This window comes from Carettochelys insculpta, chromosome 5, assembly GCF_033958435.1.
Source record: "Carettochelys insculpta isolate YL-2023 chromosome 5, ASM3395843v1, whole genome shotgun sequence".
Lineage (NCBI taxonomy): Eukaryota > Metazoa > Chordata > Testudines > Carettochelyidae > Carettochelys > Carettochelys insculpta.
Genome location: NC_134141.1, coordinates 38836036 through 38962464, shown reverse-complemented (window position 1 = coordinate 38962464; position 126429 = coordinate 38836036). Strand labels below are relative to the sequence as shown.

The following is a 126429-nucleotide window of genomic DNA, read 5'->3' as shown; positions in this document are numbered from 1 at the left end:
TGTGAGGCAAGGGATGGAATTAAAAATAGCTACTAGGATCACCGTGTTGTTATGGAACACAGTTGACCTTATATATTTGGAGTTCAAAATTTAGTTGGAAAAAACCTCTCTCCTAAAATATAGCTTAAATATATCTTCATTTTGGCTGTGTACAACCAAAATAAAATTCCGACAGATGACAGCAGAAATTATATATAACTAAACTATAATGCATAGTATGAGTTAGATTCATCTATCTTTATGATGTTATACCATATTATCTAAATAATTCTACTGAAATCAGTGAGACTACTCACAAAGTAAGATGGGTACAAGGGTGCTAGAATGAAGCCATATGTAATAATCACTTGATTTCTAGGACTAGGTTGGGCATCTTTTACTCATGCAGGTGGGCACTTACTAACATAACCAGCTCCTTGGAAGTCAGTGGGACAACACAGGTGACGCGGTGTTTAACACTGTAAGGATTACCCATTTTAATCTTCCACAATCAAAAGCAGTTTCTACAACAATAATTTGTTTACAATATGTATATGTACGTAAGACATTATCCTGTGATGGACCAAGTCCATACACTTCCACCTGAACAGAGGCAGAGGCCGTTCAGTAGCTGACAGGATCTGGCCCTTAGAGAACAATAAAATTATTCTTGTCAATGGAAAGAAGGAGTAAAAACCTTAGTGTGTTTCACAACAAGGTCAATATCAGAGTTAAGTGCGAGTACTACATTGTAACAAATGCACAAAGGCTACTGTTCTCCAAAAGTCCACACATCTGCTTCCTAACTGGAACGAGATCATGTATGGATTATCAACATAAATATCATGTATTTTAAAATGCTAAAGATTATATCTAATATGCCAAAGTGAGAATCTACAGACTAAGCATTGTGCTTGTTACAAGGTAAGAAGTTCAACAGAACTAAGCTATTGTACTTCTGGTGAAACAATTTAGCTGAGACTGGTCTCAAATTCTACCACTTTGAGGCTGGAGGCCTTAACCTGGTTTAAAAATAGTGCTTGAGCTCAATTTCGCTTTGTTACAGGGTGTTAAAGAGACTTGTCTGAAAAAGGCTTCAAAGTGTAGTATTTTTTCTATTTTTCCCACCCTACCTGCAGTCTGGTGAACATTGACTACAGTAGTCTATCCTCAACAAAGGCTGACATGCAGAAGTTCAATAATATGATGGACTCATTTTCATTTAAGTGGCAAAGTGGATCTGACTGGCTTCTAGCCAACACATGGGAGTTTATTTTAAATCAGAAGAAATGAGTTAGTGGTCTAAGCATAGGACTCTAAATTCTCTGGAACCACAGATTTGAATTCTCTCAAAGCTTACAGTCTTCATCTTTCTTAAGCCCTGTAAATAAATTAGGTACCATACAATTTACTGAGTGAATCTTTTGGACAAGACTGTAAAATTAGGCTCCAGGTGGCCAAGATCATATGACACTTTGTATAAATTGTGGGGAGGTCCTCTGTCACCTGTTGTTTTACAATATGCAATAGGCCATTTGGCAGCCACCTCCACTACAGAAGGGCTGGTGCATGTACAAACTGCAGTTTCAAGTATTTTGAGCTCTTTGGGGTGGAAGGAATTACAAATACCACACCTCCCTGGTCCAGCACAATCAGGACCTGACCAGTCCTGAACGAGGGAATTTGCCAGACCCAGGGATGTGCCCTGCCACCAGTCCCCAACAGCCTGCTTCGGCTCCTTGCCTCCACCTCCTTGCCCACCTGCTGTGTCCTGGGTGGCCCAGGTGCTGGCTCATGCCTCTGGGCTCCAGCTAGGGCCCTGGCTCCATGCTGTCCTGATCCTGTGCTGCTGCCATGAGGCTACAGCCCCTGCCTGCTGCAGGGCTCTGTCTCCAGCCCCTGCTCTGCTGGCTCAAGGCTCTAGCCCTGGTCCCATGCTCCCCAGGGCTGCAGTGGGGTTCCAGCCCCCATGGGACTCCAACTCTGGCCCACACCAGGCTCCAGCTCTGGCTCCGTCTTAAAAGTAGAACTGTAACTGTACTAACGTAGACAGGACACTAACTACAACTAAGTACAATGAAAGAATCACACTGTGAGCAGAGACACGGACACTGCATGTGTTCTGCATCCCAGATATGAACAGTAAGAAGGAACTGAAGGACATTTGTGGCTGCACTGACATTTATACTCTCAGCTATTGGGTAAGCACAGCCGGAAAAGACATTGCTACCTGTCTCCATGTGTTGAATGCACGTCAGGAGATGAAGAATACCAATTGACTCATTCAATGAAGAATGGACGTATCATATGTCTGTGTATATGTGCACGTGGAACAAAAATGAGGGAAAACAATCAGAGCTAGCTAAGTGATCATGTTTTCCAGAGTAAGGAGTTGTTAGACTACAGCATTCTTGACACTTGCAATTTTAGAAAGTAAAGGTTTGGGAAGATCTTGGCAACTTTGCTGAGGCACCTAACAAGTATGGAGGAGCATGAATTACATACTTAATGGTGAGGACTAACACGCATTGGTGAGGTAGGAAAAGGTACAGGAGCCCCATCAACAGGCACCTTAGTCGAGTCAATCCAGCCCCTTTCACAAAACCAAAATTCACTTTAATAAAAAGCTAAAACATTAGAAAGAATGAAACAAAGACCATCACTCAGTACAAAAGCTAGAAGAAAAGTCTCAATCAGGGACAAAGAATGGTAACATGCTGATCACTTCACCGGCTTCGGTCTCAATTCTGTCATAAACCCATTTTCTATTACAGCGACACTCTGGTCCACATTTGTTTGAATTGCATTTAGGGCACGGATAGAAGCAACCCAGGCAGTTCTTCTCCAGGCAGTCACACAAATCCACGCTGTTACAAAGCAGCTTGCCGTGTTTGTCATACTTCTTGATAGTTCTGTTAGAGGAGAAACAGAGACACTCAGAGAATATTTCAAACGTGCTCAATGACTGAAATAAACTAATGGCAAACAATCTATATTGGAACAGGTACTTTCTTCTGAGCACTCTTGCAACACAGTGATATACCAGTATAAGGCTACGTCTATACAAGACTGTTTTTCCAACAAAACCAGGCTTTTGTTGAAAAAACCGGCAGAGCATCTACACACAAAACGCGCTTTGTCGACAGACTGTCGACAAAACCTAGCACATCTGCCGGCAGTGTTGTGCCTCTGTGTCTTGAAGAATATCACCTTTATCTACAGTTTCCTGTCAACAAAAAAGATGTGCAGATGCTCTGGGCGCCCTTTTGTCGACACAGCAAGTCCTTCATGGCGCCAGCCAGCTGGAGTTGGGGGGCATTCTCTCCACCGCAATCAAACATCAATGATCTTTGCCTCTGGTTGCTTTTAAAGGCACAAGGAGCCCTGGAAACTCCAAGCAGAAAGCTGAGGGAGTGTGTGCAGGCTGGGAGCACGCTGACAGCACGACGCCCCTACAGCCACACCTTTTACCAAAAAACAATGGGAGAGGCTGCCCGATGCCCTGGAGCCCTCGCAGGATGCTGGTAAGGGATCTCAGGACTCACTCCGGGGGTCCAAGAAGCAGGCCCCCTCATGGTCCAGCCCAGAGCTCCGGGACCTGCTGACCCTCTGGAGCAAGGAGGCCATCCTCCTCAACCCCACAGCTAAGCGCAGAAATGCCCAGGGCCTCACCAGAGCCCTAGTGGAGCTCAGCCACCCCGCCTGCACCCTGGAGCAGGTGTGGGCCAAGGTAAAGGAGCTCCACCAGGGCTACATGCATGTCTGGGATGCACAGTGGGGGTTGGGGACAAGGACTGCCACTTACCCCTATTAGAACAAGTTGGAGCAACTTCTGGGGGGGCAAGGGTGGCACCCCCAGACACGAAACCTTGGACACCAGGGAGGAGGCTCCCCCCAACACAGATGGTGTCCCAGGACCTGGAAACCCCGCCAGAGCCACTGCAGGACCTGCCCTTGGAACCTGAGTCCAGCGTGAGGACTTTAACAATAGCCCCAGACTCGGGCCCCTCCAGTGCCACAGTGTTGGCACAGGTAGCTCCAGACTTCTTCACAGGACCATCCAGTGAGTAGCCTATGGGTCACGCAGCCCGGGGGAGGCGGGAAGGGAGGTTGTTTACGGCACTGATAGGGTGCGCCATGGTCCTTGCCTGGATGGCTCAGGCAAGAACCCCCACCATGGGCCAGACTTGTATGTCCATGTTCATCGCAATGTCCCACCCAGACCCAGTGGGCAGCCCTGGGCATGGGCACTGGCCCACTGCCAGCACCACCAGGGGCCACATGAGCTCCAGGGACCTGAGGGGGGGATGCCTGCCCATGCCATGCCTGGGAGCGGGCCAGCCACACATTCAATGACCCAACTGAAGAGTGCAGCCCCCCTGTGGCAGTCAGCTCAGTCCCCGTGACACCACCGGATCGCCGTGCAGCGTGGCCTGCCATGCAGGGGGCACAGGCATGTACACCCAGGATACCCCTGTCCCATGGCCCAGGGATGGGGCCCGCTGCTCACTGTGGGTAGGGCCTTATGGGCTGTGCTACGGGAAGGACTCCCCATCATCCGAGGGCCAGGCCAACCCCACCACTCAGCCAGGCACCCCCAGTGAGGAGCCGGAGCCGGAGCCAGAGCCGGCCAAACTGCGAGGGTTGCCCCAGAGAGACGTCACCCCACTACCATCAAGGCATGCCAGCGGCTGGAGGGGCCATCACTGATGGGACGATGATGCCCTACAGGCATATACAGTCACCCTCTGCCCCCAGTATGTCCAGCCATTACAGGAGGCAACAGAATCTTGCCTTCAGGGGCCTGAAGGCACACGCAATCTGGTTGTGTACCCGGGTGAAGCGGGTGTTGAAGAGTTCCTGGGTGGGGTCCAGATGGCTGGTTTAGGGCTTTATGAGCCAGCGTATGAGAGGATAGGCTGTATCCCCCACCATACACACAGGCATGTCCACATCCCCAATGGCCAGCTCCCAGCAGGGGATGTAGGCATTCACCTCCATCCTCCAGCACAAGCTAGAGTTGTGGAACACCCTGGCATCGTGGGTCCAGCCCAGTCATCCAACATAGGTGTCCAGGAACTGTCCACGGTGGTCCACCAGGGCCTGCACCACGATGGAGTGATAGCCCTTATAATAAATGTGGCATGCAGCACTGTGTCCAGGGCCTGGTTAGGAATGTGGGTCCTGTCCAGTGCCCCAAAAGAACTGGGAAAGCCGAGGGCATCGAAGCCGGCCAAAATGGTGTCCAAGTTGGTGATGTGGACGAGCCTCCAGACCAGGAACACATTAATGGTCTATGCTACCTGCGAAGGGAGGAGACCATACACACGTGAGAAACAGGGAGGGATAGCGCCCTGGGCCCCCGTGGGCTCTCCAACCTCTCCCAATCCTCCACCTCCCCCCGCCAGCTCTCCAGGAGCCCACCCTGCGAGGCTGCCCCCCTCCAGCAGCAGGGCTGCGTGAGGCTGGGGCAGCACAGTCCCCTGGGGACAGGGCTTTCCCCCAACCCCTCCCCTCAACCCCTTCACCCCAAAACTCCCCCTTGGGTGGGCGTCTCCCCCATCCTCTCCCCTTCACACTGTGTAGGGCCTGCAGCCTGAGTGTGCCTTACCTGCATAAGTATAGCCCCAACGGTGCACCTCGCAATGCTGAATTGGTTGTCCATGGAGCGGTAGCTGTTGTGGGTGGCCAGCTTCCACAGGGCAATGGCAACCCACTTCTCCAAGGGAACCGCAGGCCGCATGTTGGTATTCTGTCTGTGAAGGGTGGGGGCAAGCCAGGTGCACAGCTCCAGAAAGGTCTCCTTCCTCATGCAGAAGTTCTGGATCCACTACTGGTTGTCTCACTGCCCCATGACCAGCCGGTCCCACCAGTCGGCGCTGGTGGGGTACTGCCATACCCGCCTGAGCACCCGAGGGCGTGAGGGCGGGCGTAGCACTGGGGCACCATGGGTGGGCTCCACAGGCCAGCTGTCAGGCTCATCTCCCCACTGGTGGTGGAAGACAGCCATCAGGATCATTGACAGGACCAGCAGCAGCTGGCTGTCAGTCAAGGGCGAGCCCGGGGGTGTGATCTGGCTTGGTAGCAGTCAAGAAAGCACTGGATCTCTCACAGACAGGTAGGGAGCCCTGCAACAGCCTTCTTTTCCCTCAAGGTGGTAGGCAAGCCTCAGCATGGGCAGGGAGCCAGAAGCAGAGACAGGCCTTTAGGATCTCACTGGGCAAGCCGTCCTTGATGGGCGTGCCATCTCTGTGAGCCTGTCTTCCGGGGTTTTGGGGCCAGCTCTGTCAACAAAGCAGCTGGAGCTTGTGGCCACTTTCTATCAACAGAACAAATCGAAAGATCAATCTGCTTTTATGTGCGGACGCAATCTGTCGATGGATGTTTTGTCAGGACATCCCTTCCCAGAGTCACTTCCATCAACAGATGCTTCTTGTGTAGACGTAGCTTAAGATTCTGGTAATAGACACAATTATCAAGTAATATGTGTGCTACAAAATAAGTCAAACTTCTTTTGAACTAAACCAAAGAAGTCTATTTACTCTGCTGAACGCTCACATTTTAACAAGTCTATGAAAATAGTTCTAATTTTGTGTATATTGAGTAAACATTTCAATTTCCTTCTTACTTGGGTTTATAAAAAAGATCTTGGTTCATCTTTGCCATGCGCTCTTTCTTCTGCTGCTCTCTAGTTTCAGGGTTGAAGTCAGCGACCTGAGGTCCTGGGTTCTGAAATGCTAAGCATTTTAATTGCCGCTCTATTTGTTGCTATGAATGAACAAACAAAGGATAGATTATAAATACCAAAAAGTAGCCAGAATTTTTTATTTACTGCCTCATGTTTGCTAGTTTTCTTCAACAACAAATAATCTCCACAATACAAAGGGCACGTAAGGCAAAAACCTGACCTGCTATATCAAGAGGATGAATTCAAAACAATTCATCCACGTATTAATTTGTAACCACTTATGCTCAAGGCCCACTTTGTCAGCTAACAAAGAAGGGCATAGCCAGAAATCTCCAATTTTATGCAGGTGTGAATGCACAGAAATGGGGTGGTAAGCATGACACAACAGCTCCTAGTCTCGACAGCCCGTCTCGCAACACAAGCTGCAACGTCCACACAGATGTAGCCCCACAAGTGCAAGTCTATATGCCAGGCCTGGGAAGCTGTCTCTCAGCAGCAATATGGCCATACCCAGAGAACTCAGGTTGTAGTACCTCACAGAAATGAAATGGACTGTTTTCCTTTTATTTTTTCACAAAACTGAAAAAGCCATCACCTTGGCCAGAAACACTCTCTTCTTCTAAGGGCCTTAGCTAGAGTGAATTCAAAAACAGGAAAGAGGGAGCTCAGCACTTGTGTTACTCTGCCAGAGAGGCTGGATCACATCATAAATACCATCTAAGTAAGATGGTAGGCACCGAATTTTCTGAATTACTTTGCAGTTAGATACTGTTGCCATTGTGCATTTTCCTTTGAATCAGAACAAATTTCAAAGCAGAAGTTCTAACAGAAATAAGCCGCGTCTACACTAGCCGGCTATTTCGAAGTAGCTGTGCCAACCTCGAAGTAGCTTTGCCAACTTCGAAATAGCGCCCGCCACATCTACACGCGGCGAGCGCTATTTCGAAGTTGAAATCGACGTAAGGCGGCAAGACGTCGAAGTCGCTATCCTCATCAGGAGATGGGAATAGCGCCCTACTTCAACATTGAACGTCAAAGTAGGGTACGTGTAGACGATCCGCGTCCTGCAACATAGAAATAGCGGGGTCCTCCATGGCGGCCATCAGCTGAGGGGTTGAGAGATGCTCTCTCCAGCCCCTGAGCTCTGTGGTCGCCGCGTGCAGCAGCCCCTTAAAGCTCCCCGCCCTCTTATTTCCTGTGCAGGAAGCTGAGAGCTCGTGCAGGCAGCAGCACAGCCACGTGCCCAGCCTGCACTTCCCTCTGGAGCCCCAAGCCACCATCCTGCACCCCATGGCAGCCAGCCAGCCCCCCAAGCGCCCACAGGGCACCCCCCCAAGGGGACCCAGGGCTCCCAGTCTGCCAGCCAGAGGGGGAAAAGGCAGCAGGGCCCCTCCTGGACGGAGGCCAAGATCCGGGACCTGCTGGGGCTCTGGGGCGAGGAGGAGGTGCTCCAGGTAATGGGGAGCAAGAGGCAGAACACGAATGCGTTCACTCGGCTGGCCGAGGGCCTGGCTGCCCAGGGTCATCCTGCCCGCATTCCTGACCACGTCAGGAGTAAGGTGAAGGAGCTGTGGCAGGGTTACGTCCGGGCCCGGGACACGGCCAGCCGATCTGGGGCTGCCCCCGCCACTTGCCCCTTTTACAGGGAGCTCAGGGAAATCCTGGGCCCCCAGTACACCTCCTCCCCACCCAGCCACCCTTGACACATCGGCCAACGAGCCCCAGCAGGCCCCGGAGACGGAGTCCGTCCCAGAGGCCAGCCCTGCACCCCAGGGGACCCCCCAGGAGCCCACCCCAGGACACCGGAGGAGGAGGGGGACTCCAGCAATGGGGGGCTGCAGATCGCCCTCCCCTCCCGCAGCTCCAGCAGGGCATCCGCCCGATGGCTGTCCCCAGACCGTGGGAGCAGAGCATCAGGTATGTACCCCCCTGGTGCACAACCCCAGGGTTAAGGGGCGGGGACAAGAGACATGACCAGGGCCCTCCACACACCCAGATGACCATGGCCCCGAGAACAGCAGTGGCATGTTCCTCAGAAGAGTCCATCAGCCCCTGCCCCCCAGCAGGACAGCACCATGCCCCATCCCTGGGGATGTGGGGAGCGGAACCTAGGTCCCCCGGGGGGTGGGGGGTTGGACACCCATCATCATCAGCAGCAGCAGCATCTCTGGGGGATGGGGAACCAGTAGCAGAGGGGTGGAGGGACAAGGGCCACGGGTCAGGGCCCAGACTAACGGCTGTCTCCACTCTTCTTCCCCCCTCTGTTCCACAGCTGCACCATCGGAGGGCCCGGAGAGCACCGGCGCGATGTCTGTCGTCCCAGACAGCCCACCGGGGCCATCCCACCAGGCCAGCCCCTTGGCGGAGCACGGACCAGCCCCAGGACGAGCCTGACAGCAGCGGGGCCATCTGCGGGCATCCACGGACCCCCAGCTGCTCACCACCCTCCGGCGTCAGCTGGAAGTGTCCAAGCGGCGCCTGCAGGTGGAGGAACGGCGGCTCCACCTCCAGTAGTGAGCGCTGGCCTGGTGCCAGGAGGCTTGGGGGGCCTTCATGCGCACGTTCCAGGACATTGCACGGCACCTGGCCCCCCCGCTGCTCCGCCTGCCGCTCCACCCACCGTCCCTCCACCATTGGCCGTCCTGGGGCCTGCCACCGAGGGGGACCATGGGCCTTTGGACACCACCCAGCCGTATCTGCTGGTTCTCCCGGCCCCCACGCAGCCTTGACCAGGCCTCCGGCCGAGACGTGGGTCACGCCCCCCAACACCAGGTGCAGGACAATAGGGGTGCAGGGCCGAGGAGTTTGCCCCCCAAGGCCCCCTCCTTTGGACTCATTCCCCCCATGTTGATGTAAATAGTTTTTGTTCTACCCCTGTTTTGTAACTGCCCCCCCATGTACATAGTTCCCCCCTTATTCTTCTATTTTCATATTATTAATAATACAAGGGTTGCAGGGTTTGGTTTAAAAAAATTCCATTTTTTTATTGTACAGAAGTGTGGTGGGGGGGGTGTGCTCTCGGGTTCTCTGTGGTGTGGGCGTGGGGGCAGGGAGTGTTGTGGAGGATGGGGGGGTGCAGTGGGTGGCTCACCCGCAGCTGGCCCTGCCAGTGTTCACCCCACAGCCTGGTCAAAATGGGCCTGCAGGGCCTCCCGGACCCGGAGCCCCTCAGGGTCGACCTGGCGACTGGGGGCAGCGGGTGGCTGGACGTCGGCCCTGCCAGCCTCCACAGCCCAGCCCTGGAAGAAGGCCTCTCCATTGCTCTCCACCAGGTTGTGGAGTGCGCTGCACGCGCCCACAACCTGGGGGATGTTGGTGAGGCCTGCATCCAGGCGGGTGAGGAGACACCTCCAGCACCCTTTGAGGCAGCCAAAAGTGCGCTCGACCACCTGGCGCGCATGGTTCAAGCACGTGTTGAACCGTTCCTGGCTGGCTGTGACATGGCCCGTGTAAGGGTGCATGAACCAGGGCCAGAGGGGGTATGCCGTGTCTGCGACGACGCAGAGGGGCATGGTGGTGTCCCCCACAGGGATCTCCCACTGGGGGATGTAGGTCCCCACATCCAGCCGGAGGCACAGGCCCAAATTTCTGAACACCTGGGCATCGTGGGTGCTGCCAGGCCAGCCAACATAAATGTCCAAGAGGTGGCCCCGGCTGTCCACCAAGGCCTGGAGGACCACAGAATGGTATCCCTTCCTATTGAGGAAGCATCCTCCGCTGTGCTCTGGGGCACGGATGGGGATATGGGTCCCATCCAGAGCCCCAAAGCAATTTGGGAAGCCCAGGCTGGCAAACTCCGCGATGGCAGCATCCGGGTCCCCAAGCCACATGAGCTTGTGGAAGAGCAGGGCACTGACTGCATGGACGACCTGCAGGGGAAGGACATGAGAGAGCACTGGTGAGGTGTGTGCAGGTTGTGTCTGGCCCTCCCCCCAGGCTCCCCCCCCCGCCCCTGGGTCCTCTTACCTCCATGACGACAGCCCCGACGGTGGCCTTGCCGATGCCGAACTGCTGCCCTAAGGATCAGTAGCTGTCTGGAGTGGCCAGCTTCCAGACAGAGATGCCGACCCGTTTCTCTACGGTGAGGGCACGTCACATGGGGGTGTCCTGGTGCCGTAAGGCAGGGGTGAGCCACTGGCAGAGCTCCAGGAATGTCTGCCAGCTCATTCTGAAGTTCCGGAGCCAGCGGTCATTGTCCCACTCACCGAGCACCAGCCACTCCCACCAGTCTGTGCTCGTGGGGTATCTCCACAGCCGGCGGCGTGTGCGGCAGGGGGGTGGGAGGGCAGCAAGGTCTGGGCTGCTTCCTCATCCCCCGAGGACAGCTCATCTTCCTGAAATAAAAGATGGTCAGCTGCCTCCTGCATGGCACTGAGCAGGGCAACCACTGCTCCTCCAGGGGCAGGTGTGTGGGCCTCTGGCTGCTGCTGCTGGGGGTCCATGCTGCTTCCACGGGGTGTGCGTGCCTGTGGCTCTGCAGACCGCGTGCTGTGCAGGCTGAGTGTGTCTGGGAGGGGCCCTTTAAGGGAGCAGCTTGCTGTTGCCCCGGAAGTGCTAGTCTGCCCTGTGACCCTGTCTGCAGCTGTTCCTGGCACCCTTATTTCGATTTGGGCTGCTTTGGTGTGTAGACGCTCCCCTGCAGCACCTACTTCAATGTAGTGCTGTCCAACGTTGATGTTGAACGTCGACGGCACCAGCCCTGGAGGATGTGTAGACGCTATTCATCGAAATAGCTTATTTCAATTTCACTACATCGAAATAAGCTATTTCAATGTAGCATACCATTGTAGACATAGCTATAGAGTTACTGAAAGATTATTTGACTTCTGCCTCTCAGTAACACCCTCTTTCAAACTTCAATAGACCATTCATCACATTGCCTGCCTGCCCTGTTCCTTGTTTATGTCTGTGTTGCACAATCCCTATTAACCACACATAAGATCTTCCACGTGTTAAGGCTAGTCCTCCTGACTGGTCCGGACTCTTATCAGTATTATATCAGCTCTTCTTCAGATTCTCTCCAGTGAACCTAAATTTGCATTCTTCAAGTTAGTTTCTTAGACAGTTCTTACAATACAAACAGAAATCTCAATGTCTGGAAAAAACCTTTAGCAAGGATGTTGCATAATTTTCAATTATTTTGAAACCTATATTATAGTAGAGGAAAATCATATTTCAACATTAAACCATAAAACAAAGGTCCACTAAAGTGCACGATGTGCCTTTTAGAGTAATAATTCAGTAGCCCACAATATAAAATAAAATACTATCTCTTTCCTAATCTCAGCGGACTCATTCCTTGTTCTCTTACCCGCCTCTGTTCCCTCAGCTCCCAAGGGCCTATCTCTCCAAGAAGAATCTGAGGGCAAGGAGAAGGTATGGAAGATCATTAGTGGTGGAAAGAACTTGCAGGACTGAAGAACATGAAGAGAGGCATGGAAGAGAACAGAGGAGCCAAAGCAAACAATTCATAGACAGTGGAAGGACGTTGGCATGGTTCCTTTATTGAATTTTTGCTGGAAATCTGGATTTAAAATTAAATAAAACCATTGGGGGTGGGATTTAAAGAGAATGGGCCTTATTCCCTATTGTCCTACATCTTGGATTGTTATTTACACCTGTAAAAACCATTTGTAAATGAGCATAAAGTGTTATTGGTTGGAACAGTAGCATTTCACACCTCTTTCACTCAGTGCACACTTGTCGTAAATGGAGGTGCAAAATGGTTAACATCTGTTCGGGATTCTCAAGAGTTTGGTAGAAGTGGATTATTTTATTTATAAATTCATGTTTTCTTCTCATATGTAAATTGATGCAAGTCAGCTTCCATCATCTTCACTGCAAATTCCCTCAGATAATTGTGGTCAATGTTTACATTAATTCTTTAACACTGTGCTCCCAGGAGAAGGTTCCAGTCACATTACACTGGTGATAGCACTGGGAGTTTTAGCACCTTTGCTTTGTTGTGACACATGTCCAATAGCCAACTGAAAGCCTTTTAATTGCAAGCTGGCTGAATCAAGTATCGAAAATTAAAGCCTCTGGTAACCATGGGACAATCTCATCAGCTTTATATGTAGACATTTAAATTATGTGGGAAGAAATTGGGTTTTACTCTCAAAATTCAGTCCCTGCTCATAGCTTACAAACTTTCTGACTGGCAACAAACAACAGGAACAATGAAAGCTGAAATGCAAAACACTAGGAACTCCTTCCAAACCTCAGTGTAAAATTAATTACAAGGATAATTTCCTAATGAGAGGTTGTCCCACTTCCCTTCATCATCCTTATTACAATTCTTAAAAATGCTGAATATTCCATACTTGCACAAGTATTGCTGTAATTTTACTACAGGTTGAACTTCTCTAATCCAGAACTCTCTCATCCAGCAAACTCTGTAACGCAGAATGATTTTAGTTAGCCAGATGACCATATATCATGGGTGTAGCCAAGTTTCCCATGGTCCCATAAAGTTTATTTACAGTCACCAGTTCTGGCTCTCAGTTTTCTGTGCTGTTATTTAGCTGTAATTTCTCCTAAATGTCTTCTAAGAGCCCAATAAGCAGTGAAAGTATTGGTAATGTGCTAGAAAATATTGACCTCTCGTCATCAGGCAAATTCTCTTGTCCAGCACCAGTCAAGTCCCAGTGGTGCCAGATGAGAGAGGTTCATCCTGTATTTGCCTTTACTATATTTGCATATTTTCTCCAGCACCTTCATCATTAACAAAGTACTTCAAAAGTCATACCAGTTGCTTCTGTGTTATCTGACATCCCTTAGTAGGAGTGGAATTTGCTCCTGCAGGTTCCTCCTGGGCAGAAATATTTTTCTCCATAGAGTTTTCTTCCATATGATCACTCATTTCAAGACACTAAAAAATAAAACATGAAAAACTGAGAAATATATAGGTGCAACAACCAAAGACTTTTCAGGGACCTGGTCAAACTTTTAAATTGATCAGCCGGTATCTGTCTCAGACCCCCAAAGGTACTAGACTCCCATTACTTACTGAAGTAACTATGAGTCAGTAACAGGTTCTATTTTACATGTTATGAAAACTCTAAAACAAACAAACATAAAACCTAGAAACATATCATCAAAGGCAAGCTACTATTAATAAACTAACTAAAAATACAACCCTACCAGATCAACATTGAATCTAATCAGCAAATCAAACAACTTAGTCTAAATATTGGACTGGAATTAGATCATCAAATTAATAAAAAAAATATACTCCTTATATGAATTCTAAGTAGTCTGAGAATATAGCTGTCCAGCCAGGTATATATCCCAATTTAGGAATGTTACCATGGTTTATAAAATCTGTAATTTGAATCTGGTTAAAAAGCCTATTATTAAAACCAAACTATTACCTTACATCTGAAACTCAGTCTCAAAGCTATTATACAGCTTCCTTTTCTACTTCAATTCTCACATGACAGCTAATCTGTTCTTTCCCTGATGAAGATTATACAAATATTTAATAGAATGCTCTCCAGAAGCAAAACTCTTATGTACTAAAAATTGCAGGTGAAAATCTGATGTCTTTTAAGACTTAAACACAGAGTACTGTCATGAGTGTCTTTATACAAAAATATAGGTCTGTTTAAACATGGGGAACTTTTCTTTCTGGCATTTTCCTTGTGATGGTTTTCTGGATGTGCCTGCATACAGCCTCACTTTCATTTCCATGCCCAAAAAAATAATGAAAATTAAAAAGCTAAGGCCTCTCCCAATTAATACAAGCAAAAGATAAAAAAAAATTAGTAAGACGAAAAATAAGACATTTAAAACTCTTCAGCTCGCTCAGTCTTCCGAACTCTGAAGAGTAGGAATGCACACAAGGAGCCAGACAACGATATTCTTCTGACAAAACCCTTCCCACTAATAGGCCTCCTTTAGGGGCTGGCAGAGAGTGGTCAAAGGCTGAGTTGGCCTATTAACTGATGCTGTGACTTCCTCTCTTCTAAATAATCAGGCCAGAAAATTCTCAAATGCCAGTTTCCTCTGAGGTCTTACTGACCCAAAAAAAGGCTCAACTTTTCATAGCCTCATTCTTAATTCTCACTCTGCCTTAAAAACTTTGGAGAGAAGACTTTAGACAAATCAGACACAAGGCCTACCATAGTGTCATACGATCTGCGCCAATCAACTTTGTATTAGGTTCCTGATTAAACCAGCAATTTTAAAATATTCTGTATTTTCCATATTACAGAGACTCTTGATCTATGACCTTCCCCCAAAATATCAAAAATTCAGGCACACAAGACCACTACTGAGGAAACAGCACAGTCTTACCCAGACTGAATGTCTTGATTATATCACCAATTCATTACAAACTTCCTATAAAACAACAAATGGGAAAACCTCTGGCATAACAAAGTTACTCAACATTCCTTCCTCTACAAAAATAAATGTAAATTTACAATAAATTTCCTTAATCTAATCTCAAAACAGACCATTATTCTTATTCTTTTGGAAATAAAGCAATTACAGCAATCTTCCTATTCTGCAACGGGACTACAGATTAGACAATTTATCCTCTGAAATCTAACTCATGATACAGAAAAGTTACTATAAAGCTCATTATGAAAGACTAATTCAAAATAAGGAATTTTAAATATTAATAAGGTTTGTTATCCATACAAGCTAGTCATCTCATATAGGGTACATATGACAAACTATAATTGTAACACATTAGTTTCAGTATAAAAATTAGGCCAAACTTCTCAGACTTGGGTACCTAAAGATAGATACTTAAATGAATGTTTAAGCACATACATAAATGGTCAAAAATTTAGAAGTGCTGAGCACTCAGCAGTGAATATGCCTGCAAGTGCTTGATTTTAGCCACCAACAATTGAACTGTTTGACCTTAGTTCCTTTAAATTTAATATACAGATATAAACTAAGAAGGCTACTTCACAGGGCAAGAATCATATTCCTCAAAAAAATCCTTAGGTCAAAATTATTCCTGAACTTGTCAAGGGTCATTTACATTTTTGCAATCTGAAATGTTTAAGCAAGACTCCACATTTAACACTTTTCTGTAGCTGGGTAAATGATCAAATAATTCTGCTTTCTTTTGAAATTTCAGGTGACTTGAGCTCCACAGCTGAACCTTTCACCTAAAAAAAAGAAAAGCAGCTCAGTATGGTTGTGAAGAAAACCTACAAGATATGAATCAGGTACTACAGATGTGGTGCCTTCTACCTGAACCTGTAAAGACAGCCATAAAGAATAACTTTGAAAGAAGGTTTCACTTCTCCACAATGGCATGTTGATTCTGAAGCCAAGTGCCCCCCAGTTTAAATGACAACACTTAACTATAGCCGTGACGGGCGCTATTTCGAAGTTGGCGCCACTACTTCGAAGTAGCGTGCACGTGTAGACGCGGCCGGTAAGATCCATTATGTCAGACTGTTAATTTGCTGTTAGATAAATCAGCACAAATGCAGCACTTTAAAGACTAACAAAAAAGTGCTACATTTCAGCTGGTTTGTTTTGTTGAAGTACAGACTAACACAGCTACCTCTCTGTTGCCATTAGATGTCACTGTTGTCTTACACATGTAATCTGGCTCACATTCAAGCAATTTTTAAAAGCTTTCAAATATCAGAGAGGTAGCCGTGTTAGTCTGTGTCCGCAAAAACAACAAGAAGTCCTGTGGCACCTTACAGACTAACAGATATTTTGGAGCATAAACCTTCGTGGGCAAAGATCTGCTTCACCAGATGCAAAAGCTTTCATTGTAAGCAGATTAACAGGTGTCAGAGCTAAAGCCCATCATTTTTTCATTGACCTCCAAAGGATGTGTGGTGATAATATATACCACAATCCCATCATTCCAGACATCACCAAAACAATTCACCAATGTACTGGAGGCTCTAAGTGACAACTGTGGTGAAAATTCCTTTCCTTTTAAACACACACCTTTTCGTTTTGCAGGGTTTTTGCTTATACCTGGAGTCTACTTTATGATTACCAGAAAAACACGTCACTCTGCTAATAAAACACCAGGAAACATTTTTGGACTCATTCACCTAAACAGCCAACCAACACACTCACTATCTCCCACCTCTTTCATCACTCACTGTCACATGCTCTTCCCACATCCCCTCAAATATAAAGAGAGAGAGAATTGTGTGTGATAGATGCTGATCTGGCCACTTAATGCACCTTTGCAAAGTGCTTAGAAATCAGGGCACTGGGCACAGCATAAGAATATGAGCACAACAGACTCACCCCATCACACACACACACACACACACACACACACACATTGTGCACCCACCGTTCATTATTCTCCCATTCATTCCTGCACCTGCTGGGAAACATCTTCCTGCTCTCCCAAGTGTGCTGCTGGGGATCTGTCTGCCCCACATTTCTCCGTCGGGTCTGTCCAAGTTGAGGCCCTGAGAGCCCTTCTCAGACTGCTCCTGGCTCTCTAAGAGTGCCCCACGTTAGGAGTCTCTGACACTTTGCTCCTCTGCCAAGGTTTTCACATCCTCTGTCTCCAGTCATTGCCTCCTGGAGGTGGGCACTCTCTCCATCCCCCCACCCCAGTCTTGCTGCAATTGTTGTGCAAGGACACCACCTCAGTGAGCTGGCTGTCTCCACATTGCTTAAGCCTTTCCACTGCAAGGATCTCTCTTGGGATGCTTCTCGGGGTGGGGGGAAGGAGGGAGTGATGGAGACAGGCGTGCTCTATTTTACCTGCCTTATTTTCCTCCTGTCAGTGACTGCAGAGAGGAAGGCAGCTGAAAGAGCCAGCAAAGAAGAGGGATTCACTGAGCCCTCCTGCTGATGGCACCCCCTACAGGGCGAGAGGAAGAAGTTGAGGCATAGCCAGAAGAACCCTTGAGATGCTCAGTAGTGACAGAGAGATAGCTGTATTCTATCAAAACAAACAAGCAGTCATGTAGCACTTTAAAGACTAACAAAGTAATTTACTAGGTGATAAACTTTCATGGGTCTGTCCCATGAGAGCTCATCACCAAATAATCATGTTGTTAGTCGTTAAAGTGCTACATAACTGCTTTTTTCCTTGAGAAGCTGTCTTGCAGTGAGGTGCCAGGGAAGCGAGGAGAACAAAAGGAGCTGCTCTTTTGACCAGTTTCTAACTCAGGGTTTGTAATCTCAGCTTCTTCCACACTAAGACCCTCTTTTCCCTCCCTCAAAACATCCTTCCACTTTTCCCAAGCCTCTGTCCATTACCAATGTAGAATATGTAGAATAGTTTCAGCTCCCCCCCCCCGGCACCCCCTTACAGCTGTTCACACCCCAACCCCAGACTGAAAACACACAGGGGCTGTGGCCACACTTGGCCAAAACTTTGAAATGGCCATGCAAATGGCCATTTCGACGATTACTAATGAGGTGCTGAATTGAATATTCAGCGCCTCATTAGCATTAGGATGCTTGCAGCAGCGGTGCTTCAAAAGTGTCGCTTTCGAACGCTCGCAGCTCAGCAGAGCTACCTGGGGGTCCTTTTCAAAAGGACCCCGCACCATTCGAAATCCCCTTATTCTACTCAGCAGGGTGCGTCTACACTTGCATTGCTCTTTCGAAAGAGGTATGCAAATGAGGTAAATACAAATGCAAATGAGTTATAAATTTGCATATCTGGCACATCATTTGCATATTCTAATTTCAAAAGAGCTTCTTTCGAAAGCAGAAAGCCAATGTGGACACTGCTCTTTCGAAAGTAAACCCCATCTTCAAAAGAATCCTTCTTCCCTTTATTTAGGGGGGAGGGCTAGCTTAGTGGTTTGAGCATTGGCCTGCTAAATCTAGGGCTGTGACATCAATCCTTGAGAAGGCCACTTAGGGATTGGGGCAAATAGATGTCAGGGATGGTGCTTGGTCCTGCCAAGAGGACAGGGGACTGGACTAGACGACCTCCCAAGATCCCTTCCAGTTCTAGATGTGTACCTCCAATTGAATGAAATTAGAATATGCAAATGAGGTGCCAACATGCAAATTTATTCCTCATTTGTATTTTTGATTTACCTCATTTGCTTACTTCTTTCAAAAGAGGAATGCAAGTGTAGACGCACCCACACAGTCTAGATCAAAGGAAAGCTCAGACCTTTGCTTACTTTAAGGCTAGGATTCCCAGTCAGAATTCACCATTGTTCCCTTTTGTTCCATCTCCACATCACACTGCATCCAAAGTACTTCACTAGGGTAGATAAGCATTATTCCCCCTATGTTATGGTGCATGCTGAGATTAAGGCCAGAATTTACATAAATAGCCATTAATTTTGGGTGCCCAATTTGAGATACTCTTTTCTGATTTAAGTGCTCCCATCAACTTCAACTGGAATTATAGGCACTCAGCATGTCTGAAAATGAGGCACTGTTTCTACTAATGCACCAAAAATCAGTGGCCTTTTCTTGAAACCTTGGTCTAAGTTGAACAAGACAGCAGCTCCCTTCTGCGCTTCTGACCTACTCTGTGATTTTGGATCACAGCAAGTCAACAGCAGAGTAGGGAATTGCCATCTCATTCAACAAAAATGTTTTTTCCACATCACTAAGAAAATATCTTCTACAGCAGACATACAAATCCCCATGTCCTCTATTAATTCTAAAAATAAAGAGCCAAAGTGTACTGTGCAGCAGAGATATTCACAGAAGGGGCACAGAGGGACCAAGGAACTCTTGAGGGTCATAGGCCACAAGATTTACCACACAGTTACCCTCAGATCATCTTCTAGAAGCAGGATAAGGGGGATTATGAGGCCCAAATAGGGATCAGTGGCTAATATCATGCACATAACTCTCTAAAACTCTACAGGAAATTGAATGTAAATTTAATCCAGTCTGGGAATGAAATAATTTTTCCATAGCTGTCTTTGCAAATAGAAATGGTTTATGAGGATGTCAGGGTGGTGGAGGTTATTTTGGGGGGCAACTCACCATTTAGGAGTTCCCTGACAGTATAGTTCCAAATACAGTTGTGCTTTTGGGAGAAAGAGGGGACTCCAGAGACAATGCGGAAGCAAGGGACAAGTGCAGGGATAGCTCTTGCCTCCTGAGGTCCTGATAGTATCCTGGAGAATACATAAGATTTAGAGAGAGAACAATGACCCATTCTATGGGAAGAGTGGGGAAACCAAGCCTCACTATCTCCCAACAGAACAACAAGGCACACACTCTATAATAGGCTCCTTGCAGAGATTTTGTCCCCACATGTCCTTTCCCTAGTTATCTCTTCCATCACAGGATGTGACAGGCCTCTTAATTAGGTCTGAATTCTACAGAATGATCTGTACAATCACTTTATCAGTCTCAGTTTCATTAATCAAGTCGGAGAGGTATCCTCAATTTTTCCTATGAAAAATTACAGTTGGAAGAAGGTTCCAACTGAGAACAGTTATTGAATGAAAAAGGTGGTTTCCAAAATTTTAAATTGTACTTACCAACCAAACAGCCTGGCACACAGAAGAAAGATTAATCTAGGTTTGCTGCCGCACAACTGCTCTGATAGTGAGATCCTGACATCAGCCCCAGAGTGACTGAAACAGACGACCAAGTATCAAAATAATGGTCCCAGAAGGACTGCGCAGAAGACAATGCCAGGTAAAACTCCTAAAGGACCTCATCCTCATCTCATTATTTACAGTCTTTTTAAGTATTTAGCATTCAGTGCATAAAACCTGAGAAATCCATTTAAACTTCGATGTTATTCTTCATTATGTGTGTGTGCACCTTCTTTATGGTATGTTATATGTTTTATAAGAGTTTTGCATGATATAAACTGTATGTCATGCAAAACTCTTTTAGGCCTTTGTTTAAATGTAAAAATAACCAATAAGCCTAAGTTTTTACACTTTTAAAAAAGATTGCTAGAAAAAAAAACAACATGGTAATAACAGGACAATAGTTTACCACATTAAATAGTTTGTGAGATGCTTTAATAATTTAACAGCCACCTGTTGCATCTTAAAGTCATCAAGTAAACACACTTTCCCCAAACTGCTAAAATGTTGCAACACTACCACACTTGTTTTTGTCTCTGATTTAGTTTACAATAAGGCCAAAAGAAAAAATGCATGCTGATTTTGACACTTTGGGAAGGTTTTTATATTTCCAAAACATTGAGATCATAAATGACTTTTCCCTGTCACTTTGAGAGAGCAAGTTTAAAATTATCAAAACCCTTAAATCTCAAATATTGGCTCTGAGTCTGTGTATGGCTGTCATGCTAAATTCTCCTCTATGTGCAGACAAATAGTTCTGGTAAGTCCAGCACACATCTTGAAATCTTCATTAGCTCAATCCATCCTCCTTAAGGCAGTCACTACAGCTCATCTTTAGAGCAAGTTAATTTAATCCTTTGTGAATTCCTGACTATTATTAAAATCAAATGCTGACATCAAATTTAGAGGAAATAGATTAGCAAAGAGCTTTAAAAGACAGGGTGTGGACAGTTGTGTTGTTTTGCATTCAGGTTCCTTTATCGTGAAAAATAAGCCACAAATCCCTCTTGGGGAAAAATTTCAAAACATCTGAGGCACTCCTGACTGTAACTTAATTCTTACTACATTAACAGGAAAGGAAAAGAATTGCAATGCGAACTTATTTGTTTTATTCTCTTTCATATTGCACCATACATCTCAAACTGCCTGAAGCTGAAAACAAAAAACTTTCACTGTGGATGTAGAGTATGGGGGAAACAATAGGTTATCAGGTCTAGTAGTGCAACAATTAAAACGGAATTCAATGTTTTGTGTGTAAAAGCTCAGACAGATCATTTTCCTCTAGTTCAGCTTCTTCCACTCCATTATTTCTAAGTACACAGTGCCAGAGCACACGAGTCTTAACATTTTGCATGACTGTAAGTGATCATGAATTATGACACATATGACTCATCATAAGTAGCAACCTGCAATCTACTGAAAAATAACACAAATATTTTCTTTGTATCTGAGTCAGCCAGAAGGGATGGGTGCATGTGCACACAAATTAAAATCATGAGTAAAACCCAAGCCCCATGGAAGCCAAACACAAAACTCCCAGAATTCCCTACGAGATCAAGCAGGATTATGAACATGTCTTGCATGGTGTGATATAGATGGCCATAAAAATAAAGCTGAAGGAAGGAAAGCACAGGAAGTATTTAACACATAAGCAGCAATATTTCGAAATAGCAGGTTCTTTAAAATTCTTTTAGAGCATATTGGCTTTCCTTCAATTGCCAGGGATTTACTGTTCTCCACTGCCATATACCTATTTTTCAGACTCCCAGTAGCACTCTTTATGACACACCCCCATATTTCCTGGATCTTTGAAGGTGGCTTAATCTGAGGGCTGAAGGTGACTTAGCCAATATGAAGAGGCAGCTTCCCTTTTCCAGCCTGTGCTGGGACAGTGCAGACTAATTGTCAAAAATGTTCCAAGCTCTTCCTTTGGTCAGACCACATGTCCAACATCCTATCCTCTTCCATGATCCACGGTCTAATAATCTTGCTGGGGCCATGGATATGTGAGAGATTTGCAGGCCCACTGCCAACTAAGCTAAGTTACAGAATGTCCTATGTTGTTATTGGTGCTCTAATCTAAACATCCATCAGTTGTAAAACTAGATTGCTACCATCTCATTCTGCTTATTCATGCATGTAGGTATGACTTTTAAAAAGATCAATATTGCACCTAAATGACTTTATTCTGAAGGTACATGGACTAATTTCTCTTTGAGTTTGCCTCAGTTTTCTCCAGCACCAACAGTTCCCACCTCCCAATACAGCTAAAGAGAATGAAAATAATTTAGCTGTAGACCTGAAGTATTCTCATTGTTTCTGCTGCCTACTTAGTCTTAAATAGTGATGTTTGGCCAATTAATGCCCTGGTGCAGCTGAGGTATGTTTTAACAAGCATTGCTGCACAGTCTATTCCACAGCGTTTCATAGCAATTACCAAAAAGGTATTGTAAGAAACTAAACGTCCGTTTTTTAATGTTTACCATTAGTTTCTAAGATTTTTATCTCATCATCAAATAATTCACTGAGCTTTCATTACAGGATGTGAAAAATACAAGATGTAGCACTATGTGTTCTATTCAGCTAAACTCCGTTTTCTAATCTATCCCTTTTCTTGTCCTCACTCCCTACTGCTCTAATTCCTCTCCCCGCTCACCCGCCTCCGCTTTCCATTTCTGACTCCTAAGTCTTTCCTTTCAAATTAATGATACTCATTACGGAGAGGAAGAAAAACTCTAGCACCCGTGGAGCCATGGGACAATTTTAATGAGCTTGATTTCAAAAACAAGAGAGAGACTGTAAATGCCTTGCTGGAAAGGCAGTGCAAAAAATCCTTTATAACCAGAAACTTTTAATTCAGCTTAAAAATCAACCCAACATGGGGACATTTGCAACATTTGGAAATAGGTCTGCACATGAGAAATCTCCAATTATTCTAGTGTTTCTTCCACTGACATATTAGAGAACCAGTAAGAGGGACTGCTTCTCCCCTGCTGTCAATATTTTTAACAACAGCTATAAACAGCTTGGTTTTGATTTTCCTCAGACTCAGCCTTTCCCATAAAATCTTGAGAGTCATGACTGCTTTTGCGTTATGTACCATGCGATAAAAAAAAATCCTCTACAATAATTTCTAATCGGCTGATTAATGTTCCAGGGAGATCAGAAACTGCAAGTCCAAAAGTGACACATAGAGGGTACAGACTTAATTAATTAAAGTTTTGGAAGAAGCTGGAAGTTCCACATCTTCAGGCTGTCAGCATGAACTCCTGAAACAGGGGCCAGGAAACTTCCAGTAATAACCAATGAGAAAGTCTTGCAAGTACTGGGAGTAGGCAGGAGGTGGTCAGTGATCAAAAAACAACCCAAACCATGGTACTGGTTTTAAAAATCTTATGCTTTTCATGGTCTGACTGCTGAGTTTTGCAACTTTGAGGTTGGTGACCCATTAACGCTGTGCTGTAATGGGTTCCCTAGCATAGCAGAACTCATAGTAAGGCAGTGACTGTGGCTGATAGTGGAGCTCAGGCCCTTCTGGTCCTCCAGGCTCCAATCCAGAGGCCTTTCAGGGCTACCGGTGAACTGAGAGTCAGCAGCATTTACGGCCGCCTTCCCTGTGCTACTTCCTGCAACCTCCTGGGATTGTTCCAAGGTCACCATCTAAGGTATGATGTGAAGGGTGTCTACAAAGGGTATTCCAGCAGCTGTGCAACATGGGAGTTCTCTTTCTTTCTGAGAGAACAACTGCCTCATCCTGTGGCTGGGTGCTCCCTCCTGGGTCAGGTCAGGCTTACAGCTTCTTGCTGCTAGGGTAATCTTCATCTCTCCTCTGCTGGAGCTGTAGATGTACTTTCTTCCCTGACCTATCAGCAAGTGAGTTATTCTGCCTTTTAACTCCTCCTCCAGCTGGTTCATTTTTCCCAGGAGTGGCAGGGCTGGTTGAGCCCAAAGTAGCAGTACCTTATACATTATTTATCAGGGTGGGGTTTGCACACCCCATCACATCTCTCTTAGTTCTTCGCCTCATTGGTCTCATTCCATTCTCTTATGTCTCTCCTTTCTCCTGCAGTTCTTCCTCAGTTTCTTCCTTTTGGGGTCCTGTTACTCATGCTTGTCCTTGTTTCTGCTGTCTCTGCCCTAATATACTATCTCTTCCGAGCCTCCCTTGTCACTCAAACCCCTGTATAGCTCTTACCTTGCAGTCCCTGCCATTCACTTCTGACTTCAACTCTTCCTTCTTGCCCCCTCAGCCACCTTACCTTTAGCACACACACAGCAACCTTTTTGTGACTCTGTCTCCAGAGCCAGTCCACTGGGAAGGAAACAATAGCCTATATTTACCAAATAGCACAGCAGTAAATCTGAGAAGTGTTCTTTGGGTGAGTTTGGGACAACTATAAAGTTTTATAAAGAGCAGATAGGAGGAAATGACAGGCTTTACCTCACACCTTGCATCATGATAGGTACAATGTGTCCTCACAGCCTACCACCTACTGCCTGCCGCCATCATCAGCCACCATGGGCTCAGTGCCTGTTGGCGTCCAATGCCTCCCTCACTATTTCTTTGCATCTTTCCCCGTCCAGTGCAGAGTGGCTTAGTTTCTGTAGACTAGCTCTGCACCAACCTACTATATCATCTACCCATTTTTTGTGGGGTCGGCCTCTCCTATTCGAACCGTCCACTATGCCATATACAAGGGTCTTGATTTTTGTTCATCATTCATTCTGCAGGTATGACCGAATAGCTGTAACTTCCACTGTATAACCTTCTGCAGTAGGCTTTCTTTTGGCTGTATCTTCCTATATAATTCCTTGTGGGTGATCCTCTCTATCCATCCTATTCTCAGGATCTTTATATAACGATTTCTCTCGAATGCCAATATCCTTCTCTTCTAAGATTTTGTTATCACCCACGTCTCACATCCATACAACACATGTTTTCAAGGCACTCAGCTTCGTTCGTAAGCTAATTGCTTTGCTTTTCCAGATCTTATTCATCGCCTTCAAACTCACTCTCGTTTTTGCTATTTTAGTTGCTATTTCCTTCTTACAGTCTAGATCATGCATTATGTTGCTCCCCAGATACGTGAGCTTCTCTACATTCTCTGGTTTGATCCTGCCTACACTGATCTTCCTTCCTATTTCCTTATCTCCAAATACCATTGTTTTTGTTTTATCAATGTTCATTACCAGTACAAACTGCTCCCCTTCCTCATTTCGCATCTGCACCATTCTCACCAGCCCAGCAATTATAACCTTTTCTTTCAGTGGAGCTACGCTGATTATGCCAGCTGAAGTTCTTGACTTCTTTTCTGACCCAACACCTATCCTCTCTGTCCATTCCTCTCATCTACAACCTCCTCTCTTCATTCCTCGCCAAATACAACCTCTTCTTCTCATCCAGCTCCCCACACATATACACTGAGCTATATATGCCTCAACACCTTCATACACACTGCAATTTGCTTGCCAAACTCCATCATTTAGTACAGTCCTGAATAGTTGACACTAGAGTCACATTCAACACCAAGCTGACAGTCACCAGCCTTCCATATTCCAGCCATATTCCAGCCAGCATCTCCATATTCCAGATATCCACAGTGTCCACACAGTAACAGCAACTTTTCCCCAGACAGTAACTGAGACTTGTTTTTCTTTCATGGAAGTTTTTGGTTATGAGAACAGGCTGAAAGGGCAGGGCTAATATCAGAGACAGACCATATTATTATTTTCCTCTTTGAATAGATTGAAGTAATTCTCTCTCTGCTCTTCAGCTTCTACAGTTACTTCAGGCAGAATTAGCTGAAAAGGGGGTGCAATTTTAGACATGTTTTTTGACTGTCTAGTCTCACCACAGCAGGAAGCAGCATCAAGAGGTAAAAGACTCTCCTTCCCTTTCTTAGGTGGCTGTCAAGATTAGGCACCAGATAATTCTGAGTCTTCTTCCTGCTGTTTAGTCTCAGCCTTGAAAAGAGATATATAATATGGTATAAACCCTAAGAAAATCAACCACTATAGTGTAACTGTAAAGACATAAAACTATGTTATTAAAGAAACACACAATTAATCAATGGTTATCTTTAAATATCTTCTTACTAGAAGATGTACCTGGGTCCCTAACTGAAGGGGTTTTTTCTGCTTCCGGTTCCGCTCCCCAACTGTTCCTGGTTTGAGGTATCAGCTCAGGCTGCAAGTCCCAACCCACTCCCGGCCTGTCCTCAGAGAGAAGAGCCAGTTTGGGTCACAGCTCCCACCCCCCACCGCCTGTCCTGGGGTGGTGCAGTTTGGGCTGTGACTCCCAGCCCCCTCTGCCTGTCCCTGGGTTCGGGAGCCAGGTCAGGCTGCAGATCCCAGCCCCCACTGCAAGCCTTTGGTGGGTGGGGAAGGGTGTGGCTGTGAGTCCCAGTCCCCTTGCCTTTCCTTGCAGAGGGCTGACCCTGGGGTGAACTGGGGGAGACACAACAGCCCTGACATTGGTGGGGGGATTGTGGGGACTGGGACTGGGACTGGGCTGTGGTGCTGGGCCCAGTCCCAGCCTGAGCTCCAGGGACAGGGGAAAAGCAGGGTAAACTGGGGCCAGGCCACAGCACTGCACTTTCTCCAGCCCCAGTCTGAGCTGGGGTGGGGGACAGGACAGAGCTGGGCTGGGTTTCTCGGCCCCGGCCTGTCGGGGGGAACTAGTTGGTGGGGGGAGTTGCAGGGGAGCAGCAGGGCTCCTCCTGTGGGGCACAGGGCGGGGGCACTTACCCATTTATAGGAAGACAGGATCGAGAGCCCCGTCTTCACATGGCCACTCCTCTCCTGCTGTGGCTGCCCCCCGTGGTCCCTCTGCAGTATTGCTGCTCCCTGCGCTTGCTGCCCCCAGTGGCGAGTCTGAAGCATGTTGTCCCTCCGGCCAGTGCTCCCCCCTTTCTGTGTTCTGGGAAATCCCAGGATTTCTGGAATTTCCCACTTTCCAGGCACAACCAAACTCTGACCTTGGTTTAAAGTTAAAGTAAGAGGAAGCTGCCCCCCAAATTTTGTGGTTGTAGCTCTTACAGCTTGGGAGGAGTTCTTGAGCAAACATAGCACAGACAGACGCACTCTGATATATATGCAATAGATTTACATTTGTTTCTGCAAATATTTACACATGGGTGATTTTAATTAAATATTTTATTCAATAAAAACCTGACATTTCTGTAAACAAGAAAAGGGAAGAATTGTTACAAATAGCTGGGAAAGACAATGGTTTGGATATATTGGGTGCTGAAAGTTTGGTACATAAATCCTGCAGTTAGATTGTGCAGTACAGGTAGTCATTACATTACCCTTCCACTTCACACCAGTCCTGAAGGCTGCTGGAAGCCAAATCATTCCCTGCACCATCTAAAGCAGCTATAAGTTGTTTGCTATTCAGGATCAGTGGAACAAATTGCTCCCTGCCCTACAATCCCTCCCTCTCCTGGAATGGGTGCTGTGGAAACCCGGTGTATGCCTAGCGTAGAGCTGGCTACATCTGCAGATATGCCCCCATCTCGCTCCATGCTGATAGAATCCCCCGTTACTGGCCAAAGGCAGTTTTAATTACACTTTGCACCACAGGAGATGTGGGAAGGAGATTAAAGGTATGACCACCTTTTGAACTGGGGGTGTGATTCCCAGTTCCAGCAGACACTCCAGCACTAGTTCTGATCAAGCCAGAGTGCTAAAAATAGAACGTAGCCACAGTCACATGAGGGCTACTCACCCTGGGTACATATCCATCCAATATCATAAGCAAGTACTCAGGACGGCTAGCCTTTTTTGCTGCCCTAACTACACATTATTTTTAGCTCATGATGTGGATCAGTAGTAACGATGATTCCTCAGCTCTCGTCCCCTATTACTACTCCTCTACTTAAGATACATTGATGACATCTTTATGATTTGGACCCATGGTACAGAGGCTCTAGAAGAATTCCACAGAGACTTTAACAATCTACACCCCACCATCAACTTATGCCTCGATCACAACATGTAAGAGATACATTTCCTGGACACTACAGTACTAATCAAGGATGGCCTGATCAGTACCACACTGTACCGAAAACCTACTGATCGCTATACTTATCTACACCCTTCTAGTTTCCATCCTGCACACGTGACTAGGTCCATTGTTTACAGTAAAGTTCTTAGGTATAATCGCATTTGCTCTGATCCAACTGACAGAGACCAAAAACTACAAGAACTTTACCAAATATTCATAAACCTGAATTACCCACCAGGAGAAGTAAAAAAACAAATCGACAGGGCCAGACGTATACCCAGAAACCAGCTACTCCAACATCAGCCCAAAAAAGCCAAGAACAGAACACCACCGGTCATCACCTACAGCCCCCAACTCAGACCACTGCAACGAATTATTAAAGACCTACAACCTATTCTTAATCAGGATGCTACACTCCAGAAGGCCCTGGGTGACATGCCTGTTCTCTCCTACAGACAACCTCCCAACCTCATGAGGATCCTTACTAACAGCCACAGTCTATACCCCAGGAACACCAGTCCTGGAACCTTTCCCTGCAACAAAGCCCGCTGCCAGCTTTGTCCACATATCTTCTCTGGAAATACCATCACTGGACCTAACCAGGTTACTCACAGAATCACGGGCACTTTCTCATGCTCCTCTACTAACATCATATATGCCATCATGCACCAACAGTGCCCAGATGCTTTGTATATTGGACAGACTTCTAACTCCCTTAGACAAAGGGTCAACGGGCACAAAACAGACATCAAAACACTCCAGATCCACAAACCAGTTAGTCAACATTTTAATGGAATGGGGCATTCTGTCAATGACCTCAAGGTAAGTGTGTTACTGAAGAGACGTTATCGCTCTGTTTTAGAAAGAGAAGTGGATGAACTGACATTTATATTCAAATTCAGAACATTAACACATGGTTTAAATCGTGATGGGAACTTTCTGAGTCACTATAGGGGCTCGTCTGCATACATGGCTCAGTCTAATTCTTGACCTTCCCCCCCACCCCTCCACTCTCTGATTTGCTCACCTTGATTATCTTTTTCTGATTTGTCCTCCTTGCTTACTGTTTTTGGTTCTCTGTGTCTTAAATATTGAGTCTGTTCTGGTCTGGCTATGGTCTGAAGAAGTGGGTCTGTCCCACGAAAGCTCACCTAATAAACTATTTTGCTAGTCTTTAAAGTGCTACTTGACTGCTTTTTGTTTTGATAGTGTTTAGACTAGCACGGCTTACTCTCTGTTAGTAGTAGAGTGAGTATGTCTCTTCAGGCTGGGAATCAATCCCCCAGCTCCAAGTTTTGACATAGCCTTAGTTGGGGTTAAACGCTCCTTGTATGTGCAGTGAGAACTCAACAAAGAATTTTCCACTTTGAAAACTCTGATTTAGAGACCCTGACTATTGCTCTGGTTTGGGTTCTTTATTTCCTTTATAGCGTTGCCTGTTGCTTCCTCAGTGGGTTTCTCTGGGCTAACATAATATTACATTTTCTGATTACTGGGGAAATGAAGCAACTTTGTTTCTCATGATTTGTTTATTTTGCAAATAAACAAACTGCATGGTCTGAGGAGTTCATATTTCCTAGCTCCATGAACTAATAAAAGTTAGCCAAAGCTAATAAACTTGCTTTAATATTAATGGACTCAGTTTTATTTGGCTGTCAGTGATTTCCATTATGCCTAATAATAAGCAGGAAAAAAAGCAAAACCTCGACACATTATTCAATGAAATTTCGTGTAGCTAGAAAAGATCTCAATGGGCTTGTGTAGACTAGATCCCTACTTTGAAGGGAGCATGTAAGTAGGGTGTCGGGAGATTATTAATGAAGTGCTGAGCTGCATATGCAGCACATCGTTAAGGTAATTCTCCCCCACGGCAACTCCCAAGTGTTAAACTTCGAAGTGCCAGCTCGCACGTAGCCGCGGCTCACACACCAGTACTTTGAAGTGCCTGGGCAACTTCGAAGTCCCTTTACTTTACTTTTACTTGAGGAGTAAAGGGACTTTGAAGTTGCCCAGGCACTTCGAAGTACCGGTGGGTGAGCCGTGGCTACACGCGAGCCAGCACTTCGAAGTTTAACACTTCGGAGCTGCCACAGGGGAGAATTAGCTTAATGATGTGCTGCATGTGCAGCGCAGCACGTCATTAATAATCTCCCGACACCCTACTTACCATGCTCCCTTCGCAGTAGGGAGCTAGTGTAGACAAGCCCAATATGCAATAAGCAGTGGAATCCTATGTCTTCCCACTGAGTATCTAAAAACATCTCACAAACATTAATGAATTACAGTTCCATAACCGTGCTCTTAAGTATTACTCCCCATTCCCGTTTCACAAATACAAAAACTGAGACTCTGTGTCATTTAATGACCTGCCTAAGGTCACACCACAAGCCAGCAACAGAAAAGAGAATAAAACCCAAGCTTTCTAACTCTCCGTCCTGTGTTTTAACCATAGGGATGATTCCTCCAAAGTGCCGACATATTTTAAAATGTTTCTGTAGCTTTTTCTTGCCTTTTTTAAAAAAATAAGTCTCTCAAGCAACATCTGATATGAAAATAAGATCGATGAAATATGCAAATAGATTTCTTGTATCTTTCCTGTAGAATTTTATCCTTCCGTTGTGCATCAGGTCACCCTGGCTTTGTGGTTAGAATCTTTGGTTTACAATATAAATCAAATGCTTCATTTCTTTATTGAATCTTAAAATTGCATAAAAATGCTAGCAAGCCATATTCTATTATATATATGCAAAAAACAGATTTCAGAAGTCAGTCATCCATATTTTTTTGTAACCAGCCACTAAATCTGGCTACGAATTTTCGCCTTTCTTTATTTGCAAGCTTTGCAAACTGCAATGCTTCAGTGCTAGGAATCCTTTGATCCTCATCCAGTGTAGTATTGTAAAAAAGCTGCAACTAAAAAAAAAAAAACAAAGTTAGTCTACAAAGTATTTTCAGTGAAAAAATCTACTGCACTTTCTATACGTCTTGGAACTGTTCAGAAAAGAGCTTATCTGTTACAATTAGGCTATGTCTGCACTAGCCCAAAACTTCAAAATGGCCATGCAAATTGCCATTTCAAAGATTACTAATGAAGTGCTGAAATATATATTCAGTGCCTCATTAGTATGCGGGCGGCCATGGCACTTCGAAATTGCCGTGGCTCACCACTGCGCGGCTCATCCAGAAGGGGGTCCTTTTCAAAAGGACCCCAGGAACTTTGAAATCCCCCTATCCCTGATAGGAATAAGGGGAATAGGAATAAGGGGATTTCGAAGTTGGTGGGGTCCTTTCAAAAAGGACCCCCATCTGGATGAGCCGTGTGGTGGTGAGCCGCAGCAATTTCGAAGTGCCGCGGCCGCCCGCATGCTAATGTGTATTTCAGTGCTTCATTAGTAATCTTTGAAATGGCCATTTGCATGGTCATTTCGAAGTTTTGGGCTAGTGTAGACACAGTCTTAGAGTTTACATTTACATTTAGGGTGCAATTCTGGTCTCACTAAAATCAATGGGAGTTCTGTCTGACATCAGTGGAGCTGAAATTTGACCTTACACTTTAGCTTAGGAAGGTGCTTACTTTGCAACGCTCTTATACTGTGGCCTAAACGTTCTCATGTAACAAGTGATTTTGAGAGCACATATTGTGATACTTTAAAGGGCATGATTTTTAGAGTGGGAATGCCCAACACTGCTGAAAACTGAGCCCCTTAAAGATGGAAGCAGGAACTCTGCAGAGATTTGATGCTTCACTGGCCTGACACCTGTTTATCTCTTTCAAAATAGTTCACACCTATATTTAGAGACAGCAGAGTTTTGGGGTGAGATTCTGTGCAAGTGACTTTAAAGCACTTTCATTCTCACCCAACCTTGGGTAAGTCTGAGGACTGGCAAGGCACCCAGCATAACTTACAGGCCTACCAAAAGGGGTGGTGTTGTACCACAAGATAACTAAATATATGTTAGGTATCCAGCTGTAAAATCATGGTACAGACAGGGCGCTGCAGGCTTCCTACTTGGGAAATCAGGCAAATTCCATCAGATGCAGGAGTATAGTTTTGACCTTGCCTAGCGCCTCATGGCAAAAAATTTAGTGCCTTGTATCCACAAGGATTTTAGAAGGGGATAGCTAAAGAACATTATTCAAGCTACTATAATCTCCTCCACCCCAGGTTTGTGGCAGGGAAGACATAGCTTAAGCTGTGGTAACCTTTGGGGGCTGCCCTTTGGTTCATACACTGCTCCCAAACTCCTTCTTGTTGCAGTCTGTGCTCTCCCTTTCACCTCAACATGCCAACATGCCCTTTACACCATGGGTTGTGAGGGAATCCTTAGAAACAGCTTTCCAGAAGTCTTCACAGTGTTTGCCCTTGGAGGAATCTCTTTCCCCACCCCCCTGGGACCAGAACTTTGAGGGTATGTCTACACTGCATGTGGGAGCAAGCTACTAGTATGTACTTGCCAGACTTAAGCTAGCTCTCTGTGAGCTAGCACTCTAACCATAGCAGTGTGGATGTTGCAGCATGGAGTCCTGGGTCTGAGCTCCGATGGGGGGCTCTTGTCTCCACTCCCCAGCCTTGCTCTGGCTTATTTATACCTGGCCCTGCAGATTTCCATGACCAGCATCTGATGAAGTGAGTCTGTGCTCACGAAAGCTCATGCTCAAAACTTTTCTGTTAGTCTATAAGGTGCCACAGGACCCTTCGTTGCTGTTACAGATCCAGACTAACACGGCTACCCCTCCGATACTTAACATCCACACTGCTATTTGTAGCTAGTTCTACATTAGGCATGGTCCCAGCTACAGTGTAGACATATGGGACCCCTTTAATACCACACCGCCAATGTCCAGATAGAAGGGCCAGAGAGAGGAGATCTATCCAAATGTATAAAATTTTAAATGTCAACTTTTGATGAAAACTCTTCCCAAAACTAGAAACAGCTGCAATTAACAATGTAAAAAAATAAACTAGCCTATCTAAAAGATCTATGGACATCTACCAAAAAAGTGGTAGAAATGTTGTGAAAAAAAGGCATTTATAGGCTAGAAAGATCTGGAAAAGCATTAGCCTGAAGCCATGAATGTAAGACGAAGTCACTTTTAATTTATTTGAGCTACTAATTTCTTAAATAAATTTATGTGTACATTTCTGGAAAATATACTGATCTCTGTGAAGTGAGGCAATACAGAGAGGAGGGACCCAGGCTGCCCTTTGTCCCTTAACTGGAGTTGAAAATTTGGGCCTGCAGCCATCCCTACCCTAGTCTTCAGGACTGAAGAGTGGTAAGGCCATATTTCAATGGTTTGTCCACTTTAGGCCTTTTTCCCAGAACATTTTGCCACCCTTATGGCAGTAACACTGCCAATGCGATCCTAGATTAGGCAGCTGACATTTTAACTGTCACGTCAACTCAGCCTGCACAGAGCAGCTCTACACAATACATTGTTAAAAACATCAGCAGCCACTAGTGTTCTGTTTGCAAAAGATTTAAACTCTTGTTTTTAACTGCAAAGCTAACTGCAGCCTTAAACGTCAATAGTTAAATCATATTATGTACACATTCCAGGGAGATTGATAGTGATGCCCGTTAAAAAAGGTTGCAGTTCCTGTTTTCAGTTGCTTACAGCTTGGCAAAACTTCAGCAGTTTAGACTGAAGTCTTCCATGTTCTAAGTCTGTTTAGCTTTTTCCAGGAAAGAGGCTAGTGGAAAAATACCTGTTGCCTCTGCTAAAAAAATCTAGCAACTTTTCCTCTGAACGGCTCTTGCACCTTCTTGCTCTTGAGCAGGGACTTGAAATTTGGCAGAGGTGTCTTTGTGTGAGGGATATGCCTTTTCCTGTCCCCAAGAAAATCAACTCAACCTTTGAGGGAAGTGGGGACACAGCTGGTATATGCTCAGTATACACGTCTTTGACTATAGCAGTTCACTCTCCGAAGAGTGAACCCTCACTGAGTCTGCTCAAGCCTCTCTCAGCTCTTACCCACAGAGATAATGAGCTACAGAGGCCAAGCCAATCTTTCCCTGTATGGTCAGACACCAGAACTGAGAGTATGGAGCCTTTCCAAGAAGCCATTTATTTCAAATGCACGGGGACAAAAGCCAGAAGAAAAGAAGCAGCCTGGGCCCAGGTGTCTGGTACTGGAATGCTGAAAGAAACTGAGAGTGGAACTGGTGGGAGGACTGGAAGTGGTTGGACAAAGAGACTGGGGCAAGGAGCTGGGAGAGGCAAAGACAGAAGACAAGGAAAGGACACTGTGATTGGTCAGGCAATTAGAGTGGGGAGCCAGAGGGAAGGCTGGGACTGGGAGATGGAGACGGGAGAAGCAGCAAGACAAGGAGATTGGGGCCAGGGAAATGAAAGACAGGGTAGGTCTGTTTGGATTGCCAGGAAACTAAAGGAGAGAGAAGAGGAGAGGCTCAGACTAGCTGACTGGGAGGCTGGGATCAGGAGCCAAGGGTGGAAAGGGAGACTAAGTGCCGAGACTGGAAATGCAGCTGGAGAGGGGAAGGTGGGACTGGTTGGACATGGCGACTGGGACTGAGAGCCAGGAAGATGGAGGGATGGGTTGGGCAAGGAAACCAACATAGGGATGTGGGATGGCTCTGCACACACCTCCCATGGGTCATGGCTATTTGTAGAAATTGCCAAAACGCTCACTCACAGGCAGTAGTGACTAACTACTATTTGCACAAACATTCACCTGTCTGGGGGTAAAACCCTGGGTGCACTCTTGAAAGTTTATTTCTTGGGCATGCAGACAGATGTGTAACTTTTAAAAAACACTGATCTCTCTGCAGGGAGGCAATGGAGAGAGGAGGGTCATGGGACCCAGACCCTCTATTGCCCCTGACTGGAGCTGGACATTTTGGCCTATTGCCCCTACACTCAGTCAGGACTGAAGGGGTTCCAGGCCAAATTTCAATGGTTCTCTGACCCAATACATCTGCTTGGCCCTTCTGACGCCCCCTGGGCACTGAGCACCCCTAGCTCGCAGGAAAGCTGAAGGATTAGATTTGAGCGTTCGGTGCTTCCTTGAGAAGCTGATAGGAAGGAGGAGGATGGGGATGAGTGCTTCCAGTACTGCTTGCCTCCTGATGAGGATGGTGCCTCACTAAGTAAGAATGTGGAGCTGGGAACAGGGCAGCAGGAAGGGCTGGGTGCAGGGAGGGTGAAATGGGGTGAAGAGGTAAAGGGAGAGTGTGCCTTGGTACAGGAGATCGGAGGACGAGCTCATACCCCATCCTTAGGAAAACAAAAAGCAGTCAAGTAGCACTTTAAAGACTAGCAACATAGTTTATTAGGTGAGCTTTCGTGGGACAGACCCACTTCTTCAGACCATAGCCAGACCAGAACAGACTCAATATTTAAGACACAGAGAACCAAAAACAGTAAGCAAGGAGGACAAATCAGAAAAAGATAATCAAGGTGAGCAAATCAGAGAGTGGAGGGGTGGGGGGGAAGATCAAGAATTAGATTGAGTTAATTATGCAGACGAGCCCCTATAGTGACTCAGAAAGTTCCCATCACGATTTAAACCATGTGTTAATGTTCCAAATTTGAATATAAATGTCAGTTTGTCCACTTCCCTTTCTACAAAGGAGCGATAATGTCTTTTCAGTAACACACATACCTTGAGGTCATTGACAGAATGCCCCATTCCATTAAAAGGTTGACTAACTGGTTTGTGGATCTGGAGTGTTTTGATGTCTGTTTTGTGCCCGTTGACCCTTTGTCTAAGGGAGTTAGAAGTCTGTCCAATATACAAAGCATCTGGGCACTGTTGGCACATGATGGCATATATGATGTTAGTAGAGGAGCATGAGAAAGTGCCCGTGATTCTGTGAGTAACCTGGTTAGGTCCAGTGATGGTATTTCCAGAGAAGATATATGGACAAAGCTGGCAGCGGGCTTTGTTGCAGGGAAAGGTTCCAGGACTGGTGTTCCTGGGGTATAGACTGTGGCTGTTAGTAAGGATCCTCATGAGGTTGGGAGGTTGTCTGTAGGAGAGAACAGGCATGTCACCCAGGGCCTTCTGGAGTGTAGCATCCTGATTAAGAATAGGTTGTAGGTCTTTAATAATTCGTTGCAGTGGTCTGAGTTGGGGGCTGTAAGTGATGACCAGTGGTGTTCTGTTCTTGGCTTTTTTGGGCTGATGTTGGAGTAGCTGGTTTCTGGGTATGCGTCTGGGCCTGTTGATTTGTTTTTTTACTTCTCCTGGTGGGTAATTCAGGTTTATGAATATTTGGTAAAGTTCTTGTAGTTTTTGGTCTCTGTCAGTTGGATCAGAGCAAATGCGATTATACCTGAGAGCTTGACTGTAAACAATGGATCTAGTCACGTGTGCAGGATGGAAACTAGAAGGGTGTAGGTAAGTATAGCGATCAGTAGGTTTTCGGTACTAATCAGTCCATCCTTGATTAGTACTGTAGTGTCCAGGAAATGTATCTCTTGCATGTTGTAATCGAGGCATAAGTTGATGGTGGGGTGTAGATTGTTAAAGCCTCTGTCGAATTCTTCTAGAGCCTCTGTACCATGGGTCCAAATCATAAAGATGTCATCAATGTATCTTAAGTAGAGGAGTGGTAATAGGGGACGAGAGCTGAGGAATCGTTGTTCCAGGTCAGCCATAAATATATTAGCATATTGTGGGGCCATGCGGGTGCCCATAGCAGTTCCACTAATCTGGAGGTATAAATTGTCCCCAAAACGGAAATGATTGTGTGTGAGAACAAAGTAACAGAGGTCAGACATCAGATTGGCTGTGGTGGCATCAGGGATGGTGTTCCTGATTGCTTGTAATCAGTCTTTATGTGGAATATTAGTGTACAGAGCCTCTACATCCATTGTGGCAAGGATGGCGTTATCCACTTTGGAATTCCAAAGGAAATTACAACAACTACTGAAGGAACTCCCTGCTGCTACTCGGGACCTCATTAACTCAGACACACCATCTGAGCCGCAGCCTGGATTATTCTATTTACTTCCCAAAACCCACAAACCTGGAAACCCTGGACGCCCTATCATTTCAGGTATTGGCACCCTTACCACCGGACTATCCAGTTATGTGGACTCCCTCCTCAAACCCTATGCCACCAACGCTCCCAGCTATATCCGAGACACCACCGACTTCCTGAGGAAATTACAAAACATTGGAAAAGTTCCTGATAACGCCATCCTTGCCACAATGGATGTAGAGGCTCTGTACACTAATATTCCACATAAGGACGGATTACAATCAATCAGGAACACCATCCCTGATGCCACCACAGCCAATCTGGTGTCTGACCTCTGTTACTTTGTTCTCACACACAATCATTTCCGTTTTGGGGACAATTTATACCTCCAGATTAGTGGAACTGCTATGGGCACCCGCATGGCCCCACAATATGCTAATATATTTATGGCTGACCTGGAACAACGATTCCTCAGCTCTCGTCCCCTATTACCACTCCTCTACTTAAGATACATTGATGACATCTTTATGATTTGGACCCATGGTACAGAGGCTCTAGAAGAATTCCACAGAGGCTTTAACAATCTACACCCCACCATCTACTTATGCCTCGATTACAATATGCAAGAGATACATTTCCTGGACACTACAGTACTAATCAAGGATGGCGTGATTAGTACCGAAAACCTACTGATCGCTATACTTATCTACACCCTTCTAGTTTCCATCCTGCACACGTGACTAGATCCATTGTTTACAGTCAAGCTCTCAGGTATAATCGCATTTGCTCTGATCCAACTGACAGAGACCAAAAACTACAAGAACTTTACCAAATATTCATAAACCTGAATTACCCACCAGGAGAAGTAAAAAAACAAATCGACAGGCCCAGACGCATACCCAGAAACCAGCTACTCCAACATCAGCCCAAAAAAGCCAAGAACAGAACACCACTGGTCATCACTTACAGCCCCCAACTCAGACCACTGCAACGAATTATTAAAGACCTACAACCTATTCTTAATCAGGATGCTACACTCCAGAAGGCCCTGGGTGACATGCCTGTTCTCTCCTACAGACAACCTCCCAACCTCATGAGGATCCTTACTAACAGCCACAGTCTATACCCCAGGAACACCAGTCCTGGAACCTTTCCCTGCAACAAAGCCCGCTGCCAGCTTTGTCCATATATCTTCTCTGGAAATACCATCACTGGACCTAACCAGGTTACTCACAGAATCACGGGCACTTTCTCATGCTCCTCTACTAACATCATATATGCCATCATGTGCCAACAGTGCCCAGATGCTTTGTATATTGGACAGACTTCTAACTCCCTTAGACAAAGGGTCAACGGGCACAAAACAGACATCAAAACACTCCAGATCCACAAACCAGTTAGTCAACCTTTTAATGGAATGGGGCATTCTGTCAATGACCTCAAGGTATGTGTGTTACTGAAAAGACATTATCGCTCCTTTGTAGAAAGGGAAGTGGACAAACTGACATTTATATTCAAATTTGGAACATTAACACATGGTTTAAATCGTGATGGGAACTTTCTGAGTCACTATAGGGGCTCGTCTGCATAATTAACTCAATCTAATTCTTGATCTTCCCCCCCACCCCTCCACTCTCTGATTTGCTCACCTTGATTATCTTTTTCTGATTTGTCCTCCTTGCTTACTGTTTTTGGTTCTCTGTGTCTTAAATATTGAGTCTGTTCTGGTCTGGCTATGGTCTGAAGAAGTGGGTCTGTCCCACGAAAGCTCACCTAATAAACTATGCTGCTAGTCTTTAAAGTGCTTCTTGACTGCTTTTTGTTTTGATAGTGTTTAGACTAGCACGGCTTACTCTCTGTTCCCATCCTTAGGGAAATTCTGGCTGCACCCTTATCTCTGTGTACCACTAACAACCACCCAATTCCCATACATTTATTCAATACATTTTGTACTTTCTTTTTAAAAGAAATATGCAACTTTTAAAAAACACTCCATACAATTTGACAGTAATGTTTAAAGTAGTTATTTATATGATTGCAGATAAGACACTTACCTCTTGGATTTGTAAATCTGTATGGACAAAATTTTCCATATTTCTCAATAATGTGTGTAATATCTCATCCCTATTCCTGTAGAGTAATTAAAATAAAAAATCAATTAGCAAGAGGAGCATTTCGATAATATGGTGATAAACATGCCATCAGCTTGGGTTCCTCTTCTGCAAGCCTCATCGTTTTATGACACTGAAACTACTGTCTCAACTGAAACTTAATATCAGAGGTACCATGTTAGTTTGTATCTTCATAAAACAAAAAAAAGCAAAAAGCAGTCCTGTAATGCTTTAGAGACTAAAAATATTTTATATAATTATAACTGTAAATTATAAATTGTAATTATATAAATTATATTGTTAGTCCTTAAAGTGCTACAGGACTGCTTTTTTGCTTTTTGACATTTAGTAGTCTGGGTTCTCTTCCTCCACCACCCTTATTTAAAGATATATTTCTCCAAGTTTAAATTAGTGAGGCAGCTATTGATACAGGATGGGCTGTGTAGTTTATACATAATTTCTGTTTTATAAAAATCATAATAGAGTTAGAAGACACTAGAGAAATGTACTGTTCCATTGTCAGTCACCTGCAAACATCAGGTAAAAGACTTTGAAGAAGGAAGAGAAATATCAATTGATTGAATCAGCGCCACAGCATATGCTATAAAAGATAAAGTGCCATATCCGACCTTGCTGTAAACAGATTAAATTCAATAGGAGTTATGCCCCCTTCATCATCTGGCCTGATAGAATTAAAATGTAATTTCAGGTATCTCCATATATTTCTTTTGGGGCTTGTCTACACTTGCCCCCAACTTCGAAAGGGGCATATTAATCAGGGCAACAGGAGATTACTAATGAAGTGCTAAAGTGAATACACAGCACTTCATTAGACTAATTCTCCCCCGTGGCAACTTCGAAGCATCAAACTTCAAAGTGCTGGCATGTGTGTTTGACACTTTGAAGATGCCATGGGGGAGAAGTAGCCTAATGAAGTGCTGCGTATTCACCGCAGCACTTCGTTAGTAATCTCCCATCGCCCTAATTAACATGCCCCCTTCAAAGGTGGGGGCAAGTGTAGACCCAGCCTTGGTAGTGGGGAGCAGATTGCGCATAACTGACATCCACAGTAGTGCCATTCATTAGAAAGTGATGGGCTAGATTCACAGCAGGCTTCACATCAGTATAAACCCAGCAATGATCCACAGTGGCAGAAAAATTCTGCCAGGTGACAGGTTGTGATGGCACATAATGTCTGCCACAACTGACTACAACCTGAGTTATCTTTAGGTGCTAAATTATGTTACACATGCAAAATCAAATGGCTACTCCAGGTTATACCACAATAATGGTCCTCTTGGGACCGTTCTGCCAGCCAGGGATAGCAGATGTGCAAGATGACAGAACCACAGCCCATCACAGTGTTGTTCTACCTCCTACGTTGTTGAGTCTAGGAATGGTGAATAGATCTCAGCCATCTCAGCATGGTCTCAGCCATCTCAGCATGATATCTCAGCAGGCCCAATTCCCCCATGCAAGGGTCTAACATTTCCTTTGCAGATATTGACAACCGATTGCACATTTGCCACACAATTTGTCCCAGGCTTTATTCAGTAAAGAGGCTGAACTTGAAAGTTTCATATTCATATACAGGAAGCCTGTATTGTCTTAAACCATTATATTAATCACCTTGATTGTTGACTGGGAGTTGGGAATCTGGATCTGGACTTCTGGGTAATGGCTTGCCAATCTGACCTACGAATATTTAGGTTCACCCTCCACCCTGACCACAGCTCTGAGGAGCTATAAGAGCTCTTATCTGGAGATAAGTCGCAGGACCTGCAGCAATTCCATGAGCACTGCAGGCAATGTAACAGTAGCACAGGATGTACTGCACCTAATAACGCAACTTGACTACGTTACACAAAACCAGCATATGAGTACAAATATACCTAGACTAACACCCCATTCCCCTGAATGGACTTGAGGAGTTGAAGGACCAGCCTCTCTCCGTTGGTGACGAGAGGTGAGATAGTGTTATAACAGTGGGAACATTAGAGATTTAGGAAAAGAATAGTACTAGTAGAAAGAAGACAACAAACAGAGAGAATCGAGAGAAGTGAAAGAACCATGGAAGTCCAAAGACGCTGTCAGCTGTGGGGTGTTACAGGTCTCCTTACCTCACTTCAGCCCAGCCTTTCAAAGGCAAAACGAGACTTCTGCACCCTAAGATTTTGAGGGTACACACGCCTGACTGGGAGATGGAACTAACATCCCACCTTTGAACAGGCATAAGATAATATGTTACAGCGTCATTAACAACATTCAAAAATGGGCATTTGGAGCAAGATACCAAAAGAAACCACCTCACAGCCCTCAGTGACGTAAGTCTTCACTTTGCAATAAACAGAAATAGGAAATAACATATATTACATAGGCTTAGGCTACAAGAATAAGATAAACAATACAGGCTAACATATCCTTGTAGGCTACAGATAAATTTGTGATAGAAAAAAATAAAGAGAAACAGCATTTTCCATCTGTAAGTTTGGATGCCCATCTCTATCCAAGAGCACTCCTGCCAGCTCACTCTTTTCCTCATGGCTGACCAATCATCAAATCTTTCCTGTCTATTCTTGCTGCTTCCTGAATCATACCACTTACGTACTAAACCTAACCATTGCATCTGTCCCCAGTGCCCCACTCTAGATGACCACCCATTCTCCTGCCACAATATCTGGGCCATGTCCTTTCCTGCTCTTACAAATGGATTATAAATTCCAACTCCTGAGGGGTAGCCGTGTTAATCTCTAACTGCAAAAACAATAAGTCCTGTGGCACCTTATACACTAACATATATTGGAGTGCAAGGTTTTGTGGGCAAGATCCGTTTTGTCAGTGCTTCCAGTTTGAGTATTTGTGCTGTCTGGAGTATGCCAGTTTGTTTGCTATGCAACAATAAATAAAATCTCAGCTTTTTATAGTGTTTTTCACCACCACAAAACACTTTATAGGACGGCACTATAAGTCAGATATTTAAATGCTCATCACCTTGCAGATGGAACCAGATTTTCAAAAGTGCTCAGCTCCCATTTTGGCATCAAAATAGGGTCTCAATTTTTCAAAGTCAGTCAATACCCGTTAGCTTCCATTGAAAAATGTATGGGGCCACACGTACTTCTGTTGAGCTCTGTGAAAATGTAACCACTTATTTTAGTGCCTTAATAGAAGCTGAGCCCTTCTGGTAATTCTAGTCTTTGTATGCAGAAATCACTTAGAATATTATGGAAATGCAGCACCTCTGGACTGGAACATCTGCAATGGGGCTCTACAGCTCAAACTTAAGGTAGAGAAGAGAGTCAGAGAAACATACAGAAATAAAGACGCATGACATCATTTAGATGCTTACCATACCTTTCATTTAAACGTAGCCAATTTTCTTTTACAAATTCCCATGCTATGTACTGACCAATCTCAGTAGCTGCCACATTTGAAATGACTGTCAATGTATAATTAGAAGACACTAATGTATCATTAAGTAAGTACTGCAAATATCTGTTGAAAAAAAATGAAAAACTATTATATACAAATATTGATCTTTTGAACTGCACGTATCATGTTCGATATAAACATTGACCATTTGTTATTTACTTGGTTTACTTTCTCAATGTACAAAGCATTGCACAGGGTAGGACATATTCGTTTTCCTTATTTTTGCACTACTCACTACTCAGAAAATATTAGGGGCAAATTATCCCTTCCACGGGGAAAAAAAAATCTATGGATCCTTAGTTTCTATGGACTCGTCCTATCAGGATCATGGATGGCGTTTGCCCTCTTGCAGAGGGAGCAGTACCCTTCATGCTACTGTGGGGAATGACAAGATATACTGCAGATCTGTGGCATTTCTGTTAAGTCCCTAGCACTTAAGGTGTGTTTTCCATCCTCCAGAGCAGCCAAAGAAACTATATGCTCAGCATCTTCCCACTGGTTGATGCCACATGCATACGCATATAAGGCAGGTGCAGGTCACCTGAATTTTCTCTGGCTGTACACCACAGACATGACCATGAACTAATTTCTAACTGCAGAATATTTAGTTTATAAGACAGAGAGCATCTATCTTGACATTCCTTTTCCTAAGAGACTTTGCAGACTGCTATCTGGAAAAACATGTTGGTTTCTCACTCTCTCAGGCCATCAAGGACGCAGGGGAAGTTCCTGGAATCTGTTCTGCCTCTGCAGGAGAGAGCCAGTGAGGACAAGCTCTAACTTGTGAAAGTGGCACATGGTCCCCAGCATACCTCTTCCATCTCCTTACATGCCCCTCATGCCCGCGGAATGCAGGTATAATGCCTCTGCAAGCTTTATACCAATGGAGTTTACCCCAACAAGAGAGAGAGGCACCACTTGCTTGTCTGCCTTGTGCTTCTCTGTGGTGAAGAATAGACAAAAAAATACCAAATCTGGCCTCACTAGAATTTTACTTATCAACTGTGCAGATTTTCTTTTAAGCCATTTACTTATTAATAACAATTTTAATTATGGAGTCAATAATTCAATGTTTATAAAGACATTTTAAGAGCGGAATTATTGAATTAACATCTAGTTTTGCCCTTTACCCAGGAATTCATGCTTCACTGTTAAATACATTAAAAATATAATGGGATCAAAGTCACCTGTGAAGCAACCAAGACTCTCTGGTGCAACTCAGGGCAAAGAGCATCACATGCTTATCTATGTCAGTGGAATTTTGATGATTATACATTTTCCATGCAAAGTCCCATTCTTTATCATTTCCCATCGCAACACCATAACAACAGATGGTTCTTTTAATAGTTAAGGGAATCCTGTAAAATAGAAAAAGTAATAGTTGATACAGTATTGATATCAAATGAAAACAAGCAGCTAAACTATGACAGAAAAATATATAATCTAAAATAATCACAAAAAAGAGTGTTTAATACAGAACAAAAATCTGCAAAGCAGCTAGATTTGAGAGCAGTATTTTTACATTTATTGTTCAAGCATTACCATAATAGAGATGCCTGAAGGTAAACTGACTAGCTTTTTTAATGTGGCTGATCAAACAAACAGTTCACATGAGCCAACACAACTAACAGCCTTGTGTTACCATGGCTACGTCTACACGTGAAGCCTACATCGAAGTAGCCTATTTCGATGAATAACGTCTACACGTCCTCCAGGGCTGGCAACGTCGATGTTCAACATCGACATTGCGCAGCACCACATCGAAATAGGTGCTGCGAGGGAACGTCTACACGCCAAAGTAGCACACATCGAAATAAGGGTGCCAGGCACAGCTGCAGACAGGGTCACAGGGCGGACTCAACAGCAAGCCGCTCCCTTAAAGGGCTCCTCCCAGACACAGTTGCACTAAACAACACAAGATCCACAGAGCTGACAACTGGTTGCAGACCCTGTGCATGCAGCATGGATCCCCAGCTGCGGCAGCAGCAGCCAGAAGCCCTGGGCTAAGGGCTGCTGCACACGGTGACCATAGAGCCCCACAGGGGCTGGAGAGAGCGCGTTTCTCAACCCCTCAGCTGATGGCCACCATGGCGGACCCTGCTATTTCGATGTTGCAGGACGTGGATTGTCTACACGTGCCCTACTTCGACGTTCAACTTCGAAGTAGGGCGCTATTCCCATCCCCTCATGGGGTTAGTGGCTTCGACGTCTCGCCGCCTAACGTCGATGTTAACATCGAAATAGCGCCCAACACGTGTAGCCGTGACGGGCGCTATTTCGAAGTTAGTGCCGCTACTTCGAAGTAGCGTGCACGTGTAGACACGGCTTATAGGTGCTGCGACTAGGGCTGCTGGGGGTGCTACAGTACTCCTTGGCTGGAAGTGGTTTCCACTATCTATTATACAGGAATTACAATTTGTTTCACTGGCTCTCAGCACACCCACTCTACAAATTTTTCCAGTGCCCCCATGTGCCACATCACAATATGTGGCAACACATTTGCATGAAAACACCACCTCCAAAAGGCCTTTATAAACACTATCCCAGCCATGAAGGTAATAGGAAAGTACTATCCACTTCAAAAAGAGAGCCATGTGTTTCAAGAATGCAAGATGAAAAAAGTGAACAGTTGCCTATCCATACAGCAGATTCTCTCCCACTAGTCGCAGTGTGGAGGGTGTACCTACAAAGTGATGATGAATTTTGCAACAAAACCCAAATCTAATATACCTTCAGGCCCACCTATTGCTATATTTGATGTGCTGAGACCAGAGTGAAAATACACCAGTCAAAAATGTTCCTAACACTAAAACAGTACACAGTCCTCAATCATGTTAGTGTTAGCAGTATCAACTATTCTAAACAACATAATCTAAAATCCTCCTCATGGGCCAGCAGGCACCCCACTCTGTCAGGGCTCTGAGGGAGAGACGGGGATCTCCATGAGTCCCCACTCCCTGTGTGTCTCCTGGCTCCGCATGCCAGTCTGCATGCTCCCCCATCCCTGGCCCTGCCTGCCCTCCCCCATGCAATTTATCCCCTCTGCTACACAATCTGCAGTGCAGTGAGTTTAGAGTGACTTCCAGCTGCTGCCTCTGTGCTGCTGCTCGCATATCCCTGTGGCCCAGGGGAGATGCATGCAGAGCCAGCCTGTCCATAGATGATTACAGGCAGCCACCACAGGTCTCATGCTTTGAGCACCCCAACTCGCCGATAAAACGGATAGTCCCCACGTATTTGAATCACTTAGAGCTTCATAATAGCTCTTGTTTTTCAAATACAGATGACAGCTGTTCCTTTCTGAGGATAGGCCACATGTACAGGTTTAAAGACTTTGGTTGCATCTGCACTAGCAAGTTCTTTTGAAGATTTTTCGAAAGAGGGTGGCTCTTTCAAGAGAGACCATGGAGCGTCTAGACACAAAGAGCATTCTTTCAAAAGTAAATCGAAAGAATGCAGTGCTCCCTTCAAAACCACTCTTCCTTTCCCGTTTCAGGAAAAGCACCCCCTTTCAAAAGCTTCTTTCGAACGAAAATGTGTGTAGATGCTCCACAGGGCCCTTCTTTCAAAAGAAAACACATGTAGACATGCCGTAGGGCCCTTGTTTAGAAAGAGCAGTCTTCATTTTTGACCCCTGTCCCACTCTTTCCAAAGAGCAGGGGCTGTGTGGACACACTTTTTCGAAAGAGCATTTCACTCTTTTGATCCGCATTTTTTGTGTGTGGACACTCTTTTGAAAGAAGTTCTTTCGACAGAGATTTTCTGGAAGAGCTTCTTTTGAAAGATCTCTAGAGCGTAGACATAGCTTAGGTGTCTTGTGAGTTAACTGTGTGCAAAAGAAAGACAGATCTTACTCATTAAGAAACCAGAACAAGTATATTTTTCAGTACCCAACTCAAAAACAGAAATCAGAGTTTTGGAAAAGGTGTGATTTTGGACTGAGCATGGAAAATTTAACCTGAAAGATGAATATTTAAAAAGAAAATGAATAAGAAATAGATTTTGTCATACAGCTCACAGAAATCATGAATTTGAATAAAGTCTATGAAATCTTGGCAAAGACTATTAAAACAGGTTGATGATGGGGTGGGTTCACTTCCCCAGCCCTTAGCTCATCTTTATTAATAACAACTGCTTTTGCTATTTAAAAGCTTTTGCATAGGTGGCTGTAGTAAAATATAGGTTACTTGGTGATCCCTCCATGATTTACTTTCCCCCTACATCTCTGCTGTGAAATTTACTAAAACCTTCTGTCCAAAATCATAGCCTTAATGATGAACAACTGAAAAGAGAATGAAGAAAATTATCTTGCATACTGAACTGAAGCATTTGTTGCTGCCATTACACAATAATATGAATATTCCATTTTGGATAGTAAATAGTGTTTAACATTTTAAAGCTTTTCAGTTTACCTTTAAAAGAATGCTTTTATGTACTCAGTCATAACAAAGCTACTTAAACCATCTAATGAAAACTTAATTATAAATACTACAAGTTCTGCTGATTCAGCCATATGATTTGTATGAACACAGATTCAAATAGCCTACAACATTTTATTCATATTGCATAGCTGTACTGAAGCAGGAAAATAATAATAATAATAACAATAATAATAATAATAATAATAATAATAATAAACAGAACATAGACTCACCAGTGCCAAAACTATCACATTTGCATAGAAAAACAAAAAAGAGGGAGGGAAAGAGAAGTCAGAATTACAATATGCCATATGGGCTTTTCTGCAATGGAATATTCTAATATGGTTTTGTTGACAGATATAGGCTGTCTTTAATTACATAAAAATCCAACATTTTATTTCAGTTTGTGAAATCCATTTAGGGTACTTCTGGGTATATTCTAATTGTAAACTTATTTGTTTTTACCATATTATACAGTGTTAATAAAAGCCTACCAAAAATAAAATATTGTAACTGTCAACTTTCCCTCACAGCAATGCCATCTGCAGCTGCGAAACTTTCCACAATTACGCCATATGTAACAATTTACGCTATCCTTGAAGCTGTGAAAGTCATGCTGTAATGTATGCAGTATATGCAATGTAACAGAATTACTGCCCCTATGGGAACCCGCTATTTTAATTTCCTGCCTATTATTCACTTACATTCTCAACCCTAATGTAGTACAGAGGAATGGATGTCATGGCAGAAGGGTTCTACACTGCTAATTAAAATCTTGCTTATAACTTGGGTCCTGCATACATCTTCCATGTGCTGCTTACACAGCTTCTTTGAAACCCACTGAAATCAATGTGATTCCAATTTAACTGGAGTAACCATTTGCTGAATCAGGTCCTAGATTGGTAACAGCTGAAAGCTGTTAACTATAGTTATGTAGAATATATGAACTGACTTGGTATTGGCAAGTGTCCATGTCACAAGCCACCACCACAAGTGGCAATGTTTGGCTCAGCTAATGCAGACAGTACTGAGGCAAACTGACAAAACACTGAGGGATATTTGCACAGCCTCTCTGGTGCTTAAACAGAGTTCAATTTCCGGAGCAATTAATCTGCATCCTTCATGAAAGTCAAGTTTACTTGAAAAAAGCACTAAACATTATATCAATTTAGATTTGTATAATTTAGATCTTGCCAATCTGTATGAGAGAAAAGAGAGAAAACCCTCCCCTCACCCGTCCCATGCAATATATTGCTTACTTGACTTACAAACACATCTCTAGTATTACAGTATCATTCTTACTCATTGTCAGGGTTCTCCATCCATTTCGTGTAAAGTTCAGAAGATAGGTTTAAACAGTCTTGGAGACCCAGCCAACATGCTGTATGAATAAGTTTTTCCAAATGTATTCTTGAAAGAAAGTGAAACAAGGGACATATATTACAGATTTTGCATCATAGACATGAATAAATGTTGACTGTCATGTGATTTTCTCAGATGATGTTGTATCAGCAAGTTAAATAATAAAAACATCACCAAACAAGCAGCCTCATGGCACAGATGTTTGTAAAGATTAGCAAGTTTTAAAAGTACTCATCACACACCTATCTATTCACATATTTACATTACACTTGCCATTGTGAGATCTGGTCCCTATCACTAGAAAAGTCATGTCTCCAGTGCTAAGGGTTGCATAGACATGCAAACTGAACTACCCTCCAATCTTTAAAGGTGACTTTTTTAGGTCTGGTCAGGTTTGAGGCACAAAGGAACTGGAAAACCTACTTGTCCTACTAATAGCTATGATGGAAAAGTTCTATGGATAAATCAAAGATTTACAATGCTCCAGGCCTCTTAAATCACCATCATTCTTTAGTAATACATTTACTTTAAAAAATTTCAATCCTGTTAATAACATAGACAGCCCATCTTGCTGCTGCTATTTCATTTTAAAAGTCCCATATCATGCACATTAATGGTACTGTATAATTAATAATGTTTCAGCTACATTGAAATTAATTGAAGTATCTTTCCTGCACACTGTTACCGATTTGCAATATAGTCTTTATTAAATCATATAACTTCAAATTATATTTAAAAGTACTTACTGATCAAAATCATCTGTCAAAGCATCAAAATTCTGATGAATCCTACTTGCATAATAATGATATATGGGCAACATTCTCTTTAACAGATATTTCTTTTAAAAGAAGGAAAAGAGAAATTACTTTCATTTAGATGATATTGCTGTAATTTTTCTATTTACTAATTTTGATTATTTTAGAATTGGAACTTCAGGCACATGAACAAAAACTTAAATGAAGCAAAAACACTCGGGGCTTGTCTACACTGCCACCTTCCTTCAAAGGAAGGATGGTAATTCGGGTGTTGGGAGTTTACTAATGAATTGCTGCGGTGCATATGCAGCACTTCATTAAGCAAATTCTGCCCCCCCCGCCCCACCGCAGCAATTTCAAAGTACCAGCATGCATCTAGCCACGGCTCACCCACCAGTACTTCAAAGTACCGGTGGGTGAGCCGCGGCTAGACGTGTGCCAGTACTTTGAAGTTTAAAACTTCGAAGTTGCCGTGGGGGGCGGTGGGAGGGAATTTGCTTAATGAAGTGCTGCCTCTGCACCGCAGCACTTCACTAGTAAACTCCCAACACCCTAATTACCATCCTTCCTTCGAAGGAAGGTGGTAGTGTAGACAAGCCCTAGATTTAATGTCCAAATTACAAAATTCTCCCTGAATCACTCAGATAGGTGTTCCCGTTACAGCTTGCTTAGCCTGGGAAGAAAAGATAGGTTTTAGAACTTGATATGAAGGTTAAACTTAGACTTCAGAAGATAAATAAGAAAGTAAGTCCTAACAAGAAGGACACTGGAAAAATCCCCTGCCTCCTCCATCTTAAACATTCAGCAAAGTACTTAAACACATTAAATCTTTAAATATACAATTTGTCCCATTGATTGATTGACGTTAATCGCACTACACAAGATCTTAAAGTTACACACATGCCTAAGGGCTTGCTGAAAGGTGGAATGAACAAGGGAACTGTTACTTGGTTGCCATGCAAGCAGAGTGGCAGTCTGAAGTATTTTGTACCGAAACTATTTAGGACACAGAAAGGTAGCCATTAGTCCGTAACCCATCCAAGACCTTCCAGGGAACTCTGCTGTAACCATATGTGAGAAGCACATTTCATATGTTTCTATACAAATTTCTTATTACATGCCAGACTGTGCCCTCTGGTGGGAAAAAGGTAATATAGGACCTAATAAATGTGTTAGTCTTTAAGGTGCTATAGGACAGCATGTTATTTAGGACATGATAGTTAAACCAAGCTGAAAGCCATTATTGATCACAGGTGTAGTGTGTTCGCTAGGAGAAGCACAGCTATACAAGCAAAGAGTAGCATTCTATACAGCTGCTGTTGGTTGTTGCTGGGTGGATTTAGGTTGCCATTGTGTAAATGCTGATGCATGTGCATGTGCTTTTGACTGATCAATAGACAAATAAAAAGACTGAATATAATTTTAATGAACAAGTCATGTGCCTCATGGTATATCTGTGAGCAATTATAAAGCATTCAGGTAGTATCTTGTCATTTAAATGGCCTAGAGTCTTTAATATTTAAAAAATAAAGATGATACCTTTAAAAACGGATATAATTCATAGTTTTTCAGCATATTTTCCAAATGGTCAGGTAAAAGGTATGACAGTACTGTATACCACACAAGCATTTCATCTTCTTTGGCAAGGTACTTTGTTAGTTCAAATGCAGCCTCAATCTCAATATATCCAGCCCTATTTTTTAAAAAAGATACAGAACTGAGCATGCACATTCAAGTTAGTCACACATGTAAACAGCTGTCTATTTAGAGAATTGATGAAAAACATAGACCAGGGATGAGCAAATACCAGCCTGCAGGCTGGATTTAGTTCCCCAAGGCTGGTCCCTGGTAGGCCACCTCTGCTGTATTTACTTGTGCCTTCATGGGTATGGGTGATTGTAGCTCCCGTTGGCCACGGATCACAGTTCGCGGCAGAAAGCAGTGTACTGGTCCATGCTGCTTCCCTCAGCTTCCATTGGCCAAGAACAGTGATCTGAGGGCAACAGGATTTGCAGTCATCCATAACTGTAGAGGTACAGGTAAATACAGTGGTGTCAGCCTACCAGGGGCTAACTTTGGAGAACCAACACTGTTTTATTGCCTACCCTAAATTAGATACTATGGGATCTAGGAAAGAAGACACATAATGACAATAAATATAATATAGGAGTGACCCATTTAAGAATGTAATTCCGCACATCCTGCACAGGGCTCAAGGAGGCCACTCAAGATGTGAAGTACATGACACTAAGCTGTGCTGCCAGGATCAGGCCCACATCCACCGCCATCACTTAACATCTTCATAAAATTAAGCGAAGATTGCCTCTATATTTTTATGTAATACTGTTTCGGTGATCCAGTGCATGTATTATCTTTTTGAAATAATCTAACAACAGATTTTCATTATAAACTACTATGGGGAATAAACATTACACAAAAAAGCATAAAATTAAATGGTAATTCATGAATACTTTAAAATTATTAATAATTACTGTAGAGTGGTACCAACATAGACTAGGATAAACTTCATTCTTTTGCAGAGTGCCCATCCAAGACCTTCCATGGGAACTCTGCGGTAACCATACGTGAGGAGCACATTTCATATATTTGAATACACATTTCTTATTACAGGCCAGACTGTGCCCTCTGGTGGGAAAGCTTATAGTAAGTTGGGGGAGGAAAACTTTATGATCCCGCTCAGAGCATGCCCTCCAAACACCTCCAGCACTGTCAGGCTGATTTGTCCGCTTTTAAGCCATGGTGATTCTGATACCTTGGTGGATCTTAGCTATCTGCAGGAGACATAGGGACAACCTCTGACTCCTGGGCTCCTTGCTGATTTTCATGGCTCCCTGGCAGCCGGACTCCAATGACACTTTTATGCCCCCACCTGCAGCAGAACTTGGCTATCCCATAAAGGAGTTTTCCCCTGGGGATTGGGGCGGGGTGGGGAGCTGTACTGGTAAGTTTATATATATTACCTTTTTCTACAGAATCCCAACACTTGTCAAGGCAATCCCATCCCTCTGAGCTATCTCTACCCATGTCAATAATGAAAGATGGACATAATAACCATCTACATGTAGCTGGAAACTTAATTAGTAGGAGCGGAAGAGAACTGTTGAATACAAGGGGTTATAGCTTTGAACAATGGGATAAAATAGGAACAAGAAAATTTAGGCATAACACCAACTTTTGGTACTGAATCCATGAATACTCCAGGGCTGGAGCACCCTAGGGAAAAAAAATAGTGGGTGTTGAGCACGCATCATCAGGCCTCTGATCAGCACTTCCTGCCCTCTGGGAGTGAGGATGCACGCAGGGGAGGGAAGGAGAAGAGTGGGGGAGGAGCAGGATGGGAAGAGGTAGGGCAGGATGCAGCGTTGGAGGAAGAGCTGGAATGGGGGTGGGGTACACTAGAAATCATCATTTCTGTGGGGGAGCTGTATTAATTTGTAGGCTAGTTTCCTATTGATACATTTAATATGAGCTGGGACAAAGTGTTAGAAAAGATACTGAAAGGAACTGTTCTGCACTGGCCAGGGAGTGAACTAGATGGCCTACTGATTTTTCAGCTGCCCCCTGGTGAAATCTGTCTTCTTTACTGGGTATTTGTGGAGACAAAGAAGCGAAGTCAAAACAGGAATGTGGAATATAACAGTGTCACATCACAGTGTATTAATAATCATGTTTGAAAATAGACTCAAAATATACTCACTGTGCCAATATAAAAGCATCGTCTATCAAATGCAGCCTGTTGACAACTGGAATAGCCTGCAGAAAGTATTCATGCAGTGTTAGTGGAGCAAACATCATTTTGAGGAAAACATATTTAGTTCTGTTTTAAAAGGCTAAAGAGTTTTCTCAAGCCAAACTTTACAGACATCACTGGAAGTTTTGCCTGAGTGCGGATGTCAGGATTTGGTCCTATATTTTGAGCTGAAATAATTTATTCCACGTAACTTCAAGAGTAATTTTTTCTGTGTACCTAGGCTGAAGAAACGGCTGCATCTGGTCCCCATTTACAGCTAATGAACTGCTAACCTTGAAAAATCCTCTTAAATATGTGCAATACTGCAAATTAAAATACAGAAGCTCTACAAGATCTAAAATAAATTGATTTCCTCAACTTGACACTGACTTTTCTCCTTTTCAGACTCCAATTCAAAATCAAGTACTCATACCTGTCCAAATGAGAGCATCTTGTATTTATTCTGAATTTTGAGTTGTTCTGGCTGCAGGAGATCTTAGGCAGAACTCCAGTTAGCAATTCTGTTCTCCATTGAATAAATCTACAGTTTGATCCCTGCATTATATTATGTGGAAGGCAAAGATTATTTATGTTATAATCAGAATATGTAAAATAACTACAGGCTTCTAGTACAAAACAAATATATAGCCAGCAGATGTAGAAAATATATCTATCCTACCATCATTTCTGCATATTATGCAAATTCTGCACCCCGGATGCAGAGCAGAAGTACAGCTTCTACATTTGTATTTTTCCTTCCTACTTCTATTTATATGAGTAGCTTGTAGATATTTAAAGGTTGTAATATCTCTTCGTGTAAGCTTGATTGGAAAATTTTGTGGGCTAACCCTGTATAATGGAATCAAACTGCAAATTTCTTTCATATTGTTTCTTTGGCAGAGTTTCTCCAACAACTTCAGAAGTTTCATGGCAGTGGGGTGGGGAAAGGTGGTCCAAGGAATCTTTGGACTCCCTGCAATCCAAGTGAACCTAACATTTATAAGAGTCCAGATCTATCTGTGTCAAAATCCATTCGTCTAGTGTAAACTCTCTCTCCTGCTGCCTGCGTAGAAGTATGGCTCTGTCAAGTTCCCAGAGATTCTCTTACTGACAAAAGCCAGTGAAGAATTCAAAGCATAAACTGGCAGCCCACCTACGTTTATCCCAGCATTCAGAATTTGCTTGATCAGGAAATCTATACATGTTTGAAGGAAAGAAATAAAATGCAGGTAGAGAGGCTATACTTTCAGCCCTGCTGTCTCCAAGCTTGCCACGCCCATGGACTGCAAATTTTACAGAGTAGTTTCCATAAAGTTAACAAAGAAACACCAAAAGCAGGCATTACCCCCTTTCCATGCCTCTCCATTCCTCCGCCAATATTGGCCATTTTTTCCAATACTTAGTAGCAGAAGCAGAGGGGTCAATTTGGCCCTATTTAACTATTTAAGTGGCCTTGGCCTTTACGTTTTCTAAACTTAGTTATTAAAAGCAGTCCATTTGGGTTAAGCTACTTCATACAACTGAACTGAGACAGAATGTAAAGGTGCCTTAAAGTTCATCTCTATGCCCCCTTTATCCTGAGCCCAAGTTGTGCTTAGCCACTTCCCCGATGTAAGCTAGAGCAGTGTTTCTAACCTTTTTTTTTTTTAATAAAGTACCCTTTAAAAAAATTATAAGTACTCCCAGCCTTCTCTCATATTCCCCTATGGGTACGCATGCCACCTATTGAAAAACACAGTCCTACACTAAACTGCGGTCTTGAAAAAAGTACCATTCAACCTTTCCAGATTACTGTACCCTTTCCAGGAGTCAGATTTCTTTTGCATACCACCAAGTTACTCCTCACTTAAAAACTACTTACAAAAATATGCAAAAATATCACAGAAGACTTACAGTGATTACAGCGGATAAGCGATTACAGTGGATGAGAGACTGGCTATGATTCAACAGCATGCTTTTGCAGCCAAGAAGCTAATGGCTTATTGGGATGCATTAGGAGAAGCATTTCCAGCAGATCTACAGAAGTCATTATTCCCCTCAATTCAGCACTAATGAGACCACATCTGAAGTACTGCATTCAGTTCTGGGTCCCCCAATATAGAAACGATGTGGATACACTGGAGCAGGTTCAGCGGAGGGCAACATAAAATGCTCAGGCGCTGGAGCACATGGCCTATGAGGAGAGGCTCAAGGGTTTGGGCTTATTTAGTTTGCAGAAGGGAAGAGTGAAGGGCAATTTGATAGCAGCCTTCAACTTCCTGAAGGGGGGCTCTAAAGAGGATGGAGAGAGGCTGTTCTCAGTAGTGATGGATGGCAGAACACAGAGCAATGGTCTCAAGTTACAGAGAGGGAGGTGTAGGTCGGCTATTAGGAAAAACTATTTCACCAGGAGAGTGGTGAAGCACTGGAATGCGTTAATTAGAGAGGTGGCAGAATCCCTAGAGGTTTTTAAGTGCTGGCTTGACAAAGTCTTGGCTGGGACGATTTAGTTAGGGTTGATCCTGGTTTAGGCAGGGGGCTGGACTCAACCTCCTCAGGTCCCTTCCAGCTCTAGGATCCTATGATTCTAAGGCTACTAACGAAAACCTGCTGACTTTCTACCATCTTATTTCAAATATTGTACTTAAATTTCAGCGTAAAGCATATGATGCAGTAAAAACAAGTCATTGTCTGAATGAACTTTTAGACTGACCTGACTTTACAAATTTTTTTTACGTACCCTGTTATAAAACTAGGCAAATATCTAGAGGTGTTGATGTATCTCTTAGAAGACCTCAGTGTACCCCCAAGGGTACATGTACTCCTGGTTGAGAAACACTGAGCTAGAGCAACATGAAACTGCTCTAAATCATACTGGCTGTCAACTGTCTCAAGATGCTGAAATGACAACCAGGGATTAGCACAACGTTGGTAAAAATGGCTGAAAAAAGGAATTTTTCTCTACAAAAACAACCCTGAAATTTCTTGTGGAGAGAAAGCATTCTGAAAATAATTCCATTTTGGAAGAACTCCAGTTTTTCAGCTTCTTCCCTGTAACACAACTCCCAGGGCTATTGCGCCTCTGAGCTGCCCAAGTCTTCCAAGAGCTCTGCAGACTCTGGAGGCCTCTGTTGATGGAGTCAAGGAGATTTTCATTAGAAGTTTTGATGGACTCAATGCATTCCAGTGGAATGATTCAATTGTGTTGAATCAGCATTTGCTGATGGAAAGGTATTCTATTGGCATGTTTTTTATCAACTCTAAGTGCAGGTGATTCCCAGCAACATGCAGACACTGAAGGCTTTGCAATAGCTTGAAGTCATGGAACAATCTTCTTACGCTTGGAGAGCCTTACCCGGCGGGTATGATGACAGCTTTACGGGTAGAATCTGCTCCTAGCTTAATCTTTTCAGTACACACTTGTAATGGAAAGCAGTTTTTGTCTCACTTTTGGTCCTACTAAAGTCAAAGTGAATTTTGTCAAAAACTTTAATGGGCAGAGATTTGTCCTCTTTGCCCGTGAGGCACTAGCTTTCAATTGTCAGTTGAAGTAACCACTGGTAATGATTGCAATAAGAAATAGATTATATGGAATTTCTTTCAGTCATTGATAAACAAGGTATCTTACCTTTGGGTCTCTTTCAAGCAGTTGAGCTAATCTCTTCAAATATAATGGATCATAATTAACTCTGTAGTACCCGGTTGAATTCATATTTAGCAAGATCCAGTCTTGTTCTGCATCTGATATTTGCATTTCAGGAAATATTTCTGTGGGAACATATGAAAATGCAAGGCTATGTCATTACCAATTACTAATGCAGATATGAAAAATGCAATACACTGCTTTGAAATATGGGTCAGTTGTAATCTGAGATATGTGCGTGTGCATCATCAATATAAATATATCAATACTATGCATGAGGCAAAAGAGCTGAGCCAATTTCACAAGATTTTATGAGAGGCAAACTCAGACTGTGTCCAGCCTCTGATCCAGTAAAGTGGGGGAAGGACACATGAGATCCCCCAACCCCCATCATGCACAATTGCACTGCGGTCTATAGAACACAAAATCTTATCCCATTAAGGCACTGTGCAAAGCAGGCAGGGTGGAGGCTCCTGCATTGACTATAGGAACAGGCTGGAGGGTGGTGCAGTCGAATGAATGATTCAGCCTCCTAATGGATGGAGAGTTGCATGTGTGCCAAGACCGCTGGGAGAAACTATGCCCACATGAGGCCCAATACATCCTGGAGTTTTCCTTGGCGCAGTGTGCCTCTACACTGCCTCCACAGTGGGCCTCTATTTTCAGGACATAAAATGGCCCAGAGTTCCTTCAGTTAGAATTGTCTCCCCACCAGCCTTCAGATAAATCTAAACACTTGTGAGAGCAGCAGAATAGGTAAGCTTACGCAATGGTAGCAAACATCCCACTAAATTTTATTGTAAGTGCAGAGCCCAGTCCTTCTGTTCTTACACAGTCTGATCACTCATTCAGGGCCTGATTCTGCTATGCTTACTCAACTGGGTCGTCTCTAGACTAGGAAAAAAGTTTGCTTTAAAACTGAGTTACCTAAACTTTAGTCAGCTAGCCAGAACCCAGGGTAGACCTTGAGCTGCTAAAAAAAATTTTAATAGATATTAAATCCACACCTACATCAGTTGCATCAAATGTCTAATCTGCAGTTAAACAAAACCAAAACAACAACAAAATCCAATCCTTTTACTCAGTCTATATAATTTATGCTCCTGGAGTAACACAAATAGTATCAGAAAAAGTCCTACGTCCTAGGAATAAAAACTGCAGAATTGGGTTTTAAATGGGTATTTTGAGTGAGTGGGGATCCAGGGTTGAGCCCTAAATAGTATTACTTCAGTAAAACACAAAGGGAAGAAAGAAATATGTGAACGATATTAGCAACAGGTTCCTAAGTCATGTAAGTGCTTTTAAAAGGTTTATTTCCAAGTCATGGTTATTCCTCTACAGCAAACTGTTCTACAATTAACGTTGAAACTGTGCTTCAGTCCCAAACCCTTCGTTTCACTTGTGTAAACCCAGAGAACGCTCTAACTATCAGCCACCTCAGCAACTGCTTAGGGCTGTAGTCCCTCTATCATGACAGAGTAGTGGCTGAGGCTAGGTCTACACTGGCCGCAGAAGATCATACCCTTAGGTTCGATTTTCCGGGGCGCTATTTCACACATACATGAAATGGTGTATTCCAGGATCAGTGTTGAGCCCAGAACTCCTGGTGAACTGCAAGGATTAAGGAATGTCAGTGGGAGGAGCGGCCCCATCGGCATTCTACAGTGAGGTCAGGGTCCAATGTTGAGAGCTGCAAAATCGATTTTAGGTACGCAAATGACATACCTAAAATGCATCGCAGCCGTCAACATTCCCAGTAAGTGTAGATTAGCCTGAGTCATATTTCAGGAGAAGTGTGACTTCATGTGTCAGGTTGTATCAACACTTGCTCAAATTTGCCCCCTCCTCTGTTCTGACAGGGGTTGTCTGGGCCCAGGACTGTTCCTACCCATATGCAAAACACGAAACTGTGTGGAGCTCCACAAAATTTGGGGCACCAAATTGCCCCACTAGGCCCACAGGCTGTGCCTGGCTCCCCTGCTTCCCAGACAGTGGTGAGCACATGGGCTAGAGGATTCAGGAGGAGCAAGGGGCATCTGCACAGCCAGTGGCTGAAAAGAAGCAGCATTTACCCCTTCAAAGTGCTGCTTCTCTCCAATCTGGCTGCACGGCCACACTCTGCTCCTCCTGAGTCCTCCGACCCATGCTCATATTACTCGCTGTTGCCCACGCCTCCTCCCTGCTCTCCTGAAGCTGCAGGTGAGCCTTCCTCTCTGCTGCTCCATGGTTAACACCCATCGTGGACCGGATGCACCACATGCCATTGCAGCAAACTGCATCTGGGCCGGATGACTTAGCATCCCTAGCTCTTGCCTGTCCCCCTAGCTTCTGCCCCCATGTGCTCCCCCTGCAAGATGGGATGGTGTGCCACTGCTAGACTGCATAGGGCATCAGTCCTGATAGGGACGGCTGTGGCTGGATCTAGGACAGCAAGCTGTGGCTGCTGCCTCACCTGTTCCCCAGAAACACTTTTGAGATGGATTTTTTATCGTTGGTCTCATCAGAAGTGATTTCTATTTTAGGGGAATAAGTACTGGAAAAATGTAATGAAAATTAATGTAGCTATTTGAGTGATCTGTGCAAAAAAAGTGTTTTAAAGAAAATCTTCTAAGAAAACATTCAGTTGCTTTCTTTTGTTCTTGGGTATACCAAATCAGAAAGGGCTTTGTTTTAAACTTTAGATTTGGTGTTTACGTAGCCTTGAATGAGGCCTATTGACTTTGATAAATTTGAAGATATTTGTTTTTTTTCAATACAAGTTACAGTATTTTTATGTTGTATTGCATATGTGCAGTATTTATTTTCTTCAGATAGATGAGACAAATATTAATACATGGGGATTTTGACCATGGCTGCACATAAGTGAGTGCATGACAGGGTGATGGATGAGAAAGTGGATCCTTCCTTTCATACTACAAGTTTAGTCCATATTTCAGTCCACAAGTTTCTTTCATCCTACAAGAAGTTTAGTCCATATGCCTGATTTTTTTTCCAGGCATGAGAGGCTGCCGACAAAACAGGGGTTTCACTGGCAGAACCACATTTATACTGCTTTCTTCCTGCCAGCAGCAGCCTCTGTTGATGAGTAAATATGCAAAGGAGGGGTCATTTGCATTTTCAAGGCCACTCATTTGCATACTGCTGCTGGCAGTTTAGGTCAGTGTAACCCATAGCCAAAGAGGTTACTGTAAAACAGTTATTTGAAGATGCACGTTCCAGCCTCATATAGATGGACTTAAGTGTAGAATGAAGGATGTTTCTAGAACCTTAATTCAAAATTTTCAACTCTTCTAACGTTTAGGTTATTCAAAGTGCAATAATATAATAAAACTTCTTTTTGTTTAAAGAAGCAGTGATGATAATTTTGTCTCTGTCCAAATGTAGTTGTTCATTGAAGAATAGCAAAATAAACAGGAACTAAATCTTTTTATGACTGAGGATGCAGCGGCATTTTTAAGATTAATTTTAATTGTGCCTCAGCTTGAAAATTATATAAACAAATTAAATTATGCACCATTGAAACTGCACATTTTCAGGTTGCTTAGATGTACTAATGTGGCATTTCGAGTTACACCCTACAATTATTTACAGTATTTAGGGGTCGTGTCCCTTTGATAATGGCCAAATCCTGAAGTTCTCCCTCAGTCCAAGAAAAACTCCCACAGAAGTTAATGGAAGCAGCCTGACTAAGGAACGAATAAAACCTGAATAAGGACCTCAGAGTTTGTCCCCCTGTACAAAATGGCAGATTTCAAGTTATGGCGACTTAATTCATTTGTCATTTCTGCTACGTGATTTTAACAGTACTTTTTGGTTACAGTAAAAGATTTTTGCACATCACTTAAACGTACTTGTTTTAAATGAGTGATAACTTAAGCAGATTAATGTGGACTTTTTTGTACTGAGTGTTTAATCCTTTCTTATCTAATTCAAATATAGCTCATACTATATGTATAAAAGCTTATAGGTTTCTTATTGTACGTATGAACAAAAACATTACTTACTGTTACTTTTATCTAGCCAGACTAAGGGTTGTGTAGATCCATTTCTTATCCAAGAAATAGGAACAATCCATGTGTTACTTAACAACAAAAAAAAGCGGGGGAGGATGGTTTAATTAATTTGTATAGTTAAGGAAGCAAGTTATAAACTGATGTACTGATGTTGAATAAGACTGCAAGTGATGTCTGAAAATCCCAGCTGTCCCTTTCCCCTCTCTGATGCGCTGTGCCTTTGCAGATGTTGATACTTAAGCTGGGACCACTCTTGATCTCACAAAGGGGAATCTGGCATTAAGTTCAATAAAGCCAAAATTTGGCCTACAATCCTTTGACTGATCCTCAGATGCCAGAATCTTTCTCTGGGGATTACTTTCCTTCTTTTAGCAGTTATTTTATTCTCCTACATTCTTTCCTTTCATTATTATTCATCGCCTTTGATGCACCTGCAAAACACCTTTATCAGAAACATTTTTGCCAAAAAGAGTTCTGCTCAGACAAGAGACCCCAGGTGCTCACTTAGCACCACAACCTTCTGCACCAGGGCACAGAAGCTACCACTTCTTGGTTAAAGATCTTGGTCTCTGCGTCTGCCTTTGGCAGGCACAAATGGCCTTGCACAGTTGTTACCCAGGGGAAGTCGTCTCTGGGAAAAGGGAATCATATGCAATATTACTTCAAACTTGTCCCTCAAATGAATTTCATTTGACAAGTTGGGGAGGTGGGGGGAAGGGGGCGGAAGATGGCTTTTCAAAACATAAGGTGCTAATGCAACATTTTTCTGCAATAAAAGATAAGCTTATAAACTATTGCTAAAAATATGAATTAAACGTACTTGTGAGCAGTATTGTTTTTTGTCCTTTTATTATAAAATTGCTCCTGACTGATGATGCCAGTAGACAGATTTAATGTTAAAACTGGAAATCCATTTTGACATGTCCAGGAATCCATTATATTTTTTACTGATGCCGGTAACTGAACTTCATTCTGTGTATCTACAACCTTCAAGAAAGAGCTGAATTAGAAACATTTATAAAAAATGTATTTATACTGGACCCAGCAACACTCTGAGGATGTGGTAATGTATTCAGGAAATTATAACTGCTTAGTCTACATTCATGTTCATTTTATACTGAGTATTGTTGCAAGCAACCAAACAACCATTATCCTCACTATCCCATCGAGGACACTATATGGAAATCTAAAGTATTGAAATGACATTGCTAATTCTTGTAACTTGATTCTTTACCTTTGTCTTGTTCAATATATCTGCACCTTTGGGTGATTAATGATAAACATAATGTTCGATGGAGTGTTTATTCAATTTATGTAAAGCACCAAGACTGTAAAAAAACCTCGCCAATTAAAATGACGTAACACCTGGTGATTGATTCTGGGCTGAGTTTGCAACTAGTGGGAACTGTCGTAACTCAGCTGATTTCAGCACTTAACGACTTATGCCCCATAAGACTCTGGCCCTCAGTTATTAAGGTAAGACTCCATTCTAGCAGGCCTCCTTCTCAGAGCGGCTCTGGCAGCGCTCTCCCCACTTCCCCGCCCGGCTCTGGAGGCTGTCGTCGCTTAAACAACAACTACCAAACCTAAATTCTGTTTTAACTGTAGGCTTTGTTTAAGTGGCAGCAGCCTCCAGAGCCCCAAGTGGAGTCAGCAGCAGCAGCACTTGGAGCTGCAACTGGCTCCTTAAAGAGTCTCATGTAGCTCCGGAGCCACAGGTTGCTGACCCCGATCCAGGATATTAAAGTAATTAAAGAGGTAAAGAAGTGGCTGAAGTAATATCTTTTATTGGACTGCCTTCTGCTGGTGAGACAAAAAAAGCTGAGGGTGAGGAATTATTACTACAACTTATACTTAGACCCCTGTGCCCAGCTTTCTCTTCCCCTTTTTCCTTTACGGCTGGAGAAGTGTTAGAGGCACTTTACCATGAATGCTCCCTTAAAATATGTGTTTACTACTTATGATCAAAAAATATGCTTCACCATGTATTTACGTGTGAAACTCCACGGCTATGTTTACATTACAGAGACCTTTCAAAAGGAGCTTTTTTGGAAGATCTCTTCTGAGAGAACTTCTTTCGAAAGAGTGTGTCCACACACAAAAAAAGCAGATCAAAAGAGTGATCTGCTCTTTCAGAAGACAGCATCCACACAGCTCCTGCTCTTAAGAAAGAACAGGCCAGGGATCGAAAATGAAGACTGTTCTTTTGAAAGAAAGACCCTGTGGGGCATCTACATATGTTTTCTTTTGAAAGAAGCTTCCAAAAGGGGCTACTCTTCCTGAAATGGGAAAGACTGATTTTGAAAGAGGCACCACATTCTTCCAATTTACTTTTGAAAAAATGCTTGTTGTGTGCAGATGCTCCATGGGGTCTTTAGAAAGATCCCCCTCTTTCAAAAAATCTTTTGAAGTGTTAGAGGCACTTTTGAAAAAATCTTCTGAAAGAAATTGCTAATGTAGACACAGCCCATGTCAGCTTGTCTCTCTCATCCACAGCAATAAATCAATTTCCGAGCTTGCTGCCATCGATATCAGCAAAAGGAGAAGAGCAACTGGTGTTGATGGGAGAACAACCTCCATCAACCTTACCACATGGAAGGCACTGCAGTAGGTATGTCGACTTCAGCTGTACAATTTGCATAGCTCAAGTAGACTGATGGTAAGTGTAGACAAGGCCTTAGAAAAGTTTCTAAGCAGCCAAGGGAAGATGACAAAATTTGTTCAGAGAAATAATAATCTCCGCAGGTTTGTGCATGCAGAGGCAAGCAACTGTACATGCACAGACCTCCTCTCTGGCCCTTTCGGGTATGTCTGCACTGTAATTAAAAGCACGTAGCTGACCCTTTCCTGCCCTGCAAAGGCTTGAGCTAACAGACAGTATAACTGTGGTGTGGACATTCAGGCTCAGATAGATGCCCAGATTCTAGAACACTCAGAGCTCCAGACCCAATGTTCATATCACAATAAACAGTCCCCTAGCTTGAGCCCCACAAGCCAAAGTCAGCTGGCATGGGTAGTCATGCCATAACCCTTCAGCTCTCACATCACACGTCCTGCCACAGAAGTTCTACAAAGTGAGTTTGGTGCACAGGAGGCTGGAGGAACAAGGCTAGGAATAAATAAATTCCACTTCAAAGATCTACAGTTGATATATGCCCACAATTTGGCCCATCCCAGCCATTAAAACAAAAGTACTCACAAGACATGATAAGTACCATTTGTATGTGAGTCCACAGATCATCTTGGCTAACACTTGCAAAGGAAAATGCTTTCAGGTAAGACTGCAATGAAACAAATATAATCATCAAACTTCATTAAGGTTTAATGAAAAAAAATCAGAAACAAAGAATCTCATTCCTTTTCACTGTTATTTCCAAATGGCTAAAACCAGATGAAGAAGTTTAGTTTTCTAAACTCACATTGAGTGCTTTGAAAAACAGTTTCTCAGTCAGAAAGCTGGAAAGCATCCAGATAATGGCGGCCCCCTAAGGAACAAATAATATGTTTGAATGTATATTTAAATAAACTTTGATATTCAAGCCATATTTTTCATACATGATACTGATCATTTCTTCTTTGACTTTGACATTTAGGATTGATTGCAAATGCATTTATATTTACTGTTTTCTGCAGATGAATACTTTTGCAACCCACAATAGATCTGTGTTCATAACTAAACAAATGGAAACTAAACCTTAGAAAAAAAGATAATGAAACTATTGTACATTTTGCAATAAAATATTTTGTTAATTCTTTTAAATTTGTGTTTTACAAAATTGTTGGAAAGTACATGAAAAACAAAATACTTGATTTTCTTTTTTACCTTGCTATAAGTGATGGTATCAAATAGGCTAAGTAATGACAATGTTCCTTTGATCTCTTCTTCTCTCATTGATAATGACCGAGCTTCTATGTCTTTATCTTCCCTTAAGACAGGTTGTAATGTGTGATAGTAGAAGATTTTGTTCTGAAAATTAAAAAGATAGACTCCCATTTCAAGTAATACCAATTGTACAAACCACTCATTCTACGTACAATCCAAAATACAAGCTTAAATTTTCTTTTCTGTTCAAAAAGGAATTTTGATTCATAACAGTAAACCAGTGTCACTTCTCCTCCCCTTCACCCCCAAAAGAAGCAAATTTTCCATAGAATAAATAGGGCAGTGGGCCTGATCCTGCAAATACTCCACAGGTAGAACCGATTGAAAGCAGTGAGTGTTCTGTACACAGAACGATGCCAGGCTTGGGTGTCAGGAAGAGCCCTAAAGTTTTATGAATTAAGAAAAAATGCAAACATTGTTAAATGCAACAGAAATTACAAACTGTAAAACTATTATATATTTACATTTTGGCTGCATCTACACTAGCAAGTTCTTTTGGAAAAGCCAGGCCTTTTTCGAAGAAACGTGAGGAGCATCTACACACAAAATGCGCTCTTTCAATCTGCAATCAAAAGAATGCAGCCTTTTTTCCAGTGGACCTCCTCCTCTCCCAGATGAGGAAGAGTGCCTTTTTCTGAAAGATTCTTTTGAAAAATGCGTGCATAGATGCTCTGCGTACCCTTCTTTCGAAAGAGCGGTCCTCATGGCACCGGATTTTTCGATCCCTGGCCTGTTCTTTCAAAAGAGCAGGGGATGCGTGGACACTCTCAATCAAAAGAGCAGATTGATCTTTCAATCCACTTCCTTTGTGTGCAAATGCGATCTTGCAAAAGAAGGTTTTTGGAGGAGATCTACTGGAAGAACTTCTTTTGAAGGATTGCTGTAGTGTACATGCAGCCTTTGACTACAATAATTCCTGCTTCATATACCTGGCAAGACTCAGATTTAATGTTTTCTGTTTCCTGTGCTGAAAGACTAATAATACAATCGCTATCCAAAAGAGTTCATGTGTTTCAAATGTCACTGCATAGCAAATGTGGAGAGCCTGAGCCTCAGCTGGTGTACATCAGTTTAGTTCCCTTAATTTTAATGTCCTGCCCAAGTCCTGAAGATAAGTCTCAAACTCATGTAAGAAAAGAAGAAACTTAGGTTTATTCATTTCCTTTGAACATGTATTTGTCATTTTTAAAGACATTTGTAGGTTCGGCTACTCACTGGGGTCTGCATGCTGATTTTTTGTTTTTTATTTAATGTGGTTTTAAAACACTGCAGGTCTCTTTGAGCAGCTGCATTACCAAAGAGGAAGAGACAGGTTTTTAAGATGTGCCAATGTACTTATTTGCAATTTATTTTGCAAACAATTTTGGGACCCAAATTTTGAAATGTTGCAGATGCTACAGCTGCTGGTAATTTTTTATGTGCATTTGAAATGCCGGTTGAAAACCGTTAGTGCTTGAACCTGTCATTACCTGATTCCAGACACAAACTTGTAGCAGCACACATGAAGTTAAGTGCTCTGATTTGCCATGTATTTTGTGTTACAAAGTTACAGACATTGACTTTTACAGGGACAAACTTCTTCTATAAGAAAAGAGGCAAAGACTTCATTATTAAAACTTAGCACTTTATACATTTCTGTCATATCAAGTTCTGCTTCATAAAGAACAGGTAATTTGTTGTGGAAGTCCACAGTTACGCAGTAGCAGAGTCCATGGCTTAAAATCTGATTTGAATCTCCCAAGAAAGTATTTGGCACGTCTGTAGTAATTTCCTGTTCAGCAAAATACTTAAGTGGTTGCTTAACATTAAGCACAAGCTTAAAGAGCAAGTGATAATTTTGGTTTATCATCCCAAGCAGAGAAACGTGAGTCTCAAATGTAAGGAATTTACATATACATTATCAGCTGTGGAATCATTCACATCCATAATTCTAAACTAGGAGAGAGAGAATTACATTCATTGTATCACAGTTTACCTAGTCAAGCAACAGCTTCACAGGAATTTTCTATCTGAACAGTTCCACTGCATACAATAATGAAAAATACATAGCTCTGCATTTATGACAATCATGATTAATGTCATTGGATCAATGTGAATATGTAAGATGAATTGTAAAAGGTTATGTTCTATTAGCTGACATAATACAACATTGAGGCTGTGGCCACACTAGCCCCTCCTTTCAGAGGGGGCATGGTAATATGGCACTTTGGCAGATGCTAATGTGGGACTTTCATGAATATGCACTGCCTCTTTAGCATAATGGTGTCCGCAAGTGATTCGAAAGTGCTACTTTTGAAACACATGCTGCTCATGTAGTCAGGGGTCTGACCCCCTGATTTCAAAAGCCCCTTCTTCCCAAAACCAAATGGGGCACGCACGGCCACTATTATGCTAATGAGGGGCTGCAGCGCCTCATTAGCATCTGACGAAGTGCCACATCACCATGCCCCCCTCCGAAAGTAGGAGCTGGTGTGGCCAGTGAGTGTCTGAAATGTAATGAAAGATTATCACAAGCTGCATAGATATGTACAAGAACAGCACATAAAACCAAACCTACCTATATCAATTAGGTATAGTGAATACCATTTCAAAATGAATTTATTTTAAGACAGATTCAAAACAAACACCGAAATGTTGTGTGTGTACTGCTGAAAGAAGAGATGCAATTATGAGCCAATCTTTATCTCTATGTTATATACACAACATTAGAGATAGGTGAAATGTTTTGGCCAAAAAAATTTCCCCCAAACAAAGAAAAATGTAGATTTGGGTCAGTTGAAACATTTTTTGCACTCGTGCTGAATGTGCCAAATTATCTTGGTTAAAGAAATGTAAAAAAATTGAAATTGCAGTTAGAAAATATTGAAATGAAATGTGTCAATTTTTTATTCAAAATGACCTTTCAGTCAGAAATGTGTTTCAATTTTATTATTTATTTTTATTTCATCTTATTTATTTGTTCATATTTTATAAAGTAAAAAAAGAAAAGAACATAAATGAAACATTACATTTCAGATCAAATTAAATGGTTTGTTTGATCCTAAATTAATTTTATATTTACATTTTGGAATGGCCATATAATTGCAAAATCAGTTATTCAGATCTGCTCCATACACATCATCTATATTATTTTCATTTAAAGTTAAATTGGAGCTGACCATGAACCTATTAAAGTAAATAAGAAAGTTCCTACTGACTGTACCTTCCTGGGGCAGGATCAGGACAATACAGTAATGCCTCAATTAACGTGAGGGTTGCATTCCCACGCACCCTCACGTACCCTGAAATTCACCTAAGTTTTTCCCAGGCAGAACACATGTTCTGCAGCCGGGGGAGCAGCAGGTACACCCGGAGCTCTTTTTGAAATGCAGTGGATTGGGGCCATGGGAGGGGAGCAGGGGGTTAAGCCTGAGGTAGGTTAGAGCTGCATAGAGGACACAGGGGATGAGAGCCAGAGCCACACGGGAGGGTGTGAGCCAGAGCCATGGGGGGTTTGAACTGGGGCTGGGGGGTTTGAGCCAGAGCCACGTGTGGAGGTTGAGCTGGAGCTATGCTCAGTGATCTGGGCCACAGAGGATTGAACTGGGGTGGAGACGGCTGAGCCGGAGCTGCCCATGAAGGGTGGTGAGCTGGGCTGCGTGGCCAGGGGGGGTTTGCTGGAGCCACACAGAGGGGTGGTGAGCAGAGCCGTGCTCAGGTGGTGAGCTGGCAGGGGTTTTGAACCCGGTTGGGAGGTTGAACCAGAGTGGGTGGGGACTGCATGTGGGGGTTTGAACCAGAGTAGGGGGGGGGTTGAACTGGACCACATGTGGAGAGGTGGTGAGCTGGAGCCAGAGCTGGGTGTGAGGGTGGGGAGTGAGCAGGAACCATCTGCAGGTGGTGAGCAGAGCTGGTGGGGGTTCAGCTAGGGCTGCATGGGGCTGGGGAGGGTGGTTGAGCCAGGGCAGGGGGAGAGGGATTTTCAGTTGTGCTTTACGTGCCTTAAAGCAAGTTAATCGCAACTCGAAATCGCACGTTTTGAGGGTTTACTGTACTGTTGGTTGTAAGGGGAAAGTATTAATATTCAGCTGTGGTACTTACCAGTGGTAGTGTGGGTTCCATATAACTAGCACCGATGTATTCAAAGTAAGATGCAAACCCCTCATTAAGCCACAGATCGTTCCACCAATTCATGGTAACCAAATTTCCAAACCACTTAAATAGAAAAGAAAAAAATTCCTCATACTGCATCTCTTTGAATGGATGATTTCATTCCTCTATGTCAAACAGACACAAATGAGCAATAGAACAGCGTCACACTATTTGTGTGTACATACTATCACAATGACATGCTACAATTTTTTTTCCAGTTGGTGGTATTCAGTATTTCAAAGATGCAGCTTGAGAAGACATACAGATGCATGTCAGTGATTGTATGTTTTTGAATTCCTATGTCTGAGATTTCATAATGTGAGCACATGCAGCGATTTAAAACAGCTCTCCATTCTATTTAAATTAAATAAAGTCACTTATAAATTTGTAAATTTAGCAAAGAAAGACAGATTTGAAAATATGGAGCTCAAATATAGAGTATGCAAATACAGTTTGCAAATAATATACAAAACTGTTTTCCAAATAGCTTCTTTCCCATTAGATAATATTATTTCATTTTTCCTGTTCTTAACCAAAGGAAATTGTCATGTAGATGATAAACAGACTTTGGGAAACAGCCACTTCCAAAATCAGCAAATCCATATCCTGAAAAGCAATAAATCACCTACAACACCTATTAGTTGGCTGTTTATATTTAGCAAAAATCTGATGTATCATTTGGAGATTCATGGTGTCGTTACATATTATTTGTTAAGCCTTAAAGTCTGTTACCTTATTTTAAAACTATTTTAAAGTATGTAATAATATTTATTTTACTGGACCTCAATAAACACACTAATATTTCAGATGAACAGGCATTGTTTGGAGAACAATGTACAGCAGTGTTTCCTGTAAGCTGAGCACAGGGGTGGCCACCCAGGAGAGATTCTTGTGTTGCCCAGTGGATGAGCAGACTGTCCACAGTTGCAACAGCATGTTTCTACTGGTGGTGCACATCCACCCAGGGGCTTGGTGCACATAAAAATTTATTCCACCCATGAATGGAAAAAATTAGAGGGAACACTGATGTACACTAGCCAAATTAAACTTCCTCTTTGCAAATCTAACTGAAGTATAGTCAAAAATAAAGTGAAACTTTTATCATTCCAAACCAAATAATTTTAAATTCTGAAAATCATTATGTAAACAGCTCCAACTCTAGATAAAAATGTATTTACCTTGCCTTCATTCTATAGCGCCAAAGTCCATTCACTATTTGCCTTCTCTGATAATTACATCTATTCCTGTTAAAAATTAACATTCCCTATGTAATCTGTTCTCCCATCAATGCATTGTAGATATCATTACTCTATTTCGATACGCATATCTTATTTATTCCTAGGACAGAGTATTTACTTGGAAGAAATCCAAGCATCTTGTAAGAAAATAAACAAATAGTTCATTAATAAATATTATGTGTACACACATCACCCTTTCGAGTCAACTTTTCAAATAATGGTAATACTGTTGTTAGTATTTTATAAATTTCATTCAAGATAAATGGATATTGAGTGGAGGTTCTTGTTTCAAGCTGGAATTTGTTTTTATATTAATCTGCCAAGCTAACTGATACCTAAAGTGTCTTCCAACCAACTGAAAATAGCTTTGGTTATTGCAATAACATTCCTTCCTCTGAGTACCTCCAATTGTTACCACCTCCTCCCCCAGCTCCTCGCGCCTTGTAGGTCGCTCTTTCCCCAAATGAGACATTACTTTGCAGCTACATCAACTGGAAAAAAAAACAATGTCATAGATAAATATATGTACAGAATGTTTTACCACATGCCTGGTGTCCTAGCTCATGTGAAACAATTAGGCAAATCATAGCCTTTTTGCTTCTGAATTTATCATTTGGGATGTACATCAGTGATGATTCTTGGAAAGTCATTAGCCCCCAGTTTTCCATGGCACCTCCTCCAAAATCAGGCAGTGTAACCAGATCTAAATTGATTTAAATAGAAAAAAAATAGAAAAAAAAAATCTTTAAAATTTTCAAGAGTCAAATGTGTACATGATTGTTGTATTTTTACCAAGGATGCAATTACAAGATATATAGTTCTCTGCTTTCCTGTTGCAATAAACTAAAAACACATTTTTTGGAATTATTTTCTTTCATGTCTAACTGTATATGTCACTTCTGTGTCTCTCTAGGGCTGCCGCCCCTTCAGTCAGACAAACAAAAAAATAAGTCCAAGCCAAGCCCCTAAATGGTTGCATGTACCAAAGTAGATTTAGACCTTAAATCTTTCACCAAGGAACTTTTCTCCCAGCTGTTGGGAGACAGTAGATTCAACTCTCCCCACTCCTGGGTACTTCTGGCTCTCCATTCTCTTGGTCTTGCTTTTGCCCCAGTTACGGCAGCATACAGGGAACAGGGTGTGGTGCGGGGTTAAAAAAATTCCTCTTTCTCATGAGTTCTAGGTGTGTAATTTCCCTTGCATTTTGCATCCTGGCTACAATGGACACAAACAGGCTAAGAGATCTTTTGAATGGTTTGGTCCTATCTAGATAGAAGGCTAAAGCCTTTCTGACATCTAGGCTATAGAATGTGGCTTTTTGCGTAGTTTGAGGTGGTTTGGGACAAAAGCTGGAGATGAATGGTTTGAGTAATAAGAAATTATGAGTAAACCTTAGGTCAAAAACTCTGGGATGTGCTCACAGCAACACATTTTCACTGGTGAGTACCATAAATAGGGACTTCTGTCATTAAGGCCCCCAAGTCTCCTAACATTCCAGCAGAAGTGATTGCTACCACAAAGGCTATCTTCATTGAGAAATCTAATGAAGAACACATTGGTAGTGGCTCAAAAGTGTGGCTCATAAGGCAATTAAGTACTAGATTCAAGTCTTGGCTCAGTGAAGTATCTCTGATTTATGGGGATATATTCAATAAACCTCTTAGAAATTTTGCTATTGTCAGATGAGCAAAGAGTGTACAATCTCTTAGGAGTGTATGACAAGCTGTTATTGATTCTAAATGCCTGACAAAATTCAGAGACAGACCCAATATTTTCAGTTCCAACTGATGATCCAGTTCATTGTGAAGAGAAGAGCAAATTGGCGAACTCTGTTGACTCTTACACCAAACATAATGTTTCCTTCATTTCTGGAGAGAAGTATTTCTTGTTGATTCTTTCCTACTATTTAATAAAATGCACTATACCTCTGATGAACAGGATCTCTCGATTCCTCAGAACCACTCAAGGAACCATGCTTGGAGTTTCAGAATCTGCAGATTGGGGTAAAGTGTTCTTGTCTACTGACCCAGGATGCTAGTCAGACTGATTGGACACCTCCATGGAGACAAGAGGTGTGTATGATCAAATAGGGATACCAGACTTGTCTTGGTCATCTATATGACTCTGGCTCACTCCTGATTGATTGTGTCAAGACTCATTAAAACAGGAAAGGGAGAGGATAAGCCACTGCAGCTCTCAGCCTGTGTTAGTTAAATGACTGAGCCTCTAAGGAGGACATGAATGGCTCAGAAGATGAAGGAAACTTCTTTTTTCATTATTGTTGTCTTGGACTCTTGGCTGTAAGAGCAAGGGGCCTATAATATGTTGAAAATGGGGGGGTTGCACTCTTTTGCCAACTGAGACCTCTTCAATCTCTTGTTATGTCTCAAAGTACAAACACCTAGGGATTTCAGCATCGTTCTTGAGTCTCAAGTGTGGAGGGATGTATCCAACTAGTCTTCAAAGTACTGGCAACAGTCAAAGGGGGGAGGTCTTTGACAGTACTCTCAACTTCTCTTGGAATGTCCAAGTTACAGTATCTGCAGCATCAAAGGGGTCTTGGAGTGACGTATATGCCAGAAAATGACCCTCTTATGCAGTGTTTTCTGGTGGAAGTTCAATAAAAGAATTGTTGTATCTGGCCATGAGTACCAGATGGTTTGCTACTCTGAACTGCAGTGTGGTGTACACGTAGGATTTATGACCAAAAACCTCTTCTGCTGCTTTGCGGACAGGGTGGACTTTGAGCTATGTCTGCCTTGTTCATTAATGGCCTCAGCTGCTAGGGAATATGGCACTTAGTGAGCAAATGGATGCTCCAGTTCCTTAGCTGGCACATACTCTTTTTTATCTACCCACTAGCCAGTAGGCGCTGTGTTAGCTGGAATTTGCCAAACCACCTAAGAAGGCTCCATAAAAGCTTTGTTGACTCAAATGGCAATTTCCATAGATGTCAAGTGGATAACATATCTAGCAGTTTATGGTATGACTACTGAACTTCCAGTAAAGGAATCTGTAGCATCTCAAAAATTCACTTTCTCAGTTCCTGAAACTGACTGAAGTCTGCCACAGGGGTGATGGAGGCATGGAAACTTCATCATAAGACAAGAAGGAAATATTAGTAAAGGTGTCACTTTCTTCTCAGCCCTTACCTCTTGCTCCTCAAAGCTCTTTTCCTTTGGCACAGGTAAAGGTAAAGGGGATTGAGGTGAATGAGTCCCACTCTGTTGCCTCTGGTGTTGCAAAGACAAGAATGTAACTTGGTAGTGATAGAAGGCCCACAGGTCCCAGCAAAGCCACTCAGGGAGCCCACATGGCAAAACTGGTGGCAGCCATCTGTGTTCCCATCATGTGGGCATTGTTTGAAGTCTATCCTCCTGTAGTATATCAGTGTAGTAGGGAAAACGATGTGTCCTAGACTACATTAGGAACCTCACCAAAATTTGAGAACATGGTGAATCTTCTTCCACATACTCTAAGGGGGTAATAGGTCTTCCACTTGCAGAGTAGATGAGGGCAAGTGGGATCCTATAGGTGACAGAAAGGTTGGTAACCTCTGCTTCTTCACAAAAAATATCCAGCTCACAAGATATTATCTGATCTTTAGGGTACGTAAAATCCTGCGGTACCAAGATTGTCAGAGATTGGGGTGAGTGGGAACTTGTGGTATATGGGTTTGGTATCAATGCATCTGATACAAAGTGCAGTGGTCAGGCATCCCAGAAATGGAACACATACAAAAGCACTGCCTGAAGAATATTACATTTACAACTAAACAGAGCCTTTACACTAGATTTGGTACAGCTTTTTTGCTATATTGGAGGTATTCTATAATTATATACATTTATTTGAGATATTATATAGCTAAATTGTTTCAGATTTGAATTAACTGCATGCTTTTGTATGTTAGAAAATGGTGAATAATTTTTTTTACTAAATAATTAAATTTGTGCTCATGATTTGTGTCTAGGATGGTAACTGGGATTTAATTAAACACAAAAAGCATATACATTTTTATTAAACAAAAATTTTGGATGCATAAACATCCCTTATCAGAACATATTTCACATTTACAACTAAATTACAAAATGTTTAGGCACTTGTATTATATTCAAATGCCATTTTAAAAAGAAAACAGAGTAATTTGAATAAAATTTTAAAATCCAATTTAAATAAAAATCCAATGAATTACAAAAAAAAAAACTCTTCAATCTTTATCCACTCTGGATTTGCATGTTGATGGAAATGAAGAAAGGCCTTGATGAACATCTAGGTTACCAACATCAGCGGGTAGCACATTTAAAACTAAAAGGTGGTAGCTAATGGGCAAATTTCACCTCCCAGGCTATTAAAAATACTTAGACATTTTACATTATCAAAGTGCAGAATAAAAGCAATATGGTGACTAAAAATGCTTTCTTTAGCTCTTGTTTATTAAGAAAGGCTCAAAATTTTAACTGAAGTGCACTGATTTTTAACCTTCAATTTTTCAATTTTTGATCTCAATAAATGTGCTCAGTGTTTACATGAAACCCTCAACAATGAGTCATATCATGCCATCAGTTTTTAAGCCAGACTCTCCAATGAAGCCAAAAGGAAGTGCACTTAGTAACCAATGTTACTACAGGGTTGACATTTTTACTAATGCATTACCATTGCTTTAGTTTATAGTGGCATCACGTAGTTTAAATCAATGAAGTTATACTGGTGCAACCATGGAGAAATGCAGTGGTGAATCAGAGCCCACAATTTTGTATAATGTCTTTGCACAGAGCACACATAAAACTAAGAAAGTGAGATTTAAGAAATGGGTATTGCACATTTCCATCTAAGCAGAACAGTGTCTTCCTACAGAGGACTGTTCCCAGCAAGGAAGGAGCAGGAAGATGGTGGTGAGTTACGATTTAAAGTAAGAAACTCTTCTGAAAGCTAGCAGCAGACATGCTGCTGACTTACAAGTTAGATGGCAACATAGTGCAGAAAACAAAGAAGGGTTGGAGAGATGTGGATTAATTAAATGGTTCAGAGAAAGCAAGGTCAGCGGGGCAAGAAGTCCCTGAATCATGAAAGATGCTGCACAGAAAGGATGGAGGAAAAGGAGAGAAACTGAAGGATGACAGGCAAGGGATAGTTTTCTCTGAATCCTGCTCGGATGAAAGCAAGAGTCTGGCAAGACAGGGCCTATTATTTTTGTAGATGTTATATCTGTAGCAACCAATTTTTTTAAATGAAAGGAAGGTACTTCACCTGTTTTTGAAAGAGGGTAGCTAATGTTAAATAAATCTTCCAGAAATGAAAAAAGTGGACCTGTGATATTTAAAGCATAGTCAGCATACCCATTTTTAATTGCTTCTTTACGACCCCAAATACGTATCTATAATAAAGCAAGCAAATGTTATTTTAGGCAACTTAAATTTTCACTCTCTTCTGTGATGGTAACATTTCTACTTAGCTGTTATGGCATCCCTGTCAGCATCAAACTCTGTGATTAAACTTTCCTTCCAAAAAACAAAACAAACAAACAAAAACCCCAATCTGTCACTTGTCCTAATAAAACTAAGCGGCAAATCATAATAGGCACTAACTTTAAAGGGACCAAGATTTTAATCTAATGTATATGGGCATATCTCTGGGGGAAACAGTATCTTTAACTACTCCGTTTCTTTAGGCAAATACCTAAATTTGCCTGCCCCAAGCCAATTTCTAACCACAGATAGGTCCACATACTATTTTGCTAATACAAATGTGAACTTTAATGCTGTCAGGTTATGAGGTCACCTTTTATATTTAATATAAGAGTAATCTATAGGACTCTATCTGAGGAAATGGGTTTTTACCCAGGAAAGCTCATAGCCTAACAAATTTGTTAGTCTCTAAGGTGCCCCAGGACAGCTTGTTATATTGGAACTAACATAATGTCTACACAGAGTATATAAATTTATTATAAAGGAGATTCTTCTGCACACATATTTGTAAGGGTGCAGGTTAACAGCTTTGCCATCTAATCAACTACATCCAAAATAGGATATATATTCAAAAAAAGTTGTCTTAAATCATACAGTACACAGAACCGAATTATGCTATTAGCTGCTCTAATGAGTTATACAGACTCATTTACCTCATTGCCTCGTTCAGTTCTGGTAACATAATCAAAGTCACAGACCACAAAAGCAGTTATATAAGTTGACATTTTCAGTGTACTGTTAAATGTAGTAACAGTCCATAGGCTTCCATTCTCATCCTCCATTTCAGATTTATCTAGAACAAAAATAATTTTCGTATATCAACATTCTAACTAGCCTTACTATACAATAAAACAAGAGTTTGTGTTTTCAAATCAGTCTTTTACCATTTCTTCATTGCATTTTTACACTCCGTGTTACAACACTGGTTGCATATATTTTGGCAATAGCATCACGCCAGCTTCCCCACTTAGCTCATTCCCTGTGCTTGAATAATTACCTTAAATCCAGAGATTTGATTATTCCATTCCTCAGTGTCTTAATCAAAACCTATGAAGCATATCAAACTGTACATTGGTTCTGGTAGATGGACAAGCATAAATATACTCTCCCATAATATACTTCTTTCCTCTGTATGTTTATATTATCACAGAAACAAATATCAGACATGCCTGAGAGTTATCAGATGCTGAAAGTTCATGCCTCAAATAATAGCTCTCATCAGACCCTCAACAGAAAAACCCACAGAAGGCAGTTCTGAGGGAGGATGTATGTCCAGGCTACTTTCCCAGATATTCCCATCATAGTCCCAAATGTCTCACAGGCCGTGGCCACACTAGCCCCTTCTTTCAGAAGGTCCGTGGTAATGTGGCACTTCAGATTATGCTAGTGAGGCACCTTCATGAATATTCAGTGCCTCATTAGCATAATGGCAGCTGCATGCACTTTGAAACTGCCAGTTTTGAAACACACGCCACCCGTATAGCTGGGGGCCTTTCAAAACGGCCCCCTTATTTCACAAGCCCCTTCTTCCCACAACCAGATGGGAATAAGGGGCTTTCGAAATCATGGGGTCATTTCAAAAGGCCCCCCAGCTACACGGCTGGTGTGCGTTTTGAAACACGCGTGGCTGCCATTGTGCTAATGAACCACTGCATATTCATAGTAGTGCCTCATTAGCATATTCCAAAGTGCCACATTACCATAGCCCTTCCAAAAGGAGGGGCTACAGAGTTGGAAATCGCTTTTTAATCATGGAGATACAAATATCTTATAGAACTAGAAGGAACCTCGGGAGGTCACCCAGTCCAGTTCCCCGCACTCACATCAGGACCTAGCACCGTCCCTGACAACTTTTTTTTTTAAATCTAACCTGCCCCAGAACCTTGAAAGGCCCCCTCAGGGATTGAACCATGGGGTTACAAGGCCAATGGTCTAACCACTGAGATATCCCTTCCCCCAGTTTTACTTTTATTGTTTAAATTATTTACAGGAGAAACAAAAGCAATGAGGATATTAAAAGAGCCATTTACAGTGAAGGAAGGAATCTCAAAGGTTTCTAGGTTTCCTGCATGAATACTTATCTGTCCCTCATCTGGAGTTTTGATCATAGTATCCCACATTAGGTCCCTGCAACTCAGTGGCGAGGAACACTGCCAGGATAGTGTACAGTAGCAAACGCTGCTGCTGCCTCCAGCCCGTCTATGCTGTGGTTTACTTGAAGACTTCAATTCTGTGACTGTCAAGGCAGTTTTCATAAGCAAACAATTGTTTTTAAGACACGAACAATTTTTTTAACAGCCTCAAAATTTAGTAAAACCCAAACAGTAAAATATACTGACTGAACACTCTACAGTAAAACTCAAGACATGAATTGTTGTGCAGTCAAACATCATAGCTACCAGACATAGATATGTCAACACTGAAAGACAACTGAACACTGGCACCAATCACTTCTCAAGACAGTGCATATGCTTATTTGCTTATAAATTTACAACTTTTAATAACCCTACCTACCCTTTTTCAGACCTACTAAATATGGTTCCTGCGTCAACAACCCATGTGTTTCAGGGCTCGCCTACGTACAAAAGTTAATCTGGAATGAAGTATGATATGAATTCAAAGCAGATTGAGTATTCCTGATTAAATCCATGTGTCGATGAATATTTCAAAATAAGACACTCATTCTGGAAAAAAGTTTGCATGTAGAGTTAATCAGGGATCGCTGTTTTGAAATAAGTTCCTGTCACAGGCTGGTTGTCCTTTTAAGGCAAGCTGGATTCAGCTTTCCCCATGACTTAATTACCCTTCAGCCTCTCCTCTGATATAAGCGGGTAGGGACAATTAGTGATCCCAGCCGGGTACAAGGGAGTTAGAGTGACTGACGACAACTTAAATGGAACTGAGCTCAGCTGAAGGAAGATGACCTAGGAAGGAGCAGGTAGACAGGCTGAAGAAACAGAATCAATCCCTATGGTGGGCCTGGAACAGGGGTAATTTCAGAAACAAATTGCAGAAGAGGTGGGACTCTCTTTGGAGAAAGCCAACAGGGAGCAGAGTAGGTTGCTGTGCCAGGGAACCCTGAGATAGGGTTTTTAAGTGGAAGCAGAAGACTTATATAGCCCAAGGGGGCAGAAAAAATATTCTGACTTGTTTGGATTTTCATTTGGACCTTGCAGTTGTCTCAGCAAAGGTTTAAACTTTATGACTTGGTCAGAGGGCTGAGCCACAGAAGAACCTGTTAGAGGCAAATGTCTGCAAAAGGTGCTGGGAATGAGGAGAGCAATGACATTATGGAAGGGGCACTCTGGGAAACAGTGTTCCCTGCCCTACCATCCACGTAAGCCAGTGGTGGGCAACCTGTGAGCCACATACAGCCCACTGGGGCTCCACCTGGAGTCTATGGACCCCCTGTCCATCCCCTGCCCATGTACCTATGGAGCCCCACACTTTCTTCTCCTCCCACTTCCTCCCAGCACTTTTGGAGGAGGCGCAAACTGACTGATCTGCACTTGTCCCTGCGCCTTCCCCCTCCCTCCAAGAGCTTTAAGAGCTGTGAACAGCTGATTTGCATTGTTTCTTCTTTGGGAGGGAGGGAGAGGAGCACAAATCGGTGGATTCACAGCTCTCCTAAAATGCTGGGAAGGAGGGAGAAGACTAGAAAGTGTGGTGCCCCAGTATATGAGAGGCATGTGGGGCAGGGGCCACAGATGGAGCCATAGTGAGTTGTGGCCCACTGAGGTAAAGGAAGGTCACTAACGTGACCCATTCCCTATTTTTGGTTGTCCATCACTGATGCAGACAAATCCTAACACTTTCTGTCCTCTCCCCCAAACAGGAGAAGCAACCACTTCCTTTTGGGAGAAGGTGTCTTCCTTTAGAAGCCTGTCAATATCAATTTCCTGACCAGTAAGGACTATTCAAAATCTTTCCAAACAGAGCTGAGAATCTGACCTCTATAACCTCACGCTCTGCTAACCTCCTTCCACTTACATTTTTCTTTTACAATTAAACTCCAGTCCATGCTCTGCATTATTGCGCTGTATGGCTAGGAAAAGAATATATTAACTGAACAGGTTCCATATATTTGAATCTTGATCACTACATTTCAGGATGATGAAGTAAAGTAGCAAGCTAAAATTACACACTGTTCAAGTAAATTCAAGCCTTTATTGAGATAGCTTGGAAAAAAACAGAAGTCCATTTTTAACCTACCTATAGCAGGCATGTTGGAAAGGGCCACATAACTGGGGTGATGGACAATTGTGATATTAAAGGTTGCCTTCATGGCAGGTTCATCAAAGCAGGGATAGACAGTCCTTGCATATGTTGGTTCAAGCTGAGATGCAATCAACATACTAAATTGGAAATACAGATATGATTAATCCAGCATGTTGCAGATGATGAAAACCATTATACATAGTGCACAAAATCTGCCAAACTGGAAAAACAAAAGATAAATCATATACACATGTGGATTTAGAAAAAGGTTAGTCATAATAGACATTTATGACAAAATTGCCTCCCCCCACACCCATTCCCTGCAAAGTTCCAAGTCTAATTTTTTTTCTGACGTGCCTTTCTTTTCTAACTGGAGTTCATGCTTTTTATATATTTGTTGGGTTTTTTAAATTTTTTTTCCTAATATAGTATGAGAGTCTCATGCCAAGTTTAGTTCATCCACACAAATCAAGTGCTCAGAAATTAGGTAGCCACCTCTATCATATCAGAAGTAGATGAAATCTGGATAATTTATCACTAATCCAAACTTTCGTATTAAAGAATTTTAAGAATTATAGGAAGTGTCAAAATATTCTCCCCGTCTCCACCCAACCCAAGCACAGAAGAACCTTATGGCAGCAGTTCTGTAGCACTGGGGAATATGATACAAAAACACTGTTGCATCAAGATGCTGTAGAGCCCTGCTCCAAAATGCCTTTTTCGGTAATTTGAAAGAGGGCGTTGGAGCATAGTGTAGTGGGCCAGGGGAGAACCCAGTGGATGCAGTGGCCGAGTTTTCAGAAGTGCCCACTGGCTTTGGGTGCCCAACTTGAAGTAATTAAGGAAAATCCTGGCTAGGGAGAAGCAGGGAAGATGTTGACAGAAACCATTTCCATTCTCTGTACAGGCCAAATGCATCACTGTTACAGGAATTGGAGAAAGACCTACAGGTAGACCAAGAGAGAATGCAGCTGCAGATGGACCACCCGTTTTTTAAAATCCAGCTGCTTGGAGATGGGGAATGCCAATATGAGGGAGAAGATAGATAATGCCAACATGACACAGAAGATGAGGAGTGCCACTGACAGTATGAGGAAAGAATGAAGGACGTAGAATGTCAACATAATCTGGAGATGGACCGATTGCACCAACAAAACCCGCATGCAGCAGGTGAAGTTGGACACCCAAATGCCTGTCTCAGTGGGCAGCAAAGATTCCAAATGATTTTTCTAGTCTTAGGGAAGGGGACACCTTTGAAATGGATTGTGAATCAAACAAGATAGAGTAGAAGGACTCAGTCTGGCGTTTGACTCCACTACTATTCTGATCAAAGGTATTAGACATTTTCGCTATCATGGACAGAGAAATTTAAACAGTCGCTCTTGCAAAAGTTCAAACTTCTCCTTGAAGAGTACAGGAGGTTTGGGAAGCTCATAAAAGAAAAAGGGACATGAACTATACTGAACTTGCAAGTCAAGCTACAGGTTATATAAGAAAATGGCGAATTGGTTGGCAGGTTTCCACAGTTGATGAGGTCCATGAATTAATGGGCTTAATTAGAACAATTCCTTAAACACTGCCAACACAGTCTGAAATAACAGTTAGTAGACAAAGATCCTAGAGCAGGTGTGGGCAACCTGTGGCGCATCAGGGTAATCTGTGGGCTGTGAGACATTTTGCTGACACTGACCATCTGCAGGCACCACCCACAGCAGCTCCCAGTGGCTGCTGTTCTCTGTTCCCAGCCAATGGGAGCTGCAGAAGCTGGTGGCCAGCATTGTCCCTCATATTCTAAACAAAAGGATATCAAATAAAACATCTTAAATATATGTGGATGTTTTCAAATACATTGATTTCAATTACAACACAGAATACAAAGTTTGCAGTGCACACTTTATTTCATTACATATATTTGCACAAGAGAAATGATAAAAGGGTATTTTTGAATTCACCTTATACAAATACTGGAGTGCGGTCTCTTTATTGTGAAAGTATCAATTACAAATGTAGAATTTTTGTTACATAAGTGCATTCAAAGCTAGAACCACGTAAATCTTTACAGCTTAAAAGTCCACTCAGTCCTACTTCTTGCTCAGCCAGTCACTCAGAGAAGCAAGTTTTGTTTACATTTGCCAGAGTTAATGCTAACTGCTTCTTATTTACAGCATCACCTCAAAGTGAGAGCACACATTTGCACAGTACTTTTGTGGCTGGCACTGGAAGGTATTTATGTGCCAGATATGCTAAACATTTGTGTTTCTTCATGCTTCAGCCACCATTCCAGAGGACATGCTCTCATGCTGATGATGGTCATTAAAAAAATTGTTAATTAAATTTATGACTGATCTCCATGGGGAGAACTGTAATTTCCTGCGGTTTTACCCAAATTCCATCATATATTTCACACTATAGCCATCTCTGATGATGTCCGAGCACATGTGGTTCATCTTAACGGCTCAAGGATGTGCTGCTGCAAGCTGATGAAAAGGGGAGAGCCACACCACAGTGTGGTGGAACAAGAAATTGTATCTCTGAGGAAAAACAACTATGTAACAATGACAAAAGAATATATGGTTATGTTGTGGGCCCTAAGCAAAACACAGCCTTACTCTTTTAGGTGGCGGTGCTACATCAAACGAAAAAGGCAAATGTCAAGTTGCTAAAATGGAGCTTGGTATGCCAAGATTAAGATGGAACCGATACACGGGAATGCAAATTCAGTTGCAGATGCCCAGCCCAGAAAATTAATTAATGGATTCCCTTAGGATGCTGGTCAACCACCACAGGTCATATGTATAAGAACAGCTTGCTACTGCACTGCATGAGGCGAAAACACTCTACGTGGATCGGAGAGAGCCTGCCCATCAGCAGGCCTGCCAGCAGAAATTCTGGGCTCCAGAGCAGAACAGTCACTGGGCCCCCATGCACACACAAGCCATGTCCACATGGAGATGGGTCTGCCTGACATTTTGGCAGTGCTGTGCCTGTGCTGACTGGTGCCCAGTGAGGTGGCAGCTGTGCCTGCTCTTCTGACACAGCCAGGGCTTCCATGTGCCCACCCTGTTGGGTTGCCAGTTGTCTAACTACGCAAATCCAGAGACTCCTGCCCTGCGTCTGTCTCTCCCCGATGCTATTCACCTGTCTCACACTTTCTCTGAGGGTCCACTCCCTGCTCACTCAATCCTCCCTCTTTCTGTTGCTTGCATTCACCCACCCTCCCTCACTTTCATCAGGATGGGGCAAGGAGTTTGGGTGCAGAGGGGAGATCCATAAGAACATAAGAATGGCCATACTGGGTCAGACCGAAGATCCATCCAGCCCAGTAGCCTGTCTGCCAACAGTGGCCAGTGCCAGGTGTGGACCGAAGACAACAATCAAGTGATTTGTCTCCTGCCATCCATTTCCAGCCTCTCACAATCAGAGGCCAGGAACACCATTCATACCCTTGGCAAACAGCCTTTTATGGACCTAACCTCCATGAATTTATCTAGCTCTTTCTTAAATTCTGTTATAGTCCTAGCCTTCACAGCCTCCTCTGGCAAGGAGTTCCATGGGTTAACTATGCACTGAGTGCAGAAGAACTTTCTTTTATTAGTTTTAAACCTGCTATCCATTAATTTCATTTGGTGTCCTCTAGTTCTTGTATTATGGGCACAAGTAAGTAACTTCTCCTTTTTCACCCTCTCCACACCTGTCATAATTTTATATACCTCTATCATGTCCTCCCTCAGTCTCCTCTTTTCTAAACTGAAAAGTCCCAATCTTCGTAGCCTCTCCTCATATGGGACCTGTTCCAAGCCCCTAATCGTTTTAGTTGCCCTTTTCTGAACCTTTTCCAGTGCCGGGATATCTTTTTTTAGGTGAGGAAACCACATCTGTACACAGTATTCAAGATATGGGCGTACCATAGATTTACACAGGGGCAGTAAGATACTCCTTGTCTTATTTTCTATCCCTTTTTTAATAATACCTAACATCCTATTTGCCTTTTTGACTGCCTCTGCACACTGTGTGGATGTTTTCAAGGAACCATCCACAATAACTCCAAGATCTCTTTCCTGATTAGTTATAGCTAAACTAGCCCCCATCATATGGTAAGTATAGCTGGGGTTACTTTTTCCAATGTGCATTACCTTACATTTATCCGCATTAAATTTCATTTGCCATTTTTTGCCCAGTCACTCAGTTTGATGAGATCTTTTTGAAGTTCTTCACAGTCTGCCTTTGTCTTGACTATCCTGAATAGTTTAGTGTCATCTGCAAACTTTGCCACCTCACTGCTTACCCCCTTCTCCAGATCATTTATCAATAAATTGAACAGGACTGGTCCTGGGACTGACCCACTAGTTACCCCTCTCCATTCAGAAAATTTACCATTTATGCCTACTCTTTTTTTCCTGTATTGTAACCAGTTCTCAGTCCATGAAAGGACCTTCCCTCTTATCCCACAACAACTTAATTTACATAAGAGCCTTTGATGAGGTACTTTGTCAAAGGCTTTCTGGAAATCTAAGTATACTATGTCCACTGGATCTTCCATCTACATGTTTGTTAACCCCTTCAAAAAACTCTAACAGATTAAAAGAAAAAGCAGTCAAGTAGCACTTTAAAGACTAGCAAAATAGTTTATTAGGTGAGCTCTCGTGGGACAGACCCACTTCTTCAGACCATAGCCAGACCAGAACAGACTCAATATTTAAGACACAGAGAACCAAAAACAGTAAGCAAGGAGGACAAATCAGAAAAAGATAATCAAGGTGAGCAAATCAGAGAGAGGAGGGGTGGGGGAGAAGATCAAGAATTAGATTGAGCCAAGTATGCAGACAAGCCCCTATAGTGACTCAGAAAGTTCCCATCACGATTTAAACCATATGTTAATGTGCCGAATTTGAATATAAATGTCAGCTCGTCCACTTCTCTTTCTAAAACGGAGCAATAATTTCTCTTCAGTAACACACATACCTATTACCACCGGACTATCCAGTTACGTGGACTCCCTCCTCAAACCCTATGCCACCAATGCTCCCAGCTATATCCGAGATACCACCGACTTCCTGAGGAAATTACAAAACATTGGAAAAGTTCCCGATAATGCCATCCTTGCCACAATGGATGTAGAGGCTCTGTGCACTAATATTCCACATAAAGATGGATTACAATCAATCAGGAACACCATCCCTGATGCCACCACAGCCAATCTGGTGTCTGACCTCTGTAACTTTGTTCTCACACACAATCATTTCCGTTTTGGGGACAATTTATACCTCCAGATTAGTGGAACTGCTATGGGCACCCGCATGGCCCCACAATATGCTAATATATTTATGGCTGACCTGGAACAACGATTCCTCAGCTCTCGTCCCCAATTACCACTCCTCTACTTAAGATACATTGATGACATCTTTATGATTTGGACCCATGGTACAGAGGCTCTAAAAGAATTCCACAGAGACTTTAACAATCTACACCCCACCATCAACTTATGCCTCGATTACAACATGCAAGAGATACATTTCCTGGACACTACAGTACTAATCAAGGATGGCCTGATCAGTATCACACTGTACCGAAAACCTACTGATCGCTATACTTATCTACACCCTTCTAGTTTCCATCCTGCACACGTGACTAGATCCATTGTTTACAGTCAAGCTCTTAGGTACAATCGCATTTGCTCTGATCCTACTGACAGAGACCAAAAACTACAAGAACTTTACCAAATATTCATAAACCTGAATTACCCACCAGGAGAAGTAAAAAAAAAACAAATCGACAGGGCCAGACACATACCCAGAGACCAGCTACTCCAAGATCGACCCAAAAAAGCCAAGAACAGAACACCACTGGTCATCACCTACAGCCCCCAACTCAGACCACTGCAACGAATTATTAAAGACCTACAACCTATTCTTAATCAGGATGCTACACTCCAGAAGGCCCTGGGTGACATGCCTGTTCTCTCCTACAGACAACCTCCCAACCTCATGAGGATCCTTACTAACAGCCACAGTCTATACCCCAGGAACACCAGTCCTGGAACCTTTCCCTGCAACAATGCCCGTTGCCAGCTTTGTCCACATATCTTCCCTGGAAATACCATCACTGGACTTAACCAGGTTACTCACAGAATCACGGGCACTTTCTCATGCTCCTCTACTAACATCATATATGCCATCATGTGCCAACAGTGCCCAGATGCTTTGTATATTGGACAGACTTCTAACTCCCTTAGACAAAGGGTCAACGGGCACAAAACAGACATCAAAACACTCCAGATCCACAAACCAGTTAGTCAACATTTTAATGGAATGGGGCATTCTGTCAATGACCTCAAGGTATGTGTGTTACTGAAGAGAAATTATCGCTCCATTTTAGAAAGAGAAGTGGACGAGCTGACATTTATATTCAACTTTGGCACATTAACACATGGTTTAAATGTGATGGGAACTTTCTGGCTACATCTACACGTGCACGCTACATCGAAATAGCTTATTTCGATGTAGCGACATCGAAATAGTCTATTTCGATGAATAACGTCTGCACGTCCTCCAGGGCTGGCAACGTCAACGTTCAACTTCGACGTTGGGCAGCACCACATCGAAATGGGCGCTGCGAGGGAACGTCTACACGCCAAAGTAGCACACATCGAAATAAGGGTGCCAGGAACAGCTGCAGACAGGGTCACAGGGCGGACTCAACAGCAAGCTGCTCCCTTAAAGGGCCCCTCCCAGACACAACTGCACTAAACAACACAAGATCCACAGAGCCGACAACTGGTTGCAGACCCTGTGCATGCAGCATGGATACCCAGCTGCAGCAGCAGCAGCCAGAAGCCCTGGGCTAAGGGCTGCTGCACACGGTGACCACAGAGCCCCGCAGGGGCTGGAGAGAGAGCGTCTCTCAACCCCTCAGCTGATGGCCGCCATGGCAGACCCCGCTATTTCGATGTTGCGGGACGCGGATCGTCTACACGTGCCCTACTTCGACGTTCAACTTCGAAGTAGGGCGCTATTCCCATCCCCTCATGGGGTTAGCGACTTCAACGTCTCGCCGCCTAATGTCGATTTCAACTTCGAAATAGCGCCCAACACGTGTAGCCGTGACAGCCGCTATTTCGAAGTTGGCGCTGCTACTTCGAAGTAGCATGCACGTGTAGATGCGGCCTCTGAGTCACTATCGGGGCTCGTCTGCATACTTGGCTCAATCTAATTCTTGATCTTCCCCCCCACGCCTCCTCTCTCTGATTTGCTCACCTTGATTATCTTTTTCTGATTTGTCCTCATTGCTTACTGTTTTTCGTTCTCTGTGTCTTAAATATTGAGTCTGTTCTGGTCTGGCTGTGGTCTGAAGAAGTGGGTCTGTCCCATGAAAGCTCACCTAATAAACTATTTTGCTAGTCTTTAAAGTGCTACTTGACTGCTTTTTGTTTTGATAGTGTATAGACTGGCACGGCTTACTCTCTGTTACTATCTAACAGATTAGTAAGACATGATTTCCCACTGCAGAAACCATGTTGACTTTTGCCCATCAAATTACATTCTTCTACATGCCTGACAATTTTATTCTTTACTATTGTTTCACCTAATTTGCCCAGAACTGACGTTAGACTTACTGGTCTGTAATTGCCAAGGTCACCTCTAGAGCCCTTTTTAAATATTGTTGTCACATTAGCTATCTTCCAGTCATTAGGTATGAAAGCTGATCCAAAGGACAGGTGACAAACTAGTATGAATAGTTCTGCAATTTCCCATCTGAGTTCTTTCAGAACCCTTGGATGAATGCCATCCGGTCCTGGTGATTTGTTAACATTAAGTTTATCTACTATTTGTTCCAAAACCTCCTCTAATGGCACTTCAATCCAGGACAGTTTCTCAGTTTCATTTCCCACAAAAAATGGTGCAGGTTTGGGAATCTCCCCAACATCCTCAGCCTCAGACTGAAGCAAAGAAATAATTTAGTCTCTCCACAATGGCTTTATCGCCCTTGATTGCTCCTTTTGTATTTGTATCATCTAGGGGACCCCCTGGTCTTTTAGTAGGCTTCTTGCTTCTAATGTATTTAAAAAACATTTTGTTATTACTTTTTGAGCTTTTGGCTAGCTGTTCCTCAAAATCTTTTTTGGCTTTCCTTATTAGTTTTAAATTTAATTTGGTAGTGTTTATGTTCCTTTGTATTTACCTCAGTAGGATTTGCCTTCCACTTTTTGAAAGATGCCTTTTCATCCCTCACTGCTTGTTTTACATGGGTGTTAACACATGGGCCGTGTCCACACTAGCCAAAAACTTCAAAACGGCCATGGAAATGGCCGTTTCGAAGTTTACTAATGAAGCGCTGAAATACATATTCAGCGCCTCATCAGCATGCGGGCGGCCGTGGCACTTCGAAATTGACGCAGCTTGCCGCCACGCAGCTCATCCAGACGGGGCTCCTTTTCAAAAGGACCCTGCCTACTTCGAAGTCCCCTTATTCCTATGAGCAGATGGGAATAAGGGGACTTTGAAGTAGCTGGGGTCCTTTCAAAAAGGAGCCCTCTCTGGATGAGCTGCGCGGCGGCGAGCTGCATCAATTTCGAAGTGCTGCAGCCACCCGCATGCTAATGAGGTGCTGAATATGTATTTCAGCGCTTCATTAGTAAACTTTGAAATGGCCATTTCCATGGCCATTTTGAAGTTTTTGGCTTGTGTAGACATAGCCTCTGGCTCTGGGAATGAGGTAAAGACTCTGGGAAGGAGTCTGGGTGGAAAAGACTTAACAAAAACATTCACAGACTCTTCGGGTGTGTCTACACTTTCATTCCTCTTTTGAAAAAGGTATGCAAATGAGGTAAATCGAAAATGTAAATGGGGTATAAATTTGCATATTCGGCACCTCATTTGCATATTCTAATTTCGAAAGAAGAAAGCCAGCGTAGACGCTGCTCTTTCAAAAGTAAACCCATCTTCAAAAGAATCCTTCTTCCCTTTATTTAATGGGAAGAAGGATTCTTTTGAAGATGGGGGTTACTTTCGAAAGAGCAGTGTCCACACTGGCTTTCTTCTTTCAAAAGAAGCTCTTTTGAAATTAGAATATGCAAATGAGGTGCCAAATATGCAAATTTATGCCTCGTTTGCATACCTTTTTTGAAAGAGGAATGCAAGTGTAGACACACCCTTCCACTCTACACCTAAGTAGCATGTTTTCCTGTACACACCTGCAGTGCATGGATCTAATTCCTCAAAAAAATCTAAAAGACACAGCCTGAACACTGTTCTTAGCTCAGTTAAGACATATTCTCTGCAGAACAACCTATACAGTGACATGCATAATGTGTCATAGGTACCTGAAAACATCTGAGTCAGAGTTAAAGTTTTGAATTTGAGTCTGACTATCGGATGGGTGGGCTATGCTAGTCCTCCATACTAACCACAACGGAAGGGGAGACCTGAAGCAGTTACAGCACAGAGCAGTATAGTTTACCTCTGTTCGGGTACTTGCTCCAGCAGACAAACATTTTATGCTTTGCCTGAGTGAAGCCCCACTCTAAGGCCGTGTCTACACTAGCCCCAAACTTCAAAATGGCCATTCAAATGGCCATTTCGAAGTTTACTAATGAAGCGCTGAAATGCATATTCAGCGCTTCATTAGCATGCGGGCAGCTGCGGCACTTCGAAATTGACGCGTCTCACTGCCACATGTCTCGTCCAGACAGGGCTCCTTTTCGAAAGGACGCTGCCTACTTCGAAGTCCCCTTATTCCCATGAGCTGATGGGAATAAGGGAACTTTGAAGTAGGCGGGGTCTTTTCGAAAAGGAGCCCCCTCTGGATGAGCCGCGCGGCAGTGAGCTGCATCAATTTCGAAGCGCCGCAGCTGCCCACATGCTCATGAAGCGCTGAATATGCATTTCAGCGCTTCATTAGTAAACTTCGAAATGGCCATTTGAATGGCCATTTCGAAGTTTGGGGCTAGTGTAGATGTAGCCTAGGAGACCTGAGAAAGTCTGCTGGACTAGAAGTAGTATTGGCAAGAATAGCGAGGGGTTGCTGAGAAGGAGCCATGCAAAATGGTAAGAAGGCTGAGGAGCAAGACTGGAAGCCAATTTCACAATTGTCATCTTCAGTAAAAAGCATATGTCTTCCCACTCCTTGCTCTCTGTTTATGACCTACTGATGTGCTGGGGCTAGGTCAATGATGCTGATGACATCAGAGGTATGGAACTTCTTGCTCCCCTACTGAGCTCTTCCGTCTAGGACAAACTTCCTGTGATTCCCTGGTTTTGTGTGTGTGTGGAGGGGGGGGCATGTTTTGACAAGCGTGTGGAACTCCCTGAGACTAGGTATAGTGCTGTAAGGGACAACTTAGCAACACAGCTGAGTGCTTGGGGAGATGGCATGGATAGTGGAGTGGGAAGGCACTGGGGCAATTAAGACACAGAGACTATAATTGTAAACTGGGGGAAGGAGATAAGGCAGGGAAGCAGCACGGGAAAACAGAAGTGGCCAACAGGTCCGGGCTGCTCATATTTGTCTTTGCCGACCCAGCGTAGGTATCGGTGAACACTAGAAAAATAACTCCCCATCTGTTTCACTTTAAAATGTGAACACTGACTTGCCCTGAGCTGTTATGCTAATGTGTGAGAGAAACATGAAATGTATGGGGAGTGTAGTGTCTTAGCTACAGGAGGCTGAAAGATGTCTGAACTATGTTTTTTGCACCATGGTTTTGCCACATAATTGGTTTCAGGAATGGGTTCTCTAGTGGCCACCTCAGCTAATATAAACAGGGGACTTCAGAATCTTTCTGCAAGCCACCCACTGGCTCCTCTTATTTGTAATGTCAGACATCACAAGGAAAGGCAATTAGAGTTCTTATAATTGCACCAAGTGCTGACCAATTTTGAGAGGATACCAGTGCCAATAATCCAGCACCAGTTAAACTTTAACAGATGCAAGCTTTTACCAAACCTGTTTTTCATACATCACAATGCAATTGGTAGGAAGAGACATACCATAAAGCACAGCCCATAGAGGGCCCAATCCTGCAAACTTTACCGCACTGAGTTGCACTTTTCTCATACTGAGGTCAATGGAACCACAGGACTTGCATAAGAGCAACCCTATTCTGCAAGAATAATGACACTACAACCAGAGCCACAGATTGCAAGCCAACAGAGGAAACCTGTGGAGACTTGCTTTATAGTTCCCTGAGGCTAGTGAATAAACAGCATAGAGAAGGTCAAGAAGCAACTTATGGATGTTTGTTACTAACACATTATCTAGTAACGAACTAGGTGGAGTATAAAACTGCAAGGCGGAGGTTGAGGAGGGTTGTCAGATAAGGCTACTGTATTTTTATAGTGTCCTTTATATGTTATGTGGCCACAAAGCTGCTTTTGTTGTTTAACGCCACATAAGGGACAAAGAGAGAACTTCAGCTATCAGCACAGAAGAAATTTTTTCCCACCTAAGACCAGATCCCACACAGAGAGACTTTCTCTGTCTCCTGGCGCACCCCTAGAGCCAGCCACTACCAAAGCGATGTATCTGGTTACAAATTCCTATTGATTCTCTTAAACCAGGAGCTGGGAGGAGATCCGAGACTTGGGTGGCAGCTCCATCTAGGAAAAGCTTATCGCTCCTGTCGAAGAAAGCGGGCTAACACCCCCAAACCAGGCACTTACAGCGGTGGCTTTCCGCCTGTTCTCCCATTTGGGTCCCTGTCTATTTCCCCCTGGAGATGCTGGCTCGGCACGGGTTGGAAAGCAGGGAGGGAGTATTAGCCGAGTTCACTGGATTCAAGGGCACGCAGGGCTGGGCTGCCTGATGCATCATAAAACTGATGGAGTGCGGAGAGTGCCCCTGACAGCGTCCCCAGCCTTCCCCCACGGCCGTGGGGCTGCAGCTCTGCGGGTCTGAACCCCGCCCTCCCGCCGTGCGCTCAGCCCAAGTGCCCGCCTCTGCGCTCGGCCTCTCACCTGCTCTGGCCCTGGTCCGTGTAGCGGGTGAGGAAGAGCCCCTCCAGCCCCTCCAGCAGGTCGCCCCTGAAGCTGAGCTGCAGCACGTAGAGGGCGCCGGCCCGCAGGCTCTGCCGCAGCTCCAGCACCGCGTACTCCAGCCGCTCCTCCAGCCACAGCTCCGCCACCTCCAGGCTGCCGCCGCCCTCGGCCAGGGGCCCGCGCACGGCCGCCCCCCACAGCTCCAGCTGCGCGCTGTGCAGCACCACGGTGGCCGTGGCGCGCACGCAGCGCACCGTGATGTTCACCTGCCCCCAGAAGCCGAAGGGGCCGGGCTGGCCGGGGCGCACGCGGGGCCACAGCCGCAGCTGGTAGTGCAGGGGCAGCAGCGCGCCGGGCAGCCGCGGCTGGTCCCAGGCCCCCGGCCGGCGCGCGCTGCCCGGGTCTGGGCTGGCGCTGGCGGGGCAGCAGGCGGCGCCCGTCTTCTCCGGGCCGGCTGTGGGCGCGAAGGGAGCCTCCGCCGCCTCCTGCAGGCAGCGACCGTACAGCGCCCCCAGCGCGGCCAGCGCCAGCAGCAGCGCGGCCAGCAGCAGAGCCAGCAGGGCGGCGGCCTTCCTGCCCAGGTAGACGCCGGAGGCGGCCTGGGGTCCCATTGCAGCCGGGCCTGGCGATCGCTCTGCCGAGAGGCGCCGCAACAACGCGGCTGGGCTGGGCTGGGCTGGGCACTGCACGAGGCACGAGTCCCCGGGGAGCGCGGGTGGAGGTGGAGCCCCTCGGCCAGCAGCGAGGCGGGAGGAAGGGGAGCGGGGAAGCGCCGCGCTCCGCTGAGGAGGTGGGGAGAGGTGCGAGGCGGATCCGTGAGGAACCTGCCCCGCTTTGGCAGCAGGAGACGCGGAGAGGGAATTTGGTCTCCTCAGGCAGCCGCAGGAGCCGGGCGGAGTGTAGCCTTATGCTGGAGCGCCGAAGCCCGCCTAGAAAAGCGGCTGGTTCCTGGCCCATCCTCTCCTGTCATCACCACAGGAACGTCCATCCACTGTCTGGGTCGGGCCCTCCCCCTTGAAGTGCCCTGACCTGGAGAGAGCATACAGGTAGCTGCTGTTGCTGGAGCACCACAAGAAATGACTCCAAGGGGGACTCCCCAGGAGGGGCCCTACTCCAGCCAACTCTGTCAGGAAGCAGCGAAGCTGTGGCTTTTCTGTGGCATTACTCCCACAGCCAGTGACCCTGGCTTAGGGTCACCTCACAGAAATTTCTTCCCAAATCATGAGTGGTCTCTGAAGAGAAACTTTGAGGGATCCACCTTCATAGATTGGCACAGGACACTGGTTGGCTCGTTTGCAAGGCAAGACAACAGAAAGTACTCAGTTTTGCTCTCACCCAGACTTCAATCCAGGCTCTTGAACTGAGGCTTTCCAGCTGATTTGGTGCATTTACCTTCTCTCCTTTCCCCCAAGTCTACTCATGCCTTAGGTTATTCTCAGGATGGAGCTAGATCATGCTGAGCTAATGCTCAGTGCACCAGCCTGGTCAAGACAGTTTGGGTTTTCCAGTCTTCACAGTCTGTGTGTCCAGCCCTCCACACATCTTCCTCTTCCGCACCCACTGAGGCAGCACCACAATCAGATATTGCATCCAGTACTGTGCAGCCTACACCTCGGAGCTTGGCCACTAATGGTTAGATGAGGAGGAAGGGCAGTGTTCAACTGCAGTCGAGGATGTTCTGCTTAACAGTAGAAAACCATCTACTATATTTGACCAAGAGGAAATGTTTTTCAGTTTGATTAATGGCCCAGGGAATTCAGCCAAGACTTGTCTTCATTTAGGTAATTTTGGATTACCTGCTATATCTGAAATCCTCAGATCTCACTTTGAACTTTTCAAGGCATCTTTTTAGCTGTCACTCCTCCTTCCGATCCAAAGGATGTCGATTTTTGTCAGTTCATTTGTAGTCAGATTTCCAGATGGTCTTATTCATTTCCTTCCACCCATGAAAGAAACTGCTCCATTGTGGGTGCTTAGCACTGTACTGTCTGCCCATGTGGGATCTCTGATCCCTTTGCAACTTGTTCTCTGTCCCTCCTTTGCCAAATTACAGCTTTATTGATTGCCATAACATTTGCATGGAGAGTAAGCAAGATGCAGGTTCTAATGGCAGGGCCTCCATAGGTGCACATTCTCAAAGACGAAGAGACCTTAATGCCACATACAGAGTTTTTGTCTATGATGATGTCACAGTTTCACCTAAACCAAATAATATATTTACCTGTATTCTTTCCTAAGCCACAAACAAATGCAAATGAACAGTGTTGGATGCTTGGCATTTTGTCTGGAGAAAATTAAATCATTTTGGTCACCACCTTAAGTATTGGTCTCCTATCTGGATCTTATGAATGATAGGCAGTCTTCACACAAATATTTCCAAATGAATCACTTCCTGCCTTGGGACAGCGCTTGGGAAAGCTCATACACATCACCGCAGAAACGTTTAACAAAGGTCCAAGTGACTTCAACTCTCATTCCTCTGTGAGGTTTTGATATTGGACATTTGCAGGGATGCTGACTGGTATTCGATGCATACTTTAATGAAACATTAGGCCATTAGGACCATGTCTGGATCAGATGCAAACTTTGGAAAAGCAGTTCTGCAAATGTTTTGTCTTAGTCTCACCTCCTTCTGTTGCTGCTTGTGAGTTACCTGATTGAATCATATGTCTGCTACAGGAAAAAATATTTTGCTGGACTATACTTATTGTACTCCAAGATGTGAGTGCAGATGTATTTCATAGCCCAGCCTCCATCTCCTCTGCATCAGAGTCCCTGTTCATGCTTTCTTATGTGAAGGCATTGCGGGGAGAAGTCAGGAAGTCACTGCCCATTAATTCCATAGGTAAGGGCCATTAGGAGGTGCTGTCCAATGGGTACTTTTCAGCAGTGTTCTCCAACTTCAATATACTGGGCACAAGCAAGTAAAATACAGTAGTGCCTCAATTTACACGAGGTTTCCAGTCCCATGCACCCTGGCATATCTTGAATTTCACGTAAATCAGGGGCGGCTGTTTCTCCAGTGGAACGGACCTTCTGCAGCCGGGGAAGCAGCAGGAGCAGGTGGAGCTCCTTTTGAAGGGTAAGTCCTGGGGTTAGGGGAAGTAGTTGGGGTGGGCTAAGCCTGGTGGTGTGTTGGGGCTGTGGGAGGGAGGCAGGGGGGCCAGGGTTGTAGCTAAACGAGGGCCGCATGGCCCTCGGGGGGTGAACTAGAGTGTGGGGGTTGAGCTGGAGCCACACATGGGGGTGGTGAGCCAGGAGCCGTGTGCAGGTGGTGACTCAGGCTGCAGGGGGGTTTGAACCAGGGCTGCAGGGGGCGGGTTGAAGTGAAGCAGGGGAGTTGAGCCGGAGCTGTGTGTGAGGGGTGGTGAGCCGGAGCTAGAGCCAGGGGTCAGGGGTTTGAACCAGGGCAGGGAGGGGACAGCTGGAGCCAGAGCCACACATGAGGGGTGGTGAGCTGGAGCCAGAGCTGGGCCCAGGGATTGGGGGGTGAGCTGGAGCCGTGCATGGGTGGTGAGCGGGGCTAGGGGCAAGGGTTGATCCAGAGCCACACAGGCCTAGGGGTTTGACCCTGGGCGGGAGGGAGCGGGAGTTTGAGTGGCACTTAGCTTGCATTAATATGAGTTAAACTCAACTCAAAATCGTGCATTTCAAGGGTTTACTGTATACATCTGCACTCTTACCATGAAGAGTAGTCGTTCAGTGCAGGTAATTAACCATTTTTGTAGACATTCTTTGTAAATAAACAAGATTACACCAAAGAAATACCTGGACTCCATCATCAATTTCTCCTCCTAACTGCAGGACCCTGATTTTTGACAAACTGCTCAGATCAAAATAAGATAACATTCTGTTGCTCGGACTATGTAATCCCCATGGAAAGGGAAGAGGGAATGGACCTCCCCACCTCCTCCTTAAGGCTAAAAATTATTTTTTCCTAGGAAGAGTATATCATGAAGGAATTCACTGGAGGAAACCAGGAACTCTTTTGAATACGTCTTTTTCTTGTTCACATGAAAGGAAACACAACGGGAAATTAATATATTTCTAAAGTCTCCGGAAATACCTAACAGATCTACTCCAGCTGTAAAACAGCTGGAAACAGGGATTCCAAAAGGCCATTAGATGCAGAGATATTTTCTACAATACTTGTACGGATTGTACGTCTAAAATCCAGGACTCTCTTGTCTGGCAACATCCATGGACCAACAGCAAGGAGGAGTACCCGAAGAGTGGAGGTGGCAAATCAGCAGGTAAGCATCGACCTCCCTTGGTCCGGCAAAATCCCTGGTCTGGGACCACTCAGGTCCTGAGAGTCCTAGAACAGGGAAGTCAAACCTGTAGATGTTTCACATCAATACACTCACTACTCAGTATTCCTTAGCTTTGAACCAAAATAAACGCAAAAGAATGTGTCACAGGCAAGAAGACCAAAGATTTGAGGTCCGGATATAGAAAAGATTAATTTAGTCAGGGAGGCTAATCCCCTTTGCTAATCCAATTTCCATTTAAGGGGAAATTATGGTACGTCTCTATTGGGAAGTATATTGAGACAATTATACTTCAAAAGCAAGATTAGTCTAGTGTGCCTTGGGCCAGGTTTTCAGTAAAGAATGTATGAAGTATATCTGTCTTGGGCAGTTGCATTTCCAGCAAACCAAAAAAAAAAAAAATCAAAATGAAGGAATCATAAGTAAAAGCCACTGTATAGGAAAACTGGTGCAATGTGGTGTACAGATGAAACAATAAGTGGTTTTTAAGAAAAAACTACACTGGATTAAGCACAGCTTGTAATAAGAACCTGGACTGATTTCAAAAGGCTGCTGTGTGATGCACATGTGCTTGTAATGTACTCTTTTGTGCTTGTTTGAAAAAGGACTGTCCTGCAGGAACCCAGGATTGAAGAAAACATGAGCGTCCTTCCTGATAGTTCAGTAAGTTCTCCAGCTATCCTCCCACTGTCACAGGAGAATTTCAGTATTTTTCCATTTTAACATTTGTTTCCCCTCAGACTCTGATAAACAGTAAACTGAAGCTTTGTTTGTGAGATCAGAGAACAACGAGCTAGAGTTAATCTCAACATAACAACACTGACTAAAAGGATTTAGATATTTTTATGCTGTATTTTTGCCATTGCTTTTATAGATTTACCACAAGCCACATGAGAGCTCATTTTGTAGGATTTGTTTTTGTAGGATTCTGCATTGTTGTGCAGCAAAACAAGATAGGGGAAAGATATAAATCTATATGAATTCTCACAATGAACTGGTATGTTTATAAAAAGTAATTAAATTAGTATCACAATGGCTATGTCTACACTAGCCAAAAACTTCGAAACGGCCATGCAAATGGTCATTTCGAAGTTTACTAATGAAGCACTGAAATACATATTCAGCGCCTCATTAGCATGCGGGCGGCTGCGGCGCTTCAAAATTGGCATGGCTCATCCCGACGGGGCTCCTTTTCGAAAGGACCCTGCCTACTTCAGAGTCCCCTTATTCCCATCTGCTCATAGGAATAAGGGGACTTCGAAGTAGCCGGGGTCCTTTCAAAAAGGAGCCCCCTCTGGACGAGCCGCGCGGCGGTAAGCCACATCAATTTCAAAGTGCCGCGGCCGCCCGCATGCTAATGAGGCGCTGAATATGTATTTCAGTTCTTCATTAGTAAACTTCGAAATGGCCATTTGCATGGCCATTTCGAAGTTTTTGGCTAGTGTAGACACAGCCAATTGTAATGTGTTATGAAAAGAGCAATTCTTTCTCTTTTTATCTCATTTTACCAAAGATCCAGTTGAACATTAAAAGAAAAAGATTATTTCAGAGAAATAAAATATTCTAATATTATTCTAGCTTAACTTCTGTTCCCCAATATTAAGAGCAGATAAAAATTTACTAATTACAAATTTACAATATATTTCAAACTGTAATTAACGGTTACAGTCAAGAAAAAAAATCTAAATACTTAGAAAGTTTGAGAAAAGACCCCCATTCTGAAAAGCGACACTGGAAAAATAGGAACAGGGTTATATAAAATTGTACTTAAAGATTTTAGTTTGGGTTTCTCTAAATTAGGGTCTGATCCTACGGACACTTAAAAATGTGCATAACTTCATTCATATAGGTAATCCCATTAAAGACACGTTAAAGTTAAGCATGCGCTTAAATGCTTTGTAGGACTGGGGCCAAAGTGTTAAGATTGTTGGACTGAGCCTCTGGCATCTTGTACTGGTGCTTGTCTTTCTCAAAGCTCCATACATCATATCCTAAACTCCTCTCTTAAATCATTATAAGATCTCCATTCTCATATTACAGCTAAAAAACATAGTACCTGAGTGGAACTGTCTAAAACTCCCAATTACGGAAGATTACAAACTGCAAATGGAGAAGTTATTACACATAACTAATTTCATTGCCTGAAGAACAATTTTTATAAGGCCATCTGATCACCCTTTTGCACATGGGCAAATAAAACAGATCTTTCCCCAGAACTAGATATCTAGTTAATTTCTTCCACACCTTTTAGTGGAGTCTGACAATATGTAAAAATCATGATTTTGACTGTAGCTTTGTCATACATTCCATGTAGTATTAAAATTTTGTCCTGAATCCATTAATCAATAGCTTCCCTTGGGTAACACCAGCTTTAAGTTACATCCTTTAGTTAGCAAAAACACTAATGTATACTGACCACAATTAACTACCACTGCATCATCATGTCTTAAGCCAGAAATCATTATGTCTTCAGTCTAACTTGTTTTTAAATTGCATGTAAACAACCTGTATCAAAAGGAAAGTTAAGGTCACACAGACAAGCACTCAAAAGGTAGGAAATGACAGAATTAAGGTTGCTTGTCCAACCTTAGTTCATTCCCCTGGTATGCGCATTATGGCACAGTCTTTAATTGCATGAGGATTACATATTGGGTTTTTTTTTTTCCCCCACTTGGCTCATCAAAAGAGTTGGGACTCTTCAGATCCACAGTACAGTCCTCTGCTGCTTAAGTTAATGGAGAAAGTAGTTGCAATAGAAGAGTGTTTTCTTCCATATTGCCTACCATTAGAGGGGGATAGAATCACACACCAGCCAGCGAATTTCACACCTATTTGCGAGAAACAAAGAAATACAGAGCTTGCACTCCAGACCAATATTCCCTCTAATCTTTTCCTTCCATCTGTGGAATAAATATTTTATGTGCACCAAAGCATGTGTGAATGGGCACCACCCGCAGAAACCAAAAAACTAGCTGTGGGCAATCTGCTAATCAGCTAGTTGGCATTAAAAAAATCTCCTGAGTGGCCACACAAGTGCACATCTTAGAGGGAATACTGCCCTAGACCCACTCCTGCACCCACGTTTCCTCCCAGAGCCTGCATGGCAGACCCCCACCTGCACCCAAACACCCTCAGAGCTTGCATCCTGCACACCAATCCCCAAACTCCCTCCTGAAGCCTGCACACCAGACCCTCATGTGCACCCCACAGCTCTGCCCTTCGCCCTTTCTGCACTTGCACACAGACTCCCTCCAAGAGCCTGCCCCACTTCCGTCTCCCAATGACCTACTCCAATCCAGAGCTTGTAACCAAAATCCCCATTGTGCAAACAAGTATATTTCCTTCACTTCATTTTGGGGTGAATAAAACCCCCCATACTGCTACCTGGACCTTGGGCTTGAGGACTGGGACCCTGCAAGGTGGGAGGATTTCAGTACCCAGGCTCCAGGCCAAGCCTAGAAGTCTAGCCATTAACGCAGCAGCTCCACAGTACAAGTGCTGCAAGCCCAATCAGCCGGCACTGACTAGCTGCAGGGTTTTTTCCCCCGCTTGCTGCATAAACATACTCTAAGTACTATTTTCAAATATGACATAAGCCCAGCATTCATGTGCTCCTGCACGTAGTGCCTAAGTGATTTAGGAGCCTGTCTCACATTCAAAAGGGACTTCGACACTTGGGAGGCCACATGACATCAGCTGTCAATGAGATTTTTGTCTCCTAAGTGCCTAAATCCCTTTTGAAAATGATACAGATTCCTAAACCAGTTAGGCATTGCAATACTGAGAACAGGCATGCCTAAATATCTTTACAGATCAGAGCCTAAGGCCCTAGGAAAAGCAGACTGTTAAAGTTTGGCCCAGAAAATACAAGTTGCAGATAATCTATGAGAAATAAGTATTTGTTCAGTATTTGTTTCTCCTGTTAACTGCATAAAGGGCTCACACCTTCTCTCGATAACTCCACAGTTGTAATTGAGTCAGGAAGCTGAATAGAGACAGAGAGATGGCCCTGTTAGTGTGTATTCTATCAAAACAAAACAGCAGTCACCTAGCACTTTAAAGACTAACAAAATAATTTATTAGTGATGAACATTCGTGGGACAGACCCACTTCTTCAGATCAGGAAGATGGTATTTATCACCTCATTGAAAAACACACACAGATTCTCTATCAGGCACAGAATGTCAAATGCCACATAGTGGCTACATTGGGCCATATCAAACCTGGCATAACTCTGCTCAGTGAGTTAAACTAAGGAAGAATTTGTCCCCTCTAGTTTTGTCAGGTTTTGAATGGCATGAACTGTTCACCAGAGTCTTGGCTCCCATTGCTCACTTTGATTAATGACAGCTGCAGGACGTGCGCGCGAAACGGCTCACAATAATACAAACATCTTTTGCTCATCGTGTTTTTAGCCATTGGTCCCAGTGTCTTGTCAAGATGGATTCTATCTTTGGCAATATGCCAGATAGTCCACAGTGATTTTAAAAAGCAATGGAAATTAAATAGCCCCTGATGTTATTCAGGGGTGGGTTTTTTGTTGTCAGTGGTGGTGGAGGTTTTTGTTTATTTTTTGTATTATCTCAATGGATAAACATTCTAAGGGATTTTCTAGATAATCAATATAAATCTCAGTGTCAGTTAATTTCCAAACATTTATTTAGTAACAGTGAGACATTGTTTTTCAGATTTAAAGCAAAAAAATGTTAAAACACAAAAACAATAACTTGTCAAAATACATAAAATAAATACTTTTAAAATCAAACTCACATTTTCAAGTAGCACTTTTATTACCATGCCCAAAAGAGAATTGTGCCAGTTTTGATTACTAAAGGAAATATTTGTTGGTTTGTGCGAGTGAAACTTATGTTGACTAACATATAAAAATCTAAGCCTTCCAAACTTAAAAGTTAGGCATCTGGGTTCTTATCATGAAAGGCCTTGCAATATGGAACTGATTTTCTATTAAAGTCTTCATAAGTCACACAGACTGAAGAAGCCTGAGAGATGCAGTTTGGATCCATGTTGGCAGTGAATTAAATGAAAAGGTGAACTTCCCCCTCCTCCCACTGATTTCTGGTATCATTTTGCAAGATGAGATTCCAGGAGAGTTCACAGCAATGTTATAGAGTGTCTATCAGTCACACAAACCATTTGTGTTTCACCACAGAAGATGGCTGTATATCAGCTCTGATCACACTGTCCAGAGCTTTGTGTTTCACAAACTCTCTACAGAGTCCACTTTCTGGGGCCTCCTTCTGGCAGAACATTCAGCCATAGTTTACTAGTACATAGTGATACTTAAGGCTGATCTGCAGACATAGTAACATAGGTCTCTAGCTTAACCCTTTATGTCTCATGACTGGAATTGGTTTACCTGGACATATTTTAATCATTCTCACAGAATAGTCAGTGGGAGCATTATCTCAACTTAATATTCTGCACTTATCTTTGCCAAGATTCAGTTCAGACACTAACGAATTCCAAAGGAAGGCTCCTTTTTCCTCCCATTCTGACACAAAAAGAGACAAGCAGGAGGAATCCTGCCAAATCTTGCACAATTTTGGACAAGGGCTGGCCAATCCCAGCCCTTGGAAACATGATTCATGGCAAAAGATAAATAGTTAAAAAGTTGTACTCTGCTACAGAAGGCTTGACATAAATCTATATAACTTTAACATCACTAGACTTGTGTGTTTAAAAAACCCCCACCATATTTATACACACAAGCCCGCATGCACCCCTCTCTCCTTTACCTACTGCTGGTGCAGAAGAGTTGAGGGGGGTGGAGTCAGGCAGGACTGTGAGAAAGAAGGTCCTTATAAATGAGAATAGCGTAACCCTTCTGCCAGGTGGATCCAGCAGCAGCCAGAGCCAGATTCAATATCTAAGGGGTCCTTTCCAGCCACCCAACACAGAACTGGCTTAATACCCTACCAAGTAACCTGGGAAATTCACACACTATACCCTCTGGGTGCCTCTGAGAGACAGTGCTTCCCCACTCAAAAGCACGAGTCTGAGTGTGAAAGGAAACATTTAATACAAGGGAAGTAACTTGGCATTCATTGGAGAAAACACCACAAACTGGGTTTATGAACATAAATCCATGAGTAAAAGTCCCATCCCAAGTAACAGAGAGGTGGCCATTTTAGAAAGTCAGACCATGAACAGGAGGCTGCCAGACAGCTCTCCAACACCACATTTTACAGACCTCTTTCCTCTGATTCCACTTTAGAATTCCAAAAGAAACTACACCATCTACTTAAGGAACTCCCTGCCTCTACTCGGGACCATATTCACTCAGACACACCATCTGAGCCCTGACCCGGATTATTCTGTTTCCTTCCTAAAAATCCATAAACCTGGAAACCTAGGAAGCCCAATCATTTCTGGTACTGGCACCCTCACTAACGGACTTTCCAGCTATGCCTCCTCAAACCCTACACCACCAGCACACCTAGCTATCTCTGAAGTACCACTATCAGAGAGGTAGCTCTGTTAGTCTGTGTCTTCAAAAACAGCAAGTCGTCCTGTGGCACCTTATAGACTAATAGATATTTTGGAGCATAAGCTTTCGTGGGCAAAGACCTGCTTCATACATCTGACGAAGTGTGTCTTTGCCCACAAAAGCTTATGCTCCAAAATACCTGTTAGTTTATAAGGTGCCACAGGACTTCTTGTGGTTTTTCAAGGTACCATTGACTTTCTGAGGAAATTACAAAACATTGGGAATCTTCCCAACAATACCATCCTTGCCACCATTGATGTAGAGGCCCTCTACACCAATATTCCATGAGAAGATGGACTACAAGTGATCAGGAATACCATCACTAATGTTACCACGGCAAATCTTGTGTCTGACCTATGCAACTTTGTTCTCGCCCAATTATTTCCAATTTGGGGACAGCTTATACCTCCAGATTGGCGGCACTGCTATGGGCAGCCGTATGGCCCCACATTATGCTAACATTTTTATGGCTGACTTAGAACAATGATTCCTCAGCTCTCGTCCCCTATTACCACTCCTTTACTTACGCTACATCTATGACATGTTTATCATTTGGATCCACACTGAAGAGACTCGGGAAGAATTCCACAGCTTTTAACAACCTGCAACCTACCATCAATCTCAGCCTTGACTATTCCTCATGAGCGATACATTTCCTGGGCACCACAGTACAAATCACTGATGGCCACATCGACACCACCCTCTACCAGAAACCCACTGACTGCTACACTTACCTACATGCCTCTAGCTTCCACCCAGCACACACCATGTGATCCATTGTTTATAGTCAAGTCCTTAGATACAATCACATCTGCTCTGATCCTATTGACAGACTGAAAACTTCAAGATCTCTACCAAGCATTCATAAAACTTAATTACCCACTGGGAGAAGTAGAAGAACAGATAGACAGGGCCAGATGAATACCCAGACACCAGGTACTTCAAGATAGGCCCAAGAAGGTCACTAACAGAACACCACTTGTCATTACCTATAGCCCCCAGCTCAAAGCCCCTACAACATTTCATTAAAAACCTACAGCCTATTTTAGATCATGATGCTATGCTCTGTAAGGCCCTAGGTGACAGGCCTGTTCTCTCCTATAGACAACCTCCTAACTTAAGGAAGATTCTCACTAGCAATCACAGGCTACACACAGTAATACTAATCCTGGAACTTTTTCTTGCAACAAACCCCATTGCCAACTTTATCCGCATATTTACTCTTGGGATACCACCACTGAACATAAATACATTAATTACAAGATCGGGGCTCATTTTCATGTGCCTCGACCAATATTATATATGCCATTACATGCAAGCAATGCCCTGCTACAATGTACGTTGGACAAACTAGGCAAACACTTCACCAAAGAATGCATGGACACAGAGCACACATCAGGAATCTCAGTACGCATAAGCCAGTCCATGAGCATTTCAGTGGAGTGGGCCATTCTGTTGAAGACCTCAGAATACGCATCCTACAACAAAAGAAACTTTAAAAACAGATTACATAGGCGGATTTGTCAATTGGGCTTCATATTCAAATTCAACACATTAACACTTGGTATGAAAAAAGACAGCAATTAACTCACCCATCACAAGGACTGTTACCATTCCTTTGGTGTTCGTAATGATCTCAGGCAAGACACCTAACATCCCCCACCACCTACACCCCTCCTTCAGTTCAAGTATTTGATTTGTGAGTTTTTATTGTAGTTTTTTGGACCTCTGTACGATAGATCTGTGTCTGGACTGGAAATTCTATAGATCTGAAGAAGTGGGTCTGCCCCATGAAAGCTCATCACCTAATAAATCATTTTGGAAATCTTTAAAGTGCTACACGACTGCTGCTTTGTTTTCTATCCCAAGTAAGTTGGGAAGTGTCCGTTTCCTGTCATGTTCTTAAGTCCAGCAATCTAAATGTCATCTTCATGTGTCTAACACTTCTCTGCACTCCACTCATACCTGCTGCCCTTGGTCAGTGTAGTTCAGAAGTCAATTTTCAGAGCTCACCACCCACCCTGTGAGGAAGCGGAAGGGAAGAGGCATCTTACTCTACTGGTCACTCACCATCTGCCTGCTCACTGCTCTCTGCCGCCATCCTGCTGGCTGCTTTGTCATACCTTTCTGCTGCTACCCTGCTGGCCGCTCATCGCGCATCTCCACTGCCACCCTGCTGGCCACTTGTCATGTTGCTACTCTGCTACCCTGCTCAGTCACTGCTCCTGCTGGCCTCCTGTCTGCAGTGTATTTGGCTCTGGGGGAAAAAGAAAAAAAACAGTCCTGCTACAAGTGATCACAGCTCTTGATCCAAAATATAATCCAACCACAAAAAAATTCAGCATCCACTAGCGACTCCATAGGGAGCTATTTTACCTCTTCTCTAGAAACAATGGGGAGAAACAGGCTGAACCAATCCTACCACCAAGGCCTTGAAGGCATGTAGCCTACTGATTGAGAGTCCCACCCTCACCTCTGAACCTCACAGAACTCTGGCAGTGGAGCCTTTGTTCATCCCAGGTTCTTTAAACTAACAGTGTCTCCCTCCTTTGAATTAGGCCAAATACAATTTGTCTTTTCTGCAGTCCCATAGAAATGGCAAGCACAGGTAACTAAATTTCCCAATTCTTGTATTTAGTACTGACATAATTGTGAAGCCACAAAAGCCAAATTGATTCAATGAACATAACACTGCTCCATCAGTTGGGTATCTATCAAATGGAAGCAAGCAGGAGCAAACTATATTTACAAGCTCATGCCCTGAGTCTCATTCTTTAAACTGAGAGTGCTTCCTCCTTCAGGCCAGGTTAACCATGCTTTTTCTTTTCTGTATTCTCACAATAATGACAAACATTGCAATTAGCATGAATATAATTTGTGACCCAACACCAGCCGAGTTGATTACAATGAGAAAAAATGCAGTCCCGAGCTGAATATTTAACAAATGTAAGCAAAAAAGGAGCAAAACTCTGTTTACGTAGGCACACCCAGGGTCTCTCCCCACTTCCAGGGCAGCACTCCTTCAGCTCCTACTTACACTACAAATAGTTTAAAATTCTTGCCAAATACTACTGTGCAAGCAGCATAAAAAGCCGGGTTGTGACTGATCAGTAGAACTAACCTTTGGTGCAGATAGGGCTCCCACTGAACAAGAACTGTGGATAAGTCTCAGAGAAGCTGTTCAGCTCTTAATCTAATAAAAACAAACAAACAAACAAACCCTCTGAGGGTTTCTGAAAACAATAAATTAGAGGCCTGAATATCGTGCAAGGTTGTTGCTTATGCAATATTGTAGTGCACCTCAGTCTCCAGTGCAGTGAAGAGGATAGTTGTGTGGCAGCAGCAGGACCCAGCAAAATCTTTCATATCTTGCTACTTCAGAACAAGGCCTGAGATAAGCTGCATAACCTCCTGAAGAAAATAACTTGGGTTTGAACAGGAAGCAAGCCTGCTGGTAGGTCTGCTGTCGGTGGCGGGGAGAAGGGGAGCCAATAGGCAGTTGCCCCTCCCCGGGGCCCAGTGTTTCAAAGACGCTTGGGGATCTCAGCTGGTTCTCCTGCTGCTACTGTGGCAGCAGGGGTGACTGGAACCACGGGCCTTTTGTCACTGGAACACCGCTCCACATGCTCTGAGACAAGGATGAGGTGGGGGTGGCCAGTGCTGTGGTTTGTGAGGCCCTAGGACGTTCCCCTCTTCCCAAGAGCCTGCCCCTTTTGGGATGTGGAGCTGGGCCCCCCTCACATCTTGCCTGGAGGCCCAAGGAAGCTATAAAGGCACTGCCTGCTGGCCATTCCCTGAACAGACGGTTGGGGAAACAGACCAGACTGTTATATCTCAGCTTCATGCATACCGAATGGAAGCCACTGTCTAGGAAGGAGTACTGCGGAGAGAGATTTAGGGGTCATAGTGGACCACAAGCTAAATACGAGTCAACAGTGGGATGGTGTTGCAAAAAAAGCAAACATGATTCTGGTATGCATTAACAGGAGTGTTGAGAGCAAGACACAGGAAGTCATCCTTCTGCTCTATTCAGCACTCATTAGGCCTCAACTGGAGTATTGTGTCCAGTTCTGGGCACCACATTTCAAGAAAGATGTGGAGAAATTGGATAAGGTCCAGAGAAGAGCAACAGACATGATTAAAGGTCTAGAGAAAATGAGCTGTGAGGGAAGACTGAAAGAACTGGGCTTGTTTAGTTTAGAGAAGAGAAGAGTGAGAGTGGACATGATAGCAGTTTTCAAGTACCTAAAAGAGGGTTACAAGGAGGGAGAAAAATTGTCCTCCTTGCTTCTGAGGACAGGACAAGGAGCAATGGGCTTAAACTGCAGCAAGAGAGGTTTAGGTTGGACTTCAGGAAAAACTTCCTAGCTGTCAGGGTGGCTAAACACAGGAATAAATTGCCTAGGGAGGTTGTGAAATTTCCATCACTGGAGATATTGAAGAGCAGGTTAGACAGACACTTATCAGGAATGGTCTAGATGGTGCTTGGTCTTGTCATGCGTGCAGGAGAATGGACTTGATGACCTCTTGAGGTCCCTTCCAGTTCTAGTGTTCTATGATTCTACCTGGGAGGAAGAACAGGTCAGTGGCTGCCCCATGAAGATCCATGAGAAGGAGAGCACTAATCACAGAAATGAGGTACAGTGGCAAGAGTTTACTAGGCTTATTCCTCAGAAGACAGTTAATGGGGTGGGATTATGCAACCAGTACTTTCTCATGCATTAGACTCCCAGAATACAGCAGCTGTACAAATTTGACAAGGAGGAAGTCAGGCCCGGGAAGGCTGAACTGGAATGAGTTTATCAGTCTTATAATGACTGGCTGAAAATTGCAAAAGGTCAGATTATAAATTGTGTAAGGAGAGTAAGAGGCCTACACCCTTCACTGTGAATTTCACAAAATATAGGATTTACAGTTTGGTTCAGTGGCTTACAGCACTCCAATTACACAAATTGTTCTAGCACTCCTGGAAATAGTCTTTGCTTTCTATTCACAGACAGAATGAGCCTTTTCTTATTATAAAGTTTCTTTTTAGCTCTAAGTAGAATCAGTTGTTTGCAGTTGTCTCTGACGTTTTCCATTTCCAAGTTTTAGTATTGTGCAAGGCTAAACAATTGATCTTTGCATTACCTCAACTGCTAAACAGGGTGGGCTGACAACTCTCTACTGCCTAAACAGGCTATCACTGAAATTTGGAGTAGTGCCCTGTTTTGTTACAGCTACATCAATGCTTAAGTTTTGAAAACTAGTAGATGATGTTATTGGAATCCAAATTGACTATAACCTTTTCTGCTCAAATATGGCAAACTATAAGCATTTATAGAGACAAATTCAAGAATACATTTGATGGAATTCCCATTTAAAAAAAAAAAAACTTACTAAAAAATTAAAACAGAAGAATTTTAACAATTCCTTTTTTAAGAAAACCAAAATAAAAGTTAACTTCATAAAAATAACACTATTTTAAAAAGATAATTTAAATAAAGCATGTACATTTTCCTCTTATATAAAAAATTGTGTTGAGGACCTGAGCAACTTCAGCTAAATCTGCTAATACAGTACCGTATATTGCACCAACTTCTACTGGTGAAAGAGAAAAAATTGTGAGCTTATGCACAGATCTTCTTTGGGTCTGGGAAACATCAAAATGTCACAGTAAATACAAAGTGGAATAGAGTGTTCAGCATTTATAGTTAATGCATATTTTCATGGGACTATTCAAGGTGAAGTGAAACATGACAGCCATAATTTCTGATATCTCTTTGTTAAACATTATTACTCCAACATTTCCTCTTCAGGATTCCAATATATTGGTATTTTTATTTACTTTCCCACAATATTTATTCCAGCTATCTCATTTTATTGCCCTTTGTGCAGCTCTGTTACCCTTATATGTCATTAGGTCATCAGCACTTAGTGTAGTTTTTCTTTCCTGATATGCATAGATCTTTTCCCTTAATTAGCTTGTAGTATACTTCCTCCCCATCCCCCTGTGCATTCTCCATATGATGAGCTGTTTTTTCCCTCCGCAATCACAGTATTATTTTCAGTCTCTTCCTCACAATTTGCAAATGATCACCTCCCATCCTGTTACATCTTAATTTCCTTTTGCAATTATTTGGTACCTGACCAAATCTTTTATACCTGGAGCATCTCACTGGAGGAGGTATATACATGTGAGTCCAGAACATCTGATACCCTTAAAAAATGAGGAGCTTGACAGTACCTTAAGGACTAACAAATTTATTTGGACATAAGCTTTTCATTGGCTGGAGCTCACTTAATCAGATGCGTTCGTCTTTAATATGCCACAGGACAGTCGTCAGTTTTGCTGAAACAATCTAACATAGCTATGCCTCTGAAACTTGATATCCTGAAGTTCCTCTCTGGAAATGTCCTTCTTTTAAATGGGATCAGCACTTTTCTGCTAATAAGTCTGCTAATAAGTCTTTTAGTTAGAGTGACCATATTTCCTTATGCCAAATACAGGACACCTGGTAAAATTGCTTGGACTTCAGGGTGTTCAATGGAAATCAATCAGACCTATGAAGTACAAACATTCAAAATAACATTAAGTTTACTGAGTGCTCATTAAGACACATACTACATTATTATAACTAAGAGTTAAAAAAATTAAAAATATATATTTACAATTAAGTAGTTACTGCTCTTCAGAAGGGCCTGCCCTGTCCTCATCTTGCTGCCCTCCAGCACATGATGCTTCCAGCCCTGACTCTGTCCCATGGACTCCAGAGGCTTCTCCTCCCCAGGAAGCACACAGAGAATGCAGGATAGAGTCCTGGTGAAAACAGGCTGGATGGTCACCTTACTCTTAGCATACATCACGTTATCTTCACCTATTCTGGCTTTATAGTCTCTTCTGACAGTTAAGTGCTACACCATATATTACTCCTCTCAGGTCTGTTAGGCTGTGTCTGCACAGCAGCATTATTTTGAAATAACCCAGCTACACACAAGAATGAATTTCAAAATAGCACCCACCTATTTCAAAATAGCATGTCTAGGCACATCGTGCTTATTTTGAATTACTGTAGTGCCATTGGACATCATTATGGCTTATTTCAAAACAGTGCTATTCCATGTCCTAATGGCGCCTATTTCAAAATAGCAAATGTTATTCCTCCTGCAATGAGGTTTACAAAATTCAAAATAATGTGCCCATCGTTTCAAATTTATTTAGAACTAGCATGTGCATAGTGTAGATGCTCACAAAGTTATTTCAAAATAACAGCTGTTGTATCAGCTTATTTTTAGCTGTCCTAGCGGCTGTCTGATTAGCCATCCTAGTAGCTCTCTGGTTTTGCACGCTATTACCAAGTGTTTAGCAGGTAGTTTCCTAGCCCTCTCTGTATCTCTGTTTGCTTTGAATTGCTCTGCAACCCTTGGTGGGGTGGCATCCCCTACCTTAATGTCCTGAGCTTGTCATTTTACTGTTATGTAATTTCCCCCCCAGAAAACAAGAAGTCCTGTGACACCTTATAGACTAACAGGTTTTTTGGAGCATAATTTTTCACGTGTACCACTTACCTTCTCACTTACTGCTCCTTATGCTGGTTCTAAGGTTACAGCTACATTATTGCAGGAGATCAGTCCACTCAAGGTTGATCTTCTGGGGTTTTGCTTTGCAAAATGATGCTCCCAGTGGTCAACACTGACCCGTGTACTGCTTGCGAGAGGCAAGGAATAAGGGCAAAGGGAAAAATGGTCTCATCAACCTTCTGCCACGTGGACAGACATGGAAGTTGACTGTGGATAAATCAATTTTAGCTACACAATTGACATAGTTAAAATTGTATTGGCAGTTGACTTCTATGTCTAGTGTAGACATAGCCTAAAATTGTACTCTTATCTACTTTGTTTGCATCCAATCTTCCTCAATGATTTCCTTAGCCAGGTTTTGGTACCATAAGCCATCACTTCCAGTTCCCCTGACCAGATTGTCTGAACAAAAATGATACAAAATCTCTATTTTTCTGTAATGGGTTCTTGTTAATAAAACCAGATCCACGAATAAAAGCAACATATCACAGTCATGCATCAGAGAATATATTTCAACAATTTTCAAATATGGACATATTTAAAATATCAGTTGGAAATGTCCCATAGTATAAGTTCATTTATAACTAACAGATTTCCTGTTAGAATTTGTAGTATTAGTTTTCACATCAGCATCATAAGCATGTTTTTTTATAAATATTTGTCCTCCTTTGTTGGTTAAAAATTAAAACTGATATTTTCAACATTTTAAAATAGTGTTTTCAGTTGTCAGGATGAGATCAGTTATGTTTGGATGCCAACATGCTGTTTCTTTTAAAGCAATGAAATGTGATACATGCAACTACAATGTCAGGAAAAGAGTTTTTTCCCCTTCTCCCGCCCCCACCCCCGAAAAAAATCTAACAAACAAAATGTTCTCTATTTTCTTTGTGGGCTCTACCACAGGCAAATTGATCTTAACTTAATTTGTATGTTCTTGCCACTAGCATAAAATACAAAACAGACATCACATTCATGTATCTCGTGTTTGTCACAATAGCAGGAACTGTTTTTAAAAAAGTCATTTAACTTTACAGTGTGGCCTGATTTGATCTAGATTTGTCTGTATAATACAATAGCGATGAAATATTTTCCAAAAGTAGACAGAAATTTTAATTTGAAGCTATGTCCAACTCGTGCAAAGTTCAAGAAGTAGGAATGCCATGATGCTGGCTGGTATCGACACATCTAATTGTTAAATTAACATTTTTATTAATTATGGGAACAGATATTACAAAGTCAGATTATCACCTAAATAGGCAGTTAAAATCCAGGTTTATATTTCACAAGCTTTTTGAAAAAAAAAAAAATGGGATTACATTGAATGACGGAGTTCACTGTGTTAATTACTTATTTTTGACTAAACATTGTTTTGAATCAGAAAATCTGCATTTAGTGAATTAAACATGCAGTAGAGAATTTAAAAGTTAAGACACAAGTATGTTACTTAGGAAAACTAACTATTTATGATCTTTACTCTTGTTTATGCCATCTTTTGACCAGAAGACTCATTTCTTCAGAATGTTTATGAGGAAAGGATATAATACCACGTAATGGCTATGTCTACACTAGCCCCAGAACTTAAAAGGGGCATGATAATGAACCTAACTGAAAGATGCTAATGAGGCGCTGCAATGAATACACAGCACCTCATTAGCATAATGACTCATTAACATCTTTCAATTAGGTTTATCATCATGCCCCTTTCAAAATTCTGGGACTAGTATAGACATAGCCAATGAGGTTTTAGGCTACAAATAAACAATGTGTTTGTGATCATAGCAGTAAGGCACAATGGGTGCAAATCAGTATATTACTGGTGCGTTTCTTTAGTCTGCTAGATTCTCTCTTTCAAATATTTGAGAACACCTTAGAAAAATAACATGAACAACACCATGATACACAAAGCTGTATTAGGTGCCTAGGCTCCTAAAACGATGAATGGAGAGGGACAGGCATGTGATCTAAAGCCAGCACACTGCGTGGTAAACTGCCTAACCTAGCCAATAGCAGATGACAATGAGCGTGTATTAAATCCCATCCCTGTCTGGAAACTCAGTACCTCAGGGTGCATCTATACTATGACATAAATTTGAATTTAATTCAGTTAGCTAAATTTTACCATGTGACTGTCTTCACTGTAAATACCATTAGCTCGATTTTGGGTGTACTAATCTTGAGATTACAAAATCGCAGTTACCTGACAGGTACAGCATCAAGCTTGAATTCAGAAATTTGATTAAAGGCAAGAGGGGAAGCGCCACGTCTTAAAAGTGAAAATTATTAGCCTCCAGAGGCATCCCATATGTAACCCACAATGCCCCTCTCACTACTCCACTCTGGCCACTGCCCTCCAGTAACAGGAAGATCATGGATTTCCAAGTGGGAGCAGCAAGCCTTCAGCTGTGGGCTCACTTTAGTAGGACAACCTGAGAAACGGCTTTTCTTTCCTTCTATGCTATTAATGCTGTGAGTGCATCTGCCCATTCAAATAGTCCTTTCAGGGAGTTCATGGCTCTCTCTGTACACGTCCTATTTTTTTCCGTGCTGCCTGGTGCCAGCCCCTGACCCACCGTACCATGTGGCAACAAGGCTGTGCTGGGGGTCGTGCTTGCACAACACGCTGAGAAGCTTCTTCTCAGCAGTTTACATTTGTGTGAGAACCCCCTTTCCTTCCCCAAAGGCACCACAGTCTGAGTCTTTCTGTCTCTCAGCGACATCACATGGGTAGCCCCCACACAGCCCAATAAAAGTACGTGCCTGCTGTTCAGGGCTGACCATGCTGCCAGTCGCGCATTTAGGGCTCCAAGTATCGTTAAGATACTGGGGACTTTGCTGCTGCTGTGGGAAAGTTTCCCCCAGTAACTAAGATACTGGGGGCTTTGCTGAGGCTGTGGGAAAGTCTCCCCCAGTGGTTAAGATACTGGGGAGTTTGCTGTTGCCATGGGGAAGGACCACCTCCACCCTTCGCCCATACTGGGCCTTGCTGCTGCTGGGAAAAGTGTGCCCCAATGGCTAAGAAAATCAGTGCTTTGCTGCTGCCTTGGGGAAGGACCACCTTAACTGCCCTCCCCTCAACTACTGAACCCCCAACTTAGCCCATGCTGGGGCTTGCTGCTTCTAGAGAAAGTTCTCCCCTGATGGCTAAGGGGCTTGATGCTGCTGCCACCAGGGAGGGACCACCTCAACTGGTCCTCCACTGAACCACACATCGCTCTTTGGCCCATACTGGGGCTTGCTGCTGCTGGGGAAAAGTCTACCCCAGTGGCTAAAGGGCTTGCTGCCACCAGGGAAGGACCATTTCAACTGGTGCCCTACTGCACCCCCTTAGCCCATACTGGGGCTTGCTGCTGCCAAGGGTGTGGGGGGAAAACCAAAAATTATTTTTTTCCTGCACTTTTCTATTCTATTTCTTCTCACTTTAAAATCAGCCTGGGACCCCACATTATTTTCAGGGATCACATGCATGCAATGATGGGAGGTGGGACATTCCGTGGATGGCCAGTTGAGAACATTATTGCACCCCTGTGGGCAATGTAATGCCATGGGAAATGAAAAAAAAAATCCTAGACTTTTCTATCATCTTTCTTCTCACTTTACAAACAGTTTGAGCCCATGCCTTATTATCCCAGATCATATGCACTGATGGGACGTGGGATACTCAGTGAATGGCCAGTTGAGAACAGAGTCGTAGCATGGAAGCCTTATAATGCATGGGAAAGCCAAAGATTCTCCCCAACACCAATATAGTGAAGGAGGAAACCAAAAATTCTATCCTCTTCCTTCTTACTTAATTTAAAAAAAAAAAAACAAAAAACAGTCCAGGCCCCTACATTCACTTCAGGGATCACATGCAGGTAATGATGGGAAGTGGGACAAGTGGATGGACAGTTGAGAATACACTCACTGCACCTGTATTGGCAATGTAATGTTGTGGGGGGGACGGGGGGGACCAAAAATTCTCTCTTCTAATTTTGAGAGTCTCTGCATTATTTCCAGTGATTGACATTTTCAGGGATCGGGAGGAAAATGAGGAAAATGCAGTAGGACAAGATGACATCAAGACCAGTGAGAATACCCAGAATGCTACAGGAAAGACGGTACTGTGGGATAGCTTCCCACAATGCACTGCTGCAACCGCCGATGTTAGCCAATTTGTATGTGGCAGCAATGACTCGACTTTGTGGGGAGCACAGTGGAAGTGAGGATGGTCAAAACTGAACTTATAAATTCCAGAATTAGAAAATCAATGTGAATAAATTTGATTTTATCTCAGTGTAGGTATGGCTTCAGTCTGGGCTGCAGGGAAGCACCTGTTTGGGCTAGTGGTACATGAACTGTGGAAAACAGGCACTTGGTGCCTAAAGTTGTGTGCAGGGTCTGATCCAATAGGCATGCTCAGAGGCCACCTAACTCCACACAAAGCAGCACAGAGCTAGGAAGGGCAAGATGTCTCATAACTTTGTAGGTGGGTATTCACTTTTCAGTGGGGAGAGCCCTGTCTTTAAGCCCTCTGCACCTGCTGACATTGGCTTTAAACATGAATTTCCCACCTCTCAAATGAGTGGCCTAACCACTCAACTGTGAAATGATTCTAACATTTCCTCACACTCAATTCGTATTTACTTGAAGTGGAATAACTTCAGTAGCAGAGACTGAGGAAGCCCCACATCAGAATATTCCATAGCTCAGTAGTCAGGGCTGTTACGTAAATTCCTTCCCTTTAGGATTTTTTTTGGTGTGTTTGTGTTTTGTTTGTAAATTATATATATTTCAGGACAAATCAGAGTAAGACAAAAGATGAAACATGGTAAATGTGGTAGGATTATAATAGATGAGCTTATTTTATCAACTGTCATTTGACTGGAAGTTATTTTCTTAGTACAATCCTCCTGGGTACAATAGTGTACAAGTTGTGCTGGGTTTTACTGACTCTTGACAAAATAACTTTTATGGCCGTCACCACAGTTGAGAGAAGTGGTTAGAAGACTGAGAACCTTGCCAGATTTTCACCCAACCACTAAACCACATCTGTGAATGATTTGGATAAAGATTATTCTCTTCCTCTCTCCAAGACCGTTTGGCCACAACGTTCATCCTCCATTCTCCCAGTAGGTTCTGGCTTCCATTTTCCTTTCTACAAACCTGCAATAGTTTCTAGATCCCTTCTTCCCACTTAGTGCTCTAACCTCTTGCTCTCTTCGCTGAAAGCATGCATTATCTGCAATACTAAATCTATTAAATAAGGCATAGCTGCACAATTCATAGCTGATTATGGTCAGCTGAGTAAATAAGAGAAATAAAAAGAAGCTAAATCCAAAGAATTAAAAAAATGTAAATGCAAATGTTTTCCCCTCCAGTCTGAGCCAGATAATTACAGTCAAACTGAGGTGTTTCAGATTTGTGTGCACAAAGTGCAGGAGCCCCTGTGTGTTCTGGCAGTGACTACAGACATTAGAAAACAAGTATTAGCCAGTTGTATTGTGCAATATGAGTTATTAGAGTACTGCTGAGATGAATGTATCTCAGAATTACTCAGCCCAGCTGCAGGAACCCCATTGGGAGATTGAAACTACAACACAAAGGCTGACATTCAACGGTTTTTTGCTGTGCCTGATCCATCCCACTACACTTTTAAACACAAAGTGATAACAAATGGCTCCTTTCTCAGGGCACAGAAGTCTGGCCGTACCTGAACTCCACTCTTAGATTATGTCTACAGTGATCTGTCGAGAGAAGTCACTGTTGGAAGGTATCTTCCGACAAAACTTCTGTCAACGATTGCTGCCACACATGAAAGCAGATTACTCTGTGGATACACTCTGTCAACAGAGCAGAAGCACAGCAGACAGGGCTGCTCGGTGACCCAGAAGCCCTGTCTGTTGACAGAGGGCCCCCCCCCCCCTCAAGAACCCACACAGTGTTTTTGACAGATTTTGTTGAGAAAGTTGTTCTGCCACAAAGGAGAGAGGCAGAAGGCTGTCAACAAAAGTGCAGCATTCTGTCAACAGAATGCATTTTTAGTGTGGACACTCCACAAGTTTTGTCAATAAAACTCTCTAGCGTAGACATAGTCTTACAGCTTACTCTGGCAACATCCTTTCTTTAGCCAGAAGTTCAGTTTCCATGTAGTTTTAAAACTAATTAGCTGTCTCTTTTACAATCATTTGGATTCATATTTCCCTCGATTTTCGCCATGAATGCCCCTTCCCTCCACCTTGTACAGACATGCTTAGAATCTAGTCTTCTTTAGAGGTGGACTTGGCCTTTACCTTTCAGAAGATTCTAAGGGACTAAGCTATTTTGCACAGCGGTCTCTCTAGTGCACCCAACATTTGCTGTTTCAACCCATTTCTCTAAAGGGTCTATAGATGCACAAGCTCCAAATTGGAAAGAAGTCAGGTAACATGATACCAAGCCTAGTATGACAGGCTGGATGGACAAGCATGTCAGCCTGATAGAGTTCTGTATAAAAGATCTGTATTTCAGATACAGGACTAGAATGAACTCACTAAAATACAAAAAACTGTACAGGCTTCCCTGATGGTTTCCACAAACTGAGACTTTTCTGGAATTAAATGGTATTTTTATGCATGGCTTTTCCCTCACACAAGGAATATTCCAAGCAGGCTTTTTATCTGGGTCTCAAACTATTTCATGGGTTTTGCTTTGTGGATTGCAACATGATAGTAGGGCCACTAAAATTGCATGGCCACCAGCAGCTGGGTATGGCTGTCCCTGCACTCTCTCTGCATTGCAGTACCCATGGTCAGCAGTTGTCAAGTGGGTCTTCAAGAGCTCAGCCATGCATAGTCTATATCCCTGAACACACAAAAACGTTGTGAATGCCAGTGAAAATGGGGTAGGTGCCATGGGAGCACGAGCACCTGGTGGCCGGGCCTCACTCGCAAGGCAGAATGACCATACACTCCATCTTGGAATGCTATCATACAACGGTGGGAAGGTCTGAAGCCAGGCCAGGAGAAAGAAATCAGAAAGTTGACAAGTAGTTGGAGAGTCCCCAAAGAGAACATCCTGACAAGCAGATAGTAAGTCCCCAAAGAGAACAGCTGGGGCAAGTAGCTGGAAGCCCCCCCCCACCAAAGAGAACATCTTGGTTGTGCAACATTAGAGAGTCCCGGGGGGAGGTTTGGAAAATGACCAAGGACAAAGGAAATCTTGTAACATGTTCTGACAGGCTGGGAGGATAGAAAGCCCAAATTAGGTAACAAACACTTTAATTGGCCAGGTATTGAACCCCCAAGTAAGAAACAGTATAAAAGGTGATTTAGCAGGGACAAGGGTGTGGGCTCCTGGACACGAGGCAGAGGTTAGCAACTTCCAGTCCAGACAGCAGACCCTGGCCTGATTACCCGGACGTCACCACCACGAAAGGTCCCAACCAAGTCGTATCTCTGACTTGAAGGGCCGCTGTAACGTAGTTGTTGGTGAGATGTGAGAGCACTGGATGTTATTGGTAAGTCACATGTAATTATATACAGCTATATGTAACCTAGTGTTTAGCCTATGCCAAATAAATATGACAAGTGTTAAGTAATTGTAGTTACGAATAAATGAATCAATCACTATTGGTAAATACCACTAGCTAGACTAGCTGGGGCTGTATAAAGAATTACTGGGACTTAGAACAGCCAAAGGGCATTGTGGTGTTCACAATAGGAGTGTTATTGTTCCTGGTACTCATAATACTGTGGAAACCTAGGTTTTAAAGTAGATACACTGAATCACATATTGCTGCTACACTATATAAGGCTGCTATAAAGGTGGGGTGGTCGGTCCTCGGCCACCCGACTCCCCCTGCTGTATCAAACCCCATGTGCACCCACGTGACCCGGAGTAGGTCAGCACATCGTCAGGTAGAAAAGCTGAAATAGGAAAAAAATAAAACAAGTAAAAATTACATAGACAAATTAGATGTCTTCAAGTCAGCAGGTTCTGATGAAATGCATCCTAGAATTGTCAAGGAGCCCACTGAAGAAATATCTGAGCCATTAGCTATTGGTTTTGAAAAGTCATGGAAGACTGGAGAGATTTCAGAAGACTTAACATATGTACCACGAAAGATAATAGAGCAAATAATTAAGGAATCCATTTTCAAACATCTAGAAGATAATAAAGCAATAAGTAATAGTCAGCATGAATTTGTCAAGAACAAACGTCAGGCCACCCTGACAATTTTCTTTGACAGGGTAACAAGCATTGTAGATAAGGGGGAAAGCAGTAGATGTGGTATGTTTAGACTTTAGTACAGCAATTGATACAGTCTCACGTGAAGGTCTTATTAATAAATGAGGAAAATACAACTGAAATGAAGCTACGCTACTACAAGATGGGTGCATAACCTGTTCACCACCCCCACAGAGTTATAAATAATTCACAGGCATGCTGAAAGGGCACGAGTGGAGTTCTGCAGGGGTCAGTTGTGGGACTGGTTCTGTTCAATATCTTTATGAATTATTTAGAAAATGGCATGGAGATCACGTTTATAGAATTTGAGGATGATTCCAAACTGGGAGTGGTTGCAAGAGCTATGGAGTAGAGGACTAATTCAAAATGATCCAGACAAACTGGAGAAATGAGCTGAGGTAGATAGGATGAAATTCAGTAAGGCAAATGCAAAGTATTCCACTTAAGAAGAAATAATCAATTTCACACATACAAAATGGGAAATGAATGCCTAGAAAGGAGTCCTGCAAAGAGGGATCTAAAGGTCTTAGTAGATGACAAGGTAAATACGAGTCAATAATATAATACCATTGCAAAAAAAAAAAAAAAAAAGCCAACATCATTCTGGGATACTCAAATAGAAGTACTGTAAGCAATACACAAGATACAATTCTTCCACTCTACTCTGTGCTGATTAGGCCTCAACAGCATTATTGTGTTCCATGCACCCCATTTCAGAAGGAAAGATGTGGATAAATTGGAGAAGGTCTAGAGATGAAGAATAAAAATTATTAAAGGTCTGGAAAACACAACCTATGAGAGAAGATCAGAAGAACTGGGTTTGTTTAGTTTAGAAAAGAGATGATAGAGAGGACATGATAGTAGCTTTCAAGTACCTAAAACGGTGTTACAAGGAGGAAGGAGAAAATTATTCTCCATAACCCCGATAACAGGACAAGAAACAATGGACTTAAATTGCAGCAAGGGAGATTTAGGATGGACAGAAGGAAAAATTTGTCAGGGTGCTTTAATTGCCTAAGAAAGTTGTGTAACCTCCATCATTGGAGATTTTTAAGATCTGGGTAGACAAACAGCTGTAGGGGGATGGTCTAGATCAGTGGTTCCCAAACTTTTCAGCATCATGTCCCCCCCCTTTTGATTTTTCAGAAACCCTCATGCCCCCACCTCTTTTTTGCCATAATCCATCCCCCTTTAACAAAAATTCAATTAATAATTTAAAATAAACACAAAAAATTGATATAAAAAAGTGTTATTTAAAATTAAAAATAGGCACAAATAGTTTTTCTTGGTTCCTTGTGGGTGCCTGATGCAGCCCCAGCTGGGCGGGTGCCTGAGCCCCGTGCCAGCCACCACAGCTGCCTGCACCAGCCACTCACCCATCTGAGAGAGCTGCCTGGCCAGAGCCACCCACCTGAGCTGCCCACCTGCCCACCCCCCGCCCAAGCCTCATACTGCTGGGATCAGCTGCCTGCCCACCAGCCACCCACCCCAGGCATGTGCCAGCCACCTGAGCCCCAAGCTGCTGGGGCCAGCTGCCTGCCCACCCACCCCGTGCTGCCAGGGCCAGCCACCCACCTGGCAGCTCAAGCTGCCCAAGCCCCACAAACCCTGCAAGCCACCCGTCTGAGCCTCTCCTCTCCCACAAAAGCAGGCACCACTAGCCCCAACTCTTACCCCATCCCAACTCCCATCTAAATCCATCCTCCTCCTCCTCCTCCCACCTCTCCCGCTGCAACCCACCTTCAATCAGCTTTGCAGGAGGCAACTAGCTCCATGTGGGTCTTTGCCGGCTGCCTGGTTCTTATAGCGGTTGTGCCAGGTTGCCCACATAAAATGGCAGGGGCTGCGAGCCAGAAGCAAATGCCAGATCTTTCTTTTGATGTGGAGAATGATGTGGGGGGGTCTGGGTCACCTCATGCCCCCCCTGGAATTTCTTCACCCCCTCTGGGGGGGCATGCCCCCCCAGGTTGGGAAACCATGGTCTACATGGTGCTTGGTCCTGCCATGAGTGCAAGGGACTGGACTTGATGGCCTCTTGAGGTCCCTTCCAGTTCTACTATTCTATGAAACCAATCCCTTCTGTGGTGAAAAGTATAACAGGGCCTGCCACAGTGTCCTTGACAATGTCTTTGGGCCCTATCTCTGGGCTCACTCTTCAGCTCCTTCTGAACTACCTTTCAATCTGTTGCGTCTTGCCCCTGTACAGAGCAGTGCCCCAGGGCGTTCTCCAGGGAGAAAGAGTCCTGACCCTTGCCTGCACCTCTAAACGCCACTTGTCCCTTTCACAGGGCTTAGTCCACTCTGCCAGTGCAGGAGACCTGGGTCCATCCATTATTCCAATTCCTAACCCAAATACTCTGTAACAGCCAGATATGCTTTGCGTTATTATTTCTGTTGTTATTCCCTAGGTCTCTTCCCATGCAACCTTCTGCTTCACCTTGCCTCAAACAGAAGGTTGCTCTTGAGCTCCAGCCACCAGCAAAGCACTTTTCTTGCTCCTCTGGTCCCAGAAAGCAATTGCTCTGGCCATGTACTCCAGCTCCTGCACTTAGCTAGGAGTACCACCCTTGCTCTTCAGGCTCCAGCCAACAACCCATCTACTTTGTGCAGCAGCTCCTCTTATGAGAGCTGATGGGCACCGATTTGCTGCTCTCACTCACTGACTGTCAAGGAAGCCTTGCAGACCCATCTCTACTCCTGACGTTTAGACAAGGAATGTAAGAATATAATACACAAAGGAACTGCAGTAGGCAAGGAAGGAAATAACTGAAGCTTTGAAACAGAAAAGTCAATTATGTGGATTAATACTGGCAATACCGGAGGAAGGCAAACTTGTATACAGTAGATGAGAGAAGAAAGGGTCATTACTCAACCTGGACTGCTTCTAAGGCTCTGGAAGTGAGAACTGAGTTAAGGAAAGTAATAGAATATCACATAGTACACAAAATTTTAAATCCAGGAGGATCTCAGTCTTTGAAGCACCGAGTGGGAGGAAATTAAAGATAACCAGAATATGTCCTTCATGTGAATAAAGAGCATGTTTACATAAAGATAGTGTGATAGTTCATCTTCATAAGTATGGAAAAGTGTTCCAAACAAATATATCATCTCTCTCTTCCCCAGCTGCTTCGCAGGATCCATACTGTTAATTCACTCAAATAGAAAAATTCTCCTGGCCGGAGTAACAAATTACAAACCAGTTGTGGATTTGAGCCAAACAATTCAACTAAATCTATGGTAAGCAGCAGGCCTGTGAATGGGGCAGAGGGGGAGGCAAAGTGAGCAACTGCCCTGGGTCTCAGCAATACAAAAGGGCCAGGAACTCCCAGCTCACCACTGCTGCTACCATGGCAGTGATCATGGCTGGAGCCCCAGGCCCTTCAAATTGCTGCCAGAGTACCACACCGCATGTTACAGTCAGCACCAAGGGCTACCTGGGGGAGGCACGGGGCTCTCTGAATGGCACTGAGGGCAGCCTAGACCCTGCTGCTTCTGGGGGGACAAAGCAGGGCCACACCCCTTGTCCAGGGGCCCAACAAAGCTGTTGGCCCCTATGTGAAGTAGGGCCTTTGAAAGAACGGTGCGTTTAATTTCTGGTATAGATTCTCTTATTTCTTAACTTCAGCTTACAACTCTGAATTTGAGACATTTCCAAAACCCATAGAATATTCATGAACTGGCTAGATCAGGCATGACCAAGACAGACCTGTCCAGGAGACAAGTATTTTCTTGTAATGTTAATCCTAACTGAAGTAATGAACAAGTGGGATGCAGAAGGGGTTTGTCACTATGATGTCATGTCCTTTAAGTGTTCATTTGTCACTGATCCCCCCCACTCCATTTACTTTCCACCCTCATCACTTGCAGAACCTTCACCTATTAGTATGCCAGCTTGTGTGTGGCACATATTTTAATCATCATAGATTAAGGCTGGAAGAGACTCAGGAGGTCATTCTGTCCCACCCCCTGCTCAAAGCAAGACCAATACCAACTAAATTATTCCAGCCAGGGCATTGTCAAACTCGGCCTTCAAAACCTGAGAGGATGGATACTCCATCATCTTCCTAGGCATCCCATTCCGGTGCTTCACAACCCTCGCAGTAGAAGTTTTTCTCAATATCCAACCTGGATCTCACCTGCTGCAACTTGAGACTATTGCTTCTTGTTCTGTCATTGGCCACCACTGAGAATAGCTTCTCTCCAACCTCTTTGAAACCTCACCCCTTTTCAGGTAACTGAAGATTGCCCTTTAAATCACCCCTCATTCATCTCTTCTGCTGACTAATAAGCCCAGTTCCCTCCACCTCTCCTTGTATGTCATGCACTCCAGCTCCTTAATCATTTTGATTACCCTCTCCTAGGCTCTGTCCGTCCTTTTTTGTAATTGGAGCCCAAAACTGGACACACTGGCATCAACAGTGCTAAGCAAAGGGGAAATAATCTGTTGGTAATGCTCCTACTAATGCAGCACAATATGCCATTAGCCTTCTTGGAAAAAAGAGCACACTGTTGAGTAACATTCCACTTCTTCTCTACTGTCACCCCAGGACCTTTCTTGCAGAACTGCTGCAGTACTCAGCCTTTAGCAGTGCATAAGATTCTTCCGTCTTAAGTGCAAGACAGAAGAATCTGAACTTGTCCTTCTTGACTTCTTTTGGCCCAAACCTCCAATTTGTCCAAGCCACTGGACTCTATTCCTCCAGTGTATCTACCTCTCCCCCCGTAACTTAGTATCATCCACAAACTTGCTGAGGGTGCAATCCATCCTATCATCCGGATCATTAATGAAGATGTTGGACAAAACCAGACCCAGGACTGACCCTTTGAGCACTCTGCTCGATGCAGTCTGCCAACTAGACCTTGACCTGTTGATCACTATCCATTGCACATGATGATCTAACCAGCTACGTACCTGATATTATAATATTTCGAATGGCTCTGCTTGTGTATGAGGAGAAGGGTTAAGTGAAACACAAACTGGACAAAAAAAAAAAACAGAACAGACAAACAATGAGTATTTCAGCATGAATCCCATACTACATCTAGATGACTTTGTTGAAGAATGTGCAGAGTTCAGCAAAATTCTCATTTTCAAGGAACATTGCACTGACTCCTCCAAATCCACAACTATTTGTTTGATTATTCCCTAAAATGCTTCCATTTACGATCAGCTGTTTTGTTCTGAGGCACTCAAAATGGCTTGTCATACAGAATCACAGAAATACAGAGCAGGGAGAAACCTTGAGAGGTCATATAGGACAAATATACTTAATCCATCCATGTCTTACCTGTTATAAAGCCCTCCAAGCGCAGGGATTCCACAACCTCCCTCAGGGACCTATTCCAGTACTTAACTATCCATTTAGTTAGAATATTTTTCCTAATATCTAGCCTCCCTTGTGGCAGATCAAGCCCACTGCTGCTGGTTGTACCCTGGGTAGGCATGGAAACAATTGATTACCAACTTCTTTATAACACCCTTTAATATATTCAGACTTATCAGGTGTCACCCTCAGCAGTATTCCTTGTAAGCTGTGTGCTTGCGCAGCCACTCAGGAGAAATTCAAATGCCACCCAGCTGACTAGCAGAGCACTCACAGGTAGGCTTGGAGTTGCTATTGGTGGTGCATGTTTCCACATGCCTTGGTGCTGTGACACACTACTCAACTGTCCCTAAAAGGTCCTGCACTTCCAGGCGGCTCTTTGTGGGCCTCAAGAGACTCAGGGAGGCCCCCCCTTGTTGTCCTGGGGCTTCCCAAAGGCAAGGGTCTCCCTTTACTGAGCCACGTTCATCATAGGCCAGTCCAAATTTGGAGTGGAGGTTCCCTCCTCCTGCCTTGAGCTGTTCTGGCCCTACCCTAGTCAGTCAGCCCTACCAGGGGAGTGGTAGGGGAGAGTCCAGTCCCACCCACTGCCCTGGACTCCAGCCGAAGGACCCTAGGCAGGGAGGGAGCCAGTGGAGCTTTTTGTCCCTGCCCCATGACAGCTCTCTTTCCCTGGCCCTTTTCACCCCACCACCCACCACTACCTTCTTAGATCTTTCCCCCAGTAGTGTGGTGGTGGTGGTGGTGGTGCTGCTGCTGCTGCTGCTGCTGCTGGTCTGGTCTGGTCTGGTCTGGTCTGGTCTCTCCATGCCTCCAGCCTTGTTCTCCCTGGGCACCATGCCCCTCCCCTCCTGCTGCCTGGGGAAAGCCATTTATAGAAAAGCATGAAGGACTTTATTGGTCCCAGGTGCTTCCACTACAGCCTGATGCTGAATGACCTTTGATGAGCCCCAGCTGCCTGTGCAGCCTGCAGGACTGTACTCTCTGGGAACTTACAAGGGGAACAAAAAGGGATTCCTCCAATGCCCAAAATGTTCCCCTTCCCCCAGGCGCCTGTTGGCTGCAGACTGTGATCTGCCACAGCGCACACAAAATTTATTCCACACACAAATGAAAAAGATTATAGGGGACATTGCCCCTCAGTCTTCTTTTCTCAGATTAAACGTGTCCATTTCCTCCACCCCACCAATTTTTCTTCACATGTCAGATCTTCTAACCCTTTTATCATTTTTGTTGCTCTCCTTTGGGCTCTCTGGTGCCCAACCTGGGCACAGTACTTCAACTGAAGCCTCACCATGACCAAGTACAGCAGAACAATTACCACTTATATCTTACATCATGAGTGTGCAAAGTGGGGAGCAGCCCCCTGGGGGGGCATGGAATTTTGTAAGTGGAGGGCACAGCATGATTGGCTGCTGGGCGTCAGCCTCATCCATCTCATTAAAAATTCTGAAATATGTTACTAGATTTATGGATGTGTATTCACATTTGTATACCGATTAATAAAGTTTTTACATTCTACAGACATACTTTCTTACACAAGCTGAAAGGTTTGTTTTCATATGAACATAATGGAAATTACCATCCGTTTGGATTACATTAGACAGGTTGCGGCAGGGGTGGGGCGGGAGAGGTATGGTTAGAAGGGCTGCTGCTATTTGCAGGGATGAAAAGCGAGGGCCAATGTAAAAAGTTTGCTCGCCTCTTACATACAGCACTCTTGTTGATCAGGCAGAAAATATTAGATCCTTACTGTAGCCTCATCATATACAATCAGTTACCCACTATAGTACTACTGCTGGAAAACATCAGGGGACTATGTAGCCAGTTATTTCCTAATCTGTATTTGTGCATTTGATTTCTACTTCCCTAGTACTTCACACTTATCTTCATTTAATTTGATTTCAGACTAATTCCCCAATTTATCAAAGTCACTTTAAATTCTAATCCCATCCTCCTCCAAAATACTTGCAACTTCTCCAAGTGTTTTGTCATACACTCTATTATCCAACTCATTAATGAAAATATTTAATAGTTATGTACACATATATGCAAAAGTCTGTAGGATGGGAGCCTAAGCATCATGCCCAAGTTTCAAACATCGGTGGGGTGGGGGCAATCCCCATGGCCACACACAAAAGAAGAATCTCACTAAGGTCAGTGAAACTTTATACACATGTAGAGAGAGCAGGTTTTGACTGTCCCTTGCTTGTTACCAATTTCCTGGTACTACATATCGCCTATGATTTAAACAACAGCTCTCCAAAATTCATATTGTAACATTAAATGAAAACTTAAAATACCAGCTTATGTAAGAGAAAGATCTCTCACCTTGGCAGAGTTTAAAAAATAATTCTGATGAATCAAAATGATAATTTTCTTTTCACACCACCACCAAACTGCAAAGAACTAGAATGACCAGAAGATGGTGCTCATTTTCTTTTACTTTGTTAGCTCTTTAGCTATGAGATACACACAATCTACGCAACTCAAAATAAAAATAAATGTACAGAAAAAAAGGTACGTGCTAGTCTCATTTAAGAAGAATTTTATGAATGGAAAAAATCTACAGTACAAGAAATAAATTTAAAAAAATCCAAAATACAGCCTGAAGTATGGGTTCTGTTAAGAACAGAACAAAAGATTGATCTAACATTCAAATCTCCAAGCTCAGAAGCACATTTTTCACATTTGGATCAATGCTGTCAAAAATGGGTGCCTAAAATCAGGCTTCTACATCCAAATTTAGGCCCTGATCCTGCAGACATTCAGCCTTCTTTAACTTCACATATTATGTACCAGATCCTCAGCTCCCATAAATTAGCACAATTCTATTGACTTCAGCTGCACTAAGCCAATTTATCAGTCAACAGTCAAGTTCTGCAACTTCAATGGAGCTATGCTCAGTATGTAAAGTTAAGTACGTGCATGTGTTTTTGCAGGATCATGGCCCTTGATACCTACGGCTGTGTCTAGATTGTTGAGAACTGTTGGCAAACGATACACACAAACTGTTCACTGCATTTGCTCATCTCTTGGCAGCAGTTTCATCAGGAGAGGCTTTCCCAACATC

At 43.4% G+C, this 126429-nt stretch overlaps 2 protein-coding genes across 2 annotated transcripts; both read right to left on the bottom strand.

The window, feature by feature from the left end:
* Nucleotides 1–2668: 2668 nt before the first annotated feature.
* On the bottom strand, nucleotides 2669–20176 carry ARL14EPL (ARF like GTPase 14 effector protein like). The gene is made up of 5 exons (XM_074994117.1): nucleotides 20137–20176; nucleotides 13416–13540; nucleotides 11979–12026; nucleotides 6608–6747; nucleotides 2669–2891 (listed from the first exon to the last, which is right to left on the bottom strand). Exons 1-5 carry the CDS (start codon nucleotides 20174–20176, stop codon nucleotides 2669–2671), a joined length of 576 nt encoding a protein of 191 aa, XP_074850218.1.
* Nucleotides 20177–30298: 10122 nt separating this feature from the next.
* On the bottom strand, nucleotides 30299–92197 carry LVRN (laeverin). Its single transcript, XM_074994116.1, has 20 exons — nucleotides 91468–92197; nucleotides 79511–79653; nucleotides 75952–76091; nucleotides 75081–75207; nucleotides 70382–70536; nucleotides 68545–68658; nucleotides 64405–64548; nucleotides 64001–64066; nucleotides 63797–63862; nucleotides 61402–61568; nucleotides 60573–60649; nucleotides 56554–56693; nucleotides 52914–52969; nucleotides 50735–50888; nucleotides 49187–49278; nucleotides 48381–48488; nucleotides 43845–44015; nucleotides 42580–42720; nucleotides 39169–39244; nucleotides 30299–31075 (listed from the first exon to the last, which is right to left on the bottom strand). Exons 1-20 carry the CDS (start codon nucleotides 92097–92099, stop codon nucleotides 30929–30931), a joined length of 2916 nt encoding a protein of 971 aa, XP_074850217.1. The 5' UTR covers nucleotides 92100–92197; the 3' UTR covers nucleotides 30299–30928.
* Between the last annotated feature and the right edge of the window lie 34232 nt (nucleotides 92198–126429).

What these genes read in the sequence shown, in the direction of transcription:
- ARL14EPL (XM_074994117.1), bottom strand. Translation starts at nt 20,176, where the DNA reads ATGTCAGGATCTCACTATCAGAGCAGTTGTGCGGCAGCAA. An exon ending in GAGCAGTTGTGCGGCAGCAA is followed by an intron (nt 13,541 to 20,136) that starts ACCTAGATTAAT and finishes GTTTTATTTTTT; the next exon opens with AGTGTCTTGAAATGAGTGAT. An exon ending in AGCTGAGGGAACAGAGGCGG is followed by an intron (nt 6,748 to 11,978) that starts GTAAGAGAACAA and finishes GTTCATTCATAG; the next exon opens with CAACAAATAGAGCGGCAATT.
- LVRN (XM_074994116.1), bottom strand. Translation starts at nt 92,099, where the DNA reads ATGGGACCCCAGGCCGCCTCCGGCGTCTACCTGGGCAGGAAGGCCGCC. An exon ending in AAAAACAATACTGCTCACAA is followed by an intron (nt 60,650 to 61,401) that starts GTACGTTTAATT and finishes TTTGTTGTTAAG; the next exon opens with TAACACATGGATTGTTCCTA. An exon ending in ATGGAGAACCCTGACAATGA is followed by an intron (nt 44,016 to 48,380) that starts GTAAGAATGATA and finishes TCTATTTTACAG; the next exon opens with GATTCCCTTAACTATTAAAA.